Source organism: Triturus cristatus, chromosome 3_2, assembly GCF_964204655.1.
Source record: "Triturus cristatus chromosome 3_2, aTriCri1.1, whole genome shotgun sequence".
In the NCBI taxonomy this organism is placed as follows: domain Eukaryota; kingdom Metazoa; phylum Chordata; class Amphibia; order Caudata; family Salamandridae; genus Triturus; species Triturus cristatus.
This window is the reverse complement of record NC_140584.1, coordinates 178,183,185-178,327,363: the sequence shown is the minus strand read 5'-3', so window position 1 is coordinate 178,327,363 and position 144,179 is coordinate 178,183,185. Positions and strand designations below refer to the sequence as shown.

The 144,179-nt window shown below is 42.2% G+C and overlaps 1 long non-coding RNA gene across 1 annotated transcript; it reads right to left on the bottom strand.

Moving 5' to 3' along the window:
- Positions 1-41,692: 41,692 nt before the first annotated feature.
- Positions 41,693-134,048, bottom strand: LOC146856975 (uncharacterized). The gene is made up of 3 exons (XR_014979838.1): positions 133,900-134,048; positions 129,330-129,393; positions 41,693-42,882 (listed from the first exon to the last, which is right to left on the bottom strand). It is a non-coding gene; the product is annotated as an uncharacterized LOC146856975 (long non-coding RNA).
- Positions 134,049-144,179: the final 10,131 nt, after the last annotated feature.

Below are 144,179 nucleotides of genomic sequence, written 5' to 3'. Positions count from 1 at the left end.
CTCCATTTGCGTTTATTAGCCATCACCAACTCCTTGGTATTCTGAGCAATGGGGCATACCTTACAGCTCGTACATTTATAGAATCCTTTAGGTTTTAACCAGGTTTCTTTTTTGTTCTGTTGTTTGAAGTGGCTGTGGATCAATTGATCCCTAAGGTTTCTGGTTCGTCTGTAGGTAATGTTGGGATGATCACCTACAATTGATGACATTGTTGGATCCATGTGTAAGATGTGCCAATTTTTGCGTAGTATTTTCATCACCTGTTGGTTTCCTGTTGAGTGGGTAGTTATGAATCGTATTTGATTTTCTTCATTTGTTTTAGCTTCTTTGTCCTTTAGCAAATCTGTTCTGTTGATAGTTGCCGTTCGTTGTAAAGACATCTGGATGGTTTTGGAGCTGTAATTTCTTCTTTTGAAGCGTGTTATTGCCTGATTACGGTGTTTGAACCACTCTTCATCCCTGGAGCATATCCTTTTGATCCTGAGAAATTCCCCATAAGGGATGTTTTGTATCAGACTTTTTTGATGGAAGGATTCTGCATGCAGTACTGCATTTGTTGCGGTGTCTTTGCGATGTAGAGTTGTGTGTACAGTGTTGTCTACAATGTAAATTACAGTGTCCAGAAACACCACTTTTTCGTCACTGATATTGTATGTGAATTTCAATTTGAAGTTGGAGTTGTTCAAGATTTCGAAATATTCTGCAAACTCGCTATTTGTTCCATCCCAGATGATCAATAGGTCGTCTATATACCTAAACCAAGCTATGGTTTTATTCACATAGGTGTCGTTCTCTTGGCTCCATGCCCATGCTTTTTCCCATACGCCCATAGTCAAACAGGCATACGATGGGCTAAATGAAAAACCCATAGCTGTCCCTTTTACTTGGCGGTAGATCTCCTCGCCGAACATGAATGTATTTTGTTCAAGGCATAGCTGTATCATTTGTAATAACATCTCGTTATGGTCAGAGAATTGTATGTTTCTTTCAGCCAGGAATTGTTTACATGCCTTTAATCCAATGTCATTCTGAATGTTTGAGTACAATGATATTACATCCATTGTTACTAATTTGTAGGACGCTTGCCATGGGGTGTTTTGTAGGTGTCTTAACAAATCTCCTGTGTCTTGTAGGTAAGAAGATAACCCCTTCACATATGGTAGTAGGAAAACATCCAGGAAATTGGCCATTGGTTCGAGTAGAGCTCCTTTTGCTGAAATTATAGGCCTTCCCGGTGGTTTCGTCGGATGTTTGTGGATTTTTGGAAGAAAGTATATTGTAGCCATTTTGGGGTGTTCCATTTTCAGATATTTTACTTCTTCCTCATTCAATAGATTTTGTTTGCTCCACAGATCCAATTTCAAATCTAATTCCTCCTTCCATCTTTTGGTGGGGTTGGTTTTCAATTTCTCATAATATTCTTTGTTTTCCAATTGTGAATATGCTTCTTTAACATATGCTTCTTTCTGTAGGATGATGACGTTACCTCCTTTATCTGCCATCTTTATTTCAATTGTATCATCATTTTTTAGATCAGTTAAGGCATTACGTTCTTCATGTGAGAGATTGTCTAGTTTCTTGGAGTGGTTAATTTTGTAAAGGTCTTTGATAACACACTCATGAAATAAATCAATTTTGTTGCCTTGTGGTAGTTGTGGATAGAATTTAGACTTCGGTTTTTTGCTGCTGCAGCCAGCTCCCAATTGGTTACAGTAGGTTCGTACGTCACCTTTCTCATGTTCAGGATTTTTGTCTAGTTCCATCAGAGTAACAAAGTTTTCTGCATCTTGTGCCAGCAGTTCCATTTCTGGTATTTGGGTGATCTTTCGATGTTTATCCAGACCAGGGTTTTCAACAAACAATTTTGCTAGTTTAATTTTGCGAACGTATTTATATAGATCAATTCTTGTTTCAGCTATATCAATGCCGGTGGTGGGACAGAAATTCAAACCGCGTTGGAGAAGTTTTATTTCCATTTCGGTCAGTGTCTTTTTGGAGAGGTTGATTACTTGTAGTTCTTGATTCTCACTTGCGACGACTTCTTGTGAGTCTGTTAATTCCATTTCTGTCGCATGCTCCTCGTCATTGTTCCCACTCGAGTAGTGCTTGAATTTGTGTTTCCGCTTTCCTCTTCTTGTGCGTTTCTGCGGGCACCTCCACGTCCTCTGCCCCTTCCCCGGGTGTTGATTGATGGTGTTCCCACGTTCTTTTCCCAGTTCTTTTGCTGTAAAGCCAGCCTCATTTCTCCTAAAAAAGAACACTTAGGTTTTGTAGTGCTTGGCTCCCCTTCTACATCGCTCACATCCGTTGAGGTTAATGAGGAAAGGCTGCTGGCGTTTGTGGCCATATCCCATCTATCTTGTTCTTTGAACCGATCATACTTTCTAGCATAAGTAAAGATGCGTCCTTCTAAATAATCCTCTTTGTCTCTTTGAAACTTAGATTGTTTTCTTGCTCTCACAGTTATTTCATGTTTTTCGATGTAGTGACTCAGTTCTTCCTTAAATTTTGCCAAGTCTGCATTCAGTTCCACTGTTGTTAATTCTTTTTCCAATTCCCTTAGCTGGTTGGTAGTTTTATCCAGCGCAATTTGGATATGCCTCACGAGAATTTCCATTAATCCCAGGGATGAGTTAAGGATGTATTCGCCCCATTCCTTGAGTAGTTCATTACTTGTGTCTACATGATTGGGCATTAATCCAATGCGCAGTCCCCGTGGTACTCTTTTCACCTCCAGATATTTCTTTAGGGACGCCACTTCCCACCATTTATTGATTTCCTTTTTTGACAACTTCTCCCATGTACGTAGTTTGTTTTTGATGTCAATTTTATTTGAGCTGCCTGTTGCTCCAGTTTCAGCATTCGTTGTCTTTTCTTGATCGAAAAATGTATCTATCAGGGCATTTCTATTGGCCTCCCTTTTATCCATATTGTACTGGCACTTTCCTTTATGCTGATGATTTATATTAATACGATCTTGACCAATTCCATTTTATGTCCCCTCTGTCTCTTTGCAAATGTTAACCCAATTAGCAATGATGAGAAAAACAGTTCCCCGAGTATTTTACTCGTATATTATCAATGGGCAATATGCAAATCTGAGACCAACCGGCTTCTCATTCAAGTTGGATACAATGTATCACACAATTCAATGTGCGCGCAGCTCGCTTACCGATTGAAGAAGACAGGAATACACGTTCCCCTCCGAGTTCGCGTCTCCCGTTCTATCTCCGCTCAGCCTGGCTTCGCTCGTGATGGTTGTTGCTCGATGCCGGCGTTCACCCGATTCCAAATTCAATCTTTTCCAACACAACCCACTTCAGGAATCATGGGCGCTCTGCGGTGGTGCGTTCGAGGTACGGCAGGGTTAAGCCGTTGTAATATCCACTTCGTTTACCCACACAGGTTTCCTCGCGCACTCCCAGAAGGACAAACAGCTTCACCAATGATCGTTTTTTATAATTCCTTTACTTTCAGCATGCCAGATACAAAAAGACAAACTCTACGCGTTTCAGTCTCAGCAGAGACCTTGCTCACGAGTCTAGCGGTTGCTCAAAGGTAGTCAGGATTTTTAAACATACAAACAAATCAATTAGTGACATCACTTCCTGAGACAGTGCTGCTTGGCATTCTGGTCATTGTAGTGCCCAATACATTTTCTGACAAAACCCGACATTTTCCAATCCAAATAAAGTTCGTTTTCAACAAAAATAGGAATGAAAAACCCATTCCGTAGGCCTATGCACCTTTCTGTACATTTCAGGTCATTAAAACCATGCAATGTTATGATAACTATGATAGACATTTATATAGCTTAGTCTACGGTAATGTTGACAAGGTCTGGTCACCATTTGATTATTCACTTTCTACTAAACATAGTAGTAAACCACAGATTTCTATTAAAGTGAGTCAGTTCCAATCCTTAATATAAGATCACCAGGGTGTAACATTATGACTCACTTTAATAGAAATCTGTGGTTTACTACTATGTTTAGTAGAAAGTGAATAATCAAATGGTGACCAGACCTTGTCAACATTACCGTAGACTAAGCTATATAAATGTCTATCATAGTTATCATAACATTGCATGGTTTTAATGACCTGAAATGTACAGAAAGGTGCATAGGCCTACGGAATGGGTTTTTCATTCCTATTTTTGTTGAAAACGAACTTTATTTGGATTGGAAAATGTCGGGTTTTGTCAGAAAATGTATTGGGCACTACAATGACCAGAATGCCAAGCAGCACTGTCTCAGGAAGTGATGTCACTAATTGATTTGTTTGTATGTTTAAAAATCCTGACTACCTTTGAGCAACCGCTAGACTCGTGAGCAAGGTCTCTGCTGAGACTGAAACGCGTAGAGTTTGTCTTTTTGTATCTGGCATGCTGAAAGTAAAGGAATTATAAAAAACGATCATTGGTGAAGCTGTTTGTCCTTCTGGGAGTGCGCGAGGAAACCTGTGTGGGTAAACGAAGTGGATATTACAACGGCTTAACCCTGCCGTACCTCGAACGCACCACCGCAGAGCGCCCATGATTCCTGAAGTGGGTTGTGTTGGAAAAGATTGAATTTGGAATCGGGTGAACGCCGGCATCGAGCAACAACCATCACGAGCGAAGCCAGGCTGAGCGGAGATAGAACGGGAGACGCGAACTCGGAGGGGAACGTGTATTCCTGTCTTCTTCAATCGGTAAGCGAGCTGCGCGCACATTGAATTGTGTGATACATTGTATCCAACTTGAATGAGAAGCCGGTTGGTCTCAGATTTGCATATTGCCCATTGATAATATACGAGTAAAATACTCGGGGAACTGTTTTTCTCATCATTGCTAATTGGGTTAACATTTGCAAAGAGACAGAGGGGACATAAAATGGAATTGGTCAAGATCGTATTAATATAAATCATCAGCATAAAGGAAAGTGCCAGTACAATATGGATAAAAGGGAGGCCAATAGAAATGCCCTGATAGATACATTTTTCGATCAAGAAAAGACAACGAATGCTGAAACTGGAGCAACAGGCAGCTCAAATAAAATTGACATCAAAAACAAACTACGTACATGGGAGAAGTTGTCAAAAAAGGAAATCAATAAATGGTGGGAAGTGGCGTCCCTAAAGAAATATCTGGAGGTGAAAAGAGTACCACGGGGACTGCGCATTGGATTAATGCCCAATCATGTAGACACAAGTAATGAACTACTCAAGGAATGGGGCGAATACATCCTTAACTCATCCCTGGGATTAATGGAAATTCTCGTGAGGCATATCCAAATTGCGCTGGATAAAACTACCAACCAGCTAAGGGAATTGGAAAAAGAATTAACAACAGTGGAACTGAATGCAGACTTGGCAAAATTTAAGGAAGAACTGAGTCACTACATCGAAAAACATGAAATAACTGTGAGAGCAAGAAAACAATCTAAGTTTCAAAGAGACAAAGAGGATTATTTAGAAGGACGCATCTTTACTTATGCTAGAAAGTATGATCGGTTCAAAGAACAAGATAGATGGGATATGGCCACAAACGCCAGCAGCCTTTCCTCATTAACCTCAACGGATGTGAGCGATGTAGAAGGGGAGCCAAGCACTACAAAACCTAAGTGTTCTTTTTTAGGAGAAATGAGGCTGGCTTTACAGCAAAAGAACTGGGAAAAGAACGTGGGAACACCATCAATCAACACCCGGGGAAGGGGCAGAGGACGTGGAGGTGCCCGCAGAAACGCACAAGAAGAGGAAAGCGGAAACACAAATTCAAGCACTACTCGAGTGGGAACAATGACGAGGAGCATGCGACAGAAATGGAATTAACAGACTCACAAGAAGTCGTCGCAAGTGAGAATCAAGAACTACAAGTAATCAACCTCTCCAAAAAGACACTGACCGAAATGGAAATAAAACTTCTCCAACGCGGTTTGAATTTCTGTCCCACCACCGGCATTGATATAGCTGAAACAAGAATTGATCTATATAAATACGTTCGCAAAATTAAACTAGCAAAATTGTTTGTTGAAAACCCTGGTCTGGATAAACATCGAAAGATCACCCAAATACCAGAAATGGAACTGCTGGCACAAGATGCAGAAAACTTTGTTACTCTGATGGAACTAGACAAAAATCCTGAACATGAGAAAGGTGACGTACGAACCTACTGTAACCAATTGGGAGCTGGCTGCAGCAGCAAAAAACCGAAGTCTAAATTCTATCCACAACTACCACAAGGCAACAAAATTGATTTATTTCATGAGTGTGTTATCAAAGACCTTTACAAAATTAACCACTCCAAGAAACTAGACAATCTCTCACATGAAGAACGTAATGCCTTAACTGATCTAAAAAATGATGATACAATTGAAATAAAGATGGCAGATAAAGGAGGTAACGTCATCATCCTACAGAAAGAAGCATATGTTAAAGAAGCATATTCACAATTGGAAAACAAAGAATATTATGAGAAATTGAAAACCAACCCCACCAAAAGATGGAAGGAGGAATTAGATTTGAAATTGGATCTGTGGAGCAAACAAAATCTATTGAATGAGGAAGAAGTAAAATATCTGAAAATGGAACACCCCAAAATGGCTACAATATACTTTCTTCCAAAAATCCACAAACATCCGACGAAACCACCGGGAAGGCCTATAATTTCAGCAAAAGGAGCTCTACTCGAACCAATGGCCAATTTCCTGGATGTTTTCCTACTACCATATGTGAAGGGGTTATCTTCTTACCTACAAGACACAGGAGATTTGTTAAGACACCTACAAAACACCCCATGGCAAGCGTCCTACAAATTAGTAACAATGGATGTAATATCATTGTACTCAAACATTCAGAATGACATTGGATTAAAGGCATGTAAACAATTCCTGGCTGAAAGAAACATACAATTCTCTGACCATAACGAGATGTTATTACAAATGATACAGCTATGCCTTGAACAAAATACATTCATGTTCGGCGAGGAGATCTACCGCCAAGTAAAAGGGACAGCTATGGGTTTTTCATTTAGCCCATCGTATGCCTGTTTGACTATGGGCGTATGGGAAAAAGCATGGGCATGGAGCCAAGAGAACGACACCTATGTGAATAAAACCATAGCTTGGTTTAGGTATATAGACGACCTATTGATCATCTGGGATGGAACAAATAGCGAGTTTGCAGAATATTTCGAAATCTTGAACAACTCCAACTTCAAATTGAAATTCACATACAATATCAGTGACGAAAAAGTGGTGTTTCTGGACACTGTAATTTACATTGTAGACAACACTGTACACACAACTCTACATCGCAAAGACACCGCAACAAATGCAGTACTGCATGCAGAATCCTTCCATCAAAAAAGTCTGATACAAAACATCCCTTATGGGGAATTTCTCAGGATCAAAAGGATATGCTCCAGGGATGAAGAGTGGTTCAAACACCGTAATCAGGCAATAACACGCTTCAAAAGAAGAAATTACAGCTCCAAAACCATCCAGATGTCTTTACAACGAACGGCAACTATCAACAGAACAGATTTGCTAAAGGACAAAGAAGCTAAAACAAATGAAGAAAATCAAATACGATTCATAACTACCCACTCAACAGGAAACCAACAGGTGATGAAAATACTACGCAAAAATTGGCACATCTTACACATGGATCCAACAATGTCATCAATTGTAGGTGATCATCCCAACATTACCTACAGACGAACCAGAAACCTTAGGGATCAATTGATCCACAGCCACTTCAAACAACAGAACAAAAAAGAAACCTGGTTAAAACCTAAAGGATTCTATAAATGTACGAGCTGTAAGGTATGCCCCATTGCTCAGAATACCAAGGAGTTGGTGATGGCTAATAAACGCAAATGGAGAATTCAACAACTAATCAATTGCAAAAGCCAATTCGTCATATACATCATCGAATGTCCCTGCCCCCTAAAGTACGTTGGAAGCACCAAGTGCGAACTGAAAAAACGTATCTTGGAACATGTTCGTGCCACTGTCAACACTGACAGGAGCAATGCTGTCGCAAAGCACATGGAGAAGGAGCATGGAGGAAGATGGAAGGACTTGAAATTCTATGCAGTGGAATCCGTAGGAATACATCCACGGGGAGGAGACCGAGAGAAAACCCTTCGGCAAAAAGAATCTAAACACATTTTGAATTTCAGGACTCTGACTCCTTTTGGTTTAAATCAGGATGAGGAACTTCATTACCATCTTTAATTATGCCATCCAAAATTATCAAGGAAAGGGTCAGAATTGACCAAGGACACTGACATTGGCCCCCTACATTTTTACACTTTTAGGTTTATTACATTAATGTATGTCTCACATTTTTTTGTTCCTTTTTCACGATGAGAGACAGTGCCTTCATATCACAAGTTGTAGAATACTGCCCACTAGAGGGCTTGATTTATGTTCAAAATCAACAGTTCCAATCCTTAATATAAGATCACCAGGGTGTAACATTATGACTCACTTTAATAGAAATCTGTGGTTTACTACTATGTTTAGTAGAAAGTGAATAATCAAATGGTGACCAGACCTTGTCAACATTACCGTAGACTAAGCTATATAAATGTCTATCATAGTTATCATAACATTGCATGGTTTTAATGACCTGAAATGTACAGAAAGGTGCATAGGCCTACGGAATGGGTTTTTCATTCCTATTTTTGTTGAAAACGAACTTTATTTGGATTGGAAAATGTCGGGTTTTGTCAGAAAATGTATTGGGCACTACAATGACCAGAATGCCAAGCAGCACTGTCTCAGGAAGTGATGTCACTAATTGATTTGTTTGTATGTTTAAAAATCCTGACTACCTTTGAGCAACCGCTAGACTCGTGAGCAAGGTCTCTGCTGAGACTGAAACGCGTAGAGTTTGTCTTTTTGTATCTGGCATGCTGAAAGTAAAGGAATTATAAAAAACGATCATTGGTGAAGCTGTTTGTCCTTCTGGGAGTGCGCGAGGAAACCTGTGTGGGTAAACGAAGTGGATATTACAACGGCTTAACCCTGCCGTACCTCGAACGCACCACCGCAGAGCGCCCATGATTCCTGAAGTGGGTTGTGTTGGAAAAAATATATATATATATATATATATATATATATATATATATTTCACGAAACGGAGTTCCAGTCGTGCACTCAGATCCTCAAAAGAATTCACCGCAAGCCAAGGGTCATTCAAAGGGGTTTATTAAACTCATAAACCCTAACGTGACGCGTTTCACCCGCAAGGGGCTTGATCACACAACAAGACTGTCGAACGATATAGTTTACATATTCTTCCGGTAATCAGCATTTGTAATAGAGAGAGGACTGTTTGTGCTTTGGAAGCGCCATTTTACATTGGTAAATCCGTCATATATTTCGTACACAACAGTTTTCCCCAAAACAATTTAATGCATACTGGAGGCTCATAAGTAATGTTGTGGTGTTGTACACGCTATACATCTTGTTACTACAGACAATGAAAATGAAAAGATCCCTTTCCTGCCATAGTGGAACTTTGTACATGTCAACGGGAGTGGAGTTGACTGTCTTGTAGATCGCGCAATGTATTGTGGGTAATGTGGTCCATGCGTACCGTCGATCGCCGTTTTGTGTATCGTATCACGTGCATCATTTTGCAGAAACATCAAGTTAAATTTGCTGGACCGTATTATACAAACACTAGATCAATCATGTAAGTCATTAATTGCGCGTAACCCATGCTGCGTTCTATAAGGTTGACGGTATATTACTATGCTTGTTTCTCGTATCATATGTCAGATGATGGCAAAACTAGTGCACTTTCAGTACGATCTGTATGATGCATTTATGCATTAGCTGTATACGCTTGGTTGGAAGGTTAGTGTTATGTTTGCTGATATAAGAAACCTGCCACAGTTATACTGCTCAAATAGTGAGCATTCTTTGCCCTGCTTAGTGGGTATAGTGTAGCTGGGATGGCATTCTGATCACAACATCATATTGTGCCTGTTGCTTCCCTCCAACTGTGATACACTGATGCATGCCCATCGTCTGTAAGTCTGTTTAGTGGTTTACCCCTTTACACACAACTCAAAATAAAGTGCTCAAAATTAACTTATACATCTGAAAAATAAAATTTGAGTGAGATCTTATCTGTTCATATATATATGCAGTAAAGGGAGTAGATCATTACCTTTTGGGAAAATTACAGGCTTCTATCCTTGCCTTAAATGTAGGGCGTGCAAAAACAGTAAAAAGGTCACCAATTACACTGTACCTGGCTTAGATCACCCCAGGAAAATCAATAAGCTAATGAACTGCAACACTTGTTTCACTGTGTACTGTTTGGTCTGTCCATGTGGCTTGCGCTACATAGGGCGCACTATACACCCCACCAAAGTGCGCATTTTAGAACATTTGAGGGCCATTAATAATAAGGATGTAACGTATCCGGTGGCAAGACACTTTGAAACATTCCATCAGAGTAACAGGGATCTGTTAAGCTTTTTCTGTATGGATCATGTACCACTCGATGTCAGAGGGGGTGATAGACAGTTACAATTAAGAAGACTAGAATCGAGATACATTATTGACACCCAAACTAGGATGCCATTTGGTCTGAACAGTGGGGAGGAGATGGCTGTCCATCTATAGTCAAGGATTCGGTCTTCAGGTATCTGTTCTTTTAACTATTAGTTACAGTAGACACACAAACAGAAGGGCAGCATTAACCCATCCAGGGTGCAATTATAATTACAATGTATAAACATGAGCCACAGTCTACAAACTGTTAAGAAAGCCCATGCAGGGCGAGATTTGTTAACGTTTGAGATTCAAATGTACATTACACAAATGTAAGAAAGGTTTTACATGTTTAGTAACGGCTGCCACTATAGGACTGAAGTAAGTCCTATGTTTATGTTAATGTCTTGAGTAACGTATTTATGTTTACCGAAAGTCGACGCCGACCACAATTGAGAAAGGCGGCAGCCGAAACGCGTTTTGTCGTGAGTTTTGTCCTACAAATAAACTAAGGACAAACTGTTCCAGAGAGTGCTGGTATTTCTTTTGTACCGCGAGCTTGGATTTGTACGCGGTGTCCGTCACCGCGTTGGAAGCACCCGATCGAGAGTGAAGGGATTTAGACGGAACTTGAGCGCGATATATATATATATATATATATATATATATATATATATATATATATATATATATATAATATACATTTATATGCAAGCAATTATAACACACTTGGCAAATGTAACTGGTAAATGCATAAATAATAATAATGAACAAACAAGCAGCAAACAATACTGGACGTCCTGCAAGAAATCAGAAAGATATGTACTCTAAATACATCAAATGATTACTTTGGATGTGCACTCTGCCTCACTCACACATCACAAAGAAAACGCCTCAAATTACCACAGCAACTGGAACCACGCATCACAATGGCACTAGTCAGAAACAAATCCCCTCACCTGATCGTTCACTCGATATCCTTGCCAACTCAAGCTGGAGGAGCCTATTAAAAGCCAGGCATGGACTCTCTACCTGGACTCAGGTTCCGTCCTTTTTTGACAACACGTCTTCCCCACATGTGAGCTCCCTGCCAAGATTCTTTGCCTTTATAGTCTCAAAAAACACTAGAAGGTTCGAGAGTCTCCTTCCATGCAAGCATTCCAGGGCAAAAGGAGCTCCCACGTTCCCTTGTTCCCTCTACATTCTCAGATGTTCCAGCCTTTATCTTAAAGAAACTTACAAAAGCCTTCCAGGGTACATTCAACAATCTCTTCAAAACAAAGCACCCTTGAACGTTATTAATCCAAACAACTTGCAATGCTCTGTAGGCCTGTGTCCTGCTGAAAGCTCTAGCAAGACAGAGTCAGGATGCAGGATGACATGAGGCCATGTCAAAGCCAATAGTAAGAACTTCATAATACTTGCCAATGTACAACACAATGCACATTTGAACACCACTGCTCATAACTCTGCACTTCGAGACCAAAAAGTACATTCCGCACCTTTCTCTTTCTCATGCTTTCAAATGCACATACCACACGTTCTGTTCTTGGCAAGACGGTTCTAATCTGTGACAGCTCCCATTTTAAGATTGCAAGATTAAATATTCAAGGGAAAAAAGGTAATGCAGGATGTCGTACATTCATGCTAGGGTAAAGTAAAACACCAAAGTCAATTAAAATGATGGTAGTCAAAGGTCATCACGTGGTGTCAAACCATAAGAGTGCCTCTAGCACTGCAATATTATATATTATTAACTGTACTTTATTTTTTTAAAAATAAGCATAAATTGGAGGCTCATTAGTCCAAGATGAAGGCCGCTTGAAATCATCCTATTTTAGACCCTTGTCTCTGTCTGTGGCAGAAGCTGCCACTCTCATTTCCCACCATGCTCCACTCTTGGAAGCCAAGTGCAGTGAGTGCAAGCATTGGTGATTATTAGTTATTGTTTTTGTTAGCCACTCCATAATAGTGCATGTGTGTCCTTCACGTGCCACCCCTCTCTGAGTTGTTCCACCCTCAGATCCCTGCCCCCTTCCCTGCTCTCCTGCATAATCCCGAACTCCCCCTTCACCGTTTAGGCTTGTCTGTGGTTTCCCTCTTTGGATTCTGATAACACTATTGTTTTAAAAGTTTAAATCTACAGGGGTTGGTGAATTACTTGAAATCTTTCTGTTCCACTACGCGTATCAGTCGCCTTCTTGAGCAGCAGGCACACTGATCTTGCTGTTCCGTCTTTGAAGCCTGTCAGCAGGGCAGCATTCCTTTCCTGCTGGTGACATTAGCACTGAAAGCACTTGGACACTGTAAGCAGAAGAACCCATCTCATCCGACTCCTAACAAAGATTGGGGTGGAGACAGCATTCCATTTGGGGAGATGCTTAAAAGAAGTTATGCTATATAAACCGTATGCAAAAGAAACAGTTGATGGACGGAATGCTGGACAATGCAAACATTCACCCCCAGTCACAAGGATCTGGGTTAAATCCATCATTCTTTTACTCACCACACCTACCAAGTTTGGAACCCAGCCATATGCAAATCAGTCTTGACCCTGTTCCTTGTAGGAACAGTCCAGCCCGAACTGTCAAGCCAGGTCCTCCCTGGACCGGAAACAAGCTTCCTAGGACCGGTTTCACAGTAACACACCTCATCAGCCAAGCTAGCTTGAATCCAGTGGCAAAGTGAGCAAGGGTCCCAAGTCCAGGCATATCCTGCCAAATTAGGACAAACAAAGCAAGCAGAAGGAGATGATGGACAGAGTGCTGAAACTTTTCAGACACTCACCACAAGTCACAAATCTGGGTTGAATCCATTATCATTCTTTAGCTCACTTCACCTCCCCAGTTTGGACCCAGCCATATGCAAATAAGTCTTGACCCTGTGCCCCATGGGAAAGGTCCCGCCCGAACTGCCAGGCCAGATCCTCCCTGGAGGGAAACAAGCTAAACCGTAGCACTCTGCTACTTGTCTGCCATGCTTGCCAGCCAAATGTGAGCTTTACTTTAGAAAGGACTATTCCAAGTATTGAAATCATTGTATAAACTAAAGTTGTGTAACCATCAGTCAAGTGCCACATTTTTTTAAATTGAAGATTTTTCTCTTTGCTTCTATGCAATACTTTATCTTTCGGTTGATTTAGTTCTGCTTTACATGCCAGCAGCCAGGTTCCCCATCTTCATGGCATTTCCAGCATCATCCTTTTCAGTTTCCCCTACGGAATATATATGGACCCCAACCCCCAGTTGTTTATTTTTTTCTTAACATTTGGGGGGGGGGATGTAATTATTTGAAGAAGGTTGAATCTGTTTTCATTGCAGGCTTGCTTACTTTTCAGGCCTCCAAACCTTAGGGGAATCTGAGTATTGGCTTGCTTGTAGTTGTGCACTTCTTTTATGTGTTTTCTGCAGTTTAAAGATGATCTAATTGCCTAGTGTGTGGGCATTTCACTTGTGTACATTTTTTATATATAGATATGTTTGCATATATATCTAATTGTGAGTGCTTGATTTCCAAATTTCATTTTACTTAGAGCACATTTCTTTTCATTTAAAAATCACATTCAGACAAATTGTGAACTATTGTGAAAAAGGCTGGCATGGTTGTAAGCCTGAGAATTTTGCATGAGAGGTAAGCACGAGAGAGTTGTTGTGAAACATCAGAGCGCACCCTTTTACCTATGTATACATTTTATTGCTGTACATAGGTATTTGGTCAGACATGATTGTAGGTTTTGACCAAAAAGTACCTCTAGCATGATGCCGCCACCACAGAAGAGAGACAGTTACATTCCACTGTCTTCTTCATACTGCCTTACAATATTGTTTGCATTTTCTCTCTTTGCTTGCCACACTGGTTGTCGAGTCTTTGCACAGACCATTTTCCTCAAGTGCTTGCTGTCTTTGATATGAAATCCTTCTTTGTGGCAGGCAAGCAAATGCCTCCAAGTTTTAACAAGCTGCATTTTCTGTGTTGCAGGGATTCTGCACATACACAGAGCTATGTGCAGGAATATGGGACCTCGTGTATAGTAGCTAAGCCTTCCCACCACCTTAGTGCCCACAAACCCAGGACCGACTAGCTATAGTATCTCACTCACTCTTCTACACACTCACGAAGAAGTAAATGATTAGCCACCCAAGAACACAACACTCCTGGATCGCTCAGGAATCGCGGTAACAAGACACACCTTTTCACTCACACTCTCGTACCCATCCACAATACGAACTGACTGAAACCTGAATATAGTTTAAAATGTTTATTTAACTATCGTGCTCTAAACTGCAGTATACGAGCCACAACAAGCAGAAAAATGCATAAAATCAACACAGTTAGCATTGCAGCAAAGCCATATATCATAAAATGAAATGTCATCATATAAAGACAGTGGATAAAGGACTATAAGGCCTTACCACCCTCCCTTTGGTAAGAAGAAGTATTATTATATAATAGAAGTTCTCTCTGCTTTGTCAGCAGACCCCAAACTTTAGTGCCTAGATGGTATATCTACATCAAAGAAACCGTGTTGCTCTTCTCCCTGGAAAGCTCCCTCTCCAAGTGTGTGTTACCTAAACATGTATCCCCGTAATCTCAGCAGCAGCTGCATTAGCATGTTTTGTCTAGGTGCTAGGGACTGATCAGAACAGAATAACAAGGGGCATTGTTTATCGACCTTGCTCACAGTGCTCAGACTAAACTCCAGGAACAGGCAGAGAATGAACAAATCAGACAATTCTCATTTGAAAGGCATAAACAGAGTGTTGCAAAAATAAAGCCATGTTGTAACATGCGCAAAAGCAGCATCATGGTTGCCGGGCTCATGCTAACTTAGTGATGTCAACAATGTCCTTATCGGCCACGTGACAGCCTCCCCTTGGGCAGTTTGTAGCATATAGCTAAAACAGAATGCAATGGTAAGGAGAATCAAAGAGCTTGGAAAAAAGGGCAAATCGTAAAAAATGCCAAAATGTAGTTTGAATTATTTTAAGGCGAGTTCGGAAAATTCAACAGATTACGTGAACTATGGAGTATAAGTCATTCCAAAAGGTCATCCCTGTCGTTCATAGCAAAGAGGGACGCCATCCAGTTGAGAAGTTTGAAGGAACAGACGTGCTCCCCATAATCAGATGCGTCCAGGAACATATCCGGGCAAAGTGCCTGATACTCGATGAAATTCCATTGCAAGAGGCGCTGTGCAGCTTCACAGGTATTCCAGTCTGCCAACACTCCAAGTGCAGCAGCACGCATCAAACGGTCATCCCCAGAACAGGCCTGGTCATGGGCCAGTAATGGACCCATTGACAGATCATAATCCGGGTCATTGCCGGACGCATTGGAGATGTATATATCCAAGGCCCAATAGAAAGGGCACCATTGGCAATAGAACACAGGTTGCACGCAAGTGAAGTAGACGAAGCAAAAAGTCCATAACTCACGGCAAGCGTTGCCAATGGCAAACACCCAAATAGTTGTTGCATTCGGTCACGGTACAATTGCAATGGCCGGGTCTGTGCAGTACCACGGGATGGGCAGCCATTACGTAACAGGAGCATTAGTACCAGCATGCCGCACGCCAGCAAAAGGATCAATGGAAACCCTCTGAAGGTGCTGGAAAAAATAGAATGAATAAAGACCGGTATTTCTCCAAAAATCATATGAAAAGAGAAAACAATACCAGATCTCACAATTTTAAAAAAATGAGCAAAACCTTCAGTATCAGACGCATTAAATATTTGGTGTATTAATTCTCTAAAATGGAGTGGGAGATTCGTGTTTAGCAGTGAATGTATCTCACTTGCGGTTCTAGCCACCTGCAATTCGAAGGTCTCACGCTGATGTGAGAGCCACTTCTTGTTGAAACAATAGCGCTTTGACTCTGCTTAGTTTATTCAAATCTGTTTTCAAATTAGGAATGGAAGGCCAAAGCAAACTATTTGCAATCCCATGCAGGGCGGAAAGAGGACATTGCTGCAACAAGTAACATGTTGCGAAACTGTTAACCCTGGTCGAAGTATGCGGAAAGGTGCTCTGTGTATTCCACGGAGTTTTAAAAAAACGCTGTAGAACTACGCTCTCCTCCGCTCTGCCCCAGGCACACGAAAGGGTTAAAAAAAATGTAAAACCCACTTACATTTTTTTCTGCCCCACTCCTCCTCGACGCAGTCTCCTTCTCTCCGTCATCCTCCTCCTCGCGTCCCTGTACATATTACATCTTGCATAAACTGCGCTTGCACAGTTCACACAAGATGTAATGCGTATGGGGATGTGAGGAGGAGGACGATGGAAAGAAGGAGACACCGTGGCAAGGAAGAGGGTGGGCAGAAGAGAAGGTAAGTGTCTTTTTTTTTTAATGGGGCTGACCTCGTACTCCGCTCCCCCACAGAGTTGGAGTTTTGCCACAACTTTGCGTTCCCAGCAGAGCGCGGAGTTGGTAAACCTCTGTAAACTCTGCTGGCGGAGCGGAGTACTCGTACCGGGGTTAGAAACCATAACTATACACAGGATGGCAGCCTGTTGTGGTTATTTAAAATAAGATAACTTTCATTCGAAAGCAACGTGAGCGCTGGAGTAATAGCTGGGACAGGCTTACCTTTTAAAAAACAAGCCAGATTAGGTGCAGACACGTTACAGGCGCTGTGCAATTTAACTTGTTTACAAACTAGGGAACGTCCCACAGTGGAATCGCAATCCTTCACTGTTAAGAAAACTTCCTTATTCACATGCTGACTTCTGTAGGTGAAAGGCAATGACCACAATTAATCAATGAACGCACTTCCCAGGGGCTCAAACCGCCCAACCGGCAAGTGTTTCATGCAAGATGAAACTGAAATAGCAAGAAGGGCAGCAAAATAACTCCATGAATCAACCACACAGCTGAATCTGTCTCAGCCACAGAAAAAGGTAACTGTTCTATATGTAACAGCGTCTAAGTTGCGTCTTTCGTGGACATAAATTTCTGTTTATCAGTCAAATTAAACGGTGAAAACAGCGCAGAAGCATTCAAATAATCCCATGGTACTTTCCCTATTTTTAGCGTTTGTAACATCCATGCAAATTGCATTACAGAATGCAATTGATTTTGACCATGATAAAACACAGATACATCAGTCTGTGCAATATCAACTGATGAAACAATATTATCCAAGGTTTATATATGTGAAGATAATGTGTTAATCCTATTATCTACCATTGCAAGAACATTTTCCAAATTAGCCTGGTCAATTTGGTGCAGACGCACCACAGCCTCCATCTGCAGTTTCCCAATTCACTATATGCTTCATAAATGAATCGTTTTAATATAGGTGATTTAGGACCTCACATAAAATCAGCCAAATTGATGCCACTAGACAAAAGGGACAGGTGTTGTTTCACTGACGACAGTGTTGAGTGGCCCAACCACTGCTGACACAATTTACCCACCGTATATGTGGTGACTGAATGAGAATGTGGGAAACGTGGATCAGGTCTAGTTTGTGTGAAACCTGGTGTTGCATTAAGAAAACGCAGTTGACATGCATTGGAACCTGTTGGCCACAACAACCATCTCAGGGGTCGATGTAAGGAACATTTATACTGCCATATGTTAACAGGGTCAAGCAATACATCAATCGTATGATTGGTGTGTGTACGCCATGTATCGTGCTCAGCCAATGAAGGAATAGAATAAACATTCCAATTTTTGGCTGTAGCCAAACCAAAACAAGTAGTCTGTTGCACCATGCCATTTAAAAACAAAATTTGATTATTCAGAATTAGACATGCATGATGCACAGCTTCTGCACCTTGGATTTGCCAATCTTTAGTGCCCCAAATGGATTTTAAATCAATGGTATCTTTCCAATTTTTGTAACCATGTATGGCCAAATTAGTTCTAAAGGAATTAGAGTAAATCAACCTAGTGTGAGTCAAGATGAACTTAGATTGATACAGCAATTTTAACTTATAGAAATAGGACTCTGGATTGGACGTATTATAATTGGAGTAGTATGTAAACTTACTCCATAGAGCATTAGAACTCCTGTGTAAAAGGGTAGGATAATGCTCCAACTAAGTAAAATTACAAATCGGTCTTAACGTGTTCGTTTTGTGCAAGAAATGATGGCCATAATGTTGGTAACAGAACAAATCTGCATAATTGGCTGAATTCAAATACAAATCTTCAGCTTCAAAAGCTGCATATTATTTTAAATCAGAAAACAATGAAGGAACGGCCTGAACATCCCAGTTGTCTGAGTGTATGCTCTGTGATACCACATCTCCTAGTGAAACGCGGAACACATATGGAATGTTCAGGACCTCTGTCGGACCATGGATATCAAATGCAACTTTATCCCAAACTATGCCATCTGCAACAGGGAAGGCCGAAATGTTCACAAAGGCTTGATCTCTTTTCATGATTCAGGACGATGTATGGTAGAATACGGCATTCTGACACATCATATCAGGAATGCACCACTTCTATATTTTTTAACCAGGTTGGAAGCCATATTCATTAAAATAGTTTTGAGTGGGCTAACATCTCCTGTTTTATCTCTGCACTGTCCATTGACCCTCACTCCACACATCTACAACCTTAGGCTCCTCACACCCACAGCACCAAACAGCATGGAATAAAAGATCTCTGCCAAAGAGCCCCTCATAGGGAGCCCGTCAGGTATTGCAGTGCCGACCTGATGAGGAGCAAGCCCTTGATGAAGCATGACACCCAGCTGGCTGGGCGTGTGAGGGCCCTAATTTCAAAAAGAGGAATTCCTCTATCCTCCTGCTATTAAATGAGGACATGTCCCCACTTAGCTGACCTTACTCCCCTTGCCCTGTTAGGAACTGCATTCCTATAGTGTTTGATAATGTATGGGGAGCCAGAACTCCATCAACAAATTTCACAGCAGAGCGTTCAGGCAAATAATGACCACTGATGAGCAAAGAACACTGTCACAAACCCAATCCACATGAAAACGAATATAAGTGTGAGTACCATCCAGATGTATGTCCAGGGTGGGACCACGTAAGTTTTCTTGAACCAGGTAATGAAAAGACTGGTATGTGTCGGTGGTTAAGACACCGACAAGGACGAAAAAAAGAGGAATCATAAGCGAAACTTGTATGATGCATGTAATAACCACTGTCCCCCAAACGCAACAATGGAGGTTGTGCAGCATAAGATAGATAAGGTATAGCACTGTCAGGATCGTCTATGAGGACCTCAACTGGAGGAGAATCATACTTGACGTCTGCATTAGGGGAATTAGAAGATACAACTGGCAAGAAATCAATAAAAGTCTCCAACTCCCCCTCCATCATGCGGGGAGTTGTCAAAGAAGTTGAAGCCATAGGATACATTGAAACATCTCGACTTGGAATACTTGGAGCCATACTATTCAGTATCGGCCATATGGTGTAGCTTGACATTGTCAATTGAAATACATCTGTCTTCTTAGCGGCCAGGCAAAGGAGGCACAATCACTGTATGGGTACTCTTCAATCCAAGAACTGGGACAGGCGCTCGATAAGAGGGACCAAATTATTTCTTGTTCTCTAGCTTTTCTTGAACCAGATCACCAATTTTAGGAAGCCAGCCAGTAACAGGAATCAACACCGCTGATTCTGTGGGCGAGGGTGAATGATCTTTAGCCAGTGTGTCACAGGTCTTTTGTAGTTCCTGCAGCATAGTAAAATAGTTATCTATCGCCAAATGTTGCGGCAGCCGGCACAACGTCTAGACCATCAAGGTCTGACACAAACATTTTAATGCCAAAGAGCATTTCATATGGGGTCCGCCCAACAAAGAGATCTTCTTGGGAGAATTTTTAGTGCACTTTGTATCCCATACAAATGAGTCAACCAACCCCTGCAGGTACCTTAGACTTTAGCTGTCGAATATTGCTTTAAGCCACTGTTAATTCCCTCCAATATAGAATTGCCCTAAGGCCTTCATGGAGATGAAAACTGTACCAGCACCCCCAGTGACCTCATTCTTGTAAGCCTTAGAGGCTAATGCAGGACCTTGGGTAGAATGGAAGGTGCCACAGGCAAAAGTACCGACAAAGACACGCAAATCTCTAATGAAATTTTGAGCATCAGCACTGCATTGTGACCAAACCCAAAGGAATCTAGTGAATGAATCAACTGCAACTAAAATATGTTTATATGCAGTGTCGGACGTCAAAGGAGCGCAGTGATCAAGATAAATACACCAAATGGTTGATTAGAACTGTATAGCTGTGTATGTGGTGGACGTGTAACCGTAGATGGTTTAATCTGTTGACAAATGTCACAAGACAGTACATAATTAAGGGTTTGTTTGTATAAACCACACCACCAATAACGTTGCTGTAAAATAGACACGGTTGCGGAAACTCTGGCATGCGCAGAAGCCATGCCTTCATGTGTGGCTATGATCAAAGGAAGTCTGTGTTCCTCGCTGGGAATCAGCCAATCCCCAATGGACGGTATCGTAGCAATTTGGACTTGCTCAGGTGACAAATGATAAGAACACTTAGAAGGGAAACCCTGTGGAAATTCTGTCGCACCCTTCGTATCAGCAATCGCCGCAAGAATATCATTATCAATTTTAGTCATGGACCTACTAACTGCTGCTACAGTACATGTGGCTACTGCAGATTTGGCTGCCTCATCAGCCGAAGAATTACCAACAGCATGTGTTCCCACACACTGATGGCCAAGAGTATGAATAACCTGTGCGAGTGGCAAACATTCTTTAAGTTCTTCCACTAAGACCCAAAGCATTTTATGGTTTTTTGCGCTACCCTTAGAGTCTCTATAATTATTCTGATGCCAAAAGAACAAATTGTCATTGAAAGCCTGCACACAGCAGTAGGAATCACACACAACAAGAGTGTTCACATCAGGATCAGCTAATTCTAGAGCAGTGCAGTCCCCAAGTACCTGTGTAGTTACTACAGAAGATTAAAATTCATCATTCACAATTGAGCCACTACAATAGCACAAGCCGCTGAATAAGCATGCTTCAACCCGACGGCAGGTTCAGCAGACGAGTCAGTATAGATGATACATTTGCACTGATCCAAAGGAAGCAACGACAAAGGAGGAGGATGAACATATTCATATTGTAAAAACTCCTTTGTCTACAATGAGGGATCAAAGACAAAAGTAACATCAGCCGATGTCAAAGAACTCGCCCATTGGATCCAACGTGGATGCAAGGCTTTAGAATTTGGAACACTCACCTTTGTCACTCCTTCTAAAGTAGGTACCGGTGAAAGCATAAGAATACGTTTTCCCTGCGCCAGAGAGCGTTCCTTCAGAATCGCCATCTGAACCGCTGTCAAAATGTTCTCAACTCTGGAAAATCGCATTTCCGCTGATATGCACAAATGCGATTTATAAGCTATTGGTACTGTGTCACCTTCATTGAATGTCAAATATGTGAAACCATCAGTCCCTGGCACAATTCTTATGACCAAGTTCATAGAATTATCACGTGTTAACAAGAAATTGGTCGCAAGCAGATCAGACTGCAAAGACTGAAGAATCAAGGTATGTTCCAGAAACCAGATGGAAGATGAAAAAGAGGGTTGTATCAATGCGTAAAGCGGTTTGATACGCTGGGCATAATCAGGAATGTAAGTCCTCCCAAAGTTCAAAAATCCCAGCAAGGGTTGCAGTTTTTTCAACGTGGACAGAGGTTGCAATTGTGCACATTTCTAAACGAAAGTGGGGTGCTAAACGCCTACCCATGTTATGGAGGTCGCAGCCGAAGAAAAGTACCACCAGATAGGCGATGCGTGACTTAGCAAAATAAAATTGGTACCCCAGGTCGGCAAAAGACATTATGATGCGAATCCACACGTACAACATGCGGTATTAACTTGTCATCTACGTACGAGAAAGCTTCAGGGTCAATGTTGCACAACAGAGATAAAACTCACGCAGCAAAAGCCACAGGACAGTACTTATAGCCTATAGGTAACCTCGTAAATCGCTCCTGATTGCTGACCACGGTAAATGCGGTCAAGTCACAGCTACTAGGAGCCAAATTGTGACTATAAAAACCATTGCAAATATCCAGGGTCGTTTTGTATTTTTTGTGAACTATATTATTCACTAATGCAGAGCTGTGCGTGTTTTGTACTGCAAATGTGGGAACGTGACTGTTTAAATGTCTGTAATCCAAAACTATATGATATGATCCGCCCGGTTTCGATATTGGAAAAAGAGTAATATTCAGGGAGGAAACACAGGGTTCAATGACACCCTTATATTTCAATTGGGTAAAAATTTCACTTACGGATGCTTTTACTTCACGCCTGATCGGATATTGTGCCTGTGGCATAGATCATAAAATAATTTCATGTGCTGGTGGATCCTTATCCCAGCCTACCTGATTATGACACACAGTCGTTGCTAGGGCCAAAGCCCATTCTGAAGCGTAAGTTTGTCTAGCCTCTTCAGAGACGTAACGGGAAAAACTATGGAGTATCACGTCTTCCCTTCGGGAAGAAGACAAAACAAATGGAGGAGGCCAATATGTCTCTGCCAATAAAATGTCATATGAGGAGGTAAGGTTGTCCCAAAAGCCTCCCTTAATTGTCCTTTTAATATCACCTTCAATTTGGAGGACTATCTCATAAACCGTATCATGGGGTGCAACTCGTGTATCTGCTGTTTCCACTGTTATGAAAGTATCAGTTGCTCTCACCTCCAGACAGGGATGGAGTGCCTCCCGCACTATGGTAACTTCTGCCGCGCTGTTGAGGAGTGTCACCGCCCATCTCCAATCTAGGAGCAGTGTTCTCACCGTCTGAGGCATACTTCGCTGTTAAAGCGGCAACTTTCTTCTTCTGAAACGAGGCTCAAAAAGGAGGTAGTCCCTCCGGTTTGGCTTTTACGTCAAACTGGCGTGATGGATCCATCATTGCTGAGTGGTCTCGCATTGTCTGCGATCCAGTCGCTTTCGATCACCAAACTGGGCATCTGTTGATTCCTGAAAGGAACTAGGAAAGCGAGGATCAGGGACCTAAAACCTCTCAGGCATCTTAATTTTAGAACGGTCACGCAAATCATATCTACATTCAGAAGCATCAGATGTCGGTGAACCTGCATGTGAACCTTGCTTCTGCTGTTGATGCAGCTGATTTCTATTCCAACCCTTTTTAGGAAAGACTTGATGCCCCTCCTTCTCAGAAGGCAGCTCCTTCAGCGTTTGAGTAAAAGGTTTAATTCCCAGATTATTGCGTCCTAAAGATTTATACACTTTAGCAATAATCTTCAGTAGTTCACACTGTTTATCCCCATCAGCTACCGCTTCTAGGTGCTGACTCAACTGCTAACTAACTGCTTCCCCATTGACGTTAGCAAGGATCAAGTTGGAGACAATAAGGAATGCACCCACTAATCTCATCTCCAAGTCTAGGGCAGCTTCCACCCCATGTTCATCCTGAACCTTCTTAAGAACCGTCAGAAGCACGGTCATTGAGGGGGTGCCAAAACACAGCGGAAAAAACGCAGCAAACACCTTCCCCCAAGTGGTTCAATCAGCCAGATTTGGAATTAGACCTTTAGGTAGGCTCCTGGTCACTATCCTGTGTTTATCCATACAGGAGACGAATGTGGAAAAACAGCTTCGAGTTGCTCAAACTTCTCGGTTAACCAGAAGGGAAAATCATCCCTATTCTGTAGACGTTTCCCCATAACTGAGTTAATCATAATAGGACTAATAACCATGCCACCACCATGCCCTGGTGGCTGAGCAGCACCAGCCAGTGCTGCCGGTATAGTACGAGAAATATATTGTATGACACTTCTTTGTATATGAATTAAAGATGTGTGTAATGCATGCAGCTCTACAATAGTAACTCCAAGATAATTTGGATGAGGAGTAAAACCCGCTAAAATGGACCATGTTGCTCCATCGACCAATAATGGGCCAAGACGGAGCAGAGAGACAGGATGAGGAAGGGCGCCATTAAACCATATGGTGTGCTCCCAAGCTGACAATGGAACTTCAAGTAAACTATACGGACGGTATACTTGTGGAACCGCACCGCTTTCATATTCATGAAAGAAGTTATTGTTCCCGTCAACATAACCCAAGAATAAAAGACCTCAAAACGGTAGGCAGCATCCGCCTCTACAACAAATATCAAATTTGCTCCTGCAGCCTGGACTTCATGCTGAGTCAAATGAGCAGTAACTGCTACATGGTTTGGCGCAGCACTGTTAATTGGTTGCACCATTATAATCAGATAATTAAAGAAACGGTAGGGCAATACTAGGCGAAGAACAATGAAAACCAACCTTTTAAAAATTCAAGCTTGAAGAAACCTATAATCTTCACATGAAGGAGGTTAACCCCGCGCACCATGGATGTCTCCGTAACTGTAGAGAGGGTATTGTTGACAAGCAAAAGCGCTACTCAGGGCTCTCGAGTATAAGCAGCAGACCAAACATTGGTGGCGCCATGTTGCAGGGATTCTGCACATACACAGAACTATGCGCAGGAATATGGGACCTCGGTGTATAGGGGCTAAGTCTTCCCACAACCTTAGTGTCCACTAACCCAGGACCGACTAGCTACAGTGTCTCACTCTCTCTCTTACACACTCATGAAAAAGCACATGATTAGAAACCCCAGAACACAGCCCTGCCGGATCTCTCAGGAATCGCTGTAACAAAACACACCTTTTTGCTCACACTCTCGTACCTGTCCACAATAAGAACTGACCTAAACACGAACATAGTTTAAAATGTTTATTTTAACTATCGTGCTGTAAAATGCAGGCTATGAGCCACAACCAGCAGAAAAATGCATAAAATCAACACAGCATTGCAGCAAGGCCATATATCATAAAGGGAGTTGTCATCATATAAAGAAAGTGGATAAAGGACTATAAGGCCTAACCAACCTCGCCTTGGTAAGAAGAAGTATTATTATATAATAGAAGATCGTTGGGCTTTGTCAGCAGACCCCATACCTTAGTGCCTAGATGGAATATCTACATCATAGGAACCCCATAGCTCTTCTCCCTGGAAAGCTCCCTCTCCAAGTGTGTGTTACCTAAATATGTATCCCTGTAATATCAAAGTACGAGCTTCCAGCAGCAGCTGCATTAGCATGTTTTGTCTAGGTGCTAGGGACTGACAAGAACAGAATAACAAGGGGCATTGTTTATCAACCTTGCTCACAGTGTTCAGTCTAAACTCCAGGAACAGGCAGAGAACGAATAAAGCAGACGGTTCTCATGTGAAAGGCATAAACAGTTTTGCAAAAATAAACCCATGTAGTACCATGCGTAAAAGCAGTATCATGGTTGCCGGGCTCATGCTAACTTAGCGAAGTCGACAGTGTACCTATCAGCCATGTGACAGCTGCATGCATGTTGCCGGTATCATACAATTTATTTAGCCTTTAAATGCTTGTGGTTTCTTTTGATAATACACAACAAGCTACATCAGTGTCAGCCGCACCTCACCATCTTCTCACAAGTTCTGCACTAACCAGCAATTATGAAAGTCCTTCTTGCAATCATTTAAATTTTTTGCATTATTGTGACAGTGTCTTTTTAGGTCGAGCCTGGGCAGCACATGGGCTGCTCTACTGCATGCTGTATAGGAGTATGGAATAGAAGCCCCGCCCACTCCCAGCCCACATTTGCTATTGGCCTGTGTCATTGTCCTCTGTAAATGCTGGCTTCTGATTCGGTAATTGGCTTCTTAGTCCCTCCTTAGTACCACCTTGTCTTCATTTGTAACCTCCCAAGAGGACTGGCCCTTTTACTTCTGTTTTTATACAGTATGTCTTATTTAGTCTTTAAGCACTATTTTCTTTAATGAGTTTCTCCTACTGCAGGCACCACATGCTTTACAGCAGCATTCAGTGCACCATGCACACTTTCACTTTGTGAGCAACCAGGACAATGGCTGCCGTTTCTTTGAATAGGTCTTCTATTTACAAGAGTTTGAGCTATTGGCATTGTAAATGACAATGCCTTGTATTTAATGGCTAATTAGCAAAACAGATAAATAAAAGGCACTGTCATTTATAATGCCAATAGCGTAAACTCTCGCAAATGCAAGACCTATTGCATTGCAAATGCTTGTTTACTATTGATTTCCCTGACATTCCACAAACATTGCCTGCAGCAACCACAACAGCATGCGGTGTCAAATACTTTGCAAAATACCCATACAGCGTGTTTTTACAGGTTTAAAACTGATCTGATGTACAAATATTGGTCACTTTACTAGGTATCTTGTTCGCTAATGCGCACTATTTTTGTTTTGTTTCCTGGGTCTATTTTGTGCTCCAGTCCTACGCTGGTGGCTGATAGGGCAGAGTTACATTTATGCTAAGCTAACGTAAATATTTTTTGACTGATTTGCAACAACTGGCACAAACCATTTTTGCCACTATGTATATCAACTCAGCTTATTATGTACACATTTTCTGTATTCTCATTTTGACATGCATTTCTTCACGTGTTCAGCATACTTCGATTACGTCTTTTTCTTTGTAGTGCTTTATAATGTGATGAAACATCAGTGATGAAACACAACAGTGTCAAATGCTGTAATATTATGATTTTTCATTAGTGAAGAAAAGTAATAAAGGAGAGAGCAGTGTTTCTCGTTCATTTGGTATAACAACAGAGTGGATTAGACTTGAGGAGTCTACGATGATACATTCTATTACAAAAAGAGTACTGCATTACAAGCATCACCATACATCAATATGTTGATACCTAACCTTACCAGAACATTTCCAAGCTTCCAAGAATATTTACTCCAAGGACTTTTCAGGATAGACTCACAGACTGGATGAGCTCCTCCCTTAAAGAAAACCTAGCAATACAGAGTGCCTCCTCTCCTTCAAAGATCCTCCACATCTGGTTCAAACATGGAATAAAAATTCCAACAATGGCTATGCTGTCTCACATATCCAATCTCAGCTTAATTTCAGCTGTTTGTTCTCATTATTCTCAAGCATATTACTTCACTATTGCAGAGCAACAGTACAGGCCCTAGTTTTAATACACCTTGATGGTGATAATTCTCTTTTAGCTGGACTCTTCAAATCATCTATGGCTCCTCTCAAGGCCATTATGATTGTTGATGCATGACTTGTCAAAAGCACACAAAAATGACAGCAGATTACTACTCTTCTGAGAATCTCCACTGGCTCCCTCACGTGACCAGAATGAATTTTAGAATGGCCTGCCTTCCAAACACAGCGCTTCACCTAAGGCTTCTTACCTGCATGCGAAAGAAACTTCCCTGGTGGTGCAGTGGGCTTTGTGCTCCTGGGAGGTAATTGGAGAATAAACCCCTCAATTGCAACCTCGGAAGTAAAAAAAATAATTTTTGTATGCGATAGTTCCATGAACATCATGACATACACCTCAGTGTCCTCGGTTTCCTACTCTTCTTGGGGGATGCCTGGTTGCACGTTCCATATCCAGATAATCGGCAGGATTGTGGGATCCTGGTTTGTACTCCACGAGAAGTTGTATTCTTGCAGCTGGAGGAACCACTTCTTGGAGGCTTTGTTGCAGACCCTTTGAACAGTGGGAGCAGCAGCCTGTAGTCGGTGTTCACAGTGAACAGGTGGCAATATAGGTACACATGGCAGTGACAGCATCCCCAATTGATCGCGCTTTCCCCTTTCTCAATGTGGAAATACCTCTGTTTAGTAGGGGTTAGCGTCCTGCTGGTATAGGAAATGGGAGCCCAGTCTTTCTGGGACAGGACAGAGCTGAGGCCTGTGGATTTGGGATCCACTGAGAGCTCTGTATCTTTGCCGCGATCACAATATGCGAGGTGAGTGTCTTCCAAGAGTGCTTGGTTCATTGTCTAGAATGCCTGTTCCTGCTCCACACCCCATTGCCAGGGGACTGCCTCTTTATGAAGATCTCAGAGTGGTTTCATGAGCTGGGGGAGGTTTCGCATGAAGCGGCCACAGTGAGGTACCATTCCTAAGAAAGCTCCTGACACTGATAACTGTAGTGCTGCTTGTACGTCGCTGACTTTGGCCGGATCTGGGTAATGCCTCTTGCGTGAAAAAAGTAGCTGAAAAAACAGATTTCATCTGTGAGAAGCTCACACTTCTGTCAGTATAGGGTGTGTCCACTATCCTGGAGGCACTTGAACACTGCCCCAGTCTGAGGAGGTGCTCTTTGATGGTGAGGGCATGTTCTAATATGTCATTATTGACATTTAGGACCCCTCGGAACCTAGCTAGCCCCCACTTGATACGAACTGGGCTAGCTGGAGGCGTTCAATGGTGTGCCAGCTGAAGAGCATGACTGATCCACCTTTGATGATGTAGATCTTTGCTTTGGTGGACCTGCCTTAATGCTCTCTGATGGACATGAAAACTCCAGAGAGTGGGAGGCATGAGGTACAAACAGTTGGTGGTGTGAATGTAGATAGCAGCAGTATGATGCTGGCATCGTCGTTAATGGGCTCCCTTTTGATGGTGCACTGGAGAGCCGCCTGCATGTGGGCAGTACATGCATTCAAAAGTTGCTTTGATCTGCCCAGCGTAAGGATGTCTGCCAAGCTTATCCTGGAGCCTTGAAAAATGTGCTCATGTAGTTTGGTTGAGGAGCAGCCCCATATTAACTTGCCATGATCGGATCAACCTCATCCGGTAGATTGCAGGTGCTCGTGAGCTCCCGGAGCCCAGCATAGAATTCATCCACTGACTCTGCAGCTGTCTATCGGGCCTGGTGGATCAGAAAACGCTCATAGTTCGGGTTGGCCATGGGTTTGAGATGCATGGTAAAAGCAGCCTTGAGGCTGGTGTAGGTATAAGGAGGCAAATCCTCTGCCACCATCTTGGAGAGCTTATGAATGTGCGCACCACCTAGGTGTAGAAGCAGTGGGTAGCATCTGTCAGCCTCAAGGCCTACAGCTGCAAAGCACGTTCCGCATGGTTAACCCACGTGGCCCACTTTGCCACTTGCGAGAAAGAGGTGCCAGATATGAGAAAAGGCGCAATGGTCGGGATGGACATCATCTTGCTGCTTATGTGTCTGTGCTGGTGGAGTCCCTTGATGGACGCAGTCAGTGGTGCACTGATGGTCTTTTACGGGCACTGTGGATGGGTGGTAACAGTGCTACTTGACTGGGTGGAAGATCCAGTTTGGTCATCACTACTCGCTGAGCTAGAAAAAAGGATAGCAGACCAACTGTTTGTGCAGGGTGTGCAGTGTCCAGCATGCAGGTGGTGTGTAGCCGCATGCACCAGGCTGAGGGCCAAAGATGGCGTCTGGACCGGGGTGGGATCTTGCTCCTCATGGGGGAGGCATCTCCCAAGGAGCCACCTTCTGTGTTGGTGCACCCTGCCAGAACACGTGGTGGAGGCGAGACTGCAGTAGTCGTCTCAAGGCGGTGTCTGGCACCGTGACAGGGTATGCAGGGAAGACTTGGGAACTGGTGGCTGGATGAAACTGCTTACGCAGCCAGTGATGGGCATTGTGCTGGTATAGGCAGAGGGCTGGCCCGTAGAGTGGACGGTCTTTGGCCAGGAGGGAAGAGGCGAGCCATCCTTGTCACCGAATTGCTATGTTCCTCCCTGTATGTCTGCGATGGGGGCCACTGCGTTTAGGGACTTCCCTATGTGGAGGGCCTGGGCATTTTAGCACCTAATCAAACACATGCACAGTGTACGCTACACATCTCCGTCCCTTCATTATAAACCCGCAGTCATGTGATCTTGGGTCAAACCAAACTTCATGCTAGCCCTGGGGGAGTCGGCTAGAACACCCCTCGGCCGAAAGCATTACAAAGCCCACCTCATTTGTTAAGAACTGCCCCTAATGGCCAACACTGAGTCTTGTCCCATGCATTAACATCTGGAGACCGAAACTTCCTATCTCAGTCATTTTACTTCACTATATACACAGAGACAGTGACAAAAACACAAAAAGAGCACATTCCTGGGTCTCATGCATAATATCAACATTCAGCTCACGTAGACCACTTAACTATACTCTCTTTTTAATTCACACCCTTTCTCTTTTGTGGTAGAAAATGCCACTATTCACCAGTGTGCTTTAGAAGGTGTACGAAGTGATGTATAAAGTTACCCAGATACACTATGATACAATATGATACACAGTTCCCTCGCGCCTAGCTGAGGCTAATCAGAAATACATTTCAACCTGTATCTCAACACGATGCCTGGGCTTTCAAATTACACTGTTCTCTCCCTTCCAGCCCAAAAGAGAAAGGTGCCTTAACTCACAGCAATTACATCCAATCGTGGGTTTGGAAAGCTGGAAAAAACAGGTGCAACAACAGGCTCTTATTTCGCTGGGGGCCCAATATGTCTTCCGAAGAGTAAAGAGAACGAGTGAACCATTCCCTGGGCCTTCTGATGTCCTTCTGACCTCAGTCAGAGGATAGATACAATGAAAATTGGTTTCTCTTGTTAGTGAAAAGTCTATAAAAGAGCTGCTTTTGCTGAGGAATTCTTCCATCACACCCCAACAGGACATTCTGTGCCTGGCGTGGCTCACAATTGTGCAGCAGGTGCAGGGACACTGGGGCACAAAATAAACCAGATTGATGTTGTATGTTACTGGCCATCCTGCAATCAAGGGGCCAGAACTGCGTCATTGCTTGCCTGTGCCTTTGCTCCCTGACAAAAAATGGAAACTACAATTCTTCATTATGCAGCTTCATAAATAGACTACTGCACATCACAAGAACTGCATCTGTATATTTCTGTCGATTCACTTTCGGAAATTTAATCAGCACATAGATGTCATACTTGCTTTACAGTTTTGACACAACCTTTCTTCAGCCTTCTAGATACACATTGCCTGTGTGTACTTTCACCTGCTCCTTCACCACAGCATCAAACTCCAGATCATATGATCATTCTCCAGGAGCACATCATCTGATAAGCTCTCAAATTGCTCATAACGCACGGCCCAACCTGCTGCAGCAACCAGTCAATAAATAAACTGTATGTCTGTCCTTACCGTGAGCACAGCTCATATTTATCAAGCCTCACCACTCACCCAGCGATGCAAGGAAGTTTAAAAAGCGTGGGCCTCATTTATGAGAAGTGACGCATCACTGCATGAAAGCAGCGATGCGTCACTTCTCAATGCTCCCTCCTTGCGACATGATGGATGCGTCATATTTACTGTATGACGCATCATGTCACAAGGAGTTACAGATTCGTCAGTATTTCTGACGTATCTGTAGTGCAAATGTGATGCATTGCTGGAGTGTGTCACAAAAGTGATGCAACGCCAGCAATGTGTTCTTTCACATGGGGCAAGCCTCATGCGAAAGGGCCTGCTTCAGTCTTACACCTGCTGTGAGGCAGGCGTAAGATATTGACGCATTTGAGTTCTAGAAGTGGCACAGTGAGTTCTCATAGATTTCACTGCATCACTTCTACAAGGCTTACTTGCGTGGGAACGCCCTCCCTGCATACATTATACCTGATGCAGGTATAATGTAGCGCACAGGTTTACAAAGTGACGCATCTGCTGCGTCACTTTGTAAATAGGGCGCAACAGCAGTGCAAAGGTGCCGCAAGGTCTCATAAATAAGGCCCCATGAGATTTACGCTCTTGAACTACAAAAAGAAACCAACAAGATGGAAATGTGCGTCAGGAATATTAGAGAAATTAGCTAATTAAAATTGTCGTATTGGCAATTCAGAAAGCTTGTCAACATATTCAAGGAGTTACATGCAGATGCTAGCCAGGAAAACCATACCAAAACCTAACCTGCTTTACAGAAAGTGTAAATTGCAATTTGAACTTAGCAATTAGAGAAATAAAATCCACAAATGATGACCAATTAAATGGAACAAATGTATAGGCTTGGTTTAGTCACAGTTAATTTCTAGAACGGAGTTGTTAAACATGTTTCAGCGAAAGGCTCAGGCATTCCTTCATTTTGTAAACTAATGAGAATAGAAAACGTTCTTATTTTCCTGCTACAGTCAGCTCGGCCAAAGCTATGGTTCACCAACATTATAAGCTCTGGCAACGCCAATAGATCAGACTTTTATGTGCTGCGCCCTGCTCTCAAAAAGACACAACTCTCATCCCCATTCACATGGGTGTCCCGCTCACATTCCTCTCATACAAGGCGTTCTCTCATGTTTCACTAACAGGCCTACTTCTTCACTCACACAGTCTCCCCCTCACTCCTGACCTCACACAGGCATAGTCCTCACCCACAGCCCTCAAACCCCTCACACGCCCACTCACACAGGCACATTTCTTACCCTGAACTCCCACTTTTACACCATTCACACTGAGCCCTCAGACACTACTCTTTCCCTTAGCACAGGAAAGCTTAAGGATGGACCAAATGTGGTGCTGTAGATTTGCTATTATTGTCATCTCCTGTCCTATCATCTGACATTTACTCCCACCTCTTACAGTGTAAAATGGAAATGAACTATGGTGGTATTCCTTTGATCCAGGGACCTGAAGTACAGTGCCCTGTCAGTGTCTGCCCCACTTGTAGACCCAGTGTTCACCTATGGTGAAGATGAAGGTGGTGTTGATAGCATCGTCAAATAAGCAAAACAGCAAGCTATCTTTGACCACTCCTGAGTCATACAAAAGCTGCTGTTTGAACAGAAGTTCAAATGTTTTATTTGCCAGGGGGAGAGTGAGAAGGCTGGTGAGGATGAAGTTCTGTGACTCCAGGGAGGATGGAGTGAGAGGGAAAGTTTGTAAAGCTGTTGTTGAGGACTCATTAACTCATCTGGGGGATCTAGGGATCCAATTGATCAGAAGTGATTGCCCTCATATATGCCACTAGCGCATGTCGGGGCCCTGGACTGATGTAAGCGCTGGGTGGGGGCTTCACAGAGTTCTTATTCACAGGCTGTGCCTGGGGCTGGAATGCGGAGGTGGCCTGTTTAAAGAATGATGGGAGGTGTCTGTAGTGAAAGGCCCGTTGATGGCGCTAGAAAGATGTTTAATAAGACAGAGAGGAGCGGGCTGTATTCATGAAAAGAGGATCAAGGTATTCGTCACTCTTGGTCATGCACAGAACGCCCCTAAGGGAGCTAATGAAATAAACATGATATTCAGAGTCAGTGTCACTCAAAGACAGAAATTATATGACCCTAAGGGAATAGAGATGTGACTAGGAGACCAAATGATTAAAGGGTCTCATGCTTATAAAAGCAAATGTGTTGGCTCATACTAGTAGCCTTTACCAGGTTGGTAAATGATAAAGGCAGCGCTGGGTACCCTGAAGACTGTTTTAAACCACTTAATACACCACCCTGCACTGAAATCCTCACTTGCACTCCTCATTATAGCTAAAATCTGAAGATCTCCGGTAAAGAACCCCCTCAAGTGGCCCGTTGGGCCTTGCAGCGCCGGACCAATGAGGAACAGCCCAACAGTGAGAGGGAAATCATTTCTGATCACTTGGATCCCGGATCCCCCTGATCATTTCCCAGTCCCAACCAAGGCTTTAGATCCTATCCCTCTTCCTCTATCCTTCCTGGAGGTACAGCTTCCCCCGGTTTACATCACTTTGTAAAACTCAGGTAGAGTCAATTTCCATGGGTGTTGCATGGTTAAGCCCAACGCAATGCCCATGGAATGCCTCCTGGGCACAGAGCAATGCGATGTAGCGATTTGTGCTGAGTCGCCTTACTCATGCTTTATGAGGCCACTGAAAGTCATGATGAGTGGCTTTGCATGGCTTCATAGATATTTATGAGAGCCCTGTGTCACGCGTGTACCACTTTACATGGAGCAAAAGTGACGCAGGGCTCTCATTAATAAGCCTCACAATAAGCTGTAGCTGTAGCTTCTAAAGTAAGCTTGTCAGTGATAATTTGTTAATGTAGGATACGTTACCTTAACAAGAGTTGAGAAAGCTTAAATCAGACAAAATACCACTATTTCATGTATACTGAAAGAGAAAAAAATTCTCATGTATGGAGCAGATACATTAACCTACTGAGTCTTTTTTTTTTCTCTCTGAATGTGAGTCTAAGGGAGATCTTCAGTAGTTGGCAAAGAAGATGCTCTCACATTAGACAACCCATTTTAAATGCTGGCTTTGTCTCGCCTCCAGATTGCTGCTGACTCTTGATGTGCAGCTGAAGAGATAATTGCACATTATTGGATGGGAGAAGTAGCTGTCCTCTAGACATCTGAGGGAACAGCCGCAATACAATTAAGAAAGCAGGTGATTTTTAACACCAGCTAAAAGCAATCGTGCTATGCTTTTTTGGAAAGCCAGGCAGGGGGGTCACAGGTTACAATTACACAAGAGCTCGCTGGGCTTGTTTATCCAGGGAAGCGCGGTTAGGGTAAAAACAAACATGCTTCTTGCTGAACCGACTGCTGAATAGGACAGATAAAATGTGTGTTTCGGTCTCTGATCGCCCAGACACCATCATCCGACCCCGTTACCTGAAAATATGGTCTGGCACAGGCAGCAGCATAGAACGAGTGCGACCCGGTCTTTGTTGTCTTTTTCGATGACTGCGCAGGCATTCTGTGAGCCCTCGTGTCTGGGGCCTTAGATATGAGGGTGGGTTCAGTAAGAGCAGTCCAGGCATGGTGAAGCAGGCAGTAATTGCTGAATATGGAAGGGTGACTCTACAGGCCACGGGCACTGGTCCTGACAGTAGTCACTGTATGATGACTGGTCTTGCCACTGGCCCCTGGACTGATCTGCTGTGCCATTGGAGCAGAGCAATATAGACTCCAGATTCGCACGTCACAAAACTGTAACTGTGTGCCTTAATTGTATGAATGTGTGTGAAGCATTCAAACACGTTACTGACATGATTCCACTGTAGAGATTAGAGATTTATATATGTGTCTACTAATGTTTAGTATAAGCAATGAAAGCATGTATTTCTCATTCACATTTTCCAATTACATTTCAAGTTATATTTGAATACGTAAATCAGTCCTACTTTTACTCAAGTCTTACATTTACTCCTGGAATTGCACATGCATGTATAATCATGGATTCAAAGTGCACATTAAATGCTAGTTAAATTAGCCTGACTACAGGCCTCAGGTAAAATGATTTTACTTTCCCATCGTGTTTTCTCATTTCCTTGAAGTTTTATAATATTGATTTTCGTTAGCTAGAGAAAAGCATATTGGGCCCGATTTACAAAAGTAATCTGAGACAAAATCCTAACTTTACTACATTACAACTTTCGGTATTCACAAAGGGCATTTAGGAGTAGTAACGTTAGGATTTTGTCCCAGTTAAAATTATGTTTGGTTTTGGGGGTGAGTGAATGAAAAGTTTCAGCGCTCCGGCCATCATCTCTGTTTGCTTGGTTCAACCTAAGTTGGCAGGGTATGCCCAGAAGTGGGTCCCTTGCTCACTGTGCCACTGGATTCAAGCTAGCCTGGCTGATGAGGGGTGTTACCCCAAAACTGGTACCAGGATGCTTGTTTCCGGTTCAGGGAAGATCTCGCTTGGCAGTTTGGGCTGGATGTTCCCATGAGGCTCAAGGTCAAGACTTATTTGCATATGGCTGGGTCTGAAATGAGGTGGCAAAGTGAGCTAAAGAACGATGATGGATTCAACCCAGATCTGTGACTGGGGGTGAGTGTCTGAAAAGGTTCAGTGCTCCGTCTATCATCTCCTTATGTTTGCTTTGTTTGCCCTAAGTTGGCAGGGTATGCCAAGATGTGGCCCCCTTGTTCACTTTGCCACTGGATTCAACCTAGCCTGGCTGATGATGGGTGTTACCCTGAAAGCGGTCCCAGGATGCTTGTTTCTGGTTCAGGAAAGACTTGGCTTGGCAGTTTGGCCTGGACTGTTCCCATGAGGCACAGGGCCAAGATTGATTTGCTTATGGCTAGGTCCGAACTGAGATGGCAAAGTGAGCTAAAGAACAATGATGGGTTCAACCCAGATCTGTGACTGAGGGTGAGTGACTGAAACGTTTCAGTGCTCTGTCCATCATCTCCTTGTGTTTGCTTTGTTCACCCTAAGTTGGCAGTTATGCCCAGATTCGGGTCCCTTGCTCACTTTGCCACTGGATTCAAGCTAGCCTGGCTGATGAGGGGTGGTATCCTGACACCAGTCCGAGGATGCTTGTTTCCGGTTCAGGGAAGACCTGGCTTGGCAGTTTGGGCTGGACTGTTCCCATGGGGCACAGGGTCAAGACTGCTTTGCATATGGCTGGGTCTGAACTGAGGTGGCAAAGTGACCTAATAAGCAATGATGGATTCAACCCAGATCTGTGACTGAGGGTGAGTGTCTGAAAGGTGTCAGCAACCCAGCTAAAAGCAAGCGCGCTATGCTTTTTTGGAAAGCCAGGCAGGGGGGTCACAGGTTACAATTACACAAGAGCTCGCTGGGCTTGTTTATCCAGGGAAGCGCGGTTAGGGTAAAAACAAACATGCTTCTTGCTGAACCGACTGCTGAATAGGACAGACAAAATGTGTGTTTCGGTCTCTGATCGCCCAGACACCATCATCCGACCCCGTTACCTGAAAATATGGTCTGGCACAGGCAGCAGCATAGAACGAGTGTGACCAGGTCTTTGTTGTCTTTTTCGATGACTGCGCAGGCATTCTGTGAGCCCTCGTGTCTGGGGCCTTAGATATGAGGGTGGGTTCAGTAAGAGCAGTCCAGGCATGGTGAAGCAGGCAGTAATTGCTGAATATGGAAGGGTGACTCTACAGGCCACGGGCACTGGTCCTGACAGTAGTCACTGTATGATGACTGGTCTTGCCACTGGCCCCTGGACTGATCTGCTGTGCCATTGGAGCAGAGCATTATAGACTCCAGATTCGCACGTCACAAAACTGTAACTGTGTGCCTTAATTGTATGAATGTGTGTGAAGCATTCAAACACGTTACTGACATGATTCCACTGTAGAGATTAGAGATTTATATATGTGTCTACAAATGTTTAGTATAAGCAATGAAAGCATGTATTTCTCATTCCCGTTTTCCAATTACATTTCAAGTTATATTTGAATACGTAAATCAGTCCTACTTTTACTCAAGTCTTACATTTACTCCTGGAATTGCACATGCATGTATAATCATGGATTCAAAGTGCACACAAAATGCTAGTTAAATTAGCCTGACTACAGGCCTCAGGTAAAATGATTTTACTTTCCCATCGTGTTTTCTCATTTCCTTGAAGTTTTATCATATTGATTTTCGTTAGCTAGAGAAAAGCATATTGGGCCCGATTTACAAAAGTAATCTGAGACAAAATCCTAACTTTACTACATTACAACTTTCGGTATTCACAAAGGGCATTTAGGAGTAGTAACGTTAGGATTTTGTCCCAGTTAAAATTATGTTTGGTTTTGGGGGTGAGTGAATGAAAAGTTTCAGTGCTCCGGCCATCATCTCTGTTTGCTTGGTTCACCCTAAGTTGGCAGGGTATGCCCAGAAGTGGGTCCCTTGCTCACTGTGCCACTGGATTCAAGCTAGCCTGGCTGATGAGGGGTGTTACCCCAAAACTGGTACCAGGATGCTTGTTTCCGGTTCAGGGTAGATCTCGCTTGGCAGTTTGGGCTGGATGTTCCCATGAGGCTCAAGGTCAAGACTTATTTGCATATGGCTGGGTCTGAAATGAGGTGGCAAAGTGAGCTAAAGAACGATGATGGATTCAACCCAGATCTGTGACTGGGGGTGAGTGTCTGAAAAGGTTCAGTGCTCTGTCTATCATCTCCTTATGTTTGCTTTGTTTGCCCTAAGTTGGCAGGGTATGCCAAGATGTGGCCCCCTTGTTCACTTTGCCACTGGATTCAACCTAGCCCTGCTGATGATGGGTGTTACCCTGAAAGCGGTCCCAGGATGCGTGTTTCTGGTTCAGGAAAGACTTGGCTTGGCAGTTTGGCCTGGACTGTTCCCATGAGGCACAGGGCCAAGATTGATTTGCTTATGGCTAGGTCCGAACTGCGATGGCAAAGTGAGCTAAAGAACAATGATGGGTTCAACCCAGATCTGTGACTGAGGGTGAGTGACTGAAACGTTTCAGTGCTCTGTCCATCATCTCCTTGTGTTTGCTTTGTTCACCCTAAGTTGGCAGTTATGCCCAGATGCGGGTCCCTTGCTCACTTTGCCACTGGATTCAAGCTAGCCTGGCTGATGAGGGGTGGTATCCTGACACCAGTCTGAGGATGCTTGTTTCCGGTTCAGGGAAGACCTGGCTTGGCAGTTCGGGCTGGACTGTTCCCATGGGGCACAGGGTCAAGACTGCTTTGCATATGGCTGGGTCTGAACTGAGGTGGCAAAGTGACCTAATAAGCAATGATGGATTCAACCCAGATCTGTGACTGAGGGTGAGTGTCTGAAAGGTGTCAGCACTCCGTCCATCATCTACTTATGTTTTCTTCATTTATTAAATTAAACATAAATTGATGTAACTGTTTTTATTATTCAATCTTTATTTCCCACATACAGCTGGAGTGAATCCTTCAGCTGGAGCAGAGGTCCATACACCTGCAGGAGATTGGCATCAAGGGCCAGTTCAGCCAAAACCACCAGTAAGAAGTGCTAAGTAAATAAGCCAACAAGAAGTGTTTTCCATATTGTCCCAAAATTTAATGAATGCAGTAGATATGTTTTGTCATGTTAATTACCTGGTTTCTCTATTTAACAGTTTACAGTATATGTGTGTTTTACATGTTAAATGTTGTCTTTAATTAGAAATGCTCTCATATTCTTATAGGCTCTGAGACGTTGTCCTAGCCCCCCATCTCAGGTTAGAGGGACGTCTTCTCCTTGCAACGGCATCACACTTGGTCAGACACCACATAGGAGGTGGATGGCAGACGCAGGTAACTTCACTAACATATTACCATCACATATGACTATTGTTCTGATTTAATGTGTGAAATGATAGCCTTATGTGTTTTGTTAAACATCCCTGTTGCTGGCAAGTATAATATGCATGATTGTGGTTTAAAAGATTTGAGGCCTCTATGCCATGTAATTCAGTGTGAGTGTATGCCTCAACTTTTTTATTTAACTTTTACATTTTGATTCAAAATATTTCATATTGTGTTTTCTAAAGAGGATTAGCTCAAAGTTTGTCACAGTGTCTTCTATTAAGATTTACACTTAGTTCAACTCTTAAATGTATTTGCTTCAATATGTATGTGTTTGTTTCATTATAGCTGCTGTCAGGACCAAGTTGGCCATTATGAGCACTGAAAATGCCACATCATGGGTATCAGGAGAAATACTGGCAGAAGCAATTTGGCCCTGTGCCATCCGCCCGTAAGGTAAGTTTGCCAATGTAGGTTAATAAAAAATTGCATACTCTACAAAATAACTAACTCTTGTAGAAATGGTTTGACAGACTGCAATCTTTTCCAATCCTGTTGTGGAGGCGTGCAATTTCCACAACCACCTTGCGTAATATCTCTGCTTCCGTTTACATGTTGACTTATTAATAAATCTGAAAAATAATGAGTTAAACTTCTTTTTGAAGCTGCTGGATCAAGGGACTTTTTGTTCATCCCAAACTCAAGCAGCCAGGTTCAGCAGCTGACCTCTTGGGAGATATCCAAATCACACAGATCTGTAGCTAGAGTTGGTGAGTCAGAGTTTGCATTTCACATGATTGCTGATTACATCACTGCTAATCCCTGAGCCATTATATGTTGCTGTCTGCAAACTCCATTTCACATGTCACCTAAAACACAGCATAAAATGTATTCCATTCATATTTAGTGTTGTAGCACTTAAACTAGTAAGTGATGTACTTCAACTGTTGTAATCTTTTTCTTTTAGATACTTGGAACAATGAGTCATTTCAATGAAGCCAAACTATGTACAAACTGAGGACAGTGGAAATCCGAGGAGATAGTCTGTTCCTTCAACAAGCAGCAATGTCTGCGGCCAGTACTGCTCAATAAGAATAAGATGAGAAGTAAGAAGATGAACAGGAGCTGGTCAAGGAGGAGGACATGGATGAAGAGTAGGGCTTTGTTCACCCAAAGCCTAAAAGAGTTAAGGCAACTACAAGTCTGGCGTTGTTTCTCCTACTTCATTTCTGAGGATTGCCAGCATTACGCCACTCAGCCACAGAATTTTCTGACCCCTACACTTCATCAAGCCCTCACAGCCTTCACATCCCAGGTCAATGTGTACACTCTTCCCATCATCTGAGGCCTACTCTCAAATATCTGAAGGAGAGAAGACCCAGGTGAGATACAATTCATGAATCTTCTCCCAACCATTTTCCACGTGCCACACCTTTCTCTGCTTGTAAATCTGCTAGTCATATTAGAGGGCATCCCATGTAGAAGGGACGCTCATGTTGGCCAAAGGGAAAATAATTGTTTTAACAGTAGGCTGATGTGCAGCAGGATATTTGTGCACTTGGGGCTACTGTGTCTGACATTTCAGACTTATTTCAAGGACTCTCTCAGATGCTTGACAGGCATACTCATTCCTGGATAATGTTGTGAAATGCTGCCAAGACATGACAAGGATGCTCCAAAAACAAATCAAAATTTATATGAAAGAGAGTGCGAGACACCATGCCTTGGTCATGAAGGTTATGGAGGAAATTATGAAAATGCTGCAAAGTCTACCTTCACAATCAACACATGGAGAAGAATATGCGCACCCACCTGCACCCCCACTGCCACCCTAACCTGTACAGCCACCAGCACCCAACCTGTACAGTCACCACAATCCAATCCTGTACAGCAGCCTGCACCCAAAACTGTGAAGCTACCATCACCCAAACCTGCACAGTTACCGCCATCCAAACCTGTAAAGGGCCACCACCATCCCAACCTGTACAGCTCTGCCATTCCAACCTGTACAGCCAGTGACACTGCCACTTATACAGTCACTGGTACCACCAGCACAGCCACCTAATCCACATACACCAGCAGGTGCCACACAGATTCGCACACATGGCCAACCACCCAGAATGTGTACAGATTCACAAAGAATTTCGCCCCCACAATTGCGATGTTTTAAGAGGTATCCCCTGTAACTATTGTAAACATTTTTCTATTCTCACAATTGGAAATATATATAAAAATATGTGCACTAATCCCAAACTCTGCCCTGGGATGACTTGGTGTTTTTTTTTTAATGATTTCTCTGGTTGTAGGACATGTATTTCAATATCGCTATTTCTGTTACAAGTCATCATATTGCAGGCATATATGATAAATACCAAAACATTTACAGGCAATCACATCGAATGCAACAAACACTATGCAGAATAAATAACAGCGAAGTTTTGTGAAAATGTAATTTAAATATGTTTCCTTATTTTTCAAAATTGAATTCAATATCAACATAAGTAATACAAATTGTCAGATGAAATGGGAGAACAGACACAAATAAAGTCTTCAGGCAGAATGGGCAAGGGAACTTGGAGGTGGCTGGGCAACATACAAATAACACATCATTAATCGTCAGGGGAACCAGTCTACATGCAAAGAGTCATACTAAATCATCCAAAGTCCAAACATAGTCAAAAAATAAGATTTCAGAGTCAACTAAGATAATAACGTCCATCCTGCAAATCACATGTAGTTTTGTAACTATACTCCCGGGTTGAGGGATAAAGCAACTAGCATTCTTCACTCTTCTCATTCAAGCTAATGTGAAAATCCTCCTCCTCCTCTGAGGAAAAACTTTGGATGGCCATTGCAGGACCACATTCCCCAGGGGAAGAGACAGCACGACAGGTAGCAGGGGAAACAATGAGATAGACAAAGAGGGAGACAGGACAACAGTAGGTTGGGTTGGTTTGGGATCCAATGGAGACACGATGGCTGCAGCCAAGTTAATGATGGTGGCAGTCATGGATTCGAGATGACCAAACAGTCTGTATTGGGGCAACCGGACCTCCAGCTTCCCATCCCAGATTTTACAAGAAATCGCTGTCTTGCCAGCCTAGATTGCTGTCATCACCACCTTGAGTCGTCACAGGAACAAACCTGGAGATAGAGTATTGGGACTCACAAGTGGTGTGTGAGATTTCGAGGCAGATGTCCCCCTCGACTCATGGTCTTCTAGATGGGCACTGGGAGGTGAAGTAGTGGCAGGGGGTGTGGCCACATTCCCCAATGGAATGAGGGCCTTATGAGCAAGGGACGGCCTCGGGACAGACCTAGATGGTGTTGGGTCCTGCACTGGGAACACCATTTATTTTAGTTCTTCTTGTGGCCATGTGGAGGCACAACTTCCTCCTCCTCAATGGCAGTGTCCCTCTCCATTCCCCCCTTGAGCCTCTTCAGCCTCAACCTGGAATCTTTTTTCGGATAATCTAGTGATTCTCTGAGCGGGAGCACTCTCCTGCTGGTGGATTGTTCCTCCTCCTTCTCACTGGTAATGTTGAGTGGACGAGCCCAACTGCGAGCTGAGGACCTTCTTTCTTGCCCCCTGTCCTGCTGTGATGCTCCTTGGCCAGCCCACTCCACTGAAAAATGTGGATAAACAAATATATATGTGGTTAACAAATTAGGCACAAAGAGAAACAACAACATACCAATAGCTGACATTGTAGTACCTTGACCTAACTAATAGATATCCCATGCAATTAAAATAATAGCTGTGAATTGGCTGATATTCTAATCACTTATTCACAAAAAATATTTTATCACACGTTAAATATTTGGAAGTGAATCTAAAAAAAATCCTTTTTTGGTAATAAATATTTTACCCAAGGGAAATTCATATTTTTACATGGGTAAAGCCACAGTTTCCATTACAATAACACTTAGTTCAGCACACTGCAAATCAAATGTGCTTACTTAGTACTGCAATATATATTTTGAACAATACCATACATTGTTCAGAAAATATGTACACTTAATCCACTTTGGGTCTGTATGTATTATATGAAGTTATGTAAAGTTACACAATGTCAGCCTTGACTTTTTTTCCAATAATACATATGGCCTAATTGCGACTTTTGGCAGAGCGGTGGTGTGGCTGTGCCAACTGCTGGGCCAACACTCCGCCGAATGTCCCTGCCACCCGGGCACCAGATTACATCACATTTTATGGTCTGGTGGGTGGGTGACTTAGCCATCCTGCTGCAATGCGTATTTCAAAGTCGTGGGTGCCTTTGAAGGAGGCAATGCCATGGGAACACCACACGGGATTCCTGCACGGCATGGACCCGAAAGCCCATGCTCTGCAGGAACCTAGGTGCATGCGTACAGGGGGGCACATATTGTGCCCCCTTGCATGCATCCCCAGGCTAAGAGGCCACAGGGGAAAGACCTCCATGAACCCGCTGGCCGGCCGGTGCAGGTAAGCAAGGTGGGCCGGTGGGGCGGGATAGGGCTCTACAGGTGGGATGTCGACAGACAACAGAATGGGAGTTATTTATTTATTTTACTTGCCCTATTCCATCATCTGTCAACATCCCCTGCAGTGCCCCACCCCACCGCACTTACCTACACTGGCTGCTGCTGCTGGCAGTCCTGAAACTTGTAATATGCATGCCAGTGCCACAGTGGTACCACCTGCATATTACATAGCCCCTGACCGCCGTGCCACTGCCAGAGAACAGTGGTTCCCAGGTGGAATCAGGGGTCCGACAGCCCAAGTCATAACAGAGCAGTTGGACCGCTGGTGCAGCGGTAGCAGAACTGCCACTACTATGCCACTACAGGTCTGGCGGTGCTTGGACCTCCAGACACGTAATTAGGCCCATAGTAGTTATGTGAAATAGCACAAACAAAACGCGTGCTTGCTGGAATATAGTAACATCTCCAACTGTCATACTAATTAGAAACAGTGTAAAGACAAAAAAAAAGTAAAGCAGTCACAATTTATAAGGTCATTTGGTCACAAGTTATGCCACTCGTAGTTTTTTTTTACTTTCAGAAATGCATTTGAAATGTAATTCTACACATTTGTGAAATAAAATATACTAGTACTTGAGTTTCTTGTGAAAAAGTTTAGCCTAATGAAATACAAATGCATGGACCTTAGAAATGTTGCAGCTATGGCTCATGTTTTGTTAAAGTATACAATCAATGCATGACTTGGCATCTCTCTCACCACTCACATCAAACTTTATGACACATAATATAGAACATGCACTTACCATCTCTCTGCTGCTAATAGTCCTCTAGCTGATCATGGAGTGTCAGCCAGAGAGCTTGTAGGACTCTCTATTACAGTGGGGTCATGTGGGGCTGCTGTGTATGGGGCTGTAAGGACACATCAATGATGTCCTGGGCTTTGATCTTGGCCCAGCCTTCCAGGCCCTCCCAGCATTTTCAGCAAATTTTGCCCCGCTGGTTGTACACTCCCTCTGTACTGCACTGCGTGGCAATATCACTCCACATGTGCGCACTCGCTGCATTGCTCAACTGGCTTTCTGGTCTCCCAAAGAGCTGAGGGTACTTTGCAAGCATCCCTTTACTGATGATGTTCAATTCTCTCTTGGTGCCTTCTCTTTATGTCCCTCAGCAATGTTGGGGGCAAGATTCATGCACAGAACATCCAGATGGAGGAGGATGCTTCTCTGAGGAAAGGATGGCACATACTTATTTCAAAATACCTCACTTCCTCTACCTCTATGTAATTTTCTGTATGTAATTTCCTGTGTATTCACAGTATGCGGAGAATCCAATCTCCCTACAGAGTCTTCACCTCAACTGCAGAGCCTCCCCTCCATACAGGAAGTGAAGTCTCTATACATGGATCTGAGTCTCTGTACATGGAGTGGAGGCTCCATGCACAGAGCAGAGCTCCCCTGTGGGAGGTAAATGGTGTGCAATGACAAATGACGATTTTCTACATTAAATAAGCTTCAATAGTTTTTCTTTCTTTAAAAATATGTGTCTGAAATAGAATTTTATGGACAGCAGGCAAAAAATTATTTCCCTTTGTGACTGGGGTCACACCCCCAAACTGTATTCAGAACCCTTGTGTTATGTGTGCAATGTAATTGTACTGGAACTCAATTTATACACAAATTTACTAGTGCTTTGTGTTGTCCTTGCATTAGCGATGCAAGGCAATGTACAGCTTCAACTACTAGTTACAATCCCATGCATGGGGAAATTTGACCAGCCTTGTATGCCTATGTGAAACTAAAATAAACAATCACAGCGCATAACACTGCCTTGCTTTGCCCTGCACTGGACATCCCTTCCATGGATAGACCAAGGCATATCCTTGCATCCACCCATGGATTTTAACACAATCTCAGATTATTAAATATATGACCATCTGTCTTGTAGAGCAATTGGTAATCCTCCTCAACCTAGGCATAAGGAGGAGACATGTATTTGTTTATCCTCATTACCTGTTATTTTATGTGTGATGCATTCAGCATCACAAAAATATATCCAACAATAATAAAGATTTTAATTGGTGCAGGAAGGACTCCTTTCCTTATCAAACACAATCCTGACCCTTTCACAGGAACACTTGCTCCATGGTGCAAGGGTGCCCAGAGTTGTTGCTAGACTGCCACAAGAGCAGTAGCACATGGGTATAGAAAAATGATGCCTGATGTGTATAAATTTGAGTATTTCAGTTCCCTTCCTTTCACACAACTCAGCACAGTAAGTTAAGTTTTTGCATACAGTTCTGTGAAAGTATATTATATTTGCCCCTTAGAGTTTTATGGAGAGAATACATTGTCATATCTGTGTCATACTACCCGTCATATTACCCTTTTGGCAATACTGAAGGTAGTACCCCTCCTTTTTAATCATGCAAAGCCTTGCTATGTCAGTGCTAGAGACTACTCCGTCTCCATCACTGACAAAAAGCTCAAACTAATTGAACCATTAAGTCCCATCTGAGTTATTGCCATTTGCCTGACCCAAAATCTGTGAGTGGACACATTTGAAGTGTTCACTGCCTGGTACCCCCTATTACATCTACTTGTAAGGGCCCATGAAGAATGGAAAATGAGCCACACAGCATGGTACCTAAATTCCATGGGAGATTCCAAAATAACATCTTTTTATTAAAATGGCAAAATGACAAATTTGTTAAAAGCCTGTAAGGCTCCATCATGAAGCCATCCCTCAGCTTCTCATTGAATGGACATGAACCATTGTGATGACTGTTGTTGGCAAAGCTAGATATGTCCACTGGGCCAGAGGTCATCTCAAAGTTGTTGAATGATTACTTCCCAAGGGAAATATAGTCCTTAACGCCATTTGTCCTTATAGACTAAAACATGTTGCCCACATTATCTTTCATGGGCTATCTTTTAACTCTTTATTATAGGTTTTAAATTATGAAACAGTGTTAAATGTCCATCAGTCATCTGTGACAATAGGCTGTGAAGCCACATAAAGGCCCTAACCAAACAAGTAGCGCAAGAAAAAAAAGTGTTTTCCAGCTGATCACGTACCTGTATATCATGCCCTTTGTTTGCGCCAATACCCCAGTTTCCTGGATTATGATATTGGTGAGGGCTCAGAGGCATATGTAAGCACTGTTGTATGGCAATGTTTTGCAACAGACAACAGGCCACTTTTCTCTTGCACAACTTCAAGTGCCCCCCCCCCCCCACTACCCGCATGGTCAGGAAATCTGAATCATGACTTATGGAGACAAAGAGTGTGCTCTATCATAGCTCGTAGAAGAATGTGTACCCTAGTATACCTCCACTAAGACACTGGTGGGATGTCTGTACAGTGTGAGTAGATATGGAAAGAGTGCATACGCAGAATCACCCGAAGCAGAAGATAATAAAACAATGCAACATTGTGACCCTCTGTCATATTTAGGGTACATTATGCATGCCAAGCTAAATGCATTGTCTGGTAGGGTCATGTAGGTTGCTTGAGTAATAGTCATTTGATATGGATGTGGAAAAGTCAACGACAATTATAAATATTAGGCCTGTATGTTCAGTGAGTACTTGCCAAGATGCCTCATGTTACCAAATTATCCAGCTACCAAGCAGTGTGCAATAGGTGAACTGTGGAATCTGAAGCAGTCATGTGTACTACCTGGAAACACAGAATGCACCTAGTTGAATATGCCACTGGCATCACACACAGGGCCTGATTTACAACTCGGCGGATGGGTTACTCTGTCACAACGATGACTGATATCCCACCCGCCAAAATATACATTCCATAGGATTTAATGGGTTTTATATTTTGGTGGATGGGATATCCCTCAACGTTGTGATGGAGCAGCCCATCTGCCGAGTTCCAAATCAGACCCACAGTCTACAAGTTGCCAGTGCTGTCTGTTCCTAAAAATGTGTCCTGTGTGGCAAGGTGCCTAAAGTGCCACATGAGTGCAAAAAATAGCACCTAGCACACATGGGAAGTGGTAAATTACATAAAATTCCCTAGCAACTCTTTGCCTTCCTGCCTGTGTATGTGGCATGCCTATTCAGTAATGGACTCTTGTATAGATGTATCTCAGGACTGATGCAAACATCGGGACTGACTTGGCTGCACAATGCCAATAATGTAATTGGACACCCTCTAAAAAGATCCAGTGGCAAAAAATGTAGAGCTGCCAGGATCTTCACATAGAGTGGGAGTCTGGAAGAGCCATTTATCAGAATTAAGATCCTGCTTCCACACCATGTCCATGATAACATCAGGTGGTAGGCGAAATCTAGACATTCCAAAGATGTTAATCCTTTGCCTAAAAATTCTCTCAGTTCACCTCCTCCTTCTTCCCCTCAGATCATCCATTGACATAATATTAGACAAATCCTCAAACACATTCTGTGGCATGCCAACAGTTCTGAAAGAGTTTGTTTCTGATTGTTCCTTTTTTATTTATTTAGCCTGGTGGTGATTAGCTGCTGAGCTAACAACATTCTGGCAAAGATGGGTGGGGGGTGGTAAACATTTCACCAGGTGTGTAGGAAGTGTGTGAAACTCTGTTAGATATGTGAGTGTTGGTTTGAGATTTTAACTTATGACTAACATTCACATTTTACATTTGAGTGGATTTCCAGCAAAGTACAGGAAAGGTAAGTCATTATTTTTACACTTAAAGTTGAAATGTTGTTACATAATAACAATGACAATCATTGTTGACACATGTAGAATAACATGATTATGTTACTTAAAATGTATTTTTCTAAAACTTTTAGCATTGTTTTAAGGGTAGATGGAATCAGTCTCAGAATCTCCTCCTAGACGCTCCCAATATGACTCCTTATTCCTGCAGATTCCCCTCATGTTTATAACTCAATTGTTGTCATTCGCCACTCGAGTTCCATGTGTCCATCACTCATTGAGTACTTCACTGTACCTTTACTTATGACCAAACTTTTCAGTTTTCAAAATGAACTGCACACATATACATAAAGGAGAAGTGGAGGCTTGAGAATCTGCTAATTATTTGTGATTAGAATTTTGTACTACTGATTGTGGTACCTCGAAATATAGTACATAATGTAGTTTCAGATTCAGGGCCAATGCCTTACACCTCTGTCTGTACAATATTTTTCTGTGTGGAGTTTTCCACCCTGAATGTGGAGCCTCTGCCCAAAGTGCAGAGTCTCTACACAAGTACAGAGACTCCATATTCATTAAGATACTACTAGTAAATGCCTTTGTGAATTCCTGAAAGTATTAAACTTACACAAAAGTGTAAGTTTATCTTTGTAAATCAGGCCTCAATATTTACAAAATGTTGAAAATTTGGATAAACACTACTTGTACTGAGACTATATTTACCACGAAACACCGGTAATGATATTAAATCATTACAAAATCCCAAACACTTTCTAGAAAACACTTCTTATGTTATGACTTGAGTGTACCAGGGCTCACCAACTAATTTTCCTCCATGGTGTCACAAATATAATTTTCGCAATATGCATCACAATAGTTATTTCTATTACTTGCATCTTTATCACCACACATTATAGGTGATGGTACATTCAACAGTTTCTCCTCAGTCTGCCATTTACCTTCATCCAACCTTAGGCAACAAAAATTTACTGTCACAAACTCTTCCACAGACACCTTCAAACTCCTGTTCCTCCTTCCAACATTTTTAGACTGGGCAAATTATCTCTTGCTCTTGACTCCATGCAATTTAGCATTTGACATGATAAACTCATCCATCCAGGATCTCAGCAATTTGGAAGAAGGTATTCTACCCCTAAGCAACATAAACCTTGAAACATCAGTATCAGCTTTACTGTGCACAACAACTTTCTGATCCCTTGTAGGCTATCCAAACCATTGGCCCATGAGAAAGGAGGATCATCCTTAATAACTCTGTTGAATCTTTCTACAAGGCTATAGTTTCTATGATGATGCAAAGATGTTTTTAGTGTGTTTCACGAGTAGATGTTACAGAAAGTTCTCAAACTCCAATGAGGTGAACTGGGTGCCATTGTCAGGCAATATTTTATCAGGAACAACCTCTCCAGCAAACAGTCACTCCAATAAATGTATATGCTTGTGCTGTTGGCCAAACTCATAGATTTGCACATCAGCTAACAATTGTAACAATCTACTACTACAATGTCATACTTATACAAACCATCCTACAATACAATTGGTCCAATAATATTAATGGGAAAATTACTCCAAGCTTTCTCAGGAACTGGAACTGGACTTAGAACAGTGACTAATTGCACAAAACCTGCATAATCACACATAATGCTCTAAACATTTGTCCAAACCTTGCCACAATTTATTTCCCTTATTTGTCTCTTCATTCCCACATACCAATGTGACCTTAGTGAGTTAAAGCTTAGAGTTTGATCCTCACACCATTAGCAACTACCAACAAACCAGCTAAAAAAAAGACCATTTTTTACAATTAGCTCCTCTGAAATATGGGAATACCACACCACAGACTCACCCAGAACCTTTCACAATGTGCTCCTTTACCTTCACCCTGTCCTGATGAAAATCAATGGCCTCCAACCACTCATTTTCAGATATGGCATCCTGGGTAAGAGCAGCCAAAACCACTTATCCCTATTAGCTTGTTCCATGGAAAGATGAGATTGACAATCCACAAGTACATTATTTGAGCCAGGAATATTGTCAACCTAGTATTCTCACTCTGGCAACCAATATTGCCACTTTGCAAACCTGGGAGTAGCTTTATCTTCACCCTTAGTGGAAAGCGAATCGGCAAGGGGTTTGTGTTCAACTTGAGCAGAGAATTTGGATTCCCATTGAAATGTTTTAAAATGAGAAATGTCTCACCAACAAACATAAGCGTCTCTGTTTCGACGGCCCAATATGAGGGTTCCACCCCTTTAAACTTCTGAACTTCTTTACCACCAGTATGTCTTTTCAGAAGAACAGCACCTAAACCTCTTTGACTGGTAGCAGTCATATTGATGCTGTTATCACATGTATCAAATGTTTTAAGCAGAATGGATGCCTCGCTTTTGACACAAGAATAATCTTGATTCCATAAATCACTCCTAATAATTGTGGAATAAACCTGGCATAAAATTCAAACAACCTCATAAAAGATCTCACCTGGACGTTGTTCAATGGAGTGGCAAACCCTTCAATAGTTTTGACCAAACTATTCTTAGGTTCTACCCCTTTAGTAGACAATAGGTAGCCTAGATAATTAACACTCAAAACAGCAAACATACATCTGTCAGTTTTAGGGTGTAACATTCTTGTTTCTTAAAATGGTTAAAACACTTTTTAGTCTCTCATCGTATACACTTTGCCTAGCTCCAAAGATTAAAACATAATCTTGAAAAACCACTACACCTGTGAAACTCTTAAACAGTACCTCAATCACCCTTTGAACAACTGTGGATTCCAAAGCCAAACCAAAATGCACATTTGATACTTTGGAACTGGGTGTACATTAATCTGATGATATGCTGAAATAATATCTAATAAAGTAAAAAGTTCATTCCCCATCTCTGTTATTACAGAGCAGAGGATGGCAATCAATACAAATTTTAGCATTCAAATCAAGGAAACCCATTGGCGTCCATGTTAAAACAGTAGGAGCAAGCCATTGTGAACTCTCAATTTGTTCAATGGTGTCTTGAATACGCAATTCGGTTCATTCCTTCTGTAACTTAAAACTTAAAGCTAATGGCTCTTAACAAAGTCTGTGAGATTTTCGTGAGCATTGTCTTTTAGACATAATTTGTGGACAAAACATTTATCTAATTCCAATTCCTCTTGGGATTCAGAAAACACCTCTTTCTTCATTACAACTTGCTCAGGATTATTAGGTTCCATAATAATATCAAGGCTTCAATAATCAAACTATCCTAACAAATACAAATCATCTTTTACTACATAGAACACCCCTTTAATAATGCTACCTTTAAATCTTAAAAACAGATCATATTCTCCTATAACCTAAATGGGTTTTCCATCAAAAATCACAGGTTTACTTCCTGAATGAATTATTTTCAAATAGCTCATTCCACATTGTTTCTCAAATCAAATCAAACAAGCTTTATTTGGTGCAAAATATACGAACATAAAAGCATTCTAATCAGAGGGAACAGTTACAATTTTTAAAGAGTATACAATCAAATTTAAAAACAGCAAAACTTCATGCTCAATCAATACATCAAGATACAGTACACATTTCCATTATGTATAGTGCAAATAAGCAAGATTACCTGTGTCATATAGATACAAAAAGTGCAAAGTGCTATTGTATGTCCCGGTATAATACACAGTAGAAAATAAGCAAGGAGACCTGTATCATATAGATACATAAAGTGCATAGTGCTATTGTATGTCCCAGTAAATGATACATGACATAACTACACACGTTCGTCTGGCTTTTCATATAACAGTGCATCCAAATGTGAATTAATCTTTCTTCTTCTTATTGCCAATTTTATAAACAAGATGACAGTGTTCATTATTTTCTCATTTTCCAGACCACATACCAAAATAAAAGCATGTTTATAATGAAAAAGCATATTGGATAAAAATAGAGGTTTTAAAACTGATTTTCGGATATCCCTATAAAAGCTACAAAAGAGTATAAAATGCAGCGTGGATTTGGCGGGCTTTCCGTCACACAGGTAATTTGGGAGTTTATGACACTACTTTTCCATTTTAGGGAATGCTATAATATAGTGAAGTGTGCCAAACCTAAGCCTCGTTAAATAAAATCTGTGTTGAATATTTCTTACCTGTGTTAAATATATTTGTATGCCCCTTACAGATAGGCATTCACAGTAAGAGACTACACTGTGTTTTTGGCTAACCTCAACCTCTCTTACTCATTCCCTAGCATTCATATAGCTTAACTTCAGGTCGCTTTTGCTGTAGTCCTGGATAGAGACAGGGTTCTTTCTATCAGTGTCTACCTTACAGCATGTTATAAGGGTATAAATATGCTCTAACCAGGGGATTTTCCTACTATGGTCGCGGGCCAGGAGTCCAAGATTAAATCCCTTGTAAATTTGGTCTCATCTTTGGCCCATATCCCTTGCCAGAAAGTGATTCCTGCCATATTTAATAAATCACTTAAGTGTGGTAAGGATTATTCTTTGTGTACTATATAATTCGCTCTACTACTAGGGACTATCAACAGTCTTTTCTGGAAATTATTGTCTTGGATTTGTAGGGAAGCAGTATTGGCTCTCCCCTATATGGCAGCCCCCATAACAAACACCTGTAACACACTTGCTTCGATATAGGGCGAGAATTTCCCATATGAGTTTATTTGATATTTTTGCTGATAATCTATAAATACCTTCAGTGGACCTTAAAAATTGTAAGTTACAAGATTCTAAGTGTGTGTTCCAAGCGCCGCTCCTATTAAAAATCAGACCCAAGTATGAAAAAGTTAAAACTCAATTTATGACTACCCCTCCTACGTGGTGTTGTCTATTCTTCAGACTATTGCACCCGCATGTCATAACAACATTTTTTAACGATTTAATTGAAGATCTTTTCAGGACATATACAAGTCGAAGTTATCTATTAGGCATTGCAGAACGTTCGCTGTCCATAATAACTGGACAGCATCGTCTGCATATAAAAGTACGGGTTGGTTTGTGCCCCAACTTTTGGGGCAACAGCGGCTTGGTTTCGTAAAAATGTGTCTACATTATTAATATATAGGGAAAATAAAAGAGGCGCTAAAACGCAGCCTTGTTGGATTCCACGCATTACTCTGAAGTCCGGGGTGCATTCCCCTAATGCACCAAACCGGACTCTAGAAGTTAAAAAATTGTAAATCTGGGATAAATATATAGCCCTTTCAATGTCTGCCATAATTTGGCATGATTCACTAGATCAAAGGCGCTAGGGAGGTCAACAAAACAAAGATATAAAACCCCTTCCTTGTCTAATGTGTACTTCCCTTTCAAATGTTCCAGATTTACACATTGTTCCACCATTCCAATACCCCTTCTAAAACCACATTGGGCCTCTGTTAAGATGTTATTCTCAGTGGCCAAATTTTCTAACCACCTCAGCATTATTCTCCCCATCAGGTTGGAGGAGGAGTCGAGAAGGGATATGGGACGGTAGCAATTGGCCTTCCCTCTGTCCCCCTTTTTAAAAATTGCTACAATTACACTTTCCACCCAGGATAGAGGCAGCACTTCCCCTAATGTGGCATTAACAACATTTAATAAAATTGGGATCCAAAAATCAGTGTTATATTTAAAAAAAATCAATGGGTACCCCATCAGGTCCTGCAGCTTTGCCATTAGCACTTTTTTGTAATGCAGTTAGGATTTCCTCTGGCATTGTTGGGGATAATTTTACAGGTTCCACTAGTATATAATTTCCATTATTTCCCTTGGTTGCTTTGACAGCATTGGGGTTAAAAATGCTCTTGAAATGCAATATCCAATCTTCTGGAGGGACAACGATATCAATTTTCACTGCAGTATTCTCCTTTAAAAAGGGATGATCTTTTGTTTTCCAGAAAAGGGCTGCATCTCGTGTCTCAGCGGCCTGTATTCGTTTTTTCCAGGCCTCCTCATGGATCTCCGATTTCCTTTCTTTCAGAGTATTTTTATAAGCTTTCCTCAAGGATGTAATCCTAGCGCTATCTCTTGGTTTTACTCACAAGGCTGTTTTTAATTCCCCGTTTAACCTTGAGCACTCCTGGTTAAACCATCTGGCGTTAAAATCACAGACATTCTTTTACCTCTTGGAGGTTAGGTCACCTGCTATTTCGGTAGTGATATTGCAAAATGCAGTTATAATTGCCGAATTTATAGCAGAGCTATCCAAACATATGTCTAAATCTCTCTGTTTTTTCCCCTTAAGATTTTCCATAAAGGTGGTGGGATTTACACCTGACGCCCTTATGGAGACTCCATTGTTACCTTGAGTCTTAATATTTGTGTCAACTGCCTTCCCCCTTTCCTGGCGTGTCAGAATAAGCCACAAGGTCATTATAAGCGGGTAATGGTCGCTAAGGAGACTCACGTGGAACATTCCATGACATAATACTAAAAAACTCATCAGGTCGAATACGAGGTCTCATATTGGGGCAAAAGGCAATCCCGAGTCAGTTATGACCTTGTTATGTATGTTACAAATCTAAATAAAACAAAATGGACGTTTCCTGTCTTGAGAAAATTCTCCTAATACCACGCCTTCACCAAGTCATTTTTCTTCTGAAAGGACTTCATAACTCTCAATACAACATCATCATCAGAAGATACAGAAACATTGTCATAATTAATTATTTAAGGATGTTTTTGGATGTAGCTTTTGATGATGATCATGATGAGGCAGTTGAAACTGAGGATAAAGATCTGCACCCTTTTCTGAAATGTCCTTTTTTACATTTAGAACAAATGTGACAATGGCCTGGACAACATTAAGCAAAGCCCACATGAGATGGACTTCCACATCTATAACATTCTAAATGCTTAGTACTCTTACCAAACATTTTGTTTTTTTCTGTTTTATTTTTAGTGTTGTTCATGGGTAGCAACTTTGACCTCAATACTTTTTTCAGCGACATGCATTTTTTCCGTAAACAACGTGGTATATTCAATTCAGAAAGCAATCTCAATGGCTCTTAAAGTTGGAATAGGTGTAGATAGAAAGGATTCTTGATTTTTTTACTAAAAGGTTTTTCATCTAAGTTGACTCTGATAATTTCTTCAATGAATTCCTTATTCTCACATGACAGCTAACATTTTCAAAGCTCCTACAAAACTTACAGTGGATTCACCAGGACCATGCCAAATTTGTGTCTCTTCATAGCCACACTTTTGTGTGCCTTGAATCTCACATTTAGAGACTTGATGACAGAAGGATATTCATCGATGATATGGCCATCATCTAGAACTACCTCTGTAACAGAGTGTTTCAAAATTGTGTGACCCTCAGGACCCAACAATGACGTGGAATAGTAAACATTTTCTTTTGGGTAAATGAATCACCTTCAATGGCATCCAAATATGCCTCAAATCTTTCTTTCCACTGCTCACAATTAGTGTCAAAAGCAGTAGGAGTTACTGCAAATCGAGACCATGGTACCATAGATTGATGCATTATGTAAAATAAAGAAAAACATCTTGACTTACTTTAGATTTTAATACACTATAGTAAGATGCTATTAGAATGTCACACAAAAATATTTCCAAAACAAAATGGAATGATGGGCAATGGTAAGCATATCACTGGCGTGCTGTAATATGCTAAATGAACAATGAAGAGGAAACACAGTGTGACTAAAGAAGTCTATTTTGAAAAAAAAAACTGTCAGCGCTTCAAAGGTTATATGGTGTGTGCATCACCAACGCACAGCTGAAGATGAAACATGCAAAGTTCAGAAACATTCACTCAAAATAAAATATAGTAATAATTAATGGTGTGCGCATTTCCAATGTGCTGAAATTCAGTCCTCACAGACAGCAGAAACATCAATTACCGATATGGTTCATTGAGGTGTGCTTAACACTGCATCCACGGATATGAGGCTCCAAAACAAGGTAGTGGCACTGCTGGAAAACGAGGGGTGTCACTGACATGTAGCCAAGGGGAAATGCCACACAAGATAGCGGCAAACAGTGTAGGGATAGTGATGTGAAGGGCATTCAAATTTGGCAAAATGGCTGTTTGTGGACCTCAAAGCTGAGGCTGATAGTAGAGTACAGTACCTGTGAAAAGCAAAGCTGTGAGTACCTCAACATTGCAATGAATGTTAGATAAACTCTCTGATAACTGAAAGGTGCTCCTCCTGAAGATGTATGCATTGGATACAATCCATTAAATTATCCATGCAGCACAGAAGAAGTCACCAAAAAGTAGCGGTAAGAGTTGGACTGCAAGTGTAGAAGACTTGTTCTGGAAGGAACTCATTGCCAGTGAAAAGAAGCTCAAAATTCAGGTAACTTTCTACTTCTTTATTTCCAAGTAACAGATCAATAGGATGAGCCAGGAGGAACCACAACTGACATTGGTTGGAGGTCAAAACTTCAACCCAATCGTATAGTCTATTGCAGAAGAAGGAATGACATATAGGCATTCTAGGAAACTGAAGACAAAACCCAACAAATGCCCTCTAAGAAGAAGAGTGCTTTCTTTGGAAGATACTAACAAGAAAATGTGGAGATGCAAGGCAAGGAAAGGGAAAAACAAAAGGTGCGTTTAAGGATATTGGAAAGTACTGCGGTCTGCTATGTGCCAAATGGGGGGTGTACTGAGAGTTACCCAGGATCAAGGTGCCAGACAGGGCTGCGTTCTCGCTCCTATACTTTTTCTTTTGTAAATTAATGGCTTGAACTTGGCCCTATGGACGGGGGTAGGGACATACCGACGTGAGTCAATGGTGTGTCCCAGTTCTTTTGTATCCAGACGATGCGGTTTTAATGGTCTTCAGTCATTGTTGGACTCGTTCAATAATTTTATGGTTGGACTGGGCCTTCACACAAATCTTGACAAGACTTTTATTATGTCTTGTTGCTCAAAGAATCTGAAATTGTGCTATTATGTTCTTCAGGGAAGGCCCTTTATCTGAATCTGTGACTTTCACTATTTTGGGGGGGGGGGTGACTTTTTGATTCCTGAGGTACTTCGGGTCCTTGTCTTCAGCAGAGATCTTCTAAGTTCTGTAGTTTGGTGGGTTTTTTGTTTAACTTGGCCGCAAAAATAGGCCCCAAGCCCATAGTGGCTTTGGTTGAGATTCATAAAAGGAAGTTTTTTCTGTTCCTGTGGAACTTGGTATACCATATGTTGTTAATGCGATCAGTTTGGCCCCTTGAAGTTATGGTGTTCCATTTGGCACAACCCAGAGGTTTCCCGGAACAGGGATATAATAAAGGCCTGTCTTGCTTATGACATATTACCTGGCTCAGGTACATTAAGGTTACTTGAGCCTCTTTGGGATGACCTGATATTTTTTTAATGCCAGGTGACATCACAGCAAGGGATAAGAGCCATCTCACACATGTGTTTTATGTCCTTAGGAGTAGGGAAAGAGAGATGAGGAAGCCTGCTCTCCAAGATTATCTGCAGGTACCAACATCACCTAGGTTGGAACACTACCAGGCAATGCCCCTGAAAGATAGAGACAGGGTGTTAGAAATTGAGTTTCTACTTGTCAGATTATCCAACCCGTAGAAGCAGGAACCACAACTCTAGTCAGAGTAAGCTGGATACACACTAAAAGATAACCTATGCTCACCATCTGGTAGCTTGGCACAGAGCAGTCAGGCTTATGTCAGAATTTGTAAAGTATTTGTGCAACACACACACACACAAACAGAAAAACTATGAAAACCCCACAAAAATACTCCACACAGGTTTATAAACAATAGACAATAATTTTATGAATAAAACAAGATCAAAGTGACAAGAATCCAATAAACAGAATTAAAGTTACACATATTTAAATATTAAATCAACTTATAGTGCTTAGAATCATAAAGCGCAGAGAAATGCCCACTTACTAAAAGTAGAAGGCACACAAATGATGGACTACATGTAGAACCAATAAAAATATTCACCCCAGTAAAGAAAACTGCGTTAAATCCATTGTTCATTTGCTCACCATGCCACTCCAGTTTAGACCCAGTCATATGCAAATCAGTCCTGACCCTGTTCCTCATGGGAGCAGTCCAGCCCGAACTGCCAAGCAAGGCTTTCCATGGACCGGAAATAGGCATCCTAGGACCTGTTTCAGGGTTTCACCCCTTAACAGCCAGGCAGCTTTAATCCTGTAGCACAGTGAGCCTGCCACCCACGCCTGGGCATACCCGGCGTACTTAGGGTGAGAAAGCAAAAGACACACAAATGATGGACGGAATGCAGAACAAATCAAAACATTCAGCCCCAGTCAAGAGATCTGGGTTAAATCCATCCTTCTTTTGTTCACAATGCCACCCAGTTAAGACCCAGCCGTATGCAAATAAGTCTTGACCCTGTTCCTCATGGGAACAGTCAAGCCCGAACTGCCAAGTAGGATCCTCCTTGGACGGGAAAACAGCATCCTAGGACCGTTTTCGAGGTTTCACTCTTCATCAGCCAGGCTAGCCTGAATCCGGTGGCACAGTGAGCCGGACCCACATCTGGGCATGGCCTGGCAGTTCGGGCTGGACTGTTCCCATGGGGAACAGGGTCAGGACTGATTTGCATATGATTGGATATAAACTGTAATGGCATGGCATGCAAGAAAACAGTGGATTTAACCCAGATCTGTGACTGTGGGTAAATGTTCGATTGAGCCAGCATTCCGTCCATCATCTGTTCTTGTTGCATTTGTTGCCCTAAGTGGGACGGGTATGCCCTGACGTGGGTCCCATGCTCCCTACACCACCAGATTCAAGCTATCCTGGCTGATGAGGGGTGAAACCAGTACAAAGATGCTTGTTTTTGGTCCAGGGAGGACCTGGCCTGGCAGTTGGGGTTGAGCTGTTTCCATAGGGAACAGAGTCAAAACTGATTTGCATATGGTTGGGTCTGTATATGGTATAGGAATTTATAACTGACTTTCAAGTAACTAAATATGCCAGTTGTTTATACACCAATGTTGCAATGTTTAGGGGAGAAGCACATGAACTTTAGCACTGATCAGCAGTGGTTAAGTGCTCAGAGTCCTAAGGCCAACAAAAAGAATCAGAAAAAAGAAGCGAGAAGCTGGCAAAAAGTTTGAAGGAAGACCACCCTAAGGATGACAGGTCTGACACAGGGTAATTCTAACAAGATTGAGGCTGGGACAGATGTCAACTTTCTTTCCCGCTGGGCCAATTTGATCTTAAAGGAATTTCTGTTAGTCCATATGATGAGTGTTCATTGCAGACTGTGATGTGATGTGGAGAGGTGTGGCTCACTGGTTAGAGGTGGCAGATCCGTAAGCAGAGAATCGGCCAGATACCAGGGTTCAATTCCCGACGCGGCAGGGTCGTGGACCAGGGTCAAAACAGACTTGATAATTCTCGCCTCGGTACCTACTCTAACCAGGAACACACTCGGCAACTCTGGGCATTAAGCTTGCCTCATCTCTACAACGGCCCCCCACAGACGCCAGGGATGCCTGGTTTCACCTTGGAGATACCCAGAAAGGGACCATCTCACAGGGATAGCCAGGACGGGTTCCCCAGCGGTCTACAGCGCCGGGACGCCCCGTTCCTGGGGCAGCTGTGCGCTTTACAAGTCTACAACATTTACATTTACTTTGTGTTTTTTGCAGGTTTTATGGTTAATATACGGGGAGGTCTTTTTATTCCACTTTTAAGCGGCACCCCTCTTTCTTGTCATATTCCAGCACTTCTATACTTGCAATCGCTTCCCACACCTGAGGTTTGTGCAGGTGTGTTCACTTTCTATAAGCACGCATTATGGCCCAGGCACTCTTTACTGTTTAATTGAGTGTAAATTTTGTACATTGAATGGAGCAGTTCCTTTCAATATATAGATATGACCATTATGCTTTCAGTCATCTCTACATATTACTACAGTTCGGGTGGCAAAGGTAATGTCCCCTACCACCAAACCACAAATCAGGCTCTTAGTCAGGACACCAATGATGCACTGTCAGCTTTCAGCAATTTTGTCTACTCTCTAGGTATCTCCTAACCATCATAGTTCTAAATTACAGATTAAGAAAATTATTGTCAGAATTGTAAAACCACAACCTTTTGGGTTCATATTATAACCACAGTGAAAATAACTGGGGAGTTCCTGTCAGTCGGAAGTACATCTATCAACTTTTGCATTTATAAGAACAGTGCTGTTAGAAGAAACATTCTGTTTGAATAGGATCTTCAGTGGTTGAAATAATAGTAGTGATAGGAAATATTTTTGAGTCTTCAATTGATTATCCATGATAGAATTTGCCCAACATCTGAGCTGAATGGCCTTACATTTTGTTTAAAAGTCAGTTCGGTGTCAACTAACCATACCATTCATAGTACCAGTCATGACGTCATCTATTTCTCAACCCAAACCCTAGATTCTCATCTCATCAACACTCATTTACATACATGCACACACAAATTAGCACTTCAATCAGCCAATCATAGCTACTCACCATCACTGCACCAAACCAGCCCATGTGCACGGCCGTTCGTATGCATCAAGTTGTCAAATTGTCCATGCCCCATAAATTTTAAATCACTAAAATGCCAGAGGTAGCTGAAATGTTACACCAATTGTGTTACACATTGTACCACATTCTGCCACTCAGTAGCCTCTTGCTTGCATGCTGAGGGGCTAGCTGATGAGCAAAAGTCCAAACTAAAGAATGAAATAAAAGAAAGACTTGTTTACTTTCTATACCACTGATGTATTTTGTACCACAGAGACCAGGTATAACAACTACAGTGCTAAACATCGAATGGCAAACCAGGGGTAGCACCTATTACTGCAGACTGCTACCCGTTTAGCTATGTAAAAAGTAAATGGGGCCAAGGTGTGGTCTAACAGCCAGATTTGAAGACTTCGGAATTTGGGTTCATACTTTAGTCATGGCATCGGCTGAACATTTGGTAGTTCTGTTGAATTTACTTAATATGCCCATGCCTACAAAAATGTTTAAAAAAATGAATCCAACCTCACAAGTTCCCCATCTCAACACCTAAAAGCTCACAGATGGGAACCACACCCACTGGATGTTGCTACTACATTCATAAATAGATGCTTTTCACTTCTCCAAAATTATTTTCACCTTACAGGCAGAAAAATGGGTCAATTACAACAGAAGGTAACTAAGAAAACATAAAACACCCCCGCAAAAGTTGCAAAAGGTTGGTTTGGTTGAGTCAGGAAATTGTTGGAGATATTTGGAGCCTTCCACAAAGTATATTCATATATTCCTAAAATTCCAAAGGTCTCAGAGTAATGAAGACGAATTAAAACTGAAACCTCAATCTAATTATTAACAACTATATTATATTATAAGATATTGAGTTAGTTCTTAATGATAACACTGAATTTGAATCAATAGCTACATTAAAATGAATGTGAACAGAGAGATAATTACTGGTGGATAGAAAAACACTGATACTTGGCTAATTGAGATGACTAAATTTTAATATAATAAGTCTTGAATATAGTGAGTAAATACTCTTTAATGTGCAAAATAATTTGAAATGTTTCTATTTAATCTGGGAACACGTTCTGTAGCTCTATGATTACTTGGTAATTTTGGACCAGGTGTGCATATGGTTTTAGCATTCTCAAACCATCTGATTCAGTAAATCAGAGGGTTTGTGCATGCTAAAACCCTTTTCGAAATGAAATGTGCTAATCCCATTTAGTGATTAAGAAAAGGTTTTCTGATTTATTAAATGGAATTTGGAAACCATAACGCATCTGGATTTGGAAGTGGTTTACCAAATACTGATTCCTTATGGTATGTATAATGTTTTGCAACCGAAATCTGGTCCCAAAACATTAATATTTTACCGACACCGAAAGTGGTTAGAAATTCACGTGAAGGGGTCCCTAAGAAATCCTTTTCAGCTTTGTGATTATTGAAAAAATATATGTTTTAGGATTAAGTGGTGGTCCACTGCTCACTCCTAAAGAAAGTTTGTGAAACTTACATTTTCTTTAAACACATTACGTTTTCCTACTAAGGAAAAGTAGCTGCATTACAAAAATAATTGCTTAAGCAATCGCAGACATGGTGGTTTACTGATCCCAGTAGGCCAACATCCTTGTGATGGTAGTAAGTCGTAGTGGGACTCAAATTGGGGCCTACCTCATTAATAATAATTAATGAGGTAGTTCAAATTTGACCCACTACGGTTCAGTATTTTAATAATTGCTCTATTGGTACATAGGTCGGTTTTCAAAATACCAGTGCGTTCTGTAAAGGTCTGTCTGCAAGTTGCGACCACTTTACCGTATATATTCCTAGCATAACTGGCTCTATATTTGTAAATCTCTATTACTCCAATTAAGGTGGAGATAGTTTAGTGTAGACAGAATACTGAAAAACTCGTGCTACATGATATATTGCATACAAATGCAAATGCACAAACCAGACAATTCAAAACGCAGCGGCAGAAAGGCAAGTTAATTAACTAGAATCACAAGGAACTTTAAATCTATTCAATCAAAGATTAATTTGCTGTTCTAGTTGTAAGAAGCAGTACAAAACAACTTGCGGAGGCTAATATTGGTCCACTTTCTAATCTATGCGGCATAAGAAAAGATAGGGACGGATAAAAAGCTAGATAGGTGGATGTCAGCCATTAAATCACTCCTTTTCATAATTAAAAGATTAGCTGATGGATCTGTGTTTAAGCTAATGTAACCAGTCACTCTCACAAGAAAATGGAGGCCAATGTTCAAAGGACTTCGACTATGTAGAAATTCTGCATTGGTATTTTGGAATTCCATTACTCCTTTGAAAACACACTCTCATTTTATATGCCATAATGAATGAAAGGTTAAACACATAGTAATGCTAGCTGCTCTGCACCATGAATATACACACAGCACCATGTTATCTGAAAGATTTAAGTAACATTGAATTTCTCCTGCTTGTGATCCATACATAAAGTCTAAAATGCCTGCTAACATTTCCTATCCACGAGCAAACCCACAATAAGAGTTTGAAATGTGTTGTGGATCTTATTTTCCAATTCTAACATGCAGTCTTTCTATTTTCACTACTATTTGGTTCTTTATATTTTAGCCCGCTCAACAGAGACTCAACCTTTCAGAATACATCAAGAAAAACAAGATTGGCAAACCCAGTTGGTCTGGCGTTGACTGCTAGCCTTTTTGGCTTTGTTAATGTTTGTTTTGTTTTGCCATTGTTTTTTGGCAAACTTTATTATTGGAGAAGTGGCTAGACCCTGGTCAATGCGGAAAAACCACACCACTAGCTAAAAGCAAAAATATTTTTTAATCTCAAAAAGCACACATGCATTGCCATAGTAATCAATGGCACTGAAGAGAATGTGTGTGTTGATGTGCCGCTTGTGAAAGGGCAGAATGGCATCACTCACAGTGAAGTTAGCTAGTTTTTTTTGTTTAAATTAGTTTTTATTGATTTTTCTTTGTATTCTCATGAAACGCAACAGACGTTTGAATATCTATCTATACATATAACGAATAATCATCAATTTGGCATACATTTCTCTTCACGTAGATGCTGTGCGCACCATTAACAACATACATTTCATTCCGTGGAGGATCAAGTATGGCCCTGGTGCTCAATCAATGTTACAAACTGCATAGGATACATCTTAATCATATTGAAGTACCGTAATGACGTCCCACAAAGTCCTTCCAGTTCATTCACCATGGGCTTCCAAACAGATGATATGACAGAAAACAAAAACAACAACAACCACATTGACCGGTTTATGTGTATTTATCCCCGCCATTGCCCCGTATGCATCACCCTAGCGTTTTCCAATCAACCTGATAGTTGTCCCCCCTTACTAGCTAGCGACTTCCGTGTCTATTTAGGCAATCAACTAATTTACATGTCGTCCTGGAATATCACTGCCTTTCTCTGATGGTGTGCGCGTCTCCCTCTGTTTGCTCGCGCTCCCCTCGCTCAGATCGCCCCCCAGAACCTTCCTCCTCCATCTGTTGTAGTGCATGGAGGAGTCCCTCCCATTGGGTTGCTATGGGTTCATTACGCAGTCCCAGTGTTTCTTCTCGCTGAATGGCAATTCCCTCCGCTTTGGCCAATGCTAACAGGGAGCAACGCCACTTGCGTGTGCGTGGTGGGTCTTCCTCACTGAACGCATAGATGCAGGATTTGCCAGTGTTCACTGGAAGTCCAGATATGGCCGCAAAGTCCTGCAAGAGGTGCGTTAGTTGATCAGGTATGTTTTCTATGTCCCTCACATAGACCAGCAGGTCATCTGCATAAAGTGACACTTGGTGTATCTCATCCCCCAGAGTTATACCATCCCCCAGTGTTGCACGTATCAACTGCCGCTAGGGGCTCTATCGCCAGCGCAAACAGGAGGGGAGATAGGGGGCATCCCTGTCTAGTACCTCTGCGTACCAGTATGGCATCGGAGATGTGCGGCCCCAGTCGCACCCGGACAGTGGGATTTTTGTATGGTAAGCCGACCATCTGAAAGAACCCCAGGCCCAGTTCATACCGCAACAGTACTGCTGACAGATAGTCCCATTCTAAGCAATCGAATGCCTTTTCCAGGTCTAGTATGAGACATCCCGCTCTGGGCCATTCCTGTATGGCATCTGTCGCCACCCTGAAAAACATCCGCAGATTCAGCGATGTGCTCCGTGCAAGTACAAATCCATTTTGGTTGGTGTGGACCAGTTCAGAAACTACTGGCGCCAGTCTGCTTGCCAACACCTTAGCAAGTATTTTATAGTCAGTATTGAGTAGGGCTAAGGGTCTATACAAACCCAGGGCTGTGGGGTCCCTATCTGGCTTTAGGAGGGACACCAGGTATGCTTCTCGCATCGAGGGGGGCTATTTTTGCTCCTCAGCGCCGTAGTATATAGTGTGTGGAGGTGATGCATGGGAGTGTCGCGGTAGGTTTTGTAATATTCGGCTGGCAGGCCATCCGGCCCTGGCGTTTACCCAGATGCCATGGACCCAATCGCATCCCCAATCTCTTCCAAGGTGAGTGGGCTGTTAAGTGTCTCCTCATAGGCCTCTGAGGCTGTGGGCAGTTGGACGGAGCCTAAGAATCTCTCTAGCTCATGACTTGGGCAGCGCCCCCTAGATTGGTACAACTGGGCATAATGGTCCGTCATAGCCCTGTGTATATTGCATTGCGTTTACACTAGAGTCCCCTCCGATGTGCGTATGGCCCCAATCTGGCGTGGTTGCTCTCTTGCTGCAGTAGCCAGGCAAGCAGTTGGCCTGCTCTATCAGCTGCGTAGTTGTGACATCGCAGTCTCTCCAAGAGCTCCGTATGTTGGGCGCAGAGCCTCTCCAGTCAGCCCGAGTCTTTGCCTTTCCCTTCTCCGTCACATTCGTACTTCAGTAGCTGGGACTCTAACTTCCTAAGCGAAATTGACAGTTGCTTACGTATGTTCCATGTGGCCCCCAAACAGTGCCCCCATATCGCTATTTTGAAGGCGTCCCATTCTAATAGTGCATTGCTTGCTGTACCCTTGTTGAGGTCGAAATATGTGAGGATGGCTCTCCCCAGTGATGAACGAAACTCTGGGTTTTCTAGCGCAGTTGTTAGGAGACGCCATGTGGGTATGGGGGTACGATCTGCCTCCCAGCTGAGTTGAATCCACAGGGGATTATGATCGGAGTGCGTCTGCCCTAGGTATTCTGATTTCGTGACCAGCGGGAGCAGGGATTGGGAACCCACTACCCTATCAAGACGTACATGTAGGTTATGTACCGCGGAGTAATAGGAGTAGATACGCTCAGTAGGATTAAGGACCCACCACACATCCAACAACGCCCAGTGTGAGAGCCAGTCTGTGAGTGCCTGAGCATTAGACACAGCAGTGGTTTTGTGAAGAGGGGGGAACTGTCTATCTGTGTTAACGTTAAGTACTGAATTGAAGTCCCCTCCCAGCAGCCAGGGAAGCCCAGCATAAGTTATCAGAGCTTGTGATAGCCGCACTAGAAATGATGGTTGGTCTACATTTGGAGCATATATCGATCCCAGCAGTATTGTTTGACCATTGAGTCGACCATGCGCTAGGGTGTATCTGCCCTTGTGATCTGTTACCACATCCTCACAAATAAATGGGGGGCCCGCCCTTACCCAAATTAACGTGCCTCTCGCATGCGCTGAGTACACAGTACCATATACCTGCCCTCTCCAGCACCTGCGTAGCCTGTGCCTGTGTCATGTGTGTTTCTTGCAATAGGCCAATGCCTACAGAGTGTCTCTGGAGGTAGGCCAATATGGAGTAGCGCCGCGCAGGTGTGTGCATGCCACGTATATTCCATGTTAGTACATTAGCTCATGCCATTACTAGTGCGTTTAGTTGACCGGGGTGGCAGGGGTAGATTTTGCTCTGGTGGGCGTGTGTCTTGGGCAAGCAGTGGTGCACCTGTCTGTTGTAACGAAAACACTAATTCAACTTCGAACGTCATAACAGCTGGGGGGGAGGTCTGCAGAGATGTCCGTCCAAACGTCTTTAACAAATTATGATAATAAACTATCCCAGTATATTGCCTGGTGGGGTCGTGTGCACAATCGGCACTCTACTGTAACTTACCCCTCCCCTTCATGGTCAGGAGATGTGCCCTCCGGTTAAGCATCTATTTCAGTGTGCAAGACCACTTTGAGTCATGGCTGAGTGTTGCCGTGTATGCGCCTAGACTTTGCAGTGGTATGCGCAATGTAGTCAGCCCTAACCCCAGTGGGCACCCATCTATCGTGTGAAGCACCCTGTGTGACTGCTGACCCAGCAGTGTCACCCCTCTCTCTAGCATGCACTGAGATACATAAACAAGCATCATAAACAAGGCTCTACTTGCGTGAGCTGCCTGTGATAGAGTCCAACGCGACAGTGTCCTTTCATATGATGTCATCAGCAGTCTGTGGGGTTACCACTGGTAGGCACATGTCTTCTGATTCTTCTGTGGACGGAGACGATGAGCCACTAGCTGCCGCCGAGTCATTGAAGCAGGCTTCCAAACGCTCTCTATTTTGTGTGGTACCAAGAGTCGCAACCGTCTCCAGGATGTCCTGTCGCTCCATTCTGATCTTCTCCAGGCTCAGCGCCGCTGTCCCCAGTTTTGCATTTCTTAGAACCCCGCGTCTCCCCCGTCATCGAGCTCTTCTGCCTGCCGGGTAGTCAACATCTGGGCCTGGGGGGCTCGTTCCCGTCCATAGTCCTGACTCCTCCAGCCAGTCCCACTCCTCCACTGGGAAGTCAAAGTGGGTCCCTCCTTTCGTTACCACCCTCAGTCTGGCAGGGAATACTAGGGAGTAGGGCAATTCCAAGTCTCTAAGTTGGCACTTCACAGTAGTTACTTCTGCGGCGCTGCACAAGTGCAGTGTAGTCTGGGAACTGCATGACCTGGTTGCCGCTCACTTTGAGGCTTTCTAACTTTCGGGTTTCACGCAGCACTGCATCCCTGTCCCTATAGTTTAGCGAGTTTAAAGAGGAACGGGCGTGGTCTGGCACCCGGTTGGGGCTTCTGTGCAGGCACTCGGTGTGCCCTCTCCACCACAAACTGTGGCGATAATGTTCCCCGGGGTAATATGTCTCGTAACCAGCGCTCAACATATTGTTCCGGATTCCTTCCTTCTTCTTCCTCCGGGAGACCTACCACGCGAATGTTGGTGCGGCAGGAGTGCCCTTCTGCATCTTCCACCTTGTCCTCGAGTGTATGTACGCGATCCAGTATGTCCTGTAAGGCTGCGGTGTGGTTTTGGGAGATAGGCTGTAGGTCCGCTAGTGACTGACTGTGTGCGTTAACTGTCTCTGCTAACTTGCGGTGGTCGGTATGTAGGAGTGTAAAGTCCATGGACACCTTGTCAATTCTCGACTCTAGGAAGGTTCTGGTTTGGTCCAGTGCACTGCCTATCTTTTCTACTGCCTTCAATACAGTCAGGTTTTGCTGCCAGTGCTGTATTCGATGTAGCCGCGGTAATTTCTCCCCCTGCACGCGGCGACTCCTGGCTGTCGGTGCGTGTCATGTCCTGATTTGTGTTAGTACGTCAGCGGCCCATCACTATTTGCTGTGCTGTGGGTATTCACGTCTGGCTGCGGGTAACTGCACTCTTTGATGTATGACGTTACATTTCTGTGGTATGGTCCCTGCAGTGAATCTAGGTGCCGGGGCTTTAGAAGTGGCACACTGCGGGTCCGAAGTCCCCACTCCTTGTTATGTGGCAACTGGCCAGTAGTTGCCGCTCCCCTTGCTGTGTGGCTGGAGCGAGCCCAGGCACGCACGCCATCCTGGGGTATCCGGTCCTTAGCTGTTGTCTATTGGGTACAGCCGCACACAACACTCTGGAGTGCTACTTCTAGGTGCCTCACGCCGCTGAGTCACCTATGCCGCCCCGCAGTGCCTCAGGCCTTCAATCATGGGCGACCATCGGTTTCCTTACTGTGGGTCTCCTGTTGCTTTGAATGGTTCAGGTCTGGATTAGGGAGCGGGTTGTGGTGTGGTACTGTTGCAGATGGTTACTATAACTGCCTACCATTGTTCCCCTAACAGCAGGGTTTTGGGCGCATTGTCTAGCGTTGTCGCCTGCCAGCTCTGGGTCCTCATGTTACCCTTAGTCGCACTGGTATATTCTTGCCCGCGATAGGGCTGCCGTGCGTGGATCTGATTGCGTGTGTCCTACCTAGTTCGTATGCTTTTTAATCTTGTCTCGCCATGCAGTGTACTTCTGGGCTGGCGGGTTAGGAGTGGGGGAGGGATTTCTGCTCTGGCCTTCCGCTATGGCCGTGGCCTTTTCTGGCAAGGAGCTGGCTTTATAGTGGACTGGGTTGTCCCAAGTTGTTTGCGGATCGCGGACCTCCAATGGCCTGCACTAGGTCCGGCACTGGCCCTGCTGATGATACAGAGACCCCCCACTCGCCACGGGGCGGATGCGTCTGGGCTAGCGGGGGGGGGGTCAATACAATCACTTTGGGTCGCCTTATTCTGTATGCTTCCTCTCATCCGGCAAGTGTCTCCCACTCTAGGTGCTCAGTTGTCGTGTGGGGCCATGGCGGTGTGCGCGATATCCTGGTGCTGCAAGCTGGGCCATGGTGCCCTTCTCAGTATCATATGGCTGTTTGTTAATGAGCAATTGTCCCCACTATGTGTAATTGCTCAGTGCCCCCAGCAACCTCTTTTTCTAGGAAGTGTCACTTTCTGGACTGGGAGGTTTCTCCGGCTGTCCGCTGCTACGTCCACCAACCCCCCAGGCTGCTGCTAGGCCCTGGGTCAAGGTCAGTCCACTGCAGGCAGTCGTGGTGTGCAGATCTCGATCTGCGCAGCACCAGGGCTTGGCGCCTCTATCTCCCCGTAGAATCCCCACTGGCAACGCTGTGTGTTGGTCTCCTGCAGTGTTCCATCGCAATGGGGCACAATTCCTCCCAGTCAGCACCCCTCAGCGCTGCAGCTTCACCCTGCACGGGCAGCATGAGGTGCTTCACAATCAGGTCCCAGTCTCTTCATGCAACTGCGTGATTTGGTGCCCCCAGGTGTGGGCCTGCTTGCACTTTGTTTCAGGGGGCAGATATCGGGCCCAGCTGCCCCCGGGATTACTTTGACGCTGCGCTCACCTTGTATGTGGCTGGTGTGGCATTAGTCACTGTCTCTGGAGGTATGTCTAGGCGTCTTTTCCGCTTCCTGGAGCCCGCTCCGTTTGCGGGTGATAGGATCTTGCCACCAGTGCCTTCCGCCTCGATTAGGTCTCCCTCCGGCAGTGGATGCTTACACTGGTCCAGGAGGCTGTCGTCCCCCGCCTTCGTGCATCACTCTCCTTGCGACCGCCAAGCTTAGAGGCCTCAAATTTCGCCACAGGGATATCTCCGGTTGTAGCCCGTCTCAAGGTTGCCATGTGGTCGCGTCTGTTACCGGAGATCACCCCACATCGATTCCTGGGCGTTTCAGGCACGGATGGCACAGATGAAGGGTAAATATGAGGATAATGAAGGGAATCACATGCGGAGCGTTATCGACTCGCGTCCGCCATGTTGGCTCGTTAGCCACACCCCCACAGTGAAGTTAGCTAGTTGCTGAAGTGGATTAATCTGATAGCCCATGCTGTGTGTATAGGTGGGTGGAATTATATTGTGAATGATACAATAACAGATCAAAGGATGAAGAGGGTTTATTGGAAACCCCTATAAGCATTTTCTACATATCATTTTAGTAAATCAAACGTTCTTGGCATATGCCAGCCCTGAAGAACTTAATTAAAGTAATGTGTGGAATCTCTGCAACTGGTAATTACTTGGGTCTGGCTCCCAATTCTTAATTTTTTGGTTACCATGTCACATATGATTAGACCCACTAATATTCAAATTAGCATTGTTCTTGTTTCAATAGGAACAGTACACCACACACTGCCGAGGCAGGTCCTCTCTGAATTAAAACACAAACAACCCAATGTCAGTTTAAGCCTATTTGGGCCTCTTCAGTCCGGTACTGCTTGGTGCCAGTGGGATTGACACCTGGGCATACCTATCGTACCTAGGGCATTATGATCAAGAATACAAAAAGTGATGAATGGACTGATTGAATTAATCTCAGCTACTGACATTTTTTAAGTGTTGCATCCCATTCCATAATTTTTTTGCTCACCATGCCACCTCATATTAAATTTAGCCACATGCAAATCAGCTTTTGTTCTGTTCCAATAGGAGCAGCCAGCCCAAAACGCCAAGCCACGTCCCCTCTGAACCAGAAGACAAGCAACTTAAGACTGTTTTTGGCTTTTCAGGCATTTTTAGTCGGTGTAGCTTCCTTCCAGTGACATAGCAAGTATCCAACAAAGTGACTCTGTTTTGTTGTGATCGGAGGAACTGACTTCACAGCACTCAAGTTGTTGCTTAATTTATTGTAGGTGGCCAGCATTTTATTTTATTTTTAGAAACAAACATCCATATCAGGGATTTATTCATGAAAAGGAAAATAGCATTTGTATTAAAGGGCAGGACATTTTCTCTCTGTGTATGTAAATCATTGTTTGTCTTACCTGCGTAGGCCGACCACCTGTTTCACATTGCAGACCCAGTTAGTGATGTTACTCATCTTTAACCACGGCTGGGAGAAAGCTACTGTAACTCTGTAATACTGGGATGGATGAACCCCAAAGTTACAGGTTTCTGTCAGAAGATGCATCTGTTGATCCGCTTCTAAATGAGGATGACGAATGCTGAGATTAGCTAGACAGTTGCTCCTTCAATTTATGGCTGATCTCTCGATACACCAAAGTCAAAACATCTTAGACTTCTTTGTGAAAATTAAAAATGATCCAGAGGAGGAAGTTAGAAGTCTACACCCAGTAAGGTAGTTCAATCCAGTATCCAGTTGAAGCCTACAGGTTTGCTCTCAAAGGTCCAAGTGGAACAAAATTGATAACCTTGAAATATTTTTGGTCTTTAAATTCTTGAGCATGGCAAATAATGTTGCAGTAGCAGATGAGAGCCCCACATGACTGGATGATTTCAATTTGCTCCGGATATTCATGGACTTGTTGTCAGGAATATCTGAGCGAGATAAACAGCAGATCTTGGCTGCTTCCGTTCTCTCTTTGTCAAGAACCTTTAAAAAATGACTAGAGGTATAATAGATTATTGCTTCCTAAAAATAGTTAAAGTATATATCATAAACATAACAATGCAACACCTTACATGACGCACAAACATTATCAATTTAAAAAAACAATTATTACAAATGTCAATAAGAAAAACTACTAATCATTTTAGGATAAAATCATCTTGAATCCCAAGACCAAATTACTCATGGTAATATAGGAAATTATAAGTAGTAGATTTAGCATGGCTTTGCCACAGTGCCATTTCACAATGAATGGTGCAAACAGGTCCAAAGTCTTCATAAAATATTACCTTCCAGTCCAAAAGTGTTTTTGTGCTGGAAAGTTGTAAGTTGTATTGCAAATAGCGATCAGCACTACTTTACATTGTTTCATGTCAAAGGGGCATTCCATGTGTGATACTTTAGTGTTCCTATGGAGCCACCCCTGGGTTTTGATGCAAATCTCTAATTACTAAAAATTGTGGACAGGGCTTCGCATAAAAAATTACACCTCACCGAGACAGATGCTTCCTATAGAACAACTGCCTCCTCTTAACTTAAACAGTTCAAACAACTTTATTTGGTTTACAGCTGTAAAACCATAAAAGTTCACATATACATAAAAAGAGGAAGAAAAATCCATAAAGCCATTTATCCAATTCATTACATACAAAAAGGTAATTCATTAATAAAATGCCCATTAAAAACGATTCTCCAGTAGGCTCAGAAGTTCAATTAGACCTAGAGTTGGATATAACCCACAGTCTTGGTGGGTATTGTATCACTAGCGGGGGACTAAATTAATAAGTTCCCCTCCGGAATACTGCCCTCTATTCAAATAATGCCCTACTTTTTACTGTGGATTTGAGAAAGTTAAGAACAAATAAAACAGAATCTTCAGATAGCAGCTGTAAGTAGATCAAAGCTGACCCAGCCGGCCTAAATTTCAATCTCTTTAAAACTGGAACTATTAGTTTCCTCCAGGTGATCGCATAGAAACTGCAAAAGAGACACACTGTCGCAGCCGCAGGATGCTAAAGGCTGTCCTCAATGGCAACCCACAGGGAAAGCTAACAGGATATAGAAGAAACCCAGGTGGAACCTAGTCAGCAGAAAACTGTCATATGTGCTGAAAGAACCTAAAAGATAAGGCTCAATAGTTGGTGATGTTTTCAAGATTATGAATTTTCGCACACTGGGATTCTGCAATTCAAGCCCTTCCCTCTCTAGGTCATTAGACTACAGAGGGACTCCCTGACCCAAACCAGATCCTTTTTAAAAACCGTTTCCGGGTTAGTATATAAATCTGGTCTGCCCAGTCTATCAAAACTGGACCTTATATATCTTAGCCATGATATGTGGTGCGTGTAATCCAGCGACATACACTCTTTCAGTATCGTCTGGGTCAGCAGCAGTTCCTCATTCCGCCATGTTTTCAACCAATAGATTAGTGGGGGTAGGGCTAACGTATCACTCAGGTAAGGGACCCCTAGTTCCTCATGTACAACCATATTTGAAGTCCAATTTGGGACACCCAGTTGCCGCTTCAGGAACCTGTTCTCTGCCACTTCCATAACTACATGACCCCGTATTTCACTACCATAGGCAGCCAACACAACACACTTGGCCTGATAAATCTTTAGAAGTGCTGCTATCGGTCTTTTACCTAGTTTGGTAGCAAAATTAAAAATGGCCGCAATAGCTCGTGCTAAGTCACCCCTCTTTCTCTGATTTAGTGGGCCCCAATTCTGGTGATCGTCTAGTATTACTCCCAAGTATGAGAAAACCACGGTACGGAGGACCGTCGCATTGCCTACCCTAAACTGAAAGGACTTTTTATACGGGTACCTGTCTGCATCACAAAGGATTTTGAGTCATTTATGGACAAGTCCCTATCCTTCATAAAAGCAGAGAAAGAGCCAAGAAGGGTATAATAGAACCGGGAGTCCCTGACGGCCTACCTGTGGAATATCAACCCTTGTGTCTTGTAATACGCTATCTAAATCATTATTATATAGATTAAACAAAAAAGGAGCCAAAATACAGCCCTGCCTTACACCTCGCTTTATATCCACAGAGCGAGAGACTCTGAGGTCCTGAGAAAATCTGACCTGTGCCCTGGTTGCTTGATGAAGACTTTCTAAGAAAGAAACAATATTGTCATCTACCCCAATAGCAAGCATGGATTGCCAGAGTTTACCCCTATTCACGGTGTCAAATGCGGAAGACAAGTCCATAAATGCTAAATAGATCGTTCCGGGGCGAGCAACCGTATACTTATTCAGGATTATAGACAGGTTAAGACATTGGGCCATGGTGGACCTTCCGGGACGAAACCCGTATTGAATGTCTGATAGGATAGCGTGCTCCTCTGTCCAGGTTGTCAACCTTTCCAGAAGCACACAACCCACCACCTTGACAATCGAATCCAACAAGGAGATAGGCCTGTAACAATGGGTTCTATCACGGTTGCCCTTCTTAAAAACTGGCACTATGGTTGAGGTTGCCAAAGACTCAGGGCAACCAGATCTTGCCGCTGCATTCAAAACCGTGGCAACAACAGGAGCCCAAAGGGTTGGGTTTGATTTATAAAGATCACGTCCTGGTGCTTTATTACTGGTCAATCCCATTATACCTTCTTTGACTTCAGAACAGTTGAAAAACAGAACAGAATCTGCCACCACCCTAGGTAGTAAGCAAGTTAGCTCAGGGGGGCACTCAAATATATCTCCATAGGGGTGTACCCACTCTTCCTACGTTATGTTGGCAGCTACCATTCTCCCATCCTCAGTGTTTAAAAAGAGGCTATTAATTCTATTCCAGAATCTCGAGCCATCCTTCAGTGTGCTTTCGTTGATAAGGTCCCTCCATATTTCCTCTTTTGAATCAGATATTCGTCTTACAAGTTCTAACTTGTATTCCTACGGCAAGATCTCATCTGAATAGGGTTCCTAGGGCATTTGCTGAGTGCCTCCTGCTGCTTCCTAGCTGCCTTTGAACAAAGAGAGTCAAACCATCTAGGAAACTGACTTGTGGATCGCCTCACTGGGGCGCTTAGAAACTCACTTATTTTATCCGAGATAGTGTTAAAGGCGCCAATAACTTCCTTAGGCGACGAAGTCGCAGAACAGCACCTAGCCTGGCGCATGAAGACATCACCTATTCATAAAACACATCTGGAGCTATCTGGGTCCATTTTAACCGCCTCTCACCATCAGTTGGTCTCACGAGCCCGCTTTGAACAGCCCCCCCCCTGTATACCATATAGGGTCCCTGAAATTGCACACATAGGGGGTTATGAGCACTGTAAACACTTGCTTGTATGGCAAATCGCACAAATAGATCTAGTATGGGCGAGGATACCAGAATAAATTATATGAGCAATGCATCACCCCTACATTTAAAAGATGAAATAGCTAATTTACTACATGAATCAGATAAACATATGAGGGACACCAAGTAAAATTCCTGGATTCCTGGAGGAGGTCATTCAGTAACTCCCCATGCCTGGAGTGTTCAAAGTGGATACCCTGAACACGTGGACACCCCATTTCGGCCACCGGAACTAACCTGGGGTCACCACATGTATGAGTATTTAAGTCCCCAGCAATCACAAGCTCTCCAAAGGTCGTATTCATGTGCTGCCTTACAAAAGAGCCTGGTAAAGTTATGTTACCTGCTTCGTTGTTACACAATACTGAGTTATAGAAATTTATGAGGCCCAACTTACGGGGCCCACTATGAAGTATCAAGGCCTGTATGCATGGGTTTTATAAAGACATTCCCTTTAGACCACATTCAACTGCTAGGGAGATATAGATTATGAGGCCACCCCTTCATCTTCCCACATATAATGAGCTAGCCGGGACTGAAAATGACTTGTAACCCTCCAATGGTGGAATATCTCCTGTTAGCCAAGTCTCCTGTAAACAAATAACGCTAAATTGCTTAACATATACAATCCATGAAGGGTCAGAGAACTTGCTAGCAAGTCCAGCAATATTCCAGGATATGAAATTTCTTTTACTGGTATCTGCAGTCCTACTACTTGATCGTGAGGTTTCCTACAAGTTGGCCATTTTTACTTGATTCGAGGAATCAGGCCAATTAAGTCAGTCACAAGCATTTAGAGTTGTCAAGGGCGTAAAACGAGGGGTAGCAACTCCCGCCAGCCATGTCCAGTAGTGGTCCAGTGATTTGACTCTGGTGCCCAGTTAGCAGTCAGATTCATTGTTGATCAATGCAATGACATATAACTGTTGTTTGGGCCATTAAAGGTGGTCGCCAAACAGATACTGCCAGAAGGCTTGGGTTTATAAAAAAAAAAAACAAGAGGTAAGGCAACATTTGACGAATTGTTGATAGCGGAAAACAGAATCCTTTTAGCAAGATGAGGTTGGTTAAAATTGATGATGATACAGTCGCCATTGAATGATTTACGTGAACTTCCCACCCAATTAACCCTATGCACCATGTTTATTTAATTCGCTGCCCTTGCTCCTAGCGCCGTGTTATCAGATAAATAATGTAGTACCTTATTCTTTAATTGAGTATAATTCTGCCTCGTACCTTGGGGGAAGATCGGTACGTTCCCCAGTACCACAACATATGGAGTTGACTCTGGTGGCAAATGAACATCAGGCAAATTATTCATTAGATTTTTCAAAGGGCCATTGACCTTGCCTCTTTCCGGTTGTTGCTCCACTTGTACATTGCTCTCCTGAGATGATTGGGAGCCCACGATCAAGCTTCCCCTAGAGTCCAAAGTTGTGCCTAAGGCCCTGACAGGATGAAATGTGGATGGGGCATGGTCAATTGGGGCTGAACTGTATTACTTGAGGGCTTTGAAGAAAGGAGTAAAGGGGACTTATGTACAGTGTTGGGGCTCCAGGTTTTGAGCCATCCCCTGTGAAAGGGACCATCGATAGATTAGCTTTATCCGTGTCACCCCCAGCAGTGAGATAATGTTAAGCCTGGAGATACTGTCTTCAATCAGAAACAGCCGTTGAATAATTGGACCAAGTTTAAAATCCAAATTGGCTTTGAAAGAATTCTGCATGGCTTCTACAAAAAGTGTCCTGTCTGAGTTAATCAGCTCTTGCCTAGTAGATGTATTCTTGGGTACCGTTTCGACTCTTGGCCTTTTTACTTTCCCCCCAGAAGTCTGACCTTTTCTTTACACCCCCGAACCTTCATTAGCCTGCTCTACACCTCCCGGCCTCCCTCGTGTAAGTGGTCTGTTGGTAGATGCATTTGCAGAATGGTTGGTGGCTGCATTCCCCACTTGCCCACTATGAGGATCTTTGAGAGTCCCCCAGGAGGAATTATTCAAGACGGTAGGGCTAAGAGGTACCTGTCGACCACAACAATGATTAGTCGAGCCATTCATTCCTGCTAGATCTTGTGAACCTGAGATATTAAGAGGATCGTCGATGCTATCCACCTGAGTAACTGTGCATGTTGGCTGAGAAGCGAGAGAAACGACAGGGGATCCGGAAAGGCGCTGGTTCACCATTTCTATCTCCTTGTCCAGCACTGATGCCATGTGTAGTAAAAACGAGTCCATGGTTACTATGGAACCTAAAGAACCTGCCGGGGCCGTTACCCTGCGCTTCCCCATCGGAAACCGTCTCCCTTATATTACACCAGTACCACGGCTAATAAATTGGTCACCAGTCCCTAAAGAGTCGCGGACAAAATAAACTAACAGAAACGGGGTGTGTATGGACAATATGTCCCTACCTGCTCGATGAGTTGTTTCAAGGGGGTCCTGGTTGGAGTTGATGCCGAATGACTGAGTGACTGGTCCTACTCTGGTCCTGCTGGGAGAGTGTTGAGTTCAGAGCAGCTTGGAAACAAAGATGTACAGGCCAAAAGAGTAGGCCCAGCCCAGCCTCCTCCAGGATCTGATGGGCGCAGATGGGACTGCCCTTGGCCCGGGCTTTGCTTGGGCATGCCGGCGCGCGTCCCGTGCTGCGGGAGTCCCATAGATGATTTATCTGCCTCCTGGCACGCGAGTGACGGTGCTGACGGCCGCAATGCCCCCTGGAACTTGTGGTGGCTTGTAGTCAGCGGCAGGGCAAACAGACAACCAAGGCAAGAACGAGCTCCCGCGCTGCGGGCGTCCCGTAGATGATTTATGCGTCTCCTGGCGCGCGAGTGACGGTGCTAACGGCCGGGATGCCCCCTGAAACTTGTGGTGGCTTGTAGTCAGCGGCAGGACAAACAGACAACCAAGGCAAGAACGGGCTCTGAAGCAGTAATTTTTATATTCACAAAGTGGAAGAGGTTACAATGTGAAACTTTCAGTTTGTGAATGAGTTTGTGAATGAGTTACCACCTCTTTTAAAGTGTCCGTAAAATAACAATGTTTTGAACCAGATTTCATTCACAAAAGATTGATACAGTAGATTTTGATTCACTATTTGGAAGGAACACCTACAACTGGGCCCTTCCAGAGACCAACTCGCTATCTATTAAGAATACCATTTTAGGAGTCGGAAAAACATCACCAGATCCTATAATGGGATTAGTAAATAAGAAAAAGGATTTTAACTGCTGCAAACTCTGAATCAGAGCACTTGTGACAGTGAAAAATAAATATGGCCTTATATCCCCTCCAAAGGGACATAAATAAAACATGTTTCAAAGCATTTTGTCAAAAAGAAGAAAAGAACGCCAGCTCACTCTGCTGAACATTCTTAATTAATGAGGTAGCTATGTCATTAGGGCCTGGAACTTTAGAAAGGCAACATAATTTTATTGCACTAATGACTAAGGTCCATACACACTAATATTTGGTTGAAAATTGTGGTTGCAAACTACGACTAGTATTTATGGGATCATTAAAAAAAAATTAAGACTGATCCATGTACTGATAGGTTGGTACATAAAAATCCAAATTGCTGTGGTTTGGAACCTGACCTGTTTCAGGTCAGGTTCATAAATACTAACTATGTAGGGCGCAAAATGTGACTCACTACGATTGGATGCCATTACAAAGATGGTGGCCTGCTGGGGTCAGAAAACCACCATGTCCTTGATGTTTTTTTAATTCAGTCCATTTCCTTAAAGGAAACATGACTTTGCTGAAAAAAAAACCTAATCTTTTCTGTTTGTTTATTAGGAGGCAGTGCTCATAGACATCATTTGGAGGTAGTCAGGAGTTGCAGTTGTCACTTCTAACTTGCTCCCTGCTACATCCTGGCACTTCCTTCATGAACCCTGGCCTCAGAGGGGGCAAATTTGCCTCCTCTGAGGCCATGGGTCACAAAGGAAGTTTCAAAAACTAAGGCCTGGTTACATACTAACACATATCTATCCGATTTTCAAATGAGCATCACACCGTTGCTCTCCGGTGAAACAAGGCTGTCTATCTAGTCATGGCCAACCATTTATGTTATTTAGGTTTATAAAATCAACCATCCCAGATCAGGCCAGGAGTCAACCAATCTATAGTTCCTAGAAAGGACTAACAAGGTCTAAAATAGTGTGAGGTGGGTCAGAACGTGCCTAACGTAAGCTACACCCATAGAGCTACTGGTAGGTATTCATCAGTTGGTTCACTCTGTCATCATTGGCACTCTCATGGCAGTAAAGAATGTGACCTAACTCTAAATTATGTGAAGAGAGAAAGAGAAAGGTGGATCAATTAAAGTGATATCTATCTAGCATCTTAAAGCCCCGTAGTGCAAGGGAGGTCATATATACTTTCCCCAGGTTAAAATTGAGTTGCGGACATCTGTCATACATATCCTTTATTTTTGATAGTTTTTGCATTAGGTTAAAATAATAAGGGTATGTTTAGACCATTTTAATCTGAACGGCCGACATGTTTCATTGCCGATAATTTTGTGGCAATTCCATCAGGGCAAGGGAACTCAACTCCACCTCGAGAATGCACCGGACCCGTGGAGGTTGATAATAAAAGAAGAGAAAGAAGACAGAGCGAGGGACATAAAAAATGTAATAAAAAATTCGATGTACAGAATTAGATCCCCTCAGCAACCATTCCATTGTCCAATGATTGATGTAAATAGTATAGTTGGACTCATACCAGCAAACCACCGAAAGTAGTCACAGAAGGTCACAGCCCCCCACAACACAAATGCAAACACAAAAGCACACCTGGAAGTAAATTTGTGCATGTTACCATAGATAGGAAAAATCTTTTACCACCTTATTGCAAAACACCGTACCATTACTGTATCATATACTTTTAATGGGGGCCTCTAGAAGTGAAGACGATAGCTGCCCATACACTTCACTCCAACAATTGGAATACGCCCCCTATTAAAGCATCCATATATTCTAACACAATGTCATAATCATCGTTCATATTATTTACGTAATAAACTCACCGCTTGGACATCAGGTCTGCTAAAAAGCACCTGGGCGTGCCATGTATCAGAAGGTGTTTGTATGCATGCCCCTGCCCCGGATGTCGTTCCCAACCACACATACATCTATGGCATAGGTCATGTTACGTCTAATCTTCGGCACCATCTTAGAATGGTGTCGATACAGGGCAAGCACAACTAATGAATCAATAGCGCCTACATGGAAGGACCTCTAAGCCTCACTCATACATATCATTTTTACACAAAAGCAACATATCTCTTCACGTTAGTTCACGGTCCACATCAAGGACTAACCATAAAACAGAGGGTGACCAACTATGTACCCCCGTCAGTTTCCAATCTCGTCCTGATCACTGCCATAAAAACAGATTAGGGCACATCAATATCCATAAAATACACACTCGGTACTCACTATTGTATTTTTCATCTCATACTCCAATAGTGACATCAAAATATTTCAGTTCCCACTCGAAACCCAATGTTGGACACTCTTATGTCATTCAATGTAATCAATGTTCCAATAGTGACATCAAATTATTTTAGTTCCCACTCAGAACCAAATGTTAGGCACTCTTACGGCATACAATGTAATCAATCAATATTGGAACCATATTGTGCTTTTGTTATCTCTGTGCTACCTTCTATGTGTTCCCTGTGACAGCAGATTCAGTACATTTGCAGGTTTACTGCAACAATAAAGAAAATATTTACCACAGGTCCATTCTTATAAAAAAACAAGATCAAAACATAAAGAGCTACAGGCGCATGGGTTTCTTGGTTGAACAGGGTAGCCCATACAGGGCAAAAGGCAGTTTTAATATCTTCATCTTACCACCTTATGCCACTCAATTGACTCGTTCAGCCCCTCCTGATCAGACTTCTCAGAGAAAATACAGCGGGCCTCTTTGCAAGCTAGCATGTTCTTGATGGCATGTGCTGCTCCTGTCACTCTTTCCAGGACAGTTCACCCGAGGTCCCTACAGTTATGCCCACCTCCTGGAAGTGGCAGACAAGCTATGTAGTAAGTTTCCCAGCTTTAAGTGCACTGATGTGTTCCTGAATCATAATCTTAATTTTTTTTCAGGTTAGGCCAATATAATGGAGCCCACATCTACATGTCAAACAATAAATTACATTATTTGTGTTACAGTTGCTAAATTTATTCTGAGACCAAGTTCTTCGTTCCGAAAGAATAATGCTCCTAGAGGCCCGGGTCAGACTGCACACTGTACAACTCCCAAAAGGGAAATCTCCAGACTGCACACCGGTTTCTCGTTTCTTATGATCATTCTGTCAAGAATGGACCAAATGGTCCCTAAGATTGCTAGCCCTTCCGAAAGCAAATCTTGGCTGGGGCATTTTATTGGGTCCCACCCACATCCAATAGGTGCCAGTTTTTCCTAATGACTTGTATAATTTTTGTAGACAAAGGATCAAAAGTAGTAACCACCGGCATACACTTGTTATTAATTCTTGTATTCCTCTCTAACAAGGCAACACAGGGTATTCATTCCTCCCTTCTGTGCTTTCTTGATAATCTTAGAGGGGTATGCTCTCTAGCACAAGGCATTTGAATAGTGCATTGGACTGTGTAACAAATGTTCCAGTCTCAGTACAGTTTTTTCTACATCGCAAAAAATTGGCCCACTGGGAGATTATCCCATAGTGCCATGGGGTGAAAAGATCTGTAATGCAACAACAAATTCCTATCCGTTGGTTTCTGAAAGACTTATATATGAAGTTTGTAATCCCTTGCTGTTATGTGCAAATCAAAGTATACAGCTGTGTGTTTATCAATCGTTCAAGTGAAATGCAAACATCCATCAGTACCATTTAACCAATGGAGAAAATCAAGTAGTTTATCTTCAGAGCCTGACCATATATATAGCACATCGTCTATGCATCTCTTCCATACAAATAGGTGCTGTAGAAAAGGATTAGAGAGATGATGAATGACATTGTTCTCAAATTGTCCGACATAGATACAGACCAAACTTGGAGCAAAAGTTGCCCCCATAGATGTACCTGAGACCTGTAAAAGCAGCTGATTTCGATAGCTAAAAATGTTTCTGGTCAAGGCTAACTCAATACATTTGAGAACAAATGATGGAGGAGTATCATAGAACCAATCACTTCCATAAGAGCACACACTGCTGCCACCAGCGTGGCAACCTGGGGAATACTGGTGTAAAGTGATTCCTTGTCAATCGTTACAAAAAATTGGCTAGAGGGATCATACTTCGTCATCTCCAAAGTGGTTAGAATATCAGTGATATCCTGAACAAATGAGGGTTTATTAATAATAGTTTCTTGCAAGAAAAAATCTGCAAATTGCAACAACAGTTCAAGTAGAGATTGGATCCCGGAAACTATAGGGCGTTCAGGGGGTGGACATTAGGCCCTATGAATTTTGGGCAAATTATAAAAGCTGGAGTCTGTGGTGTTTGATTTTTTTAAAAGTCTGCTTCTTTCTGACTAATTAACTTCTTATCCTAGCGTCTGACACCATCTCCATAATACTGTAATGAAGTTCCCTAGTGGGATCTCTCATAAGAGGAGTGTAATTAGTCCTAACCCCTAATAAGCTCATTACCTCTGCTTCACAGTCCTTGGAATTGAGTACCACTACTGCACGACCTTTATCATCACGTTTTATTATTATTTTATCATTATTCTGCAGTGACCTAATATCTTTCCATTCTTCTCTAGTCAAATTCAGAAATGCATGATGGTTATATGATTATTCTGCAACTGTAATTTAACTTACAACATATTGTTCAAAAACGGTCACTTCAGGTCCCACAGAAGAGTTTGGAGGGCAGAACGATGATGGTCTGTGTGGATTGGCAGAAAACACAGAAGGCGGGTCGCTGTTTGAGTCTCAAAAAACTTATGAAGACGTATCTTCCGCATCATCTTAAAAAACTCAGTTCTGAACTTACACGTATCATGTTGAGGGGTAGGGACATATCCTAAACCTTATTCAGAACTTTTAATTCAGCTAAAGATAGATTGTGGTCAGATATATTCACTACTATGCTGTTAATTGGGGTCCCCTCCCCCTGCTGCGTGTTAACCTTGGGGAGTAGACCTGCCATGGCTGGTCTTGTCGCCCCCTGCCCCTGACTCACTATCCTCCTACTTTGGTTTCCCCTCTGTTCTGATCTGTACCCAGATCCTCACTCTGTTTAATCTGGGGGCTGAACATAACACTGGTGCTGTTTGAGATTGATGGTTGTTCAACTAATTCCTCCTCCTTCCAGGTGTGCGTTTGTGTTGTGAGGGGCCGTGGCCCGCTGTGACTTCTTCCGGTGGTTTGCTGGTAAGAGTCCACCTGGCAACTATCTGGAAACTATACTGTTTACAACTATACTATTTACATCAAACATTGGAGAATGGAATGGTTGCTGATGGGATGTAATGCTGTTCATCCAATTTGTAATTTAATTTGTATGTCTCTGTCTTCTTTCTCTTCTTTTATAATCAACCCCTTCAGGTCCGGTGCACTCTAGGGATGGAGTTGAGTCCCCGTGCCCTGATGACATTGCCACAAAATTATCGACAATGAAGCATGTCGGCCGTTCCCGTTAAAATGGTCTAGACATGCCATTATTATTTTAACCGAGTGCGAACAGTATAAAAAATAAAGGATATGTATGACAGGGATCCGCAACTCAATTTTAACCTGGGGAGAGTACAGGTGGCCTCCCTTGTACTGCAGGGCTTTTAGATGCGAGATAGATACGCCCTCGAAAGCCCACCTACCCCCTCAGACCACGCCAAGAACCTCGGCATCGTACTCGACTCATCACTCACCTTGAACCGACAGGTCAACGCTGTTACCTCCAGCTGCTACAACACCCTCTGCATCCTCCGCAAGACCTTCAAGTGGATCCCCCATGAGTCAAGGAAGACAGTCACCCATGCACTCATCACCAGCAGACAGGACTATGGAAACACACTCTACGCCGGCATCACCAAGTCTCTACTCCGCAAACTCCAGACAATACAGAACACTTCGGACGGACTGGTCCTCGGCATCCCCCAACACAAACACATCAGTCAACACCTACAAAGTCTCCACTGTCTCCCCGTGGAGAAAAGAGTCACTTTCAAAATCCTCACTCACGCCTACAAATGCCTACACAACAACTGACCCAAATACCTCATCGCAAAAAAAACCTCCGACCTTCCAGCCTCGCACTGGCCGAAACCCCGCGCATCCACAGAGCCAGAGCATGCGGAAGATCCTTCTGTCACATTGCACCCAAGACCTGGAACGAGCTACCAGCAGACATCAGATGCGCCCCTCCCTGAACTCCTTCAGGAAGACCCTCAAGACCTGGCTCTTCGGCTAAACAGATCTGCGGACCCCCCCCTCAGCACCTTGAGCCCCTCACAGGTGAGTAGCGCGCTTACAATTCCCTGATTTATTGATTGATTGATGGATATCACTTTAAATGATACACCTTTCTCTTTCACTTTTTATATAATTTGGAGTTAGTTTACATTCTTTACTGTCAGGAAAGTGACAATGATGACAGAGTGAGCCAACAGGTGAGTACCTACCAGTAGCTCCATGGGTGTTGCCTATGTGAGGCACTTTCTAACCCACCTCACACTTTTTTAGACCTTGTTACTCATTTCTAGGGACTATAGTACAGTGGGCTCCTGACCTGATTTGGAATGGTTGATTATATAAACCTGAATAACACATATGGGTGGGCATGACTAGATAGTCAGCCTTGTTTAACCGGAGTAGAACGGTGTGTTGCTCATTTGAAAATCAGATAGATATGTGTTAATATGTAACCAGGCCTTTGTTTTTTAAATTTATGAGTGGAGGGCGTCCTGGTTCTTTTTCGCTCTTATGCTCATTTCTGTGAGATCTACAGTGGTTTGGTGGGCCTGCACACCTTAATATGTATCAAAAGAGTGAATACTCTATAACAATCTTATAGTGTTTTAAGCGTGCTTTCACATAAAGGGGTGTGAGTCTACATCCCTGGGTATAACATGAAAAAAGAAAGGTTCTGGAAAAACCAGAGCCTGCGTGAATCACAGCTAGGACCTAAGGTCTCAATTTATGTAAGACAAAGCATAAACAAATGTTGGGTTTACATAGAAAAAGAAGATTACACAGTCTTGTGTTCCAAAAAACACTACCACCAAGATTTTTTAGAAAATGAAATGTTTGTTCGCTTTTTACTTCAAGCCATTTAGTATGCATTTAAAGTTTCACATCACCTAATACAATGCATAACTTTTCAAATCAAAAGAGTAAATAAACATTCAATGTTGCATTAAAAATCCCAATGCATTTCGGGTTAATATCTAACCCTTCGTCAGGGGATAAAGGAGTTCTAGATTGACAAAAAACAGTTTTCAAAATTTCTTGCGTTCAATTCTTCTTGACCTCCAAACGGAACTACAACAGAAGTCACATGTGTGCTGTTAGCCATGTTCTGATAACATTTGAATATTATAGAATTTGCACTCGAAAAAAAAGCAAAATAGGGAAAGAAAAGAGGACCTTTGAAAAGATTCCCGTATGATGGTGAAGTTGAGAAAAAATAAATAAAATGTCACCCAAAAAGTGAAAGCGTGAAAATATGTTGCGAGCTTACCGAAATAACGGCGTTGCCTAGTGTTGAAAAAAAGGGTTCCCTGGGCAGTAGGTGACAAACCGTCTGAAAAAAGATGTGATTTATAAGCTGCCAGTTGCGTATAACGTCGTATGTTACTACGAGTAAAACCAAATACGCTTAGTGCCATATGAACTCACCCTCCTCAGTTATAAGATGCCGGGAGTGATGTCCGCTACTCCGGTGATGTAAGAAAGTGCCGTGCCTATAATAGAAGCACCCAGAGAAATTATTCTCGGTTGCTATACTGAAATCGGATTTAAAAAATTCCAGAGTTTCTACTGCGCGAATAAAGGATCGCGTCTCACTGTGTGCTGTTAGCCATGGGCCGAGGTTTATGCTCAAAAACGTCCCTTCAAAAAAACCGGCGCTTCTTCCTCTGAAGAAAGCGTGGCAACTGATCAAGATCTACTATTGCACAGACCGGCGGCAGCATCAAGATCTCGCACCAATGTACAAACAGAAGATACTACTACTACTTCGACCGGCACATCTTCTTTTTTAGCCGAAGGCCATCCCTCCAAATCACCTCCAGACAAATCCACCACACCGGGCGAAAACATACCCGGAGGGGAAAAAACAACAAAAAAGACCGTCGAGACAGGCAGACCTCAGAGAACAACCAAGAAAACAATTCCCTAGTAGTGAACATTTCTCACAAACATCTTAATCTTCAACAAATGAGGGTTCTAAACAAAGGGATATCATTCGTACCTACTTACACATCACATTGTTTGGAAACAGAAATTTCACTCTTAAAGTTCATGCGGAAATTAAGACTGAAATGGTTCTTTTCAACTAACCCCAGAGCAGAAGAGGAACCCCCAACAGAACAACGATTTCGACCCAAGAGCAGATATATGTCTCCCGTGTCACATAAAACCCTTGACACTTTTGAGATGTTGGTTAAAAAAGACTTCGAATCCATTTCATACAAGAAACCTAACCACTCCAACCTCTCACTCAAAGAATCACGCATTTTAAATGCCCTACGTCAAGATACGTCTATCACATTTCAACCAGCTGATAAAGGAGGAGCCCTGGTAATCCTGGACACAGACTTTTACATACAAAGCGTTAATGAACATGTGAGAGATGCACTCACGTACATTCCCATGGACCAAGATCCTACCAAAGAATTTTTAAAAATACTCAACACCATTTTACAGAAAGGTCTAGATGATGGTAACATTGACGCCAACACCAAGAAATTCCTATTTCAATCTACACCTAAGGTCCCGCATATATATATGCTTCCGAAAATACACAAAAACAGACAGAACCCACCTTTTAGACCAATAGTAGCGGGCTGTGGATCGTTGCATGAGCCAATAGGACGTTATCTGGATTACTACTTGCAACCGTTGGTTCAATCTTGGCAAACATATGTCAGGGACACCACTGATTGTCTCTTGAAATTGGAAGCTATCATACCTCATCTTAACACTGACTTCCTACTTTGCACTATTGACGTAGTGGCACTTTACACTTCTATTGCTCACAATGAAGGACTCGAGGCAGTAGAATGGAGACTTCTTCACTCATCACAGTCTAAAGATAAAAGCATTTTTCTATTGGAACTCTTACACTTCTCACTATATCATAGTTATTTCTCATGGATGGACAAATACTACCTACAGATCACCGGAACATCCATGGGTTTTCCAGGGGCGCCGGCCTACGCCAATACCTTCATGGCCCACTTTGAACATCAACATATTCTGCAAAACCCAGTGTGGCAATCTAACCTGTTGCTTTTCTTAAGATATATTGATGATATTCGCATCATATGGAAAGGATCCAGGACTGTTTTGGAACAAAGCATTGTTGAATTGAACCAATGTAACCCCAGGATTAAGTTTACCCATGACATCCAATTGGAGAAAATTCATTTCCTTGATATAGAGATACAAAAATCCACCCGTGGTTTATCAACAATGGTGTATAGAAAACCCACAGATGTAAACAATGCACTACACTTTTCGAGTGCCCACCCGTACTCCCTCAAGAAGCACTTACCTGTATCTCAGCTCACCAGAATCAAAAGAATCACTTCGGATCAACATCAGTGTGATATAGACATCAAACAACAACTTGAGAGATACAAGACGAGAGGGTATCCAGAAGACATCCTTAAGGAAGCAGAAAATCAGGTAGCACGAAAAAGACGAGATGATTTACTTCTCATCACCCCCAAAACCTCCTCTAAACGAGAAGTTTTTGTATTAAAGCATTCAACTCAATCTACACAGATCAAATCAATTATTCGCAAACGTTGGGATATAATTGACCAGGAGCCTGATTTTCAAGATCTGTTTAAGGATCCCCCTCTCTTTGCACACACTAGACCAAAGAATTTGAGGGATCTCCTCAAAAGCCACACTCGCCCCGTAATATTGAACAACGCGGGCATGAGAAAATGCTACAACTGTGGGCAATGCAGTAATGTAATTACAGGGAACGCGTTCACACACCCTCACACAGGCAAAGGCATTAAACTTCAACACACTTCAGACTGCAACACAGAATGGGTTATTTATGCTATTAAGTGCCCATGCGGCCTTGTATATGTAGGGAAGACAAGCCGCAAGATTAAAACCAGGATCATTGAACACAAGAGTAGGATTCGTAACAGCAATTTGACATCCTCCTTGGTTACACATTGGGTAAACACATCTCACACCATTCCACAACTACGTTTCACAATTTTAGAACGTCTTCACATACAGACTGATTCTGACATGAACAATGTCCTTTCACGCAGAGAAACACATTGGATTAAATTCTTAGGAACAGTGACTCCGGGTGGTCTTAATGATCATTATGAACTATTATGCTTTATCTAAGGTTTTGACATGATGTTCATTTGTAAAGGATTTGCACTCGCATTTAAGTTTTTGTTTCTCTTGTGGAAGCTCATGATCCACTTTTACTTGTTCACTCTCTTTTTATATACATTGACTCTAACACACATTTTAGCTATGATTCCTTGAGTAGTGGTAGTCTATACGTTTCCAGTCATAAGTATAATTTCTAGGACTCATATTTTGTGGATATAGCAGCAACAGCCGCTTAAATTCACTTGATTCCTAAGCCCTATCTCTATTTCAACGTTTCACCCTATTCGACAGTCCCCTTTTCATTTCCACCACTTGAGAACTTTCTTCTCTTTTTAAGCCCTTCATTTTTACGCCGTACGCATGCGCCAATTACAGCGAGTGAGCATTGGAAGCTTTTTGCATACACACGGATTCGAACATAAGGTGAGACGCGATCCTTTATTCGCGCAGTAGAAACTCTGGAATTTTTTAAATCCGATTTCAGTATAGCAACCGAGAATAATTTCTCTGGGTGCTTCTATTACAGGCACGGCACTTTCTTACATCACCGGAGTAGCGGACATCACTCCCGGCATCTTATAACTGAGGAGGGTGAGTTCATATGGCACTAAGCGTATTTGGTTTTACTCGTAGTAACATACGACGTTATACGCAACTGGCAGCTTATAAATCACATCTTTTTTCAGACGGTTTGTCACCTACTGCCCAGGGAACCCTTTTTTTCAACACTAGGCAACGCCGTTATTTCGGTAAGCTCGCAACATATTTTCACGCTTTCACTTTTTGGGTGACATTTTATTTATTTTTTCTCAACTTCACCATCATACGGGAATCTTTTCAAAGGTCCTCTTTTCTTTCCCTATTTTGCTTTTTTTCGAGTGCAAATTCTATAATATTCAAATGTTATCAGAACATGGCTAACAGCACACATGTGACTTCTGTTGTAGTTCCGTTTGGAGGTCAAGAAGAATTGAACGCAAGAAATTTTGAAAACTGTTTTTTGTCAATCTAGAACTCCTTTATCCCCTGACGAAGGGTTAGATATTAACCCGAAATGCATTGGGATTTTTAATGCAACATTGAATGTTTATTTACTCTTTTGATTTGAAAAGTTATGCATTGTATTAGGTGATGTGAAACTTTAAATGCATACTAAATGGCTTGAAGTAAAAAGCGAACAAACATTTCATTTTCTAAAAAATCTTGGTGGTAGTGTTTTTTGGAACACAAGACTGTGTAATCTTCTTTTTCTATGTAAACCCAACATTTGTTTATGCTTTGTCTTACATAAATTGAGACCTTAGGTCCTAGCTGTGATTCACGCAGGCTCTGGTTTTTCCAGAACCTTTCTTTTTTCATGTTATACCCAGGGATGTAGACTCACACCCCTTTATGTGAAAGCACGCTTAAAACACTATAAGATTGTTATAGAGTATTCACACTTTTGATACATATTAAGGTGTGCAGGCCCACCAAACCACTGTAGATTCACTGTTTTGAGTCATCTGTGGTCTGGCACCCTTTTGAAACATGTCTTGGAAAGATATAGCAGACCTCACAACCAATCAAGCTGAAACTAAAGCGTATTCACTTGATGAAGCCACATCCATTTATTCTCTAGTTAAGGATACACGTACTTTTACTTCTTCCTCTGGAACTACAGCACAACAACTAAGACAATTGGAATACGTTATGAGGAAAGAAATTAATCAACGTCTCCACGCTACTACGCTTATCGAGTACCACAAAGTGAAAAGGATTCCTAGGGGACTCAGGATAGCTCTCAGACCCATGCTCTTCAAATACAACAAGTCATTTATGTCTCGTTGGTATGCCATCTTAAACAAGTGCTCCTTGGACTTAATATTACTTATAATAGAAGAAATTTCTTCTATATTACAAGAACTAGATCAAGACATCAACAAACTCAAGGACGAAATATCTAACAAAATGGAACAAGAAGATTGGCACAAAGTACTGGAAGATATCAACAATAGACTTGATGTACATGCAAAAGAAGTACACGAACGGAAAATTAGGAAATTCAAAAGGGACACAATAGATTATAAACTTGATGAGGTCTATTCATGGGCCGAGGTTTATGCTCAAAAACGTCCCTTCAAAAAAAACCGGCGCTTCTTCCTCTGAAGAAAGCGTGGCAACTGATCAAGATCTACTATTGCACAGACCGGCGGCAGCATCAAGATCTCGCACCAATGAACAAACAGAAGATACTACTACTACTTCGACCGGCACATCTTCTTTTTTAGCCGAAGGCCATCCCTCCAAATCACCTCCAGACAAATCCACCACACCGGGCGAAAACATACCCGGAGGGGAAAAAACAACAAAAAAGACCGTCGAGACAGGCAGACCTCAGAGAACAACCAAGAAAACAATTCCCTAGTAGTGAACATTTCTCACAAACATCTTAATCTTCAACAAATGAGGGTTCTAAACAAAGGGATATCATTCGTACCTACTTACACATCACATTGTTTGGAAACAGAAATTTCACTCTTTAAGTTCATGCGGAAATTAAGACTGAAATGGTTCTTTTCAACTAACCCCAGAGCAGAAGAGGAACCCCCAACAGAACAACGATTTCGACCCAAGAGCAGATATATGTCTCCCGTGTCACATAAAACCCTTGACACTTTTGAGATGTTGGTTAAAAAAGACTTCGAATCCATTTCATACAAGAAACCTAACCACTCCAACCTCTCACTCAAAGAATCACGCATTTTAAATGCCCTACGTCAAGATACGTCTATCACATTTCAACCAGCTGATAAAGGAGGAGCCCTGGTAATCCTGGACACAGACTTTTACATACAAAGCGTTAATGAACATGTGAGAGATGCACTCACGTACATTCCCATGGACCAAGATCCTACAAAAGAATTTTTAAAAATACTCAACACCATTTTACAGAAAGGTCTAGATGATGGTAACATTGACGCCAACACCAAGAAATTCCTATTTCAATCTACACCTAAGGTCCCGCATATATATATGCTTCCGAAAATACACAAAAACAGACAGAACCCACCTTTTAGACCAATAGTAGCGGGCTGTGGATCGTTGCATGAGCCAATAGGACGTTATCTGGATTACTACTTGCAACCGTTGGTTCAATCTTGGCAAACATATGTCAGGGACACCACTGATTGTCTCTTGAAATTGGAAGCTATCATACCTCATCTTAACACTGACTTCCTACTTTGCACTATTGACGTAGTGGCACTTTACACTTCTATTGCTCACAATGAAGGACTCGAGGCAGTAGAATGGAGACTTCTTCACTCATCACAGTCTAAAGATAAAAGCATTTTTCTATTGGAACTCTTACACTTCTCACTATATCATAGTTATTTCTCATGGATGGACAAATACTACCTACAGATCACCGGAACATCCATGGGTTTTCCAGGGGCGCCGGCCTACGCCAATACCTTCATGGCCCACTTTGAACATCAACATATTCTGCAAAACCCAGTGTGGCAATCTAACCTGTTGCTTTTCTTAAGACATATTGATGATATTCTCATCATATGGAAAGGATCCAGGACTGTTTTGGAACAAAGCATTGTTGAATTGAACCAATGTAACCCCAGGATTAAGTTTACCCATGACATCCAATTGGAGAAAATTCATTTCCTTGATATAGAGATACAAAAATCCACCCGTGGTTTATCAACAATGGTGTATAGAAAACCCACAGATGTAAACAATGCACTACACTTTTCGAGTGCCCACCCGTACTCCCTCAAGAAGCACTTACCTGTATCTCAGCTCACCAGAATCAAAAGAATCACTTCGGATCAACATCAGTGTGATATAGACATCAAACAACAACTTGAGAGATACAAGACGAGAGGGTATCCAGAAGACATCCTTAAGGAAGCAGAAAATCAGGTAGCACGAAAAAGACGAGATGATTTACTTCTCATCACCCCCAAAACCTCCTCTAAACGAGAAGTTTTTGTATTAAAGCATTCAACTCAATCTACACAGATCAAATCAATTATTCGCAAACGTTGGGATATAATTGACCAGGAGCCTGATTTTCAAGATCTGTTTAAGGATCCCCCTCTCTTTGCACACACTAGACCAAAGAATTTGAGGGATGTCCTCAAAAGCCACACTCGCCCCGTAATATTGAACAACGCGGGCATGAGAAAATGCTACAACTGTGGGCAATGCAGTAATCACACAGGCAAAGGCATTAAACTTCAACACACTTCAGACTGCAACACAGAATGGGTTATTTATGCTATTAAGTGCCCATGCGGCCTTGTATATGTAGGGAAGACAAGCCGCAAGATTAAAACCAGGATCATTGAACACAAGAGTAGGATTCGTAACAGCAATTTGACATCCTCCTTGGTTACACATTGGGTAAACACATCTCACACCATTCCACAACTACGTTTCACAATTTTAGAACGTCTTCACATACAGACTGATTCTGACATGAACAATGTCCTTTCACGCAGAGAAACACATTGGATTAAATTCTTAGGAACAGTGACTCCGGGTGGTCTTAATGATCATTATGAACTATTATGCTTTATCTAAGGTTTTGACATGATGTTCATTTGTAAAGGATTTGCACTCGCATTTAAGTTTTTGTTTCTCTTGTGGAAGCTCATGATCCACTTTTACTTGTTCACTCTCTTTTTATATACATTGACTCTAACACACATTTTAGCTATGATTCCTTGAGTAGTGGTAGTCTATACGTTTCCAGTCATAAGTATAATTTCTAGGACTCATATTTTGTGGATATAGCAGCAACAGCCGCTTAAATTCACTTGATTCCTAAGCCCTATCTCTATTTCAACGTTTCACCCTATTCGACAGTCCCCTTTTCATTTCCACCACTTGAGAACTTTCTTCTCTTTTTAAGCCCTTCATTTTTACGCCGTACGCATGCGCCAATTACAGCGAGTGAGCATTGGAAGCTTTTTGCATACACACGGATTCGAACATAAGGTGAGACGCGATCCTTTATTCGCGCAGTAGAAACTCTGGAATTTTTTTAATCCGATTTCAGTATAGCAACCGAGAATAATTTCTCTGGGTGCTTCTATTACAGGCACGGCACTTTCTTACATCACCGGAGTAGCGGACATCACTCCCGGCATCTTATAACTGAGGAGGGTGAGTTCATATGGCACTAAGCGTATTTGGTTTTACTCGTAGTAACATACGACGTTATACGCAACTGGCAGCTTATAAATCACATCTTTTTTCAGACGGTTTGTCACCTACTGCCCAGGGAACCCTTTTTTTCAACACTAGGCAACGCCGTTATTTCGGTAAGCTCGCAACATATTTTCACGCTTTCACTTTTTGGGTGACATTTTATTTATTTTTTCTCAACTTCACCATCATACGGGAATCTTTTCAAAGGTCCTCTTTTCTTTCCCTATTTTGCTTTTTTTCGAGTGCAAATTCTATAATATTCAAATGTTATCAGAACATGGCTAACAGCACACATGTGACTTCTGTTGTAGTTCCGTTTGGAGGTCAAGAAGAATTGAACGCAAGAAATTTTGAAAACTGTTTTTTGTCAATCTAGAACTCCTTTATCCCCTGACGAAGGGTTAGATATTAACCCGAAATGCATTGGGATTTTTAATGCAACATTGAATGTTTATTTACTCTTTTGATTTGAAAAGTTATGCATTGTATTAGGCGATGTGAAACTTTAAATGCATACTAAATGGCTTGAAGTAAAAAGCGAACAAACATTTCATTTTCTAAAAAATCTTGGTGGCAGTGTTTTTTGGAACACAAGACTGTGTAATCTTCTTTTTCTATGTAAACCCAACATTTGTTTATGCTTTGTCTTACATAAATTGAGACCTTAGGTCCTAGCTGTGATTCACGCAGGCTCTGGTTTTTCCAGAATCTTTCTTTTTTCATTTCTGTGAGATGACACAAAGGAAGTGCCAGAAGTAGCAGGGAACAAGTCAGAGGTTACAGGTGTGAACCCTGACCACCTCCCAATAACGTCCAAGGCTGCGGGTCCACATTTCTTTGCATTTATAAATAGTGAATGTAAAAAAAAAAGGTTTGTTCTGCGAATAGGTTATTATCCCACCAACCCTCAGACCCTCTATTGTGATACTGTCTGAGAGGAATACACAAAGGTCAACTGCCAAGTACTCCTAGTCATGTGACCCAGGACACAGGCTATAGGCACCAAAAGCTTAGGGCAAGAACATTTCACTTTTCTAAAAGTGACATTTTCTGAATTGTAACTTAAAATACGACTTTACCATTAAAGAAGGTTTTAAATTACAATTCACCAGACACCAAATATGATAGTCCTACCTGCTACTGCACAAATGTTATCACATTAAATGTAATAAGGTGACCCACAGTTATCCTATGAGAGAGGTAGTCCTCATGGTAAACAACTGTATGTTAATTATTGTGAATTTTTTTTTTACACGTTTTTCAATACCAGGACATGTAAAACTTGGAAAGTTAATTTCTAATTTTTTAAATACAATGCACCCTGCCTCATGGGCTATTTAGGGACTATTCTAGGGGTGACATATGAATTGAAAACAAAGTTTAGACTCTGGCAAAAGGTTTATTATGCCAGGTCGAAATGGCAGTCTGAAACTTCACACGCAGGCTGAAATGGCAGGCAAAAGACATGTTGTCAAGGGCTACTTAACCTGCTCGTTGCGTGCTTCGGCCAACGGGCGTCGTGAGCACTACCTCTGTAGTGCTGCGCACGTCCGTTGGCCGACGCGGCCCCGCCCATGCACGGAAATGTCCGCACCGCTGCGGATTTTACGGCGCGGTTAACTAGTTAAGTGAGTGGCACAATAAATGCGGCCGACCCACTACTAGCATTTAACCTACCAGCCCTGGGTATATGGCATACTGCTTTACTAGGGACCTACAAGTAAATTGAATGTGTGAATTGCATGTAAGCCAATTTAATCATATTTACATGAGTAAGCACAAGCACGTAAGCTCTGGTTAGCAGTGCTAAAGTGCACAGAGTCCTAAAAGCCAACCAAACTAGCTTCAAAAGAAAAGGAGAGGACTTGGCAAACCGCTTGGGAATGTTCCTGCAGACAAGGCCAGGTCCAACAAGGATCCCTAACTAGTCTTGGTGAAAAATAAACATGTATTACAGTAATTTTATTTCACAAAATATTAGTAACTTTTAATATTGGCACTTCTATAGCTTTGCTCTCATAGTCTAGAATGTGCTGCTCCTAAAGTAAAACAATTGATGCAAAAATAATCAGTTCACTACTTTTGTAACCTTTAGACTGCTTGGTTGTTAATACCTTATCGTTAGTATGGTTATAGGTGGTTAATGGTTCTGTGCAGCAAGTCTCTATAACGGTAGAAAATTACATCAAGATTTATCAGTATCTATGACATGCTTTTTTGTCTCTGTTATTTAGTTTTATATGTTTACTATACACAGAGAAAATTATTTCTCTGCAGTTAAATTCGAAATCGGGCAATTTAATTGCTTAAGTGCCAAATTTTGAAGTTCCTTTGAAACTGACTGGTTACTTCTATTGCTTCTGTGAGGGGAAGGTCACAATTCAACAGTTCAAGGCAATCTCAACCACTCTCTTCAGCCAGGACTCCAGCACAATCCACTCCATCCTTCTTCCACTGGTCAAATGTTTCTTAATTAGAGGAGCCAATCTCTTCAGTCTTCCACTCAGGAGGCCAGCTGGTGTGACACTTAAGAGCATCTCAAATGCAAGATACAAGTAAAAGCATATTCCCTTTAGCCAGCAAACAGATGTTCTTCTGCTCCTCCTCTTCCTTTTTCGTCTTCTTCTTCTCCTCTCAAGTCCATTTGAGTTTTGATGAGCTGGTGATTGGAAGTTCTACTCATGGAGCATCCTAGCCAATGATCAATGACAACTTCTAGTCCAGAAGGGGGTGTTCATGGGGGGTGGAGGGAGTCTTTTAAAATGGCACACTGCTGAGTCCAAACTCTGGAACTCAGAATCCCAACTTGGGGATTATCCTATTTAGATGAGGAGGATTCTGAAAAGCAACCTGACTGCTTTTGAAGCCAAACCCTCTAGTGGCATCAGAGGAAGACAGCTGAGGACAGAGCAGCTCCAAAGGCTCCCCTGAAACCATAGTATTAAATGTTATGACTAGCCTCCTGTCCGGATCCAGAGACATTTTAAGGCATGGGCAAAGTGGGCTCTGTCCCAGGTCCCCAACCTTTCAGGGGACCCCCTGAGAGAGTCTTGCCCTAGTGACCTTGAATAATTAGACAGATTGTTGTCAATAGCGTTTTTGTTTAATTTATTTTTAATATGGGTGATGTGTTAGAGTCTATTACAGACATATTTCAGACAAATGTCTTTATGTTTCATGCAACATCCATAAAAAAGTTTCTTTTTGATCAAAACAATACCTCACATATGAGAAATGGGAGGTGGGGTCACAGAGATTATTTGCAGTAATATTAGTGAGCTGCTGCTGTAGTACAACTTTGAAAACACACATCACTAGCTCTGAATATTAGATGTAAACACATTTAGAATTTGGACCAGTGTGCCTGTGCACTGGCCAAAGAGGACACAAAAGAGTTGAAATCGGATCATAAATTCAAAGCTGGTCCCCAAATATGTTTGATCGAGTGCCCCCAAAATACATAAGACGTCTCTGTTCAGAGCAGCTAAAGACCATGGGCCATAATATCAAGAACGGCAATAACATTATCGCCACATTAGCGGCAGGAAACTGCTGCTTAAGCGGCGATTAGGGGCTTGATAATTTGCCCTAGAGAATTCCAATAGAAGCCCAGGTTTGTGGTCCTTCACACCAGAACCTGGGCTTCTAGGGTGTTTTATCAAGCCCCTTATCGCCGCTTTAGCGGCAGTTTCCTGCCGCTAAAGTGGCGATAATGGAATCGCCGTTCTTGATAATATGGCCCCATGTACCTCTCACAAGCAGATATTGAAACAGAAACGGAAATTCTGAACATAATTATTCTATTAGAGCAGAACGACAAATAATTAGAGGAATTATTGGATATGACATGCAATTTACTAGTTAGATGACAAAGTAAACGAGAGCAAGAAAAAAAATGCCTGGGATGAATTCATTTATTGTGCGAGACAGATGTGCGGAAACAATGCCAAAAGTAGTCACAGGTACGAAACATAAATGTTAATTAATTTTCAAGTAGTAGCAGAAATCAACAGAACAAATATGGTAGACATAAATGGCACAACACCTTAATTAATGATTTACAGTTGTTTGTAAAATATTAAATATCGATCTGTAATTAGTTTACATCTTGCAAGAACAGATCCCAGCATATTCATTGTCAGCATTTCCTATTACTGCGCTGGTGTATACAGTGCATTAACTAAACAGTTCATTAAAAAGTGGGCAGTTCACTATAATTTACAGATGAGTCAATGGCCGAAAATTGATTTAATATCTGGAGCTACAAAAGTTTACACCTACCGTGGCGTGCAATCTAATGCAAATAACAACCTGGCTTCCATTCCTAATAGCTTTTAATACATCAGTAGGTAATTTATACCCGCGTGATTCATTTAGCTCAATATGAAGTCACAAATGTATGTGAGACCTAATGTAGCGATACAACCAATATGTCATCTAATGGGAGCCTTTAAGGAAAGTGATGCTGTAATTCATGAGCTAAAACAGGAACACTATTAGACTCTATCTTAGTTCAATTTCGATAAAAGTAAAATAGTGACTGTCACCTTATATATGGCAACTGCTGCAGTTTTTCGAGTACACTGCATGAAACGTTGCACTCAGTTAAAGGTCAGGCGGAAGGGGACTCGATAAGAGGTTAAAGTAAAAAAAACATTTAAGAAAGAAGTTGCACGTTTATTAACTGAATCAATGCAAAGAGACACTTTTTTGTGACACCCAAGCTCTAGGTAGACAAAGCACCGACTACTGCGTCTAACAATGTGTGATTTATTTTCTCGCAAGCACTCTAACACATTGGCAAATTGTTGAGGCGAAGCCATTGCATCAGTGGCTCTTGTTCTTGTGGGTTGCAAAAGAAGATTGCATGCGGATGGAGGAGAACATGGGAGAGGGTGACTGGATTAAATTGAGAGACAAAAAATGTTTATGATGTGAAACTCTCAGTCCACCTTTAGAATTCGGAGGAAGGCGTCGTAAGTCTTGGGATCGACCCTTTCCCTAGATGTCTGAACCTCCAACCCCACATGCCAGCAAGCAACTGATCCACCGGCCGTTGGCTGCAGACTGTGACACATATTACTTTTAACCAATATAAGGGTTTAATGCCATTCTTAGGACACCACTAAGATTTTATATAAAGCAAAGAAAGCAACTTAGAATAAAACAAAAGAAGTACTCAATTCCCTTTTACTAGAACAAACATTATATCTATCAGTGGAATCCTTGGGGTAATTATTAATCCATCAGTAAAAAAAGAAAGACTAAAATGAAGATGGACTTGAGTTGTTGAACCAGAAATCACCAAGTGTAATCTAACAGAGCAGACAACACAACAAATGCAGGCTTAGCGAACAAAAGTAGTGACAAAAACAAAATGAAGCCAATTAAACAAACATGTTTTTGTCCCTAGTGGGTCCTTCAACAGCTTCTATAGGAAGTGACTGCTGACTGCAGGCAGTAGATAGCGCTCCTAATAAGGACACGTTTTTGGTTAAGGATCTGAAAGTTGTGAACAATATAAGTAATTTTGGTTTGGAGAAGCCTCTAGGATTTGGGTCTGCAAGATGTGCTCAATAGGACCCAACCGTTTGAGTTGGGACAGGGTGATGGGAGTCAGAATCGGTGGCTCTACATCACAGGACTAATAGGAGCTAAATATATATTTTGTGGCAGATTATGAAAATGCACTAAAATGTATTGAAAGTGTTATTCCTCAACTGCTATAAGGATTTGACGATTATTGTTCCATTTTATAAGAGCACTGGTCTGCAGAGGAGCCAGTCGGAAGCTGAATATGGATGTTGATTCAGGTTCCTGGCGCAAAAAAAGAAAAAACAGACCACCATATTGTTTGGAATGTTGTTCAGTTGGTTGGATTTGAGAAACCTTTGTGGCTTTACAGGTTTTTTTTTGAGTCAATAGAGTAGGTTGGAACCCTTATGTGAAAGTAGAGGTGGTTGAGCAAACAAATTTACAGGGAGAACTGAGCCAGAGCTGAGCCAACGGTCTGGATTGGGTCTTAGAGTCCATGCAAGAGCCTGTCCGGAGAAATATTTACAATGTAAATCACACAAGAAACATGACGTAAAATATAGTAAAGTCTCTTTAAAATTAAAAAAAAAAAGGGCATTTCTTTAAAATGTGGACACGTTGACACTAATTGGGCACAATAATGGGGCATATTTACAAAGAGGCGATAAAAAATTATCGCCGCTTTAGCGGCCGTTTTCGGCCGAAAAGCGACGATAATTTTATTGCTTTATTAGCAAGGTCACGCTAACGCGTGAAACCTTGCTTTAGCGTGGGGATTTCTAACGCCCAGCTTTGCATCTCTAATGAGATGCAAAGTGGGCGTTCCTGACCTGACATGATAGGAGTAATGTCGCTAAGCGACATTTCTCCTATTATCAAGCCCCATGCTATGAAGCATAGCGTCAGGAAAAGTAGCGATAACGCCTGTTATCGCTACTTTCCTAACACCTGCTTCAGGACTGACTTAGCCATGATATCCTATGGAAGGAGGATATCATGGCTAAATTTGTGAGTCCCTATCAACAAGCTAACGTGAGATAATCTCATGTTAGCCAGTTAGCGCTAGGATTTTTATCGCTATTGAGATAAGCGTTGCTAATAGCACGCTATCTCAGCGATAAAAATCGGCGCTAGACGGCGATAATTATCCGAGCGCTAAGTGCGCTCAGCGATATTTATCGCCAGTTGTTGTTGATATGACCCATAGTTCTGTACTGAGAGGTACTTATTAAAAGTGATATTTTTGTACAACTGGAAGTCCAAACCACAAATTTGAAAGTGCTTTTATACGCGATAATGAAGAAAAAAAGAGTTTTGGTGGAATAAAACATTTGCCTAAGATGACACAATTTAAGTGCAGCAATTTTGTGCAGTTTTTCTGGTTTCACTTTGTACAAACTATCCCAAAAATTAGGATCTATTTGTCTTTCCTTATGTTAAGACTTTGTTTTGACCGCTCAGTGCAGTTTTTAAAATAGAGCAAAAGGAGCACTTTATATGAGCACCAGATTCATTACACAAGGTCATATGCATTGTTTATGGACATGGTGAGTTTAAGTGATTTGCCCAGAACCATAGAATGTTGAACTGCCGTGCGATTCAAACCCAGTTCCCTGATTCCCTTTTTGGGCAGCGCCGCCTCATATGTCATATCCTTGGTAGAGAGAGGCAGTCGGAAGCCACATGAAAGCTTGACTTGTAATGAGCTGGAGGTTCCACCATGTCCTGAGCTGAGCCAGACCCAGACTTCAGGCTCTCCCACCTCTACATAAAAGTGGTAAATATCTAATTAATTTAGGTTTCTGTGCACTTAATTAGAATTTGCCCAAATCTGGACTTTTACTGTCACGTAAATAGCACGCATTAACAACTGAAAACAAATCCAAATAATAATCGTTTTAACTAATGCAGATGATTTGAAAGTTCCTGGAATCGTATTTTTAACACTTACAACGCATATATCGCTCTCAATACAGAGATACAGAAACGAATGTAAAATTACAAACTAAAAGGCAAAGGATGCCCAGCTTTAAAAACATAATCAATGGAACAGGAGCAATTAGCGGAAAATATTTTTTTTTATGCAAAGTATACAACGTCTTCATCTGCAGACCATCCTGGATGCGGTAAAAATCATTCCACTGGTGTTCAGAACAAACCTGTCAGAGGCAGGAAATGGCACATAGGGGACAAAGATGGAACACATGGGTGCCCAGCTCTGAACGCACAAGACCCTCCAATTTCTGATCACAGTTTATAGTAAGACCAATGATAGGAGCTTTGATCTGTTGATTGATCTATCATAGTTTGGACTTATCACTACATACAAGAAGGAACTGGGTTTAGTAGCCACCAAAAGTGTACATAATTAAGATTTATATTGAGTTACCAGTACATAATTTGCATACTATTTCGGTCAAGAAACTTCTTAGCTTTCGAGATAGGCTTGTCATGATTACAATCCAATTGTTAGTCAACATTTGCATACCATAAGTACTTTTTGTATTGTTCCTGTCGAATAGCAGTGTGCGAAAAGTACTCAAGGTATTTGTAAGAACTTTTCAGGGGTCCCAGGGCTAACCAGGGGTTGCAGGGCTCTCAGTTCATGTGAATCTGAGCCATTTACCACTGGTGTCCCAAGGTTTAACCCTAAAATTGATCCCAAAAATGGACACCAAGCGCACCACTTTAGCACTTGGCCCTCTGGATAGGAAAGTTGAGCAGTCCAAGTCTTACTACGGAAAGTGGTGTGCAGTTATAAACTCAGCACTCAATAAGCATCGAACAGCCATCCATAAATCACTGCTCAGCAAGTACTTTGCTTTATAAAAAGCAAAATGCTTAACAAGTATTTTTTCTATTCATGCAACAAGGAGTGCTGCAAAATCAGAGGAGGGCATGGCTTATAGATACTAATGAGAGCCCAGCCCATATTATCCTTGGAGCAGTTTATGGTGGTAAAAGATAATTAATTGTCCAATTGCCCTACATAGTTCCCTCTATGTAGGGCATGTAATCTATGTTTCCACAGAGGGAGCTACGGTAGCTCAATTCACTCATAATCAGTTGATAATCCAAGTGGATCACTCTAGCTCATTTTGTCTGGAAAGAATGTCAATGTATCTTTCCATAGAACCAAGTTCATGAAGTTTTTTTTGTTAGCAGGCCCCGCCCGCCGGTGTGACTGGTAGTCGGGGTTTGCAGATCCAGTGTTTTGCTTCCAGCACAGCTCACAGAGCAAAAGTGATATTCTCTCTGTTCTAGCCCATATTTGTGCTTTTGCTTTGAGCGTGCCAGAGCCCTCCAATCAGGTCATTTGTAGCAGTAACGGCACCAACTAAGAGGTAACCTACATAGCTGGTGTGATGCTTGTGGTCTTGGTGGCCTTGTAGCTTTGGTTTTCCAATAATGACCATCTTAATTCAAGGCCTGGATGCTTTCATGCATCTGGATCAGACATGGTCTTTGTCTCGAATAAGTACAGGAAGGTGGAGTGGGGCTGACAGTCTTCTGTTTTGAAATACCCCAAACAAAGTCACAAAAGCAAAGCAGTCTTTTCCAATAAGCTACCTGGGACCTGTGGAGGGGGGTTGCTGTTCCAGAGATTAAAGGTGCAAGAATGGGCGATGAGAACGACCTTAGCTTAAAGGGACCCACTGTCTCTCCTTAACACTCTCCAGCATGTCCTACTGTAAAGATCCCTTGAAAGTCACTTCAGCATTCAGGGCTCTTTCTGACCCTTTCTAGCTACCACTTGGATTCTGAAACATACAAAATGGAAACCAGTGTGGCCAAGGTCACATGAACCACACATCCCATCTTCTTCTTCCTCTCATGCAGGCAAGTGAAAACACGTGATAATAATGTTAAAAGCGGACAAAAGACTTAATTGCAGTGGCGTAGCTAGACCTTTTGCTGCCCTTGGTGGTAGGGGCATTTGGCACCCTGTGACGGCCGCAAGTAAGAGCGGGGGGAAGGGCGGCACCAAAATTTGTGCCACCCAGGGTGGACCACCCCCGCTCCACTTGTTATGCCACTGGTTGGTAGCTGTCAGAAACAAATTAAACCAGTGGTAGAGGCTCGTAAGTCACTCTCCCAAGAGACTAATAGTTCAAAAGACTCGTCCTGCAACTACAATCCGTTTATTGTCATCTATGTGAGTCTCCTATAGCCCAGTGAGGTGACAAATGTCACTCTTTTCAAAGGGGAGGGGTGCATATAGTGTGCCCCTGCTACCACAGAGCCCCACTCTGGGCCTTGCCCACACCAGGGAAGGGCCTCAGCACACACACTTTGTTCCTATGTAAAAAAAAAATTAGATAAGCGTTATGTGGCACATCACACAAGCTGATGATGAAAAATATATTCCTAGGCAATCAATATTGATACAAATGTCACACTGAATATGTTGATGTAGAACCAAAAAGGCAAAATTACTTTTAATAAGAGCCAGTGTACCATATAGCAATAAAATTAAACTTTTTTTCTTTATTGTCAAAAAAAAAAAAAGTTTGTATTTTGGTTAAAAGACATATAACTAATACACAATGCAATATTTAAAAAGAAACACGTTTTATTTAATATGTTTCATGAATCATAAAAATTATACACTGTATAGTTCAAATACAATAACAAAAACTTCAATAAACACAATATTAAATAAAAAAAGTGAAAGGCAAATACAAACATTCAAAATCAAAAATTCATAGAAATTGAATTGCGGCAATAGATTGTCTTCGCCGCGCGTTTCGGCGCACTAGCGCCTTCGTCAGGAAAGCCACACAATTTTCCTCAAAATAAAAGGTACACTGGCTTAACAATAGTATAACATCATTTTGATAATGACAAATATAGCTATAAACTTAGCTATAAAATTAGCTCTTCCAAGAATAGCGAAAACAGACTCCAACTATATGTGCAAGTGATAAAGTGGAGAAGATAAAGAAAAAGAAAGAATAGTAACCTAGAACAGAAATACATGTATTGTTCAGATATGCAACCAATATACATATTGCATATTGAGATTGGTGAAGAGAGGATATATACACCGTGATGGTAAAAAGGCCAAATGATTCAAGAAAAGCAAGAAAATCCCAGGAGGAAATATTTTAAACCTGATGTGAAAAAGATAGAGATACCAACCAAGATTTGAAAATCGAAACACATAACCTGAAGGAGAAACTTACTCATAACAATAAATGAAGTAAAAGGAAGAGGATTTTCAAGAGCTGATACTGGTTGATTGGATGTTCACTAAGGGAAAAAACCGGGGAAAAGAAATGGGGGGGGGGGGGAAGTTTTGTTTTTGTTAAATGCTAACGATAATTAACAATTGATGTCTAAGTAAGTCTAAAGTCTGCACATAGTTACCTTGTTGTTAATACTATTTTGAACCGATTATCTTCGGCAAGTACGACTTTTTAAAGAGACACCGATGAGGCGGCGAGAAAGGCCAATAACTTCTAAAGAAATATACAATTATATATGAGTTATTAAAATAATATAATCTTCTACAATATAGTGTCTAGTTCGTATTAGACTGAGGAAACAGGTGGTATTACCTACCTAATTATAATCGGGAAACATTAATATCCAAAACAATGATGACATCTTAACAGTATCCAATTTAAAGAAAAAAATAAAAAGGATGGAAGCTCATGGGGAATTTATGATAGAATATCTTAGAGCAGGAGTTATTCCCCAAGGGCTCCGTGTTCGCAATATTCCCAGTCTCTTCATTCAACATAAACCCTTTTTAGAGAAATGGAGTATAATTGCAAGTAGATGCTCAAGAGATCTAATGATCCTAATAATAGAGACAGCAAAAGAATTAGTTGTATCTCTCAAACTTGAACTTTCAGAACTAGAGGATAAAATTAAAAAATCTAATAGTGTAGAAGATGCAAAAAAGAAATTGGAAGAATCTGAAAAAGAGCTAGCATCTTTTGCCGAATATCTAAATAAACGTAAAACAGAAAAACTGACAAAAGACAAACGGTTCTACTCTATAGAAAGAACTTATCCATACCTTGGAGAGCATTTTTATAAATCTAACCAATACATAAATGAGAACACATCTAAAAGTCAAAAAGTTATGACCTTCTCCGACACGTCTGATTCAGAAGGAGAAAGTAACTCAAATTATTATGAATCTGACGGTAGATATAACCCTTCCAATCAAACCACACGTAAGCCTTTTTTAGGACAACGCGGGAACAACAGAGGACGTCAGAGAGTGAGATTCCAACCACAGTCCAGAGAAACCTATCAGAATTACCATCACCAATCAGACCCTCAACAATTCCTAGAGACTCGCAACAAACAATACTGGAGATAAAAGAAACTATCCCTATTTTCAATTTATCATCACATATTTTAGATTCAGTAACTAATACAGTGTTATCTAAGGGACTATCTTTTGTTCCTCATGCCTTCGTTAATAAATTTGAATTATATCAAGACATGTTTTCGTTTTTTCGAAAAATTAGATTGAAAAAGTTTTTTAATGAGGAAAGAGATCCTTCCCAATATTTGAACACTGTACAAGAATTATCACTACCCTCCACTTTTCTTCCATCTTTGGACCAAATTGGTCCTAAGGTCGCTATTTTTGAACATGTGGTTTTGAAACGCTTGGATCAAGCAACCCGATTCATTCCTAAACCCTTGTACAACCTCAATAAAGAAGAATTTCATTCTTTAAAAGCATTAGCTAAAAATAAGGATATTATAGTAAAGAGTTGTGATAAAGGTGGAGGAATTGTGATCACTGATACAGATAACTACAAATCAAAGATGCAAGCAATGCTCAATGATCAAAAATTCTATACAAAAATAACATCTAATCCCATGACTAAAGTGATACAAGAAATATCGACGTATACTAGGGCCGCCTTAGAGGCAGGCCATATCAGTAAAAAAGAATTTGAATTTTTAAATCACTCAGACAGAAAGACACCTTGCATCTACGGAATCCCCAAGACTCATAAAAATATACATGACCCTCCGTATAGACCCATAGTGTCTACTATCGGTTCGGTCACAGAACCATTGTCGAAATTCCTGGACAATAAAATTAGACCATCTGTTTGTCAGATTCCATCATTTGTGCAAGATACACGTGACATCATTAATAAAGTAGAAGATCTTCACTTTAATCCAGCCACTGACATTTTAGTGACTCTAGATGTAGAATCCTTGTATAGTAATATACCTCAAAAAGAAGCATTAGAGTCAGTCCTTTGGTTTATTGATGAATACAAGATCCCTTGCTCCAGGCCTTTCTTTACTAAATGTCTATGGACAGTTCTCAAAGAAAATACTTTTGAGTTCGACCAACAACTATATCGTCAGACTAAAGGAGTCAGTATGGGAGCTTCAGTTGCTCCCACAATAGCCAATATTTATATGGCTCTGTTTGAGAAAAAATATATCTACAATGAAGTGGCCCCCTTCTTTGAGTCTGTTTCCCATTGGTCCAGATATATTGATGACATCTTTTTTATCTGGACCGATGGGGAAGATACTCTTGGTGAATTTTTGTTGTGGATAAACTTGGCGGATATTAATCTTAAATTTACAGCTCACAGCAGTATACAACAGGTGGAACTCCTAGATATTTTTATCAAACACAACTCGGGAAAACTACAAGTAGAGTTATTTACTAAACCAACAGCCAAAAATACTCTTCTTCACTTTAACAGCTTCCACCCACGATCCCAGAAAGATAGTATCCCGTTTTCCCAATTTTTAAGGGTACGCCGCAATTGTACAAACTTGTCGGACTTTGATGTCCAAGCAGAAAAAATGAAAGAAAATTTTTTACTCCGTGGCTATCCACGGAGACTAATTAGAGAATCTTATAAACGAGCACGCTATTATGATAGGGATCATCTCCTTACCAATGACACACGCAGAAAGAAAGATCAACTAGTCTGTATTACTAGACACTCTACCTTAAATGCCACTGTGACACAAATAATTAATGCCAATTGGCATATTTTAAATAGTCATCCGGAAGCAGCAAACAAGATAGCCAAACCTCTATTTGCTCACCGGAGGAACAAAAATCTGAAAGATATGATTGTGCATTCGAGGTTTAAATCAGACACCCCTTTTATTCAAAAAACTATTGATGGCATGAAACCTATTAGAGGTACTGTGGGATGCTCTACATGCAAATCATGTGACCAAGTTTTGGAAGGAGAAACCTTAATACATAATGGCCATAAGATCCAAGCACCACAACTATGAAATTGCAAGACACAAAATGTGATTTACCTCATTTTGTGTCCATGCAATCTTGGTTATGTCGGTGAAACATCCAGAGCAGCCCACATTCGTATAGCTGAACACCGTTCTGCCATCCGCAAAGCAAAAATGTCCGCGCCTTTAGTTAAACACTATTTAGACGTAGGACACAAACCAGAAGAAATTAAATGGCGGATTTTAGAGAAAATCCACATTTCAGAGAACAGTGGCGGCTGTAAGGTACGTAAGAAAAGGGAAGTTTTTTGGATTTTTGTCCTCAATACATTCCATTGCGGCCTTAACAATGAATTGCCTTGGGAGAATGCCATCTCACTAATCTTTTTAGAATGTGCATGTATTTATAGCCATTGCTGGTAGGTCTAGTCTTTCCAAGACCGTTATAAATAAAGTTCATACCATAAGAAACAGAATAAAATGGTGATATTTCTATTCCTTTCCAAATAATATATTTTTGGCTGTAAATGTAAACGAGATATTCAATGTACTGACTCATTATATGCAACCAGTGCTGGGTTGGTAAAATAGCGGTATCTAAACAATAAAGGTTTATTTGTTTAAAAAAAAAAAAAAAGTCCCGTTCCTATGAGATACTCTCTGAGTTTTTTTCAAATATATTGTCACGCCCCTGTATTCACGTTCTATTACTTTATACACAACCACATCATTACGGTCTTCGTCACCTAATTCGTTCTCTTTAGACGTAACTACATCATTACGTCTTGACCACCTGACTGAGTGACGTATCGTCGTACCGATTTAAACTTCCAACCAAGCGCTGATTCGCGCATATGGAGGAAAGCGTTCTGTAGAAGAAAAGAGCACGGTGAGGCGCGTCCTTTCCCCACGAAGGTCTTTCATCATTAGGTGAGCTTTACCGAATCCCTTCGTATCGCAAACATATTAGGGGCTAGCGTATAGTATAGTACTCCCTATCTCGTATTAAAAGACTCTTGCCAACTATCGTAACATTAGGTTATTATTTTCATATTGAAACTATGTCGCTTCTATTTTACCATTTGCAGACCGTATTTTTTGTGTGGCTTTCCTGACGAAGGCGCTAGTGCGCCGAAACGCGTGTCGAAGACAATCTATTGCCGCAATTCAATTTCTATGAATTTTTGATTTTGAATGTTTGTATTTGTCTTTCACTTTTTTTATTTAATATTGTGTTTATTGAAGTTTTTGTTATTGTATTTGAACTATACAGTGTATAATTTTTATGATTCATGAAACATATTAAAAAAAACGTGTTTCTTTTTAAATATTGCATTGTGTATTAGTTATATGTCTTTTAAACAAAATACTAACTTCTTTTTTTTTGAAAATAAAGAAAAAAAGTTTAATTTTATAGCAATATGGTACACTGGCTCTTCTTAAAAGTAATTTTGCCTTTTTGGTTCTACATCAACATATTCAGTGTGACATTTGTATCAATATTGATTGCCTAGGAATATATTTTTCATTGTCTTTGTTACCCTGTCCTAGGAATTGACCTAAACATTTCACAGGGGGTCCTTGATACTTTCAAAGACATCACACAAGCTGACCATTTCAGAACTTTAAAGCGGCAGCTACAATTCACGTTTAAGTAGATATCCACCAACACTCGCCATCTGCTTTTTTGATGCCTCTGCCCTGTTATTGTTCTTTTTCTTTGAATCACCTGACGAGTCCAACTGCTTATATGTTTCTGTCCATCCTGTTTATAATTCATTTTTGTTGATTTTGTAAGTTTTTTGTTTCTTTTCTTTCTTGGCAATGGAAAGAGAATGAGAGGGGCAGATAGCCCTGCCGCTTTGTCATGCCATGAAATATCTTCAGTCACCGGGAATTGGCAGCATCAGTATATTATGTGTTCAAGCGTCTAGTTCTTATGTTGGTGGCAGGCTATGCCAAAGGCAGGAGAGTGTTCTGGGGGCATGCACAGTGCTGTATTGTAGAAAGACCAGCAGAAGTGTGTTCTGGGAGCATGCTCGCAGCAGCAGCGCCAACAACACTAAGGGAACTTGTTGAAATGAGAGCGGAAGCATCTTTCATTGAGGGAATGTCCCATTCTGGTAAATTAAGTTCCATATTTTTTTATGATGTGATTTTATGGAATGATATTGGAGTATAAACTCAGTTCATTTAACCATAAAAACAAAATAAAATCTCAACAACATGATCATGCAATAAAAATGTGATCAACAGTTAGAGTGAGGCTCTCCATAAAATTACAGAGCAGCCTGAAGTATATCAACATATATATTAATTTCCCAACACAAAGTGAATTCTAGTAACCACCGTAATATAATAATCATTCATACATGTGACTGTCTATTTAACTTTACTAACTTTATGTCAAAATTGGCCCAAATTAGGAACCAGGCAGGGACAATTTAAATATGTCTTTTAAATAAACATAATTAATAGATGAAAACTTATTTTAATAGCACAAGCTAAAAAAGGCTCATGGCTAGGCAAACCAATGGGCATTCAAGCAATTGTAGAACTAACAAATTGGGAATATATATTGTACAACCAGAATACTTCAATAACAGAGCCAGAACATTCACCCATGCAGATTTATGAGATTTAACAGAAAAAGAGCATTGCTGTATGAATTGCAGCCCCATCACAAGATTGTTGTTGGCAAATATTTTAGTTAAAAAATCAGCAGATTTTTAATGAGTGACTTTTTTTGCATGTGATATCGCACTTTATTGTTCCTAATAATCAGTGTTTTTTTCTATCCCCCTTTCCAGTAGGACCATAGCCCAAGAATGCTTATAAATGGGGAGATGCTGGCAAGACCTGCAATGCTGTAGGAGGCAGAGATTAAAGAGAAGGTGGTGGTAAACCATGCACTTTCTTTCATGATTTTTAGATAATAATCTGCTTCATTTACAGAACTATTTTGTCATTGAAGATGCAAAACTACACACAAATGTTGCCTTTTAATACCCCCCACCACCCGACCCCACCGCTGTTACCTGCAGGAACCGTGGCTGTATGAAAGAGTACTTTCAGTGAAAGCACTATCAATGAGGAACTATGTTAGTTGTGGTGTGTGAAGCATATCCAGGTTTTCCAAAGTTAAAGCCTGAAAGAAGTTTGCCAATGGTCAGAAGAACTCATATACGATTTCAAACAAAATAAACAAAGCCAGTAGCAAATTGAATACAAAGACCAGACTAAGACCAGCATCTGCAACAAATGGATTGTTCTCAGAATAACAATGGAGGTGGAGGACTCACTTGTGTGCCTGAGTTAGGGACATCAGGGCAATCGATTCCCTGCCTCTGACTTCTGTCTGTGGTACTTTGACCTGCCATTCTATAGGCCGAGAATCGGTGCTGTGAATCACTGCCTCAGGTGCAGAATGAATGAATGAATGAATATAAGTTTTATAGAGCGCAAACTTAGCCCAGGGGTGTCAAGGCGCTGCGGAACGGGATCATAGTAGGAGATGTCTTACAAATCCAGAGCTCAAAGGTGAAGGTTGGAAAAATAATTAGGACAGGTAAAAAGCCAGGTCTTCAAGGACTTTCGAAAAACTGAATGGGTTTCTAAAATGGAAATAAGGGAAGGAAGGGAATTCCACAGATTAGCCCCTATCAAAAAGAAAGCCCTCCCCCCACACCTGGCTTTTCTAACCCTGGGAACTATAACCTGGTTCTTACTTGCAGATCTCAAGCCCTTGCCAGTACGATATCTTTGAAACATATTATTGATGCCTTCTGACCCCTTATTGTGAACGGCCTTGTGAACCAGACCTTCCCAACGGGAGCCAATGCAAGCTTCTGATGGTGGCTGAAACTGAGTGGAATTTAGGGAGACCCATCACCAGCCTGGCGGCGGCGTTCTGCACCAATTGGAGTCAGTGAAGAAGTCCCTTATTAATCCCCAGGTAAAGAGCATTGCAGTAGTCTAACCTAGACACCACAAGGGCCACCACTGCCTGTTTGCGCGATGAGAGGGACAAAAAACTGAAAATCTTCCTGAGAGTCCGTATCATCCCAAAGCAAGTAGAGACTGTTCTATTTATTTGAGATCCCAGGGAGAGCGCGGAGTCCACAATAATGCCTACATTCTTGGCAATAAGACAGGGGCTGGGGCAGGATCCAAGAGAATCAGGCCACCATGTCTCTGACCAGATATCCATCTTGCCTCCGAAAATTAGGACCTCCGTTTTATCCCCATTGAGTCTTAAATAGTTCTCAACCATCCATGCAACCACCGCCCGCATGCAGTTTTTGAAATTAACTGCTGAAGCGGAGACACTCTCAGTGATAGAAATCAAAATCTGAGTGTCATCAGCATAGGAAAGCACTTCTAGGCCAAAAGACCATATCACGATAGCGAGCGTGGCTACATAGATATTAAAAAGGGTGGGACTCAATGAGGATCCCTGGGGGACTCGACAAAACAATTGTTTAGGGGCAGAAAGAAATTGGCCCATCTTAACTCTTTGTGAGCGATTCAAGAGGAACGATGATAGCAGATTAAGTGCAAAATACTCTATCCCAATTTCCCGAAGCCTGCCCAACAGTCTACAAGGAGAGATGGTATCGAAGGCTGCCGTCAGGTCCAGGAGGATCAGTAGGGTGGCATGACCAGCGTCAACCTGTTGTCGGATGTTGTTAAGGTGCAGCAGTGAGGAAGCTCGGCCCATCGTCATGAACGAAATGTCAAGTTTTGTGACTCTGTGGGCACTCTCAAGGGGCTATTTAGAGTACGGCAGATACGAAAGTACCACCAAACATTTACATTTACAGATGTCGTCCATACTATTTAGAGTCTGTACATGTAAATACACTCTAAATAGGGGGAAAAGGACATCTTCCAATTTTTGTCGGTTCCTATGCATCCACTAAACTCCATATGGCCCCTTAGTGTGACACTGACGAGAGCTATATGAGAGGTGTAAGTGTAGCATAAAAATAAAAATTGAAGAAAGAGTAACTCGGGATGTGTCGGTATGGCTTACTCAATCAGCAGATTTTGTAACAGTTAGTGATGTTCCTAAATGCATTGTACTTGCTGTTGTTGACTCTACTAATCAGTGATTTATTTCTAGTCGCAACAGTTACATCAAGTGCAGAGGCAGAAAGTAGCTGTTGGGGTGAGGGGTAGATCAAGTTCCAATTTATTAATTGTCAGTTATTCTCTACAATCAGTTATTTTCTACAATCACCAAGGGACAGGAGCAAATCTCATCGCTATCTGAATCTGAATTCAAATAATAAATCATTAAAATGCATCAAATAATACATTTCAAATCATGTAAACTCTGGGACGTTTTGGATAACGAATGATAGGAAGTATATTTGCCTGGTTCCAGAAAACAAATGTGCAAATAAAGTCATACAATTTTGAAACTCAGCACTCCTCTCAGCAAGCAAGAGAAAATTAATCTAGTACACCCCTGGAATTACAGGCCTCAGAGCCACTATAAACAGGAACCCCCAACAACCAAACTAAGTTTCCCCACTAGGTGCAAATTGGCCACAAAATGTGCTCTTGCTTGCTGTGCCTGTTAACCACCGAAGGCAGCCTTCAGCCACTTTCATCCACAGTGTCAATGTCTTTTCCATCTGCATTCCCATAATTTGCACTTCCACATAAGTCAGGAATTTTAGGGACACCCCATCATCTGGGGCCAGGACTCCTAGGAATGGATCTATAAAATGGTAATATATCTCCACTCTAAGCACTCTTCATTGTACTGGAGCAGCTAGTGCACTGTCACTCACTTCCAGGAGAAAACCCCCCACAGCTGCTCCATTCTCCTGTGACTTCCTCTGTTTTCTGATTGACAGCAGGAAGCAATAACATGTGACATCCTGTAAGAGAGCCCTTAGATTTGATCCACCCAGTAATCATCTCTCTCTCCCTATCTGGGGATTTCAGGGTGTGTCATCTTGGGCCCACAGTCATGTGCCCTCTTTTGCAAAATGGGGCTTCCACTTTGCAGGTCAATAGCACTTTGGGATCATTATAGCATCACCGTCCAAATAAGGTACAGAGGTCATTGTGGCAAACATTTCCCGTCATCACTACATTCTATTCATGTGTCTTCTTTCTTAACTGTAACAATTTATCGTTGTATGCTGTGTTTGATGGTACAAATGCACCCGTTTTTGCAGCTTATGCATAGCATGGGAGTACATTTTGGGAAGCCACAGTCTTTGCAGCGTCATACATTTCAAACTGTTGCCCATTTTGCACAGTTGCAGGACTGGTGAAATTAGAGAATCAATTTAAAAAGGTAACTGTAAAAAATATGCTGCTGTCACTCGGGTTTGACTGCAACAATGCTCCTCGCTGCTGTTGTGAGCTTACTTCAGTCTGCATGTTTATGTTAATGTTCTTTGTATAGCTGTTAGACCAGGCACCCTTTGTGTGGTCTTCCTCCAAACCATTTACCTTTACCAAATCTGTTTTCTGAATTTCATTTTTGTTGGCACTAGGACCCAGTGCACTTTACCACTGGTAACTAGAGCTAAAGTGTTTGTAATCTCTTCTTTAAACATGGTACAATTAGCTTACATCCGATTGGCATATTTAATTTACATAAAAGTCCCTAGTTTATGAAACTACATGTACCCAAGGCCTGTAAGTTAAATGCTGCTAGTGGGCCTGTAGCACTTATTGTGCCACCCACTCAAGTGGTACATGAAAACATGTCTCAGGCCTGCCATTGAAGCCTCTAGTACAGTTTAAAATTTGATTCAACCTGGCAAAATAAACCTTTTGCCAGGTCTAAACCTTCTTCTTTAACCCCTTGTGTGCCACGCCCTTTCCCCGCCCTGTGCCGGGCGTTGCATTAGCGGGCGGGGTTCATGACGAGCTAGACTCGTCATGGGCACAGCGCGACCGTGCTCCATGACGAGTCCAGCTCGTCATGGGCACAGAAGGGGTTAATACATATAAGTCACTCCTACTGTAGGCCCTTAAAAATCTCACAGGATGCATGGAAGCAGATAGGGATGCTATGCGGATTTCCATCCAGGTTGGACTCAATGAATTATAATTAAGAATTCCCCTTAATGGTAAAGTTGGATTTTAAGTCACATCTCTGAAAATACCACTTTGCTTTTTCCTATCCTATACATTTTGTGTCTGTTGCCAGGGCCCTGTGTCACATGCCAGTTAACAGCTTAGCTGTTGGCCTTTGTGTATTCTTATCAGACAGTGAGACAAAGGGGACTAGATGGTGGCAGGATGGGCCATCCTGCCAGGATGGTTGGAGTTCAGCTGTTCCCTGTCCAACAAAAATTTCAAAGAGCTGCCTACAAAACCAAAGGAAGCCATGAGTTTCTGCCTAATGCCACAATGTAATATTTCTGATACAAAGATTGATATTTATAAATTTGTTGGACAACTAACAAAAAGTTCTTTGCTACTAACCCCAAAGTCAATAAACCTAGTGTGCAGGATACATTAGTTGGAGACTTATCAATTCAGGTGGTCACAGGTATGAATATGGGCATCATTATGATGACACGTGGTTGGACCACAGACCACTATTGTGGTGGTCGGGCGACCGCCCAACAGGCAGTTGGTGGTCCAACTGCTGCATTATGATGCGACAGTCATGATGGCAGTCGGAAACTACTCCATACCATGGCGCTTAGCGCTGCAGCCATTGACAAGGGCCATAGCACAAGCCGCTGTGGTGTGGAGCACCTCCTGCACCTCCATTCATCGCGTGCCATTTATCATATGGTACATGGCACATGGTGAATGGAGGTGTGTAGGGGCTCTCTATTCACAAAACGTGTAAGGGGGGTCAGAGGAAAGTTTTTAAGACCTGCGAGGGTTGGTTCCCCAAACAATTGTGTAGGGGCATCACAAGTGCCCCCAGGACCATTGTGCTTTGGCCCATGAAGGACAGGGGCCCTGTTTGGGGCCTCCAAACCTGTTTCCAACAGCCTTATCATGGTGGGCTATTGGACATGAAAGGGCTGTTGGAAAGGGGTATTGTAATCCCAACTGCGGTGCCTGCCTCGGTACCGCCTCTTGTCAGGACTACGCCTTCTGACTGTTGCCCCATCGGGATCTGAGATCCTGGTGGAAGCAAGGGTCTTTCCTCTGACAGATTGTTGTCCGACCACTGGTATTGTAATCTGGCAGTCGGACCAAAGGTTGAAATCAGGCCTTATATTGTTATTATCTGTAGCAGAATGTGAACATGTCCGATTACGATTCATAACCTACTGAATGGCTTAGAGTTGAGTACTGATTTAAGTGAAGACAGCAGTCTCAAACAGAGGTCTAATCGGACTCCCCAACTATTGAGGGGAAAGAATATAGTTTTTTTTATAAGCAGTGATGAGTGAATTTGATAGATGGGGAGACAAGTTGCAACAGAACCAAGGTAGGTATTATAAGACTAATCTTACTCAGGGTGAACAGGAGGCAATGAAACTGGTATACTTAAATAGGGACTTGATTATTAGAGAGGAGAACAAAGCAGGGGACATGGTTGTCATGGATAAATCTGAATATGATAATGAGATCTATGCGCAGCTGAATAATGTACTATGTTATCAGAAACTGAGTCACAATCCCATCCTATAGATCTCTAAATTGATTAATTCTAGTTTGAAATGCTGGCAGGGATCAGGGTTGTTAAATGACGAAGAATACTTTTACCTAATGATAGACTGACCACGTGCATGTGTACATTACCAAAAATACATAAGAATGTCCCTTTTCCGCTGAGAGACTGATTATTTTGGTCATTGGGGGTCCTACAGAGAGACTCTGAGAATTTGTAGATATCTTTTTACGACCCTTTGTAGCAAACCTTTCTTTGCATACACAGGATACTAAGCATATTTAAAATCTGCTGAAAGATGTGATTTGGGATCCGGAGGTGACCCTTGTTACTATGGATGTGGCATTTTGTTATATATATTCCAACATTTCACACCAGGATGGTATAACAGCTATGAGATATATTCTGTATAAGAGACCTATTGACAATTGACTATATGGAACACTCAGAGATCCTGATGACTATGTCACAATCAATACTTAATAACAATATGTTCCTATTGAATGGACAATTATACAGGAAGCTCTGTGGGACTGTGACAAGCTCTAGATTTCCACCGTCTTTTGCTATTTGTTAGACTTGGGGGGTCTCTAGTTGGCACAGGTATGCACTTGTGACAAATAGGGACCCTCACCTCTAGTCAGGGTAAAGGGGTACACTCCTAAATGAACCCCTGTTCACCCCCTTGGTAGCTTGGCATGAGCAGACAGGCTTATCTCAGAGGCAGAGTGTAAAGCATTTGTGAACACATACAGTAATCAAGTGACAACACTACAGATGGACACCACACAGGTTTTATATCAAAAATAAGTATTCTTTATATAGATTTACCACAAGACCATAAACGACAAAAATCCACAATACTGTTACTTAAAAATGGTAGTAGTTAGCTTAAGTCTTTTCAGTTCTTAAATGCAACACTTTAAGTCAATGTACCTTTAGATGCGACACGCAGTGCAACGAAAGTGTAGCAAAGATGTTGATGCGATGAAAGTTTGGTGTAAAGAAATAAAGACATGAAGATATTCCTGATGCGGCTCGCTTCTCCGATGTTGCGAGAGCTCTCGGCTCGATGCGTCAGCTGCAGCGGCGACACCCTTGTCCAGTGATGCGACAACAGCGGCTTTGGCGGCGACACTCTTCTCCAGCGATGCGAGATGCTTCCGCTCGGTGCGACAGTTACAGCGGCAACACTCTTGTTCAGTGATGCGGCGGCAGCAGCTCCGACGGCGGCACGCTTCTCCGTGGATGCGAGGCACTTTTCTTAATGCGGTGCAATGCGACAGCTAGAGCGGCGTCATCCAAGATGCGACGGCAGCGGCTGCGAAGGAGACGCTCTTCTTCCTCGATTCAAGACTCTTCTTTTGATGCGGTGCAATGCGTCAGCTACGATGGCTGCGATGGCGACACGCTTCCTCGGTGTTGTGGGGCGCTTCTCATGATGCGGTGCAATGCGACAGCTACAGCGGCGACACCCTTGTTCAGTGATGCGACGGGAGCGGCTGCGACAGCGACACGCTTCTTCTCCGTGACTCGTGCTTCCAGCTCCTTGCGGCACGCAGTCACTCAGAAGGCCCACAACAGCAGCAGGCACTTCCAAAGAACTCTGGGGAGCTGGTGGTTGAAGTCTGTTGTCCCTGAGACTTCAGCAGGAGGCAAGCTCTTTTCCAAGCCCTTGGAGATCCTTCACAAGTTGAGTAAAAGTACACACAAAGTTCCTTTCTCCTCTCTTTGGCAGTAGGCAACCCCTGCAGGCTAATCCACCAGTTTCAGGGATAGTCTCTCCTCAGTTTCTTCTTGGTTCCTCTCCTCAGCAGATGTTTCTTCTTGTTTTCCCAAAGTGATCTAAATTCTTGGGATCAGGGTCCCAATACTTATACACCAAAATCCTGTGTCCTCTAAGGGCAAAGGGGCATTTGCCTTGTTCAAACCAGTTCTGGTTAGTCCTGGAGCACTTTGTTTACATGACTCCTTCTTTCCTTTCAGAGTGTAGAGCAGAGACAGCAGACGCACCACAGGAGGTGGAACCAGCATTGTGAAGGGAAGGCACAGCCCTATTCAGGTCCCAGGTGCAACTCATCCCTCCCATCTAGATGCAGATCTCTCTAGTCACCACTGGGCTACCTCACCCTGTCTCCTAGAATTCCCCAGCCCTGTCACTCAAACTCCAGACAAGGAATACACAGCCTAGCAGAGGCAGGTTTGAATGGTTAGACAAGAAAATGCCTACTTTTTAAAAGTGGCATTTTCAAACACAGAATGTTAAAACAAACTTAACTAAAAGATGTATTTTATCATTCTGAGTTCAGGCATACTAAATTCGAATTTCTACCATTTTCCCTGAGTCAGTTAGGATTATAAGATGTAATAATCAAACTGCCCATTCTGGCCTATGGAGAACAGCTAGACTTGCAAAATGGAAAAACGAATATGGTTGTAATTCACTATTAGAACATGCCACACACACCAGGACATGTCCTGCCTTATCCTTACACTGCACCCTGCCCTTGGGTCTACCATATGGGTGACTGATATGAAGAAAAGGGAGGGTTTAGGGACTGGCATGTGGGTGCACTGGCCCAGTCAGCATGACAGTACCAGACTGCACGCAGGCTCTACAATGGCAGACCTTAGACATATTTTTACAGGCTGCTTCTGTGGGTGGCCCACCAGCAGTATTTGGATTACCAGCCCTGGGCACTCCTGGTGCACTGTACTAGGGTCTGATAGGTAAACCAAGCCAACCAATCATGGAATCACAAATTCATACATCAATTTACAATAGGGAGCACTTGCACTGTGGCACTGGACAGCAGTGGCACAGTGCCCTGAGCAACTAACACCAGCAAAGACACATGAGGCAACAGCAAAAAGTGGAAGGGAGACCCACGCCAAGGTGCAAAGTCTAACACTATTTTTGTTTTTTTTAAGTAGTCTGGGGCCCGGGTGGATCAGGATGGAATGGAAATATTCACTATTGGGGTCGATAAATCGACGACTGTCTGATGATTTGAACAGGTAATCAGCTGGAACTTATGAAGTTTTTAGTTTTTTTGAATAACAACATGTATAACATGTCTTCCACATTGAACACAGCAGAGAACGTGTGGTGTTTCTAGATGTTGAACTCTATATATGTGGAGACAGAATAAGGGGTGCGATATATTGGAAAATGACATCTTGCAACTCTCTGCAACACACCAGTAGCTCGCATCTTAGATGCCAGATAAACTCAATCCCATATAATGAAATGATAAGAGAGAGGCAAAATTGCAGTGAGGATCAGCAATTTTTGCAAAACAGATGTAGAACAAAGGTTCTTGGCACATGGACATAAAAAGGATTTATCATCATCATCATAGTCTTTATTCGAATTAAAAATGATTCATACAAGACACAAACATGTACATAAAACAGAGTTATAAAAAATCCCATTTGCTAAAAAATGTATAAAATCTTTCTATAGATAGCTAAAATTTAAGTTTAAGAAAAGAATTAAACATTTCAGCAGACTTAGGATGAAGTGCAATGCAGATATATAATAAAACAATATGTGAAGCTAAGAATTTTTGGCAGATGACATCCAAGGATAGAGCCCTACGAGGGTGCCTCCTCGGTACCCCGAAGGGCATTACGTCTTAAAGACCATGCCCAACCCAAGTATTTGGCTAAGGCAATTGAGTGGACTGGGAAAGTGCTTGTGCTTAAGACTCTAATAGCTGTAGCGGAGCTCCTTGTGCCCAGTAATTTACACAAAGGAGAAAGCCAAAATCGTCTGGGGTTGGCATATACAGGGCAGACAAAGAGGAAATGGGCGACAGATTCTTCTTTAGCACCACAGACAGGACAGGTACCTATACTTGCACCGGACCACCCGCTAGTTAGAGCCCTAAGTGGAAGGGAGCCTGCTCTAAGTTGGAAATAGAGTTTCCTGTCTCTTGGTAAGGTAATCAAATCCCAATAAGGTTCGAAAAATGGGGTTACCTTTGCCTCTAAGAATTGGCTGGTCATCGTATGAGAAATAGAATCGCTCCACACCCTGTGGTTGACCCGCTCCCAGTAGAGCTTTTTCAAAAGCTTCTTAGCGGGAAACCCAGCAGCAACTGGGTCGTTCCATAGGCCTTCCAGTCCCAGGTCTAGCAAGGTTTCTCGAAGGTTCCTAAGCCACCCAATCTTGTGGAACTCGTCGGCCTGCATTACATCCATAATGCCCATTGCATAAGGCCTGAGCTCTGGTGTAACCCATAATCTCCTCCAGTATAAGACCGGGCGAAGTTTAGCCAAATCCTTAATGGCCTTTCTACCTAGGTCATAACGTAGTGGGACCAGAGGCATGCTTTGTGGAAGACCGGTTATACAACGAAAAATTTTATTTTCGACAACTGTTAGGGATGATAATGCATCGAAACCCCAAAGCTCGGCCCCGTACAACACTGCGCCAAGGGCTTTTGCCTCGTATACTTGAAGCACGGGTTTTATCGGCTTAGTGAGGGATTTTTTGTGCTCATTAACCAATGTTCCCGTGATCTGGGTAAGTTTCAGCGTAGACAGTTCCAAGTGTCTATTCCACTTATTATTTTGGGTATTTTGAAGGCCAGTGCTACAGCCCAGAGATTAAACCTTGCTGAGACACTGAAAAATGTTAAGAACAGAAACAAGGATAAGAGAATGCCTGTAAGATTGATTACTAACAATATTCACATAAAATATACAATATTTTGAGGAGACATTGGTGTTTACTTAAAACTGACAAGTCTCTACAGCCCTTTTGTTATATCTAAGATTTTTACCTTCCATCTTACCTGTTTCTCTGCCTCTGCTGCTCAGCCAGTGAGAGTAGAATAGTGGCGTGGATGGTGATGTCACTGGAATGTTAGGATTGCTGTGAGGTGGAGTGGCAGTTGGATCTTGGGCAGAGAGGCTGCTCCTGGTGGGTCCTTTTCTACATATTTGCTGGAAAACCTACTTAACATCTAAGAACAATAAACTTAAATCATCTGTAACTGAACCACGTCTACTGGAACTCCTTCCTACGATACAACATAAATTGGCGATGGGTTGGTTCCAAACTACACGTAAAGACTTACTTCAATCTTGGATGTTTTGCTTTCTTGTTGGGTGTTTCTACCCATTGCTTGCTTTCTGTTGGGTGTAAGTCACCTGTTTTTTGATTCAGGTTTGGTGTAAGCCACCCTCTGCTGGATTTCTTTTTGGGTGTAAATCACCCGTTGCTTAATTATGATTGCTTGCTTTTTGGGTGTTAGTCACCCCGTGCTTACTTTCTGGTTGGGGGTATTTCACCCTGTGCTTGCTTTCTGGTTTGGTGTATTCTCATCCTGTTGGGTGTAATTCACCCCTTGCTTGCTTTCTGTTGGGTGCTAGTCACCTGTTGCTTACTTTTGGTTGGTTGTAGTCTTTGTCCTTTCTCCTACTGTTTGCTGTGTTCCGTGTTACCCATTTTCTTCGCCAGTCGGGCCAGCTGGTGTGGTTGTGGAGGTAACTTTTTTCACTCTTTCTTTGTTTGTTTTCGTGGTATACTTCTTTCTTATTTATGTATGTCTCTTTCTCCTTTTGCCTTGCGTTTTTGGACAGTTTCCTTCCATTTGAAATTTATTTCAGTTTTTGCTCTGCTAAGGAAGGAGATGTGTGTGTTTTCTAGTATACGCTATCTTCTACTCTACTTTCGTGTTTTACTTATTGCAATGCTGTTTACATTTTTTGTATTTTAGCATGTTTTGGCATAATTACTGTGCTATTACTATTCTTCTTCTTCTTGCAAGTTTCTTTGGTATTACTGTGATGTTTCTACTTATTTTCGCTTCTGCTTTGTGCATTTTATAGAGGGGGAAGGTGTGTTATATCTAAGGTTTTTATCTTACATCTTCCCTGTTTCTCTGCCTATGCTGCTCAGGCAGTGATAGTAGAATGTTGGTGTGTATAGTGATGTCACTGGAAAATTAGGATTGCTGTGATGTGGAATGTCAGTTGGATCTTGGACTGAGCAGCAGAGAGGCTGCTCCTGGTAGGGTATTTTCTACATCTTTACTGGAAAACTTACTTAACATCTAAGAACAATAAACTTATATCATCTGTAACCTACCACGCCTACTGGAACTCCTTCCTATGATACAACACTTTTGTGACAGACCACCTCAATATTACGTATTGTAAAGGTAGGACACTGCACAACATAGTCAGCCCAAGCTAATCTACACAACAAATACATGAAACCTAGTTACACAAGAAAGCAACAGGCTCATACAAATGTGGACACTGCAGTATATGTAGACTGGCAGTAAGTGTAATTATGAGGTTCAATTATACCAGCTCACATGAGTATGTGATTGGTGCACATATTGACTGTAACACTAAATTTGTTGTCTATGTACTCGTCTATAAATGTGAATGAATGTTTAATGGGAGTACAACTAGACCATTGAGAGAATACGTATCTGAGCACTTCAGGAAACAGGTACCTAATTGCAATACATGCTAAAGATTGTGATGCTCAAGATACACATTTGAGATTTAGGTTTCATGGTGTTGAATCTGTGCCAAGTGACATCAGAGGGGGCAATTGTGAATTGAGGTTACGCCAGTGTGAAACTCTTTGAATCATGGAACTATGTGCCCTGGAAAAGGGTCTGAACATAGACCACGGAATGTAATATTTTCTGGGAACCTAGAATGCATGTGTTTAACTGAACTCAAGGAGAAGGTGGATAGAATTGGATTTTTCCTCAAATTTTCCCTGCACCTCTTATCCTTATCCTTTTCCTTCTCTTCCTTGTCTTATGGATACAAAATAGGAACTATTATGGAGAGAGGTTGTGAGATGAATTAAGAGATGAACAGAATATGACGGTTAAGAATAGGTGGTTCCTGCATCTTAATCATGTCTGGATTGATCTGGATTATTTGGGAGGTTTACGTGAATTGCAGTTACCTCATGTGGCGGATATGCCTGAAATAGTGTCTTAATTTCCAACATTTGGTTCTGTTGACCAGGATTGCTACTTATTTGCATACAATCATATTGCCTAAGCATACTGGTTGCTTTGTTTCTGACCGTCGTTTCGATGGAGTAACCTACTAACTGAGGCTAAATGTTAGAAATTGAACCCTATACTATAGATTTTGTAGAATTATTTGGATTGAAAAGTGACTTTTCCTTGAAAATAAACTTGCCAGCAGTTGATAAACTCGTAGTAACTATATTGTTAGAAATAAATGCTACACCACAGGTTTAACTGGTATTATTAGGATGCAAGAGAGACTTTACCTAGAAAATGTACTTGTCAGCAGTTGATGAACTTGTAGTAGCTGTATTGTTTACAATGAATGAAACATATGGAATAGTGGCTTTTGAACACTAACAGTTATGTGAGATGTGTATTTTTATGCTACTAGATGATTAAACAGGGCATTATTATTGAGACACAATGTAAATATGGTATATTCAAGATAGCCGCAATGCTGGCAATGTGATCCTCAGACGGAAGTTGTAATATGGAACATGATAAAGCGCGTTGCGGTGCTATCACTATTTTTGGAGTACTTATATAACAAAATATTTGCTTAATTTAAATTTGATCGGATTAGTCACAACATTTAGGAAATATGTGGCATGAGGTGTGTTTTGTGTGCTACATACCAGCCGCCATGTTGGTAAATTCACTTTTGATATGCATTTGAATAAAATAAATGATTCCCCTGGATGCTACATTTTGAGTATACATATGGCTAAGAGGAATATTTAGTAGAACATGAGTATGTGACACACTGGGGGAGATTGTATTCTATATTCAATTGTGCAGTCCGTTATCAACTTCTTTGTCACAGAGAGAGGTATAAATACCTTTAACAAGATGGCGCGAGAGTAACACGCCTGAAGATGCATGCCGAGGAGTACACTCCTACTTTTGAGGTTTCACTACAGGTAAGGTGCTGCGGGACCAACTATTTAGGATTGTTTGGTTATGTATTTTTTGGAGTGTGTAGATTGCCCCTGAGTGGGTGCATTTTGAGGATACATCATTGGATACACAAAAACACATATATTGGGTGCCGTATTGTAGTGTGGTAACGTGTGGGAATTGGATGAAAAATATATAGGTGCGCACCTAATATGAATTTCTGATTCCCTGAGTCCATGGGCAGAAAACACTGAGGGCGGAATAAGTGATTTTGTGTTTGGAATATATAAAGTTTACACTTTAAACGAGGGATATGGTTTGCATATAGACTGATGCTCACTTTAGGCACTTAAGGATAGGGAAGATTAGTTTGCTCTGGGATTCTATATAGGTGACCACAAACTTGAATTGAAAGATTTATTAAAGGTGTTAAAGGGCAGCAATGTAACACTGCGGGTGTTTGGTGGCACTATGGTGAGGTTCGGTAACTGCAAGCATGACTAATTAAAATGAAACTTTTTGCATGAGGTAAGGTCTTTGCTTTGGTTTTTACCTGTTATCACTATCACATGTATGTAAAAAAAGCTCTTACACTTTGCTTCTGGCTTCTGTCTAACCAGGGACACTAGTTCTAAATGTATGGTTGACTTTTAACTAGACATGGATTGTTTTGTGTACTTTGCATATTGACATGGGTTTGTGAATCACCCATGGTGAAAAAGCCTGGACTTTTGTTACATGATCATATGTTTACATGATTGTTAATTTGGAGACGGTTTGTCTTCATTATTGGAAGTGACTGTGCCTGCTTCTCATCCTTGGAGCACCTAAGAGTACTGATAAGTGGATACACATGGTTTACTCATTCAACAACCCTGCCACAAGTTTCTTTTACATACATACACAAAGGAACCTGACACTAGTCTTTTGTCCCCCCAGACTTTTTGGAGCCGTGGCAGGGGAATGGAAGAAAATTCCAGAACCAGTTGTGGGGGAAGCCAGGATGTCTCCCCACTTCAAAAGCTGTCACTAGGTATAAATATTAAACCCTCAGAACACCTCTTCAGCAAACGTCTGGAACTGTGGAGGGCTTCAGAAAGATTTCTTGGACCTCCAGAAGCATGCCCTGCTCCTTGAGTAATGCCTTGTTCTCCAAAGGACTGTCCTGTTGAAACCAGAGGACTTTCCTGCTGTGTGAGCTTGCCTTATTCCCCCAGAGGACAGCCCTACTGCTCCTTGCTGCTTGAACCCAGGACTCCCAGAGTGACTCCAAGGGCTAGTTGGCTGGTTTCCTGTGTAAGCTACAGGTACATAACAAGCCCCAGAGACATGTTCCACATATGCCTAGCTGACACAACCAAACTGGGACTGCCTGTGCCCTGCTGCTGGCCTCTGATGCATGAGTCCTGTTCCCCAAGAGGTGACCCCTGGTTCCTGGACCCTTGACTGGCATCTTCCTTGAACAACTGAGAATTCCCTCAAAGCCCATGCAATGCAACCCCACTCAATGCAGGACATTGCATTGCAGCACCTCACAGCTCCTGATTGGTGGCCTCATTGAATCCAATGCAACATGATGCAATTTAAAGCAGAACCTGATCGAAAGCCTCATCAGAACTGATGGAGCGTGACGTAACTTGATGCAGTGTGATGCAGGACATCACACTTTAGCCCAAGTACAACCAGGTATACTTTCCAGTGGGCCAAACTCAATCTAGTACCAAGCCCATGCTCCATTGCAGCCAGGCTGAACATGTGAGTTTGTCCTGGTCTGGCATGACCATATAACTACAGTTGGTGCTTTGTGCTTTTTGGCAGTATTTTTTACTTAAGGCTTTGAAATTACATAACTCCAGTGGTTCTGATTGGATTAAATTAATTTTGGTGTTATCTTTTTTATTAACAGTTGTCGCTATGTTTTATATTGGTGTGGTATGTTTCTTGTGTTGTTTTTTCAGTTATCTACTGTTTCTGTGCTGCATCAATACTTAACACTGTGCCTATAAGTTAAGCATAACTGCTTTTGTGCCAAGGTACCAGAGAGTTAAGCCCTGGTTAATTTATAGACTTTTAAGGTTGTCTCTGGCAAGGATTGTGGTTGCTGTTTGAAACATTTCTTACCCCTCAACGATAACCTATTCTCTAACAATAACACACACTTAACAAATTAATTGCTGTCAAGTACTATAAAAGATGGGAGAACAGTCATTTTGAACGTAGAAAACTAAAGTGAAAGCCAGAACAAATAGGAGGCTTATTTCCCTTTTATTACATGCATGTTTCAGTGACAGTAGTGATAAGGTGATTGATTGTATCTAAAAAACAAAATAGGGTAGAAAATATTTGCAAAATATAAAATTATAAATCAAAGTTGGGGCTAACGTATTGTTTGACAAAAATCTGAAAATGCCAAGCTAAAAAAGTGAAATACTTTTTTATCACTTACATAATTATTTTTTTAATTATTAATTGACAAGGTCCAGTAACAGGTAAATCCAAAATATTTATTTGGTATATATATATAGAGAGACACAGCACGTCGTTATACCAGGAAATCCAACTGCAACTGACCGCCTGGAACATGGAATCCCAGTTGTACGACGTAGGTACAGCGTTCCATGTTCCAGTCAGGAAAACAACAAGAACGTAAACAAAGTAGAATGTAACACATCCCACCCTCGTCGCCAAATTGTTGAAATGATGAGTTCCAGTAACAGGTAAATCCAAAATATTTATTTGGTACATATATATATATGGAGATATATTCTTGAAGCCTAGAAGAAAGCCTAGCAACTCTAGCACATTTACACCTTTCACATTGTTGAAATGATGAGGTCCAGTAACAGGTAAATCCAAAATATTTATTTGGTATATATATATAGAGAGACACAGCACGTCTTAATACCAGGAAATCCAACTGCAACTGCCCGCCTGGAACATGGAATCCCAGTTGTACAACGCAGGTACAGCGTTCCATGTTCCAGTCAGGAAAACAACAAGAACGTAAACAAAGTAGAATGTAACAACAACTATTGACATTTTGTAATTCGACAAAAGATTTCCTCTTTAGTTCTAAGCTCATTCTAAAACCTTTTCCCTCCTACACATTGTTGTGTGTCAGCCAGTATGTAGGTGGTAGAATTATTGACTGTATCTTGGGGAGCCTTGTTCCACAAATCTTTGTTGCAAATTACCTGAGTTGAGCTCTTGAGAACTGCGGGACTGACGGGTGCCCAAGGCCTGCCTTGCCTGACTCCACTGACGCTGCCGCGGTCCGAGTCAGCAGTGCGCGGCGAGTGGAGCCTGCGGACTACCATCCCCACAATCCCTGGCTGTGGAGCCCACCCCCAACCGATCAGACTTCCGCGCCGGAGGTGCTAAAAGACAACGAGCTCCCTCGGTGGAGGGGGAGCCTTGTTCCACAAATCTTTGTTGCAAATTACCTGAGTTGAGCTCTTGAGAACTGCGGGACTGGCGGGTGCCCAGGGCCTGCCTTGCCTGACTCCACTGACGCTGCCGCGGTCCGAGTCAGCAGTGCGCGGCGAGTGGAGCCTGCGGACTACCATCTCCACAATCCCTGGCTGTGGAGCCCGCCCCCAACCAATCAGACTTCCGCGCCGGAGGCGCTAAAAGACAACGAGCTCCCTCGGTGGAGCGGGAGCCTTGTTCCACAAATCTTTGTTGCAAATTACCTGAGTTGAGCTCTTGAGAGCTGCGGGACTGGCGGGTGCCCAGGGCCTGCCTTGCCTGACTCCACTGACGCTGCCGCAGTCCGAGTCAGCAGTGCGCGGCGAGTGGAGCCTGCGGACTACCATCCCCACAATCCCTGGCTGTGGAGCCCTCCCCCAACCGATCAGACTTCCGCGCCGGAGGCGCTAAAAGACAACAAGCTTCCTCCGCGTTGCGGGACGCGCGCGGGACGTGCCAGCCGAAGCCCGGGCAAAGGGCGGGCCGTCTACGGCCGTCCAAGGCCGACAGAGGCTGGGCTGGGCCACCCCCCCTTGATTGTTGGCTGTCGAGAACTTAGTAAGCCTATTCTGTGTTGCACCAGTTGATTGTTGATTTATTGCTCGCACTGTATTCTTTTGCAGGCTGATATTGCTCCACCTTTATTGCCACACCATAACTACCTGTTCTAGCAAAACTAGGAAATCTTTAGTGGGGGGCTCAGTCAGGGGGACATTAGATCATTTTATTACCAGGGCTGCCACTGTTCTAGAGCAGGAGATAGCCATAACAGAGCGCCGCCTGTCTCTGGACCCTTTGTATTACAAACGCTCGTCCCTAGGCCATATTCAGAACGCACTTTCACCGACGATTCCTAATATTGGCACGGACCCTGCATTTGACGTGGAGCCTACTTTGCAGTTACATGATGTAACAGACACATTGGTTGCACCTAAGGCCATTATTACGCAAACTTCAAATATACAACTTATAACGAATATTTCAACCGAGGACCTGACTCCAATAAAAACTACTAGAAAGAATAAGAAAAAGGCTGCTAGAAGTAAACCCATTGTCCCTAAATCTTCAGTAAAGAAAATATCTCAAAAAAAAAAGGGGAGGAAAAATTTTCACCCTGAGCTTCCCAAACCCACCCTTCAAACCCAGCTGATTCCAATACCTGTAGAATCCTCGCAAGACTGCACTCAGATACCTATGTCTCATCCTCTTAATTTATTACATGACATAGAGCACCTAGTAAAATCATTACTTCTTCCCTTGGTGGAGAGGATTAAAAATATTGCAGTACAGCTATCGTCCTTGGAATCTTCAATTGCCTTACTTACTGTATCTAACAGGGATTTGAACACCTGTTTATTAAATATTCCTATTCTTTCTCCCAACACTGGGCCTCCTCCACTTGATCAAAGAGTTAGTCAGCCAATTCTATCGACCAGAAAGGCGAACATACCCGCTGCTACACCTATACTGGAAGACAGTGCTCCCGGCGAAAAATACAGTAGACCTACTCAAACACATAAATCCGTTGAGCCTTATTGTGATAATGTCATTACGCAGCAACCCCCGAATAGCAGGGAGGGAATGACTCACCATATCGATCTGCCTCCAGCAGCAGATCCATATGTGGTGATACTCACAGGTGTCCCGGAACTGGCTATGGATAAAGTAGAGAGATATACAGAACTTAAAAACAAGGTAGTACACTGGTTGAGTAAAAATAGGCCACTTCCTAACGATATAAATGGCAAAATACTACATGTGAGAAGACTAGGATGGGTGGGCCTGAGACCAAAGGATATCCAGGGAGACGTGATTATTGTAAACTTCAGAGATCGCAGGGTATTGCATCATATTGCAGATTGGTATACCCTGAACAGTGGTGTAGGCATTACGACACACGGCCTAAGCTATTTTTACCCCCGTTCTCTCTTGTTAACTCCACCGAAATTACATCTATTACCTGCGGTTAATACAGAAGCTCACCATTTTCCCCTTCCAATCTCAAATAGATATGCTATCCTCTCTAGTCTGGACGATCTAGATTGACCCTTAAATCCTGAGTGTGAGATTGGCAATGCTGTCATAGTGAGTCCTTTCCAAACCACCTCAGATTCTAACCCTTTTAACCATAAGATCAATTCTATGAACCCTGGTAAACTCGAGACAAAGTCAATTAATATCACTGATTTCCACTCTTTAAACTTTGAGCATAACTCATTAACTGACAGTTCAACATCTAACTCTTTTCCGATCCACCATCTGATGAGTGACACTTCACGTCCATTAACTCCTTGTCTGTTACAGGAAACTATTGAGTTCCCGAAGGACGCCACGAATGGTAACACTGACAATAAAAATACTCCATCGGGAGACGGTCTATTGTCTTGGAACGTGGCAGGTCTCCTTGACAAATTGACAAACCCCCTATGGGTTCAAATTGTTTCCACCCATAGTATTATTTGTTTACAGGAAACTTGGAATACCAATGAACTCCATCTCTTGGGATATAAGACCTTACATACCCCAGCCCTTCCTAGTTTACATGGCAGAAATAAGGGCGGCCTTGTGACATATATATCTGTAGAATTTGGTTTACTACCCACAAATTTTATGGGGACTGAAAATTACCAGATTATTTCCTTAATAGGTGACCGCTTTAAAAACATTACCCTGGTTAATTTCTATAATAACATCTCCAGCTCTCGTTATTAACTGGTCCTTAACGGCTTAAAGGCCGACTTAATAAAAATCGAGACCCACCTTAAAACTGATATGCTGCTTATTTGGATGGGGGACTTCAATTGCTCATTATGTTCATTGAGTAATAGAGGTACCTGTGGCTTGGATTCTAGTAGTAGTGATACCTCTCCCCATTTCTCGCACACTAAACTAGGAGACCTTTTAAATGGCCTAACATCCCACTTCAACTTATCTTATATGAATGAGTTGTGTTCTCCACCAAAGTGCTTCAAACCAACCTATAATGGGAGAGGTTGCCACTCTATAATTGATTATACCTTGCTATCCTCCAGGTACTCAGAGATCATATTAAACTGGGAGACCCTTGATTGTGTTATTAGCGATCACTACCCAATAGCGGCGACTTTAAATTTAACCTCACCTATTAATGTTGACGTAAGGGTGAACCCGTCCCATACCCCGCCACTTAACCTGGGAACTACCACGGGGCTCTACTTAAAATGGGATAAAGTAGTCCCCCCTGTTTTCCTCAACTCTTTGGTTAATAATACATTTGAGCACATACAGATATGTCTGTCCACTATAGAAAGCCCCCAGGCAATTAGACACTCTTTCTCCGTCATTTCATCGGAGATTAAAAAATTACTTTCACGAGCTCCAAGGAAAATCTCACAAGGTAGCTCAGGCTGGTTTAATAGGACCTGCTCAAAAGCCCTGAAACATTTAAAAATTACTTTAAAAACTAACCCAAGAAATCAATCAGAAATACGGCAGGCCAGACAAAATTATCGTGCAGCCCGCCAGACCAGAAAAAATCAGCTGAAAGCAGAGGCCTGGTTAACTTTACAGGAAGCTTCGAGCAATAGGGACAATACTGCCTTCTGGAAAGCAGTAAATTCACCTTTTTTCCAGTGTACCCAGTCAACAATAATCGATATGGCTATAACCGCTGAAACCTGGGTTAACCATTTTGGCACCTTATACGATTTATCAGATCCCAGAGCGCACGTGGGCACTTTGGATACTTATTCTAACTCTCACAAAGAGCTGAACGTTTCTAGTCTTTTTCCTTTGGATCTTACTTTCGATTGTGTCGAGGTACTTGTGGCACTGACAGAAAGCCCTTCTGGGAAGGCTCCTGGTCCTGACTGTGTACCAATTGATGTTTTTAAATCACAGTTGGACTTGTGGGCTCCCTTGCTCACTAATGTCCTAAATTCTTTGAATACTATAGGTTTTATTGATACATAGCCTGAGGCGGTTGTAGTGCCGATTTTCAAGAAAGGCGATAGGAATAATCCTTCTAATTATCGCCCTATTTCACTGCTTGATTCTTTAATGAAAGTCGCAGGGCGAATTATCTTAACCAGAATCCATGACTGGCTGGGCGAGCAAGACATAATTTCCAATTTACAATATGGCTTCAGACAGGGTAGAGGTACCATCGAGCAAGGCTTGAATCAGACCCTTATAATTGCCAAGTACACCCAGGCAAAAAAGGGGAAACTTTTTGTGACTTTTGTAGACCTTAGCTCCGCATTTGACTGCGTCGATCACGAGCTTCTTTGGGAATCCCTTGCTGAGATTTGCATAGAGCCCCCCATTCTTGCATTTATCAAAGAGCTCTACAGGGGAGCATCAGCACGTGTCAGATATGGTAGACGGGGAGAGTGTTCCGACAGGTTTTATATTAAGAGAGGTGTAAGGCAGGGATGCATTCTAGCCCCTCTGCTCTTTACCCTTTATATAAATTCTGTCGGCCATTACCTTAACAGAAACTATTACGATTACCCTACCATAAATGGGAAACCTATACCTATACTTCTTTACGCGGACGACGCAGCAATAATGTCACAGACCCGCATGGGGCTTCAAAGGGCAGTAAAAGAATTCACTGACTTTATGTCACAGAGAGGTTTAAAAATCAACGCCTCTAAAACATTTACCATGTCTTGTGGCCTAGGAATTGGAAAGAAACAATGTTCCATTTTCATAAATGGCAGCAAGTTGTAAAGCGTTGACAGGTTCCCTTACCTGGGCATTACTTTTGATAAGAAGGGCACCTGGCGGGCTGCCGCCCAAGCCAGAGGAGCTGCATTCTCCAAAGCCTTAGGCGCATTGACCAACTTCTCGAAAAAACTAGGGGGACGCCCGATCAACCCCCTATTACAGATCTATGGGGCCAAGTGTGTTTCGACTGGCACATATGGATCTGGGATCTGGGGAATCGAGCAGGCTGATCACATCCAGCGCTCAGAGAATTCATTTCTGCGCTATCTTTTGGCTACTCCTTGCGGCACTTCAACATATGCAATGCATAATGAACTTGGCCTGACGTACATCATGGACATTATAAAATCCTCTCCTATTATTTTATGGCACAAAGTCTGGACTACCCATGAAACACACTTCAAATGGTTGAACTATATAAGAAACCTGTCACTTGATATAGGGCATCCAGAATTTTTTACTGACCCCCCACTCTGAATAAAATACCTAGAGTCACATTAAAACGATTAGTCGCCACCCATCTGTCTAATCGACGCTGGTCCTTTGAAAATCTAAGTGTACGGTTGTGGAGTATCAACATTCTACCATTATTGAAGGGATGCAGCAATATTTATCTTTAATCCCATCCCCTTTCATCCGTATGCTTGTGACTCGTTTCCGTACCGATACCTTTTTCAGACTGTTAACATTTCCCAACCAGAATTGTTGGTCCAGAAATTTGGAGAAATATCCATGCGATGGCCTGTCATCACAATCCAAAATTCACTGCATTTTATTTTGTAGGTTTTACCAACTGCCAAGGGTCACTTACTTGAGTCCACTGCTTAAATCATGGGGATTACGTTCCTGTAGGACAGCTTATCATAAATTGAAAACACTGGATAACCCATCAGCCATCGCTGTGGTTTCTTTTTATTTGAAAGTGATTGTGAGAATAAGGTTATCTATGCAGCCTTAGATGATAAAAGTTTTCATGTATATCATGTATTTGTTTTCCATAAATGAACTTGATGAGGGCTGCTATAATATCGAAATTATGTCTACCGCATTCTTTTCTTTTAAAGTTTTATGATATTTTTATGATATTTTAATCATGATCTTTATTGTACTTTTTATGATATTGTTTTTACATATCGAATAAAGAAAATTTGATTGATTGACTGTATCATCTCTCTTACCACCGTTCTTTAGTATCTTATTTATAAGTTTCTTATAACACCATAACACCATCAGTTTTACCTTCTATTATCCATCCCTAATCATTTCTAAACTTAAACCTACCCCAAATGAAACTTTTCTACAACCCACTTAACAATATGTATCACACATTCCCTGATACCATCTCTTACTGTAACTTAAATCGAAACCAAATCCTGGGTAGATTATGGGTACTTAAGCTGCAGACTGATGTGATTTTGAAAACACTTGCCCCTTTGGTGGTAGGGATTACCTGTCACAGCTTTTCCTTCTTCTCTCCTTAAGAGCACAACAGGACACTTCCATGGCAAGCCAGGGCACAGACAGACATGGGAATAGCAGGAAAATGTCCTGCCACAGGAGTATTGCATCAGGGCAGGAGAAAATCCCAGATTTTTCAGCAGTCTTCTACCGTTTGGAGAAGGAAGAGGAAAGAGCATGACCAGAAACAACATAACAATTGTTGTAGCGTGAAGCATGCATAAAATAAAATTTATTGTATTATTTTATATGCTTACTCTCCATACTTCTCTAACCGTACTAGCCCCTCTATGATTGGGCAGTCTGAAGCGTTTCTGTTACCACAGAGGCAATGATCCTCTGATGAATATTTCTCCGCCGATAGGTGGGGTGGAATTTAGGGCGACCAAATTCCTTGTTAGCTGCTGAATGAGGAACAGTAAGTCACAGCGAACCAACAAAGTAGAAATCAAATTAAGGTACACCACCCTTAAGACCATACTGTGGAAATAAAGAATGGCAACTGGAACACCTTTCTGAAGAAGTTAAGTCAAATGAGGATTATGCAAACCAAACGTTCTGCAATTGCAACACAGAACAAAAGAAGTAAAACCTGATGTTCGGATGAGGCTCGCTGACTCTCCTTACAACACATTTAAAACATCAGTACAGCAGCACGGTTTAAATGGCAGAACCAACAGTACTTAATAATAGTCTCAGACAAGATTTAGATTCATTTGATTCTTGTATTAAAGAATCAAAATTCATTAAAATGAGCAATTTCTTAAGGGCTTTAGTCAAGAATATCGCAGCTTGCATTAAGGCACCAAAGATTTCGGCAAATCTTTATTGAACGATCATTAATAGGATAAGGTTTGCAAAGTTACAAGGTCCCACTACACTTTAAGGCAAAATTATGGTTCAAATTTCTAATAGCTCAGGTACTACAGAAGGGGGAAAGTTCAGACTTAAGTCCAGTAGGGGCTAGTCCATTATGTCAGATCTAAAGATATGAAAGAATTTGGAGAAAATAAAGAAATGATTCAGCAAAGATGGTCTCAGTGCATCAGCTACCAATTGAAGCATTGACAAATGGTCCAGAGTAAAATATCAATCAGATTCTCAAGAAACAAAAATCAATGGCATTCGCTGCCCCTCCTTTGGGGTTGCTTCTTTATAGAGTTTTTAGCAATGTCCAGTGGCATGGCATCACACCACCTCGAAACACTATTACATGTCCATGTTTACATCATGTCACCTGCGATGATTTAAACATCAAGCTGGTTTCCCCATTCCAGTCATGAGGAACGAGAAATTTTGAGTCCTCACAAGCCTAACATTGTTAGAAAGGAAAAATATAAAGTTGTGACTAATAGCCATAGCTGAAACTCTATTCCCACAGAAATATTTTATTGTAAACATAGAAGAAAAATTCAGGAATGTCAAGGGTAACATGTTCGGAGCCAATAATTAACATTTTACTAGCAAATAACAATCTATTCTATTAAGTCAGGGTAAAAGTCAGCATTACAGAAAAAGCATTTTGAAATACCATTTAAGTTATTATCACATATTTAAATAAAATGAGTTCTAACTTTACTTCAAATATAATGAAATGTAATCAATTCAAACGAAGAATATATATTGTCACAAATATTATTACATGGAAATGGCTAACGTTAGAAATGCCCTACTACCAAAATTGACCAAAACATTCATATAAAAGCATGTTTCCTTATTTCCTCCTAGAAAATTCATTTTTAATAATTTGTAAACTACAGTTTCTAGTATCATATTGTAAATCTCAAACTTGTACTTCATTGCAACTCATTTTTGCATCAACTTTTTTAACTGGTGATTTCTCAACAAAGAACATGAAGAAACACTAGGTCACTTCGCTTAGCATCACAATTTTCATCAATATATGTTAATTGGCAATATATGCATTGAAGTCCATTATCAGAGCTCATTTCTATATACCATTGTTGTCTTATAAATTTGTTTTTCTTTCTCTTCACATTTTAAAAGCACACTTTTACAATGCTTCTACTATATTTGTCTCTGTGTCATGTGTCACTGTGTCTAACGTGTGCAATGGGTACTTTTGATCTTTCATGTCTTCTGTGTATCAACATGTTGTGAGTTATAATTTTTAGAATCATGCTGCACCACCATCATTCAACAACTCTTACCAGCCATCAAGAATAGACTGCAGCTGCTGCAGCAAGTGAGGTTCCAGATGTTCCAGCTGAAGAGCCAATATATCCTTTTCAATTAGGGGAAAATGCCAGCCCTGAGCCCTCAGATCTTGCTTCCAAATCCACTCCACCAATCCCTCCTCCATTAAAAGGTAATAGGGGTACCCTGGGAGAAATGTTCCTTCCCATTGAACTGAACTACCCAAGGAAGTACCAAAACATTGAAGACAAGATGCCACATTTTTTTTTAAATAAATCATCCTGAACCCAATTCATTTAATTCATGTGAGCAAGAAGTGGATTGCGTTAAACTCTACCTATCCTAGTGAGTAGTAGGTATCACTGCATGCTGTCAACTCAGGTAAAATTAAGTTGCTGTATAATACAAGTAGAATGGAACTTGGGCAGACAAGCAAAAGCTCCATCCACTATGTGTAATCTTGGACAAAGCAACCAGTGTATCGGAGATCGATCTATTAAGTAGGCACAGTGCATGAAAGAGGAATTTCTTTGCTGGCAGTGTAAATGAGTGATGAGTTCAGTAGGCTTATGTTTCAAATAAGTAGGTTTTCCAAAATAACACCATAAAACATGTTTTCTTTCAATGTGCTGAACCAGAAAAATGATTGCTTAGTTACACAAAAGGAGACAGAGTCAGTGTGAAATGAAAAAATAAAAACAGGATTGACAATAAATGAGGACGACTCCAAAGCAAAGAAGTTGCAAACCGACATTAAAAACGATAATGTAGCTAAATCCCTTAAATGTGCCACAGTACTCATTTTGCATTGCCACTCAAGGCAACATTCATCATTATTACAAATAAATTACCTGTTTTCGATTCAGAGGCATGGGTCTCCTTTTTTCCTTGGGACAACATACCTAACAGATTAATCTTCCTGGTTAGTGGTGTCTAGATATATATATTTTTTTGTCGAATGATTGAATCTTGAATAATGCGGTAAATATTTGAGTGTCAGGGTAAATGGGAGGCTACAGAATATTCAAGGAGATGATGAAATTTGCTATCATACAGTTAACAGTATTCCTCTTTATTATCGACTGCAGAATATCATGATACCAGAATATCGTGACATAATATTGAGGGTCAAAATATTGAACAGGCAAGTTTATATAGGTAGGTATAGGTTTACTTTACTTAAGTTCATATATATGTATGTTGACAACATATACACCTGCAAGGCATGTCGAGGTGGTGTTAAGAATAGTAAATATATTCGTAGCTTTGTCAGAATTTTTCCTATGAGACAGATCACAATAGATACAAATAAACATCTGAAAACCCATAACTTTTAAGTAGGGCTCATCTCTGTTATGGTTTTTCAATAGGTCTCATTCTGTTTTAGGTTGTTATGCAATGAAACCCCGGTACAATTACTAATTTTTCCTAGTATTTGGAGTGTTATTGCACCCGCTTTTTACTTTTGCAGGAAAATATTACTACTTTATTTATTTATTTTTCATTTTTATTTATTTTATGAGTTTTATAGAGCGCAAACTTGACCCGTGAGGGTATCAGAGCGCTTTACAGGTAAATAAAGCAATACACAGAACAGGAAAATAAAATTAACCATTTATGGATCGAGTAGTAGGGGATACATGAGGGAGATAAGGGCATGTATTTACAGGTTACATATCGAAATACTCATGACACGATAACATATTACAGATTACATTTACAAATGTTCAAGACAAGGCTACAAGTTTCTGATCGGGTAACTAGATAATCCGAAGGGAGGCAATAGACGGCCGTAGATCAGGGCCATGGTGATGGTGGAGGCCAGGTTTAAGCTAGAAATTTAACCATAAGGAAGATTTTGGCCTCCCTTTTGAATCGAGTCAGAGAGGGGATTCTTCTGATGTCAGGTGGGAGAGAGTTTCATATTCTTGGAGTAGCCCCAGAGAAAGCCTGATTGTAAGTTTTTTTTTTCCGAAAGCGCGCAGGTTGGAGCGGGAGGTCTCTGGCAGATCGGGAGTTTCTGATTCCTCCGGAGATCACAAGTTTCTGTGCCAGATATGCAGGGGATTTAGAGTATAAGGCTTTGTGCGTGATGCAAGCTACTTTGAGCTGTATTCTTGCCTCCAGTGGAAGCTAGTTGAGAGCTTTCAGGTGTGGGGAAATATGGTCGTATTTCCGCATCCCGGCGAGTAGTCTGGCAGCTGCATTGAGGCAGGCTCTTAGAGGTGCCAGGGATATCTTGGGTAACCCCGAGAGGGTCGAGCAGCCATATCCCCGTCTGGAGATGACAAGTGCTTGGACTACCATTTTTATGTTTGGAGCATCGAGGAAGGTTTCAATTTCCTAAGGTAACTCAGGTGGAATCTGGCTGATTTGGCCATTGAATTGATGGTGTCCCACCTGTTCAGGTTGCTGTCGAGGGTGAATCCCAAGGATTTGGCCGAATCCACGATGGTTGGTGGGCAGTTTAAGTCTGTGATAGTCTTGATCCATGATTGAATCTTAAGGTTGGTATTGGGAAGGGAGATCAGGAGAAATTCAGTTTACTTTGCGTTGAGTTTGAGTTCATTGGATGCGAGCCATTGGACGGTGAGTTTCAAGGCTTTATTCAGGGAGAGAATCTCTTCGAGACATGAGGTTTTGATGTAGATCTGAGTGTCATCAGCGCACATATGATAGGAGATATTAGCGGTGCGTAATACCTCGGTAAGCGGTTCCAGGTATTGGTTGAAGAGGGTGGGGGACACGGTTGATCCTTGAGCGACTCCAACCATGACAGGGGATGGTGCCGATAGGTTGCCGTTGATAAGGAATCTCTGGGACCGGTTTTGGAGGAAGGATCTAAACCATTCTAGAACAGTGCCATCCAATCCCATCCTGAGTTTGAGGCATTCGAGTAGTTTTTCATGGTTTACCGTGTCAAAGGCCGAAGATAGGTACAGGAGGATTAGGAGACAGGTTTTGCCTTGGTCAATGGCTTGGAGAGCATCATCAACGATGTGGAGCATAGTGGTTTCGGTGCTGTTCCCTGGTCTAAATCCGGATTGGAAGTCATCGAGCAGGTGGAAGTTGTTGATGTGTTGACGCTGCTGCTGCTGCACACTTTTCTCCATCACTTTGGCTAAGAGCGGGATGTTGGAGATTGGTCTGAAGTTGTCAGGGGAGGCTGGATCCAGCGATGGTTTTTTCAGAATGGGGAGGACTTGGCCGGCTTTTAGAGCATCGGACATCGTTCCCTGTCGGAGAGAGGCATTAATTATAATAGTCCAGCTAGGAATAATGGCTGGGCGACGGCTGCTAGGCAGTTGGAAGGGAGCGGGTCATTAAAATGGTTATTAGGGTTTAAGGTAGATAGGATTTTAGAAACTGAGTTTTCATCAAAGACTTTGAAGTCAGTCCAGTAAGCATGGTTTTTGGGTGGAGCTTGTGGGGGCGACGTGGCTGAAGGAGGCGGGTCCAGAATTGTTTGAGGGTATCTGATGGAACTGAGTTCATTTCCAAGGGCTGCGATTTTATTGGCGAAGAAAGTGGAGAATTCCTCTGAGGAAATAAGAGACTTGGGGGATTCTTTTGAGGTTTTGGCCAGTTTCTTAGATTGGTGTTTGACCAGTTCGAAGAGATTGTGGGTTCTGTTCTTGGCCTTCTCTAGTTCAGTTCTGAAGAGTTCTTTTTTAGACTTGGGTATGTTCCTGTTGTAGACATTTCTGGCCTGGCGCAGGAGTTTAAAATGTGCGGCAGAGGGGTGCTGCTTCCAGGATCTTTCAGCATGCCGGAGGGCTCTCCTCTCTTTATTGAGAGATCCCATGAACCAGGGGTTTCTGGCTTTGATTTGGATTCTTTTCAGTTTTAGAGGGGCTAACTCATCCAGGATGTCTGATATAGTCGCAGAGTAGTGATCGTTGAGGCCACTGACTGTTGTGATATGCGAGGGGGGAAGGTCAGATCTGCATTGAGCCTCAAGTTCCCTGCAGTCCAGGTTCTTGGTGTCTCTGATCCAGCATTTAGGGATCACCAGTTGCAGTGCCCTTGTCTTGTGGGTGCCAGGAAGAAGGAAGGTGATGGCGTGGTGGTCAGACCAGTCGCATGGGTCTATAGAGATAAGTTTGACTGTTGATTCTTTGGAGATGATCCAGTCAAGAGTGGCCCCTTTCGAGTGAGTTGGTACTGAGCAGGCTTGGGTCAGGGCTTGATCAGCCAGGAGGTCTTTGATGGTGTTGACATGTGAATCCTTAGGGTCATTCTAGTGCAAGTTAAAGTCACCCAGGAAAATACCTTTGGCTTTGTTGGAACTCTTGGCTGTAATGAATTCCATGAAGTGGTCAGTAAAGGAGTCTTTCATGCCTGGGGGGTGGTAAAAGATGTGCAGGTTGCACAGTTGGGTGGAGTTGCTGTGAATAGCGAGGGCGAGGTATTTGCAGGATTCGGTGGTGTCCGCCAGAAGTTCCATCACAAGAATGTTAGAGCGGTAGATGCAGGCAATGCCTCCTCCTTTCTTGTTAGATTGTCTGTCTAGCCTTGCGATGTTGTAGTTAGGAGGAACTAGGAGGTCCAGGTAAGGGGATGAAGAGTCGTTGAGCCATGATTCTGTAAGGATAGCTAAGTCAAAATTTTTGTAAAGGATGAGATCAGCAATATTCGCGGTGTGCTTAGCTGCCGATCGGCAATTGATTAAAAGACCAGACAGAGATTTGGAAGGAGTTTTGAGAGTCTGGGCGGATTGGTGAACAGGCGCTAGATTACTCTTGACCACATTTCTGTTGCAGAGGGTAGCTGGTCTGTTGGGGTTGATAGTGACAGTGCGAATGGCATGCTCGGCCTTTACGTCGAAAGGATAAGGGGTAGCTGGGGTAGAGTCGTAGTCCCCAAGGATTGAAAGGATTTCCATTTCAGTGAGGTCTAGTGGACTTGGAGTGGCAAAGGTAGAGTTGTAGGATTGGACAAGAGCCCGGGTTTCTTCCTCAGAGAGGCGGCATGGGTGCTTGCAGGAGCGAAGATGTCTCAAGGATAGCGGACGCGGTTGTTTAGGGAGCTCTGTCAAATGCGGGGGAGTGGTGTTAGGCAGGGGCATGAGGTTGGTGAGGGAGAGTTCAGTGAGGAGAAGGAGGTTCATTAGCTCCAGGTTAGAAATATGAATGCTCTGGATTAGATTGGTAGCTCTGGCGTGCAGTGATTCGATGTCCCTAAAAGAGGAAGGTGCTGGAGGGCAGGGGGGCAGTGGTTCAGGAGCAGTTCTGACGGTGTGTACAGGTGATAGGGGGGAAGGACTTGCACGGCCTGTGTTGTAAGCCATTGGATCTATGATGGAGGCCCTTTACGGGTTGGATTGAGGGCTTGAAGGGCAAGCGCGACCATTGTTGTAGGTCATTGGTGGCTTACCGGTGACATAGTCTACTTGGGGAGCTAGTAGGGAGGGGACCAGAGGTCTAAGGGTGATTCTGTTTGCAAGGCCGGGGGATGTACTGGAATGGTTAGGGTGGTCAATGTTGGGAGACCTAAGAGGAGTTTGTGAGAGGCTAGTCATGCTGGAATGTCTGGATGAGGACTCATCAGGGCGGAAAGGGCAAGCGCGACCTGTATCATAGTTCTTTAGGGGCGTACCAGTGGCATGGTCTACTTGGGGAGCTGGTAGGGAGGGGACCAAAAGTCTAGGGGTGATTCTATTGGCAAGGCCAGGAGACGTACTGGGGTGTATAGAGTGGTCAGTGCTGGGAGACCTTAGCGGCGGTTGTGCGAGGCTAGCCACGCTGGATGGGCTGGATGGGGACTCATCAGGGCAGGAAGGACAACCGCGACCTGCATCATAGTACTTAGGGGGCGTACCGGCGACATGGTCTACTTGGGAAGCTAGTAGGGAGGGGATCGAAGGTCTAGAGGTGATTCTGTTAAATACAACTACTACTACTACTATATATCAAGTCTTTTGCCCCTGATTTTGTGCACCATATTATCAATGCATTGCATACAATATTCACATGTGTACTTGTATCCATATAGAATCTGGTAGTAATAGCCCTCACAAAAATCAAATTAGGATACATTATAACTGATCAAGAATGCTCGCCGGAATTCCCCACTCAGAGTTCACTCAGAACTACTGATACTGTGGTTATTGGTAATTGCTCTTTGAGGAACGGCTGCTGGCAAGATCTTGCAGGATATCACAGGGGATGTGGTGCTGCCAATGAACAAACTCCTTGATATTTTTTCTCTCTTGTGTTTTTTTTTTTTATAAATCTTTTATTAACAAGTGCTCATTCACCAGTAAAATACTGCAATAGCAATTCACCATCCCATAGGTCATTTGGTCACCCAGAACACAATTCAATTTCTGCAGCAGTATATGAATAACATTGTTTGACATAGCTTGACAAGCTAGGAACACTACCCTTACATCATAAATGACCCATCAACAGTGTACACATATATTCATCATCACACCCTTGATGTTTATGGATCCCTGTACCCCTGCCAACACCCCCAAACCTTTTCCCATTTGCACAGGCAACCTCTACTGAGGTACACTATACGCTCTGCTCTTCAACACCAATTGAGGTCTGCCTCCCAATCAGCTACACTCAGGAGAGAGAACACCCTCCTCAGCTGCGCAATGTTGTGCTTGGCCACTGCCGAGGCCAGTGCAAGCCATATTTTTCAGTATCATGTCCAGGTCTCTTTGCCCAAAATAAGAAGTAGGTGCCTTTTCACCTCCATAGGGACCTCCTGCCCCGTTACATTGGCCATTATTCAAGCAACTCACACCTAATACTCTTTTATCAACAGACAGTCCCACAACAGATGGAATAAAAGTACTCTCCTGTCCACATCCTTGCCGACAGAAAGAGGTGTCAGCTCGCCCCATTCGATGCAGCAATGATCTAGAGCAGTATGTCATATGCATGATCTTCAATTGAACTAAACAAAATTGGGAGTTTATAGCCACCTCCCTGGGACCCTGTACAGCCTCAACCCAGTCCTCATCATCTAATTTAACAAGGTCTCCCTCCCATGCTACCTTCAATGCCACCAGAGGATCTGTCAGGTGATATATTAAAAGGCGATCTTCAAGAGAGGCCGCCTCAGCCAACTGCTCCCCCGACCGGATGTGACTGCACAGGGCATGTCCCATCTGCAGGTATCAGTACTACTCTGAGTCCCCAAATCATATTCTCACCTAAGAACTTCAAAAGATACAAATGCCTGTCCCCTCCACACATTCCCCAAACAATCTAATCCAATCAACCCCCATTTCGTGAAGCTCTGGAGTCTACACCACTTCAGAAAGGAGGTCAAAGGAGGTCACTGTCCCAGAGTGGGTCAATTCCATCAGCCAACCCTCCCAGCCCAGGTATTTAGTGGCTTCTCTAAACGCCCTTACCACCGACTCGGAATGGACAGGCAGAGTGTGACCCAACCTCCGTGTATATAGGAGGGTGGTGGCCTCTATCACCTATGGCCGTCCTGTCAACCCGACAGGCTGGTTCTTCCTGGCCCACAAACACCCAGCCATTCACCAAAGCCATTGGTACAGCCCAATAATATTTCGGGAAATCTGGTTCTGCTTACCCCCCTTCATATACTGCCATTTGTAACTTATGCAATGCTATACAGGAAGTTCCACCACTCCATAGCAGGCATCGTATTTCTGAGTTTAGATTCTGAAAGAAGCCTGACGAGACCTTGAAAGGCAAATTCTGGAGGACATAGAGGAGGCGCTGGAGGATCATCATCTTAAATAAGGCAGCACTGCCCATCAATGAGAGTGGAAGTGTCCACCAGTTCTTGGCATCCCTGCAAAATCATTCTAGCTATGGGAGAAGGTTCCTAGCATAGAAGACCCATGCCTTCCTTGTGACATATGCTCCCAGATACCTAAAGCCATGCAATTCCACTGAAACCCTGTATCTCGATGTCAACCTTGGGGCCCCTCCCACTAGTGGATACAATATTGACTTTTCCCAATTGATTTGGTATCCTGAATAGTCCCCAAATATGCCAAAAATTGGAGGAACACCGTTGAAGAAGAACAGCGTTCTCGCGACATATAATAGAACATTGTCTATGTAGGGCGAGATTCTGTCATCACATTCCTGGTTAACTAGAATGCCCCATTTAAGG